Genomic DNA, 144179 nt, shown 5'->3' on the forward strand with positions numbered 1-144179 from the left:
GGCTACGTCCCTTCCGTCTTCAAGAGAGCGAGCGCTGCACCCCTTCTCAAAAAACCTACACTCGATCCCTCCGATGTCAACAACTACAGACCAGTATCCCTTCTTTCTTTTCTCTCCAAAACTCTTGAGCGTGCCGTCTTTAGCCAACTCTCTTGCTATCTCTCTCAGAATTACCTTCTTGATCCAAACCAGTCAGGTTTCAAGACTGGTCATTCAACTGAGACTGCTCTTCTCTGTGTCACGGAGGCTCTCCGCACTGCTAAAGCTAACTCTCTCTCCTCTGCTCTTGTCCTTCTAGACCTGTCTGCTGCCTTTGAAACTGTGAACCATCAGATCCTCCTCTCCACCCTCTCCGAGTTGGGCAACTCCGGCGCGGCTCACTCTTGGATTGCGTCCTACCTGACAGGTCGCTCCTACCAAGTGGCGTGGCGAGAATCTGTCTCCGCACCACGTGCTCTCACCACTGGTGTCCCCCAGGGCTCAGTTCTAGGCCCTCTCCTATTCTCGCTATACACCAAGTCACTTGGCTCTGTCATATCCTCACATGGCCTCTCCTATCATTGCTACGCAGACAACACACAACTAATCTCCTCCTTTCCCCCTTCTGATAACCAGGTGGCGAATCTCATCTCTGCATGTCTGGCAGACATATCAGTGTGGATGACGGATCACCACCTCAAGCTGAACCTCGGCAAGACGGAGCTGCTCTTCCTCCCGGGGAAGGACTGCCCGTTCCATGATCTCGCCATCACGGTTGACAACTCCGTTGTGTCCTCCTCCCAGAGTGCAAAGAGCCTTGGCGTGACCCTGGACAACACCCTGTTGTTCTCCGCTAACATCAAGGCGGTGACCCGATCCTGTAGGTTCATGCTCTACAACATTCGGAGAGTACGACCCTGCCTTACACAGGAAGTGGCACAGGACCTAATCCAGGCACTTGTCATCTCCCGTCTGGATTACTGCAACTGGCTGTTGGCTGGGCTCCCTGCCTGTGCCATTAAACCCCTACAACTCATCCAGAATGCAGCAGCCCGTCTGGTGTTCAACCTTCCCAAGTTCTCTCATGTCACCCTGCTCCTGCGCACACTCCACTGGCTTCCAGTTGAAGCTCGCGTCTGCTACAAGACCATGGTGCTTGCCTACGGAGCTGTGAGGGGAACAGCACCTCCGTACCTTCAGGCTCTGATCAGTCCCTACACCCAAACGAGGGCATTGCGTTCATCCACCTCTGGCCTGCTGGCCCCCCTACCTCTGCGGAAGCACAGTTCCCGCTCAGCCCAGTCAAAACTGTTCGCTGCTCTGACACCCCAATGGTGGAACAAGCTCCCTCACGACGCCAGGACAGCGGAGTCACTCACCACCTTCCGGAGACACTTGAAACCCCACCTCTTTAAGGAATACCTGGGATAGGATAAAGTAATCCTTCTACCCCCCCTTACCCCCCCCCCCCCCCCCCCCAAAAAAAAATAGCCACTGGCTATAAGGTGAATTTGTAAGTCGCTCTGCTCTGCTCTGCTAAATGACGTAAATGTAATGTAAATGTAATCAGTTAATTGAAATACATTCATTATGCCCTAATCTATGGATTTCACATGACTGGGCATAGGCCCACCCACTTGGGAATGGGTTTTTCCCCACAAAAAGGCTTTATTACACTCAGAAATACTCCTCAGTTTCATCAGCTGTCTGGGTGATGGGTTTCAGATGATCCCGGAGGTGAAGAAGCCGGATGTGGAGGTACTGGGCTGGTGTGGTTACACATGGTCTGCGGTTGTGAAGCCGGTAGGACGTACTGCCAAATTCTCTAAAACAGACGTTGGAGGCGGCTTATGGTAGAGAAATTAACATTCAATTATCTGGCTACAGCTCTGGTGGACATTCCTGCAGTTAGCATGCCAATTGGGTGCTCCCTCAAAATTTTGACATCTGTGGCATTGTGTTGTGTGACAAAATTACACATTTAAGAGTGACCTTTTATTGTCCCCAGCACAAGGTGCATCTGTGTAATGATCATGCTGTTTAATCAACTTCTTGATATGCCATGGATGGTTTGTCTTGGCAAAGGAGAAATGCTCACTAACATGGATGTAAACAAATTTGTGCACACAATTTGAGAGAAATACGATTTTAGTGCGTATGGAAAATTTCTGGGATCTTTTATTTCAGAAACATGGGACCAACACTTTACATGTTGCGTTTATTTTTGTTCAGTATAGTTTAGAATGACAAATAGGCTAATAACATGTAATAACAATAATAACATTTCACAAATCACTTGGAAAGAGTGATTGGAATGTTTATCTCCTCTCAATTGTCATTCTCTCTCCAATTGGCAATTTTCAAAGGGGATTGTACCTTAACCCTAAAACCAAGTTTTGCATTTTGCCTCCAGCACCTTCTTTAGTCGGTTTTGGGTGTGTGGTAGATTCTGCCAATTACTACAGAGCAGAATTCATGGTTCCTTCTATTAAGGCAAGTCGTCCAGGTCCTGAGGCAGCAAAGCATCCCCAAACCATCACACCACCACCACCATGCTTGACCTTTGGTATGATGTTCTTACTGTGGAATGCAGAGTTTGGTTTTCGCCAGGCATTATTGGAACCATGTCGTCCAAAAAGTTATACTTTTGAATCATCTGTCCATAGAACGTTCTTCCAAGAGTCTTGATGATCATCCAGGTGCTTTTTGGCAAACTTGAGTCAACTTTTTAGACGAGATGGGTCCCATTATGCCTGGCGAAAACCAAACACTGCATTCCACAGTAAGAACATCATACCAAAGGTCAAGCATGGTGGTGGTGGTGTGATGGTTTGGGGATGCTTTGCTGCCTCAGGACATGGACGACTTGCCTTAATAGAAGGAACCATGAATTCTGCTCTGTATCAGAGAATTCTACTGGAGAATGTCAGACCATCCGTCTGTGAGCTGGAGCTGAAGCTGAAGCGCAGCTGGGTCATGCAGCAAGACAATGATCCAAAACACACAATCAAGTCTACATGAAAATTACTAAAATGCAACAAATTGGAAGTTTTGGAATGGCCTAGTCAAAGTCCAGACCTAATCCCAATTGAGATGTTGTGGCAGAGAAGGCAGTGGCACGGTGGGCAACCCCCATTCAGAGACCAGCTCCCTATCTATAAGGTTCCCCGCTGATCCGGAATCTATCATTGTCGTGGAAATCGAAGAGAAGGAAGAACCATTCACCGTTAGGGGAACTAAAAACAATGGCTTGGTGACAGGTGATGATGGAACACTCACGGAGCGGCGATGGGAGTCATACCGCCTAGATAGGGAGCCGCCAGGAGATCTGTGGTCCGTGGTGGTGTAGGGGGTGCTGCCCACCTCCATGGGTGAGGACTTGGAAGCAGGGTGGCTTCCATAGCTCAGATGGGGTGAGCGTCGAGGCTCCGGGAGGTGTTGGGAACGCCGTCGGTCTCTCAACATGTCGTCAAGACGAATGGACATGGCGATGAGGGTATCAAGGTCCATCTCGTTGTCCCGACATGCGAGTTCCGTCGTGATGTCCTCCCGTAAGCCTCTCCTGAAGGCCGTGCGCAGAGCACGCTCATTCCAGACAGAAGACGCCGCCACCGTGCAAAAGCTCAGGGCGTACTCGAACGCGACCCACTCTCCCTGTTGTAGCCGGAGGAGACGCTCACCCCCATCATTTCCCTCCGTGGGATGATCGAACACCGCCCTGAACCGAGCGAGGAAGGTGGAGTAGGGAAGCACCGCGGCCTCACCTCCTTCCCAGACTGCCGAGGCCCAATCCAGCGCCTTTCCCTTCAGTAGCGAAATCACCAGCACTATCCTGGCTTGGTCCGATGGAGATGCCCCATGCTGACGCGCCAGATACAGTGAAACCTGTAGCAGGAAGCCTTTACATTTCGTCGTTTTCCCATCATAGCGCTACGTCAGGGCGATGGGTCCCTCAGACGTTGGTGATAGCACGGGAGGAGGTGGACTGGGTGCACTCGCTGCTCCCTGAGGTAACCGGAGCGATGGTCAGTTTATGCAGCGTTTGGAGCACTTCCTGCATGGCGGTGTTCAGCTGTGCAATCTGCTGTTGGTGCTGGTCGAGGCGCTGGGAAACTCCAGGAGGATTACCTGCTGCATCCATCTTCGTGATTGGTGTGTGATTCTGTGACGAGTACTGTGGATACGAAGAGGCAGGACACAGATGCAGGAATCAACAATGTAAAGGTTTACTTAACACTGAGCAAGAGAACAAAGAGAGAGTAAACGACATGACACTAACAATCACCCACAACACAACACTGAACAGTCCAGGGCTATATAGGGGTGGTGATGAGATGATGAAGTGCAGGTGCGCTGGAGGTGATTAGGGTACGTTGGGTTTCCATTCCAGTGTTGCCGAGGTGGTGCACTCAGACCGGTGGCTCAGTAGACCGGCAAATCAGAGCGCCGGAGGGGAGCAACAGGAGGAGACGTGACAGTCATGCTGGGGACACAACTGCTCCAGCTGCAGCTCCTTGACCACCACACCCACCAGAGTGTGCTTATGTAACAGAGGGACATCTTGAGACTGGCAGTAGGACAACTTAAACTCCCGACAGGCCCTGACAGCCTTTGCCTTCCTCCTGGATCCTAGAAGAGTAAACATGTCACACACCACATCTTCAGGCCCGGCGTACGGATACCCAAGAGGGCTATCGAGTAGAGTCATCTTCCTTAGCTTCTCCACCATCTTTTCCAGCATTAAGTTCTTCGTCAGTGTGGGGCGCCTGTTGAACGTCTCCCGGCAGTAGGGGCAGCAGGAAACCTCAGTGCTGCTGCTTCCACTCTCATCCCAGCATTTGCTGATGCAGTCGGTGCAGAAGTTGTGTCCACTTGGATGAGTTGTAGGGTCTGTCAGGCTGATGTCTTCCCTTTTCCATGGCTTAGAGGCAATTATGTCAGAGTGAATAAAAAATAATAAATACTGTGGTTTATAACAACGGTTCAGCAAAAAGTTTAGCAACTGTAACGTTACCTTTCAGGAAGTGCAGCAACATTCAGGACTCATAAATCATGAACCAGTTTGAGACTTACTGGAAACAAGTAGCTTCTTCTGACACGAGAATGCAGAATAATGCATGAGAATGCAGTTGCACTGTGTATGCTTTGGCTGGTTTCCTCAATCTTGGCTGGTGGTTGGTGTCATGGTAACTACTTACTGTATAAAATATGACCTCATTGTTTTTTAATGAGCACGAAGGATCTGTCTTTCCTCGTCTGTTGTAAAAGCAGGAGTCCCAGCGTGAGTGGAACATACACTGACACTGTCTCCCCCTCTCCCGCTCTGTGTTGGACCCCAGGAAGATTAGCTGATGTTATGGCGTCAGCTAACGGGGATCCTAATAAAATTCTAAATTCAATTAAGACTGGGGCAGTACACTCCGACAGGAAGATTGGATAAGTCCCTTCCCCTCTCATATGCCCTACATCCATCACCACCCCTAAGATAATGCTGGTCGTCTCCCTTAGTGGGTGTTATATTATTTATTGGCATGGGGGCATGTGCATGTTTCCTCTGCTGCCTCTTTGCTGGGAGGATTACGGTATCCCACTCTGTTCGGCTCTCTCCCTGTGGAGAGGAGGAGCTAGAGGAATGCAGAGAGCGAGAGAGGCAGAGATTACTGCAGATCCACCCGTTCTTCTCTCCCATTCCCAGCCCCCTCTCCACTGAGGTAGAAGTATCATCCTTTCCCCCCTCCACTCCTCTATCTCTTGCTGGAATACCGTATCCATTCTTCCTCTTCATTTTGATCAGATTTGATTCATTTGAATGATAGCAGTTAATTAATGAACCTGCATGAGAACATTGCATGAATACCAGAGTTTATGAGTGTATATATACGGTACATGTGACATACAGTTTGTATGTTTTTGCATGTATGTTGTGTTCCGTGGTTTTCTAAGCAGACTGACTGTCTACAGACAGACTGACTACAGATTGACACACAGAGACCCTCCCCGTCTTCTTCACCATGCTGAGGAAGGGCTCGGAGTTGCTCCTGGCCACAGGAGGTGACAGGGAGGTGCTGCTGTATCTGGACTACGCGACGGGCAATCGGGGCGAACCCCAAACCACCGACAGCTATGGGAGTCTGCAGAACGGGGGCTTCATCCCACCAAGATATGTAAGTATCCCACACTCCCTCCCTGATTTGGTCTCATCCTATTGCTTCTCTGATGATGACTTACCTAGAATGTTGAATGTTGCAGTGCATCTTAAGCATCTTGAATGGGGGTTAGTGCTGACTTCAAGCTTTCTCCTCATAGTTGTATTGATGTCAATATGATCTGAAAAATCATTTTCACTAAAAGCAGTGTTTTCATTTTGACTAGAATATTATTTTATGGCGATGAAATCTAAAATCAATATTGCCAATATAAGCTTTTGTGCTGTTGCCTGTTGCAGTAGCTACAGATCATTCTAAATCAAAGTCAAATGTTATTTGTCTAATACAACTGGTGTAGACTTTACCGTGAAATGCTTGCTTAAGAGCCCTTCCCAGCGATGCAGAGTTAAAAAATAATAATACAAATAAAATAGTAACACAAGAGGACACAATAGTTAGATTTCACTACTATGTCATTACAGCCATTTTCCAGTCCTATTTGTTTATCTGCTATGTAAATGGTCTTTATATTGATATACATTATATAACGGAAATATTTTCAGCTTTCAGCTGCAGCGGCTGCTTCAGACGATAATGACGATGATGATGATGACCCCGTCTATATGCACTGCGATAAAATGAGTAGACGACCGGCACAACCCCTAGGGGGGAACTACTTTAGAGATGGAAGAACCAAAATAGGTGCTTTTAGGCTTTCTGTATATCTATACAGTATTACATTTTACTTTAAGTTGCTTTGACTTGAATGTTTCCACCCCAGCACTAACACACCTTTTTTCAAATAATGAAATAATTATGGTTTTCACTTTGGACCTTCATCATTTGAATCAGGTGTGTTAGTGCAGGGCTGGAATAAAAGCCTGCACACCCAGTAGCTTTCCAGGAACAGAGTGGCAGATCCCTGGTAACAGACAGTATAAAGAACAAGCCACCAATCAAACTCTAACCTGTGGCTTTGTCTGACTGATCCTGAATCAGACTTTGTTCTAGTATGGGAGGTGAAACGGAGAAAGCATCGCTCCAGAGGGAGGGGCCGATCTGAGACCAGCGGTCCGGGGGAGGTCGGAGCAGGGCCAGAGGAGGGGAGCAGCAGGTCTGAGCGGAGAAAGGCTCAGCTGGCTCGATGGAGGGACAAGTTCACCCAAAACCTGCAGAATGCCGGCCTGCTGCTGGAAAAGGTAATATAATATACACTACTAACTCACCTAGCTCCACAAGACTTAGTGGTTGGATCTAGTGTTTCTACTTTCCCACTAACAATCGTTCCTTCTTAATGCTAAAGCTCTGTTGACAGTCTTACTGGTCGATCTAATAATGCTTATATGCGGCAGCACACTGTACCATATAATTCATAATTTTATGAATGTTCTGTAATGATTGATGTTTGGCACTAGGAGGAGACAGCGAGCGAGAAAAAAACCATCCATTATCTGAAACTGAGCGCCCCCTGGGATGTGTTGGTGTATTACGCAGAGGAGCTAATTCTAAGAGCACCGCTACAGGTCAGTGCTAATTACTACTTTATGACAGTGCAAAATACAGTAGTGCAAAATACGGTAAACCCGATACTATGGTGTGGAGTGTTACATACTGACCACACCGCTCGCGTTGCAAAATAAATGTACACATATATGTTATTCAATCATTGCACCCACACTGTTCGCGCGCATCAACGAGTGTCTGCGTAGCCAGGCGCTAAAATAGAACTTGGTTCTATTCGTGACACTTGATGCTCTGCAAGTCCAGCCTCTCCCATCTCCTCATTGGTTTTTAGGAGCATATACCCACGTGGGTGATTGAAAGATGATCCACACTCTAGTCCAGTGTGTGGTGTTAATGCACCTTAAAGTTGGTTGCCAACCGCCATATTTTTTTATTTTATTTTTATTTCACCTTTATTTAACCAGGTAAGCCAGTTGAGAACAAGTTCTCATTTACAACTGTAACCTGGCCAAGATAAAGCAAAGCATAAAGTCCAAAGAAGAAGAAGAAGCCAAGAGGAGGAGAGATTACTAGAAACAAACTCGGTTTACCCTTTTATCTGTAGATTAATTGTCGGAGTAGAGGACCTTGTGCATTTCAGGTAAATTAACAACCGAATGTTTATATCCCAGGACAAATTAGCTAGCAACAGCAAGCTAGCTAGCTAAATTGCCATAAATGTTTAATGCTTTTCGACCTGTCCCCAAATTAATATAGTTGGTTCAGAGTTCGTTTTGATATTTCAACCTGCGTGTCCTGATCGTGTCTGGTGTGGGTGGACATAATTAACATGCGCGCGATGGCGGACGCATGCACACGAGCGGTCTGGTCAGCATGTTACAGAATGTTGTTTTTGTGTCGCAGGCTCAACCAAACCCAGACTTCAACACGTCTGACCGGATCCTTCAGAAACTATACATTCCCAACATCATGGCGGAGTCCTTGCCCAACAGGCCACTGGACTACTACACTTGTGCCTTTCGCAAGTCAAAGATGGAGAAGTGAGTACCTACATCGATCTCGGAAACTTCCTGATATCAGTTTTGATTGCGTATCCCCAACATTTAGTTGAGCCACATTGTGTCCTAACCCTTATAAAAGACTCTGTTACTGTACATGTGTAAATAACTACAGGTTTAACCTTGCTCTGTTGGTCACTTCTCAGGTTCCTCAGCTGTGAGAACCATGACACCTACTTTACTAACACACAGAGACACCGTATAGTGAGTGCATCCATTGACTTTCAGCATCTTTACCCATTTGTTGGATAACGATGGATGTACACCAGTAATAGATGGACATACTGTATATAGGCCTACCTACAGTACCAGTCAGAAGTTTGGGCACACCTACTCATTCAAGGGTTTTTCTTTATTTGTACTATGTTCTACATTGTAGAATAATAGTGAAGACATCAAAACTATGAAATAACATATATGGAATCATGTAGTAACCAATAAAGTGTTAAACAAATCAAAATATATTTTATATTTGAGATTCTTCAAAGTAGTCACCCTTTGCCTTGATGACAGCTTTGCACACTCTTGGCATTCTCTCAAACAGCTTCATGAAGTAGTCACCTGGAATGCTTTTCCAACAGTCTTGAAGGAGGTCCCACATATGCTGAGCACTTGTTGGCTGCTTTTCCTTCACTCTGCGGTCCAACTCATCCCAAACCATCTCAATTGGGTTAAGGTTGGGTGATTGTGGAGGCCAGGTCATCTGATGCAGCACTCCATCACTCTCCCTCTTGGTCAAATAGCCCTTACACAGCCTGGAGGTGTGTTGGGTCATTGTCCCGTTGAAAACCAAATGATAGTCCCACTAAGCCCAAACCAGATGCGATGGCGTATCGCTGCAGAATGCTGTGGTAGCCATGCTGGTTAAGTGTGCCTTGAATTCTAAATAAATCACAGACAGTGTCACCAGCAAAGCACCCCCACCATCACACCTCCTCCTCCATGCTTCACGGTGGGAACCACACATGCAGAGATCATCGGTTCACCTACTCTGTGTCTCCCAAAGACACGGCGGTTGGAACCAAAAATCTCAAATCTGGACTCATCAGACCAAAGGACAGATTTCCACCGGTCTAAAGTCCATTGCTCGTGTTTCTTGGCCCAAGCAAGTCTCTTCTTCTTATTGGTGTCCTTTAGTAGTGGTTTCTTTGCAGCAATTCGACCATGAAGGCCTGATTTACGTAGTCTCCTCTGTACAGTTAATGTTGAGATGTGTCTGTTACTTGAACTCTGTGAAGCATTTATTTGGGCTGCAATCTGAGGTGCAGTTAATTGCCGATTTCTGAGGCTGGTAACTCTAATGAACTTATCCTCTGCAGCAGAGGTAACTCTGTGTTTTCCTTTCCTGTGGCAGTCCTCATGAGAGCCAGTTTCATCATAGCGCTTGATGGTTTTTGCGACTGCACTTGAAGAAACTTTCAAAGTTCTTAACATTTTCCGGATTGACTGACCTTCATGTCTTAAACCTCTACAGGATCGGTGTCCCTATACCGGAACAGTTGCTGCTCAATATGCGATATGTGACTAGAATGGCGTTGTAAACAACAGCCAACTTTCCGGGACATAGACATGTCTTATATGGGCAGAAAGCTTAAATTCTTGTTAATCTAACTGCAGTGTCCAATTTACAGTAGCGATTAACCCCGGCCATCTAGATGTGTGAAGGTTAGTGTATTTTCTGTAGGGAAGCTAATGATCCATCATGTATGACATTCCTGGAAGTGTGTAAACAAAAATTAAATATTACCATAGGATTTTTGTCTGTTCTCTATAGTTATGTACTTGAAAAGGTATAAATTGACCAATTCGCAACATTTGGGAAAACTCCTGGCAGACTTGATAAAAAATATTGTGTAGTGATGTAATCCTTCGCTGGATCAGTCTGAAACTTTGCACACACGATGATGCCATCTAAATTTCTACATCACTCTCTGGCCTTTCTCTTGCAATTCAAAGCTGATGCAACAAAAAAATAAATAGAAAACACGTTTTTTTGTTTGTATTATCTTTTACCAGATCTAATGTGTTATATTCTCCTACATTCATTTCACATTTCCACAAACTTTAAAGTGTTTCCTTTCAAATGATACCAATAATATGCATATCCTTGCTTCAGGTCCTGAGCTACAGGCAGTTAGATTTGGGTATGTCATTTTAGGCGATAATTGAAAAAAAATAGTATGACCCTTAAGTTAAAGTAATGATGGACTGTCGTTTCTCTTTGCTTATTTGAGCTGTTCTTGCCATAATATGGACTTGGTCTTTTACCAAATAGGGCTATCTTCTGTATACCAACCCTACCTTGTCACAGCACAACTGATTGGCTCAAACGCATTAAGAATAAAGAAATTCCACAAATTAACTTTTAACAAGGCACACCTGTTAATTGAAATGCATTCCAGGTGACTACTTCATGAAGCTGGTTGAGAGAATGCCAAGAGTGTGCAAAGCTGTCATCAAGGCAAAGGGTGGCTACTTTGAAGAATCTCAAATATAAAATATATTTTGATTTGTTTAACACTTGTTTGGTTACTACATGATTCCATATGTGTTATTTCATAGTTTTGATGGCTTCACTATTATTCTACAATGTAGAAATAGTAAAAAAAAAAAAAAAAACTGGAATGAGTAGGTGTGTCCAAACTTTTGACTGGTACTGTATATATGGTCAGAAATGCTTTACTTCAGACTATGTCATTCTCATATGGTCAATTGGCTGTCCATGGCAGGTGTATGAGATTCTGGCGAGGACGGTGTACGGCAAGAGGAAGAGAACGGAGGTTGGCGTGGCTCGACTGCTCAATGAGCGGGCATACACTGCAGCATTTCCCTTGCATGAGGTCAGACACATTCTAAATGTACCGCCAGTAGGGCAGACCCCATTAGTCGACTGGTCGATTGTTTGGTCAATAGGCTGTTGGTCGACTGAGATTTCTTTAGTCGAGCAGTCGCAATTTGTATATTTTTTTCATGGTGCACAAGACACCTGTCTGATTCGCGCCTGTCTCAGTGAACTAATCCATTGCGGAGGCCACGGAGATGGCACAGTCCATCACTCTAAGACATGTGATACTGAAATTGTATTAGTTATATTATGTAAAAATAATGGTATAACAAATTAGCTTTCTCCCGTGTTGGATACGGTCGATGTCCGCGGTTCTGAAACATAATCTTCAGTGCGCCGTAGAATTGGCCCCTTTCCCTATGTTGCTATGTGCCTAATACAGTGGGGAAAAAAAGTATTTAGTCAGCCACCAATTGTGCAAGTTCTCACACATAAAAAGATGAGAGAGACCTGTAATTTTCATCATAGGTACACGTCAACTATGACAGACAAAATGAGAAAAAAAAATCCAGAAAATCACATTGTAGGATTTTTAATGAATTTATTTGCAAATTATGGTGGAAAATAAGTATTTGGTCAATAACAAAACTTTCTCAATACTTTGTTGTATACCCTTTGTTGGCAATGACACAGGTCAAACGTTTTCTGTAAGTCTTCACAAGGTTTGCACACACTGTTGCTGGTATTTTGGCCCATTCCTCCATACAGATCTCCTCTAGAGCAGTGATGTTTTGGGGCTGTCGCTGGGCAACACAGACTTTCAACTCCCTCCAAAGATTTTCTACGGGGTTGAGATCTGGAGTCTGGCTAGGCCACTCCAGGACCTTGAAATGCTTCTTACGAAGCCACTCCTTCGTTGCCCGGGCGGTGTGTTTGGGATCATTGTCATGCTGAAAGACCCAGCCACGTTTCATCTTCAATGCCCTTGCTGATGGAAGGAGGTTTTCACTCAAAATCTCACGATACATGGCCCCATTCATTCTTTCCTTTACACGGATCAGTCGTCCTGGTCCCTTTGCAGAAAAACAGCCCCAAAGCATGATGTTTCCACCCCCATGCTTCACAGTAGGTATGGTGTTCTTTGGATGCAACTCAGCATTCTTTGTCCTCCAAACCCGACGAGTTGAGTTTTTACCAAAAAGTTATATTTTGGTTTCATCTGACATTCTCCCAATCGTCTTCTGGATCATCCAAATGCACTCTAGCAAACTTCAGACGGGCCTGGACATGTACTGGCTTAAGCAGGGGGACACGTCTGGCACTGCAGGATTTGAGTCCCTGGCGGCGTAGTGTGTTACTGATGGTAGGCTTTGTTACTTTGGTCCCAGCTCTCTGCAGGTCATTCACTATGTCCCCCCGTGTGGTTCTGGGATTTTTGCTCACCGTTCTTGTGATCATTTTGACCCCACGGGGTGAGATCTTGCGTGGAGCCCCAGATCGAGGGAGATTATCAGTGGTCTTGTATGTCTTCCATTTCCTAATAATTGCTCCCACAGTTGATTTCTTCAAACCAAGCTGCTTACCTATTGCATATTCAGTCTTCCCAGCCTGGTGCAGGTCTACAATGTTGTTTCTGGTGTCCTTTGACAGCTCTTTGGTCTTGGCCATAGTGGAGTTTGGAGTGTGACTGTTTGAGATTGTGGACAGGTGTCTTTTATACTGATAACAAGTTCAAACAGGTGCCATTAATACAGGTAACGATTGGAGGACAGAGGAGCCTCTTAAAGAAGAAGTTACAGGTCTGTGAGAGCCAGAAATCTTGCTTGTTTATAGGTGACCAAATACTTATTTTCCACCATAATTTGCAAATACATTCATAAAAAATCCTACAATGTGATTTTCAGGATTTTTTTTTCTCAATTTGTCTGTCATAGTTGACGTGTACCTATGATGAAAATTACAGGCCTCTCTCATCTTTTTAAGTGGGAGAACTTGCACAATTGGTGGCTGACTAAATACTTTTTTCCCCCACTGTAGCAAAGTTAACCAGCATATTGGGATTGAGAACAATGTGGCGGAGGCAGCAGCAGCAGAGATGAGGAAACAACCCTTGCCTTAGCCTAATTGTCTAAGAAAATTGAGGAGAGAGGAAACCCCAATTTAATTAGGTCTATAATCAATAGCCTAACTGTTAAATGTGTCTGGCTTTATAAATCATCCATATATATCTACAGAAATAAGACAGATCTTGCTTCTGTTGCCTGTTTGAATGCTTGTTTAATAGCCTACTGATTCCGTGAGCACCAAGCCTCATGCAACGGCAAAATGTCGGATAAAGGAACTTTTAGTCTTTGCTATGCTGTAATAAAGGCTTTACAATACTTTATGTTAGAACAGACTGGTATTACTTATAATTTATTTAGTGTTGTTTACATTGTTCCAAACAGGCAGAATTGGTTGTTGTTGTAATCTAACAGCACTTGTTTGTCACACATAATATGCACACAGCTCTCGCTACTATACCCTCCTTTTTCTTGATCTCCTTCTTATTGTTATTATTACAATTATTATAATAATAAGTCATGTTATCATTAGTAGGCTTTGTATAGTAGGATTGTATAACCACCATCGAGCTGTAGGCCTAAGAGTGTGTCCTGTTTAGTCTTAATACCGTAACTTACTTAAGCCTATATTTCAATATATAAGCTACTGTATCAATCATTCATTCGTTCATGCCATCACGCAGCATACGAGACATTCATGCTTTGAAATGCAATCAAGCATTTTAGTATAAAAATTAAATAACAAAGGGAGCTTTGAATAATTAGCCTAACCAACAAATAATTAAACCTTAATTCACAATTCACAAACAGTTTTTAGTCTGCTGTAATAAAGGCTTTATATATATATATATTCCGTTAGAACAGACTCTCTGGTACACTTACAGTGGGGGAAAAAAGTATTTAGTCAGCCACCAATTGTGCAAGTTCTCCCACTTAAAAAGATGAGAGAGGCCTGTAATTTTCATCATAAGTACACGTCAACTATGACAGACAAATTGAGAAAACAAAATCCAGAAAATCACATTGTAGGATTTTTAATGAATTTATTTGCAAATTATGGTGGAAAATAAGTATTTGGTCACCTACAAACAAGCAAGATTTCTGGCTCTCACAGACCTGTAACTTCTTCTTTAAGAGGCTCCTCTGTCCTCCACTCGTTACCTGTATTAATGGCACCTGTTTGAACTTGTTATCAGTATAAAAGACACCTGTCCACAACCTCAAACAGTCACACTCCAAACTCCACTATGGCCAAGACCAAAGAGCTGTCAAAGGACACCAAAAACAAAATTGTAGACCTGCACCAGGCTGGGAAGACTGAATCTGCAGCTTGGTTTGAAGAAATCAACTGTGGGAGCAATTATTAGGAAATGGAAGACATACAAGACCACTGATAATCTCCCTCGATCTGGGGCTCCACGCAAGATCTCACCCCGTGGGGTCAAAATGATCACAAGAACGGTGAGCAAAAATCCCAGAACCACACGGGGGGACCTAGTGAATGACCTGCAGAGAGCTGGGACCAAAGTAACAAAGCCTACCATCAGTAACACACTACGCCGCCAGGGACTCAAATCCTGCAGTGCAAGACGTGTTAAGCCAGTACATGTCCAGGCCCGTCTGAAGTTTGCTAGAGTGCATTTGGATGATCCAGAAGAGGATTGGGAGAATGTCATATGGTCAGATGAAACCAAAATATAGCTTTTTGGTAAAAACTCAACTCGTCGTGTTTGGAGGACAAAGAATGCTGAGTTGCATCCAAAGAACACCATACCTACTGTGAAGCATGGGGGTAGAAACATCATGCTTTGGGGCTGTTTTTCTGCAAAGGGACCAGGACGACTGATCCGTGTAAAGTAAAGAATGAATGGGGCAATGTATCGTGAGATCGTCTTTTTAAGTGGGAGAACTTGCACAATTGGTGGCTGACTAAATACTTTTTTCCCCCACTGTATTTATTTAGTGTTGTTTACACTGTTCCAAAAGGTCAGAAAAAATAATATTGTAAAGTTAGAGCAACTGTTTGGCACATAATACTCACGCAACGCAACACAACGCTCCTATACCCTTATTTTTCTTGATCTCCAGTAGTTTCCACAACTAAGTCATATGTCTTCCACAGATCTGACTTCCCCTTTCCCTCCTGAGCAACCAGCGAACATTCGCCCATTTCAAGTTTATTTTTTGCGTCCTTCGCATCCATTTTGCTGTCACGTGCTACTGTGTTCGGAATTTGTTATAACCAATTTATTGATATGATTATGATAGGCTATAGGTCAGGCCCTATTGGTCACATGCATGCAATGCTTACATGTTTCACGTAAAGAGAGCAAGGGTTGAGGGAATAGGGAATGTTTTTCCTAAATAAATTAGGGATTTCGGTAACTGAACTTTTCAGTCAGAAACAAGTAAGATACTAAATGGCTGAAATGATGTTGCAGCTCCAGCACGGACAATGCAATAAACACTTGCTATGCTGTGGTGCCTTTTCGCTGCAGTGGGGAGGAGAGCGAGACAACTCTTTCTTGAGTCATTTGTGTGTCTTCATTATTTAACCAAACAGTGTGCTTAAACCATCAGACAAGCTCAGTGCATATGTAGTTGATTTTATTTAAACACATAGGGTGTGTCTGTCTATATACACTACCGGTCAAAAGTTTTAGAACACCTACTCATTCAAGGGTTTTTCTTTATTTTTACATTGTAGAATAATAGTGAAGACATCAAAACTATGAAATAACACATATGGAATCATCTAGTAACCCAAAAAGTGTTAAACAAATCAAAATATATTTAATATTTGAGATTTCTCAAGGTGCATGTTGTTAAGACACAAACGGTAGGCAATTAAGGTCACAGTTATGAAAACTTAGGACACTAAAGAGGCCTTTCTACTGACTCTGAAAAACACCAAAAGAAAGATGCCCAGGGTCCCTGCTCATCTGCGTGAACATGCCTTAGGCATACTGCAAGGAGGCATGAGGACTGCAGATGTGGCCAGGGCAATATATTGCAATGTCCGTACTGTGAGACGCCTAAGACAGCGCTACAGGGAGACAGCTGATCGTCCTTGCAGTGGCAGACCACGTGTAACAACACCTGCACAGGATCGGTACTTCCGAACATCACACCTGCAGGACAGGTACAGAATGGCAACAACAACTGCCCGAGTTACACCAGGAACGCACAATCCCTCCATCAGTGCTCAGACTGTCCACAATAGGCTGAGAGAGGCTGGACTGAGGGCTTGTAGGCCTGTTGTAATGCAGGTCCTCACCAGACATCACCGGCAACAACGTTGCCTATGGGCACAAACCCACCGTCGCTGGACCAGACCGGACTGGCAAAAAGTCCTCTTCACTGACGAGTCGCAGTTTTGTCTCACAAGGGGTGAAAGTCGGATTCGCGTTTATCGTCGAAGGAATGAGCGTTACACTGAGGCCTGTACTCTGGAGCGGGATCGATTTGGAGGTGGAGGGTCCATCATGGTCTGGGGCGGTGTGTCACAGCATCATCGGACTGAGCTTGTTGTCATTGCAGGCAATCTCAACGCTGTGCGTTACAGGGAAGACATCCTCCTCCCTCATGTGGTACCCTTCCTGCAGGCTCATTCTGACATGACCCTCCAGCATGACAATGCCACCAGCCATAATGCTCGTTCTGTGCGTGATTTCCTGCAAGACAGGAATGTCAGTGTTCTGCCATGGCCAGGGCTAGGGCCATTCCCCCCAGAAATGTCTGGGAACGTACAGGTGCCTTGGTGGAAGAGTGGGGTAACATCTCACAGCAAGAACTGGAAAATCTGGTGCAGTCCATGAGGAGCAGATGCACTGCAGGACTTAATGCAGCTGGTGGCCACACCAGATACTGACTGTTACTTTTGACCCCCCCCCCACTTTGTTCAGGGACACATTATTCAATTTCTGTTAGTCACATGTCTGTGGAACTTGTTCAGTTTGTCTCAGTTGTTGAATCTGGTTATGTTCATACAAATATTTACACATGTTAAGTTTGCTGAAAATAAACGCAGTGAGAGGACGTTTCTTTTTTTGCTGAGTTTACATGTGTGTGTGTTTGTCAGGGCCCCTTTGAGCTGCCAGAGCATGAGGTGCATCCAGATGAGCTGAACCAGAGGCAGGTCTTGTTCCAGTATTGGGCCCGCTGGTCTAAATGGTACAAGTACCAGCCACTGGATCACATCAGAGAATACTTTGGAGAGAAAATAGCCCTTTACTTTGCCTGGCTGGGTAAGCAGGATTCCTCATATAGTAAATCTGATACAGTACCATTATTTTGTTCTGTAATTATTTTATGGTTATACTTTGGGGGGGGGGGGGGGGGGGGGGGGGGGTTATGAAACTGAACACATATCAGAAAAATCAGAGATTTAGAGGCAAGCATCATACTTAAGAAGACTTAGATGAAAGAGATATCAATATCTTTTCACTCTTATACCATGTCCATTTTTGTTAAGATATGTAGTCAATTTACCACAACAGTACAGTTTTGTGAGTACATTTACCACAACAGTACAGTTTTGTGAGTAACCCCCATTGTACTGTATGACATAGAGAGGTGTTGAGGAGGTTTTTGTCTCTCTGGTCCTCCTGTAGGGTTCTACACAGCCTGGCTGCTCCCTGCGGCGGTGGTGGGGGCCTTTGTCTTTGTGTCAGGAGTCATGTCCATGGGGACCAACACTCCTGCGTGAGTCCTGAAACTCCTTCACTTACAATGCTTTTCTAACATATTCATTCCTTTGGCTGTAATCAAGGTTCATGGTTTGGAAACTGTACAGAATAGAGCTCAGATTATAAATCATCTTTACTATGAATAGAGGCAAAAGGATAGATCAAATGTTGTAACAGTATAATTACAGTATAATTTGTGCAACAGAGTGGCCTAGTGTAAGGCATAGTCTGGGGTTCTGCAAATGTCACGCAGGCTGCCTGTACCAGTCTTCAGACATAATGCATGACCCACAAGAGTCCTCTTCAGTGTACTCATGCAGCACTTAGTCTGTTGCATTGCTTCACTGTGCTGTGTGTGTGTGTGTGTGTGTGTGTGTGTGTGTGTGTGTGTGTGTATGTGTGTGTGTGTGTGCACATTTTACTATACTTGTGAGTACCAGAAGTCCTCACAAGAATATTAAACCAACTAAAATTCAGAGAAGTGAGGACATTTTGCCGGTCCTCAATACAAAAAAAAGAGGCTATTTTAGGGGTTAGCGTTAAGGTTAGAATTACGATTAGGAGTTAGATTTAGGGTTAGGATTAGGGGTTAAGGTTAGGGTTAAGTTTAGGGTTATGGGTTAGGGAAAATAGAATTTTGAATGGGAATCAATTGTTGGTCCCCAAAAAGTCCTCACAAGTATAGTAAGACGTGTGTGTGTGTGTGTGTGTAGTCAGTGTTTCCTGTATCTCAAATGTGTTTCCATGGCAACTGCTAACCATTGCTTCCTCGGGCACCAGTGTTTGATGGCTTGGTGGTGAATTACAGAAGATTTACATGAAGATAGAGTGAACATGGAGAAAGTGAGACTAAAGATGCTATAATAGAGAGAAGGAAGAATACCATTGAGCCTCTTACAGGCCCAAGGACATTAGTGTAATTCCTCCTGTTCATTGTGGATTAGTGCTATCAATCACTGTACTGTATACAAGCCAGAGAGCTTTAGTCTCTGGTAATGTACTGTGTAGCAGGAAATCAAGTGATAATAATCTTTGCATTACATGCAAATGCAGACTGGGGTTGTGTCTGAAATTGCACTCTAATCACTATAGTGCACGACTTAATACTTAACTAGTGCACTACAGATGTCGGATCTTAACTTGATCAGGATCAGGTTTTCATCAAGGATCTCTCGGTACTTTGCTCCGTTCATCTTTCCCTCAATCCTGACTAGTCTACCAGTCCCTGCCGCTGAAAAACATCCCCACAGCATGATGCTACCACTACCATGCTTCACCGTAGGGATGGTGCCAGGTTTCCTCCAGAGTTGACACTTGGCATTCAGGCCAAAGAGTTCAATCAGCCACTGAGGTAACCAATAATTTATTCTGCCTATTGCTTGCCTTCAACATATAATAAAACGATTGATCTAAAAAAAATGATTTTCCCTAACGAAAAATACATATACCCCCTACAAATATGTCCATTTATTATAATCCACATAAGAATTCACACGAGATGTGCTGTAGTTTGCACGTAGCCTACATAATGTTCAAATAAAATAAAATCTAATTTTATTTTTCACATACACGTGTTTAGCAGATGTTATAGCGGGTGTAGCGAAATGCTTGTGCTTCTAGCTCCTTCAGTGCAGTAATATCTAACAAGTAATATCTAACAATTTCACAACATATACCTAAAACACACAAAACTAGTAAGGAATGGGATTTAAGAATATATACATATATGGACAAGCAATGACAGAGCGGCATGGACTAAGATACAGGGAATATTATAGAATAGAATGCAGTATATACATATGAGATGAGTAGTGCAAGATATATAAACATTATTAAAGTGACTAGTGTTCCATTTCTTAAAGTGGCCAGTGATTTCAATAGGCAGCAGCAGCCTCTAATGTGCTAGTGATGGCTATTTAACAGTCTGATGGCCTTGAGATAAAAGCTGTTTTTCATTCTCTCGGTCCCAGCTTTGATGCACCTGTACTGACCTCGCCTTCTGGATGATAGCGGGGTGCACAGGCAGTGGCTCGGGTGGTTGATGTCCTTGATGATCTTTTTGGCCTTCCTGTGACATCGGGTGCTGTATGTGTCTTGGAGGACAGGTAGTTTGCCCCCGGTAATGCGATCGGCAGACCGCACCACCCTCTGGAGAGCCCTGCGGTTGCGGGCGGTGCAGTTGCCGTACCAGGCGGTGATACAGCCCGACAGGATGCTCTCAATTGTGCATCTGTAAAAGTTTGTGAGGGTTTTAGGTGCTAAGCTGAATTTCTTCAGCCTCCTGAGGTTGAAGAGGCTCTGTTGCGCCTTCTTCACCACACTGTCTGCGTGGGTGGACCATTTCAGTTTGTCGGTGATGTGTACGCCAAGGAACTTGAAGCTTTCCACCCTCTCCACTGCGGTCCCGTCGATGAGGATAGGGGGTGCACCCTCTGCTGTTTCCTGAAGTCCACGATCATCTCCTTTGTTTTGTTAATGTTGAGTGAGAAGTTATTTTCCTGGCACCACATTCCCAGAGTCCTCACCTCCTTCCTCCCTGTAGGCGGTCTCGTCATTGTTGGTAATCAAGCCTACTACTGTTGTGTCGTCTGCGAACTTGATGATTGAGTTGGATGCGTGCTTGGCCACGCAGTCATGGGTGAACAGGGAGTACAGGAGGGGCCTGAGCATGCACCCTTGTGGGGCCCCAGGGTTGAGCATCAGCGAAGTGGAGATGTTGTTTCCTACCTTCACCACCTGGGGGCGGCCCCTCAGGAAATCCAGGACCCAGTTGCACAGGGCGGGGTTCAGACCCAGGGCCTCGAGCTTAATGATGAGCTTGGAGGGTACTATGGTATTGAATGCTGAGCTATAGTCAATGAACAACATTCTTACATAGGTATTCCTCTTGTCCAGATGGGATAGGGCAGTGTGCAGTGTGATGGCGATTGCATCGTCTGTGGATCTATTGGGGCAGTAAGCAAATTGGAGTGGGTCTAGGGTGACAGGTAAGGTAGACGTGATATGATCCTTGACTAGTCTCTCAAAGCACTTCATGATGACAGAGGTGAGTGCTACAGGGCGATAGTCATTTAGTTCAGATACCTTTGCTTTCTTGGGTACAGGAACAATGGTGGCCATCTGGGAACAGCAGACTGGGAAAGGGAGAGATTGAATATGTCCGAAAACACACCAGCCAGCTGGTCTGCGCATGCTCTGAGGACGCGGCTAGGGATGTTTTTTATATTATTTCCAGAAGCTACCCTGAACATACAGTGGGGAAAAAAAGTATTTAGTCAGCCACCAATTGTGCAAGTTCTCCCACTTAAAAAGATGAGAGAGGCCTGTAATTTTCATCATAGGTACACGTCAACTATGACAGACAAAATGAGAAAAAAAAATCCTGAAAATCACATTGTAGGATTTTTAATGAATTTATTTGCAAATTATGGTGGAAAATAAGTATTTGGTCAATAACAAAAGTTTCTCAATACTTTGTTATATACCCTTTGTTGGCAATGACACAGGTCAAACGTTTTCTGTAAGTCTTCACAAGGTTTTCACACACTGTTGCTGGTATTTTTGGCCCATTCCTCCATGCAGATCTCCTCTAGAGCAGTGATGTTTTGGGGCTGTCGCTGGGCAACACGGACTTTCAACTCCCTCCAAAGATTTTCTATGGGGTTGAGATCTGGAGACTGGCTAGGCCACTCCAGGACCTTGAAATGCTTCTTACAAAGCCACTCCTTCGTTGCCCGGGCGGCGTGTTTGGGATCATTGTCATGCTGAAAGACCTAGCCACGTTTCATCTTCAATGCCCTTGCTGATGGAAGGAGGTTTTCACTCAAAATCTCACGATACATGGCCCCATTCATTCTTTCCTTTACACGGATCAGTCGTCCTGGTCCCTTTGCAGAAAAACAGCCCCAAAGCATGATGTTTCCACCCCCATGCTTCACAGTAGGTATAGTGTTCTTTGGATGCAACTCAGCATTCTTTGTCCTCCAAACACGACGAGTTGAGTTTTTACCAAAAAGTTCTATTTTGGTTTCATCTGACCATATGACATTCTCCCAATCCTCTTCTGGATCATCCAAATGCACTCTAGCAAACTTCAGACGGGCATGGACATGTACTGGCTTACGCAGGGGGACACGTCTGTCACTGCAGCATTTGAGTCCCTGGCGGCGTAGTGTGTTACTGATGGTAGGCTTTGTTACTTTGGTCCCAGCTCTCTGCAGGTCATTCACTAGGTCCCCCCGTGTGGTTCTGGGATTTTTGCTCACCGTTCTTGTGATCATTTTGACCCCACGGGGTGAGATCTTGCGTGGAGCCCCAGATCGAGGGAGATTATCAGTGGTCTTGTATGTCTTCCATTTCCTAATAATTGCTCCCACAGTTGATTTCTTCAAACCAAGCTGCTTACCTATTGCAGATTCAGTCTTCCCAGCCTGGTGCAGGTCTACAATTTTGTTTCAGGTGTCCTTTGACAGCTCTTTGGTCTTGGCCATAGTGGAGTTTGGAGTGTGACTGTTTGAGGTTGTGGACAGGTGTCTTTTATACTGATAACAAGTTCAAACAGGTGCCATTAATACAGGTAACGAGTGGAGGACAGAGGAGCCTCTTAAAGAAGAAGTTACAGGTCTGTGAGAGCCAGAAATCTTGCTTGTTTGTAGGTGACCAAATACTTATTTTCCACCATAATTTGCAAATAAATTCATTAAAAATCCTACAATGTGATTTTCTGGATTTCTTTTTCTCAATTTGTCTGTCATAGTTGACGTGTACCTATGATGAAAATTACAGGCCTCTCTCATCTTTTTAAGTGGGAGAACTTGCACAATTGGTGGCTGACTAAATACTTTTTTTCCCCACTGTATCCCAGTATGCGTGATCAAAACAATCTTGAAGCGTGGATTCCGATTGGTCAGACCAGCGTTGAATAGTCCTTAGCACGGGTACTTCCTGTATGAGTTTCTGCCTATAGGAAGGGAGAAGCAAAATGGAGTCGTGGTCAGATTTGCCGAAAGGAGGGCGGGGGAGGGCCTTATAACCATCCCGGAAGTTCGAATAGCAATGGTTTAGGATTATGGCAGCGCGAGTACAACAGTCGATAGGGCGGCAGGTAGCTTAGGGATTAAGAGCGTAGTGCCAGTAACCGAAAGGTCGCTGGTTCTAATCCCCCAGCCGACTAGGTGAAAAATCTGTCGATGTGCCCTTGAGCAAGGTGCTTAACCCTAATTGCTTCTGTAAGTCGCTCTGGATAAGAGCGTCTGCAAAAATGACTAAAAATGTTTTTTTAAATGTTGATAGAACTTCGGCAGCCTAGTCCTCAAATTTGCTTTTTTTAAATCCCTGGCTACAATAAATACAGCCTCAGGATATGTGGTTTCCAGTTTGCATAAGGTCCAGTGAAGTTCTTTGAGGGCCGTCGAGGTATCGGCTTGAGGGGGGATATACACGGCCGTGACTATATCCGAAGAAAATTATCTTGGGAGATAATACGGTCGGCATTTGATTGTGAGAAATTCTAGGTCGGGTGAACAGAAGGACTCGAGTTCCTGTATGTTACTACAATTACACCATGAGTCGTTAATCATGAAACACACACCTCCGCCCTTCTGCTTCCCGGAGAGATATTTATTCCTGTCTGCGCGATGAACTGAGAACCCCTCTGGCTGGACCGATGTTTCCGTGAAGCAGAGTATGTTACATGCCTTGATGTCTCTCTGGAAATAAATCCTTGCTCGTAGTTCATCGACCTTGTTAACCAAAGATTGAACATTAGAGAGTAATATACTCGGAAGCGGTGGGTGGTGTGCTCGCCTCCTAAATCGAACCAGCAGGCCGCTCCGAGTGCCTCTCCGCCGCCGGCGATGTTTTGGGTCAGCCGCTGGAATCAGTTCAGTTGCCCTGGGGAGAGCAAACAAAGGATCTGCTTCAGGAAAGTCGTATTCCTGGTCGTAATGCTGGTGAGTTACCGCCGCTCTGATATCCAATAGTTTTTCCCGGCTGTATGTAATGATGCAAAACACTTTCTGAGTTAATAATGTAAAAAAAAATTACATAAAAAAACAAAATACTGCAAAGTTTCCTAAGAGCTAGTCGCGAGGCCGCCATCTTCGTATGCGCCAGGTTAACAATGTAGGTACGGTACTGCATTGGATACAAACACTGCTTCCAGCTGCCCCCTGGCATCGATTCTAAATATTTCTTCAGGTATTAAAATCCTCCTGCTTCAGGATTATTTTCCTCCTGCGACGAAAGGGGTCAAATTAAGATCCAACATCTGTATAAATGAAATAGGGTGCCATTTCGGACACAGACTGGACTAAAAGTAGTGAAGTCTGTGTCTGTGATTGTGTGTCTGGCTGTCCACAGCAAGGAGATCTGTAATAGTGGGGCCAGCTACCTGATGTGTCCTCTCTGTAAGACCTGCAAGCCCTGGAACATGTCTGATATCTGCCCCATGGCTAAGGTATTGTATGCTGGACATTTACACTAACAAGGGGATGACTGTTTGATGTGCTTATTGAAATATTTTCAGGATACATAAATCCACCACTATGCCAAATGTGTTGCTTTTATCACAATAATGAACAATCATTATGGATAGCTTAGCCGTCCCACTATAATGAATCCATAGATGACAGGCCCATGTTGTGTGTTGGCAGGTGGGCTACCTGTTTGACCACCCCGGGACAGTCTTCTTCAGTGTGTTCATGTCCTTTTGGTCTGTCACCTTCCTGGAGTACTGGAAACGCAAGATGGCCACCCTGGCTCACCACTGGGACTGCATGGACTTCCAGGAGGAAGAGGTCTGGATAATAGCCAATTCATTATAAAGATTTTCATTCATTTCAATTTATATACTTTCATAATTCTGTGATATGTGTTACTGTACATACTATAAAAACAGAGAATCAACAAAACTGTTGAGCCTCATTTCACATGATTGGTCACATATTTGTAAAGTAACCTAAAATGACGCAGATGCTAAGCTACAGGACTGTTTTGCTAGCACAGACTGGAACATGTTCCGGGATTCTTCAGACAGCATTGAGGAGTACACCACATCAGTCACTGGCTTCATCAATAAGTGCATCGATGATGTCGTCCCCACAGTGACCGTACGTACATACCCCAACCAGAAGCCATGGATTACAGGAAACATCCGCACTGAGCTAAAGGGTAGAGCTGCCGCTTTCAAGGAACGGGACTCTAACCCGGACGCTTATAAGAAATCCCGCTATGACCTCCGACGAACCATCAAACAGGCAAAGAGTCAATACAGGTCTAAGATTGAATCATACTACACTGGCTCTGACGCTCGTCGGATGTGGCAGGGCTTGAAAACTATTACAGACTACAAAGGGAAGCACAGCCGCGAGCTGCCCAGTGACACAAGCCTACCAGACGAGCTAAACCACTTCTATGCTCGCTTCGAGGCAAGCAACACTGAAGCATGCATGAGAGCACCAGCTGTTCCGGATGACTATGTGATCACGCTCTCCGTAGCCGATGTGAGTAAGACTTTTAAGCAGGTCAACATTCACAAGGCCGCAGGGCCAGACGGATTACCAGGACGTGTACTCCGAGCATGTGCTGACCAACTGGCAAGTGTCTTCACTGACATTTTCAACATGTCCCTGACTGAGTCTGTAATACCAACATGTTTCAAGCAGACCACCATAGTCCCCGTGCCCAAGAACTCTAAGATAACCTGCCTAAATGACTACCGACCCGTAGCACTGACGTCTGTAGCCATGAAGTGCTTTGAAAGACTGGTCATGGCTCACATCAACAGCATAATCCCAGAAACCCTAGACCCACTCCAATTTGCATACCGCCCCAACAGATCCACAGATGATGCAATCTCTATCGCACTCCACACTGCCCTTTCCCACCTGGACAAGAGGAACACCTACGTGAGAATGCTATTCATTGACTACAGCTCAGCATTCAACACCATAGTGCCCTCTAAGCTCATCACTAAGCTAAGGATCCTGGGACTAAACACCTCCCTCTGCAACTGGATCCTGGACTTCCTGACGGGCCGCCCCCAGGTGGTAAGGGTAGGTAACAACACATCTGCCACACTGATCCTCAACACGGGGGCCCCTCAGGGGTGCATGCTCAGTCCCCTCCTGTACTCTCTGTTCACCCATGACTGCATGGCCAGGCACGACTCCAACACCATCATTAAGTTTGCCGACGACACAACAGTGGTAGGCCTGATCACCGACAACGATGAGACAGCCTATAGGGAGGAGGTCAGAGATCTGGCCGTGTGGTGCCAGGACAACAACCTCTCCCTCAACGTGACCAAGACAAAGGAGATGATTGTGGACTACAGGAAAAAAAAGAGGACTGAGCACGCCCCCATTCTCATCGACGGGGCTGTAGTGGAACAGGTTGAGAGCTTCAAGTTCCTTGGTGTCCACATCACCAACGAACTATCATGGTCCAAACACACCAAGACAGTCGTGAAGAGGGCACGACAAAGCCTATTCCCCCTCAGGAGACTAAAAAGATTTGGCATGGGTCCTCAGATCCTCAAAAAATTCTACAGCTGCACCATCGAGAGCATCCTGACTGGTTGCATCACCGCCTGGTATGGCAACTGCTTGGCGTCTGACCGCAAGGCACTACAGAGGGTAGTGCGTACGGCCCAGTACATCACTGGGGCAAAACTTCCTGCCATCCAGGACCTCTATACCAGGCGGTGTCAGAGGAAGGCCCTCAAAATTGTCAAAGACTCCAGCCACCCTAGTCATAGACTGTTCTCTCTGCTACCGCACGGCAAGCGGTACCGGAGTGCCAAGTCTAGGTCCAAAAGACTTCTCAACAGCTTCTACCCCCAAGCCATAAGACTCCTGAACAGCTAATCATGGCTACCCGGACTATTTGCACTGCCCCCCCACCCCATCCTTTTTACGCTGCTGCTACTCTGTTAAGTATTTATGCATAGTCACTTTAACTCTACCCACATGTACATATTACCTCATCTACCTCAACTAGCCGGTGCCCCCGCACATTGGCTCTGCAACGGTACCCCCCTGTATATATAGCCTCCCTACTGTCACTTTATTTTACTTCTGCTCTTTTTTTCTCAACACTTTTTTTTGTTGTTGTTTTATTCTTACTTTTTTTGTTTAAAATAAATGCACTGTTGGTTAAGGGCTGTAAGTAAGCATTTCACTGTAATGTCTGCACCTGTTGTATTCGGCGCATGTGACCAATAAAATTTGATTTGATTTGATTAACCCAGTTCTTGAAAAAGGGCACATCTTTATCCAGTTTTACTGTAGTATAGTTCACAGATATGGAGACTGCTTGTTAACATATGCAGTGATGGAAAAAGTACCCAATTGTCATACTTAAGTAAAAGTAAAAATACCTTAATAGAAAATGACTCAAGTAAAAGTGAAAGTCACCCAGTAAAATACTATACTGAACAAATACAGTACCAGTCAAAAGTTTGGACACACCTACTCATTCCAGGGTTTTTCATTATTTTTACTATTTTCTACATTGTAATAAATAACCCATATGGAAACATGTAGTAACCAAAAAAGTGTTAAACAAATCAAAATATATTTTATATTTGAGATTCTTCAAAGTAGCCCCCCTTTGCCTTGATGACAGCTTTGCACACTTACAAATGAAGCATTTGTGTTTGGTGAGTCTGCCAGATCAGAGATAGTAGGGATGACCAGGGATGTTGTCTTGAATTGGACAATTTTTCTGTCCTGCTAAGCATTCTAAATGTAACGAGTACTTTTGTGTGTCAGGGAAAATGTATGGAGTAAAAAGTACATTATTTCCTTTAGGAATGTAGTGGAGTAAAAGTAAAAGTTGGCAAAAATATAAATAGTAAAGTAAAGTACAGATACCCCAAAAAACTACTTAAGTACTTTAAAGTATTTTTCCTTAAGTACTTTACACCACTGAACATATGTCCCCCATTGGTGCGTGTGTGTGTATCTAGGAGCGTCCGCGGCCTGAGTTTGCGGCCATGGCTCCTTCTATAGAGCACAACCCAGTGACGGGAGTGAAAGAGCCCTACTTCCCAAAGAAGGCCCGGCTGTCCCGCATGCTCACTGGCTCCATGGTCATCATCATCATGGTAAGACTGAGTTTTACTCTCTTCGTGTCCTTTGCTCTATGGTTATTGACGTGTTTGAGTACGCCAGGGGTAGCCGGGTCCCAGATCTGTCACTGACATGACAATAATAATAATTTATTCAACTTATATAGCGCTTTTCAAAGAATCTCAAAGCGCTTCAATGACTAAAGGAGTTGGCAAAACATCATACCCTACTGATGAGGAAAAGGCCAGGAAAGGATGCCATTTTAGTTTACTGTATTTGAGACACGAGTGTGTAAATAAGGTGTATTTGGACTAATATTCATTTTATTCTCCTCACTCCTCTTTCCTCTGTCTACCCCTGTCCCCAGCTGTGTGTGGTGATGATTTTCCTGGTGACAGTGATCATGTACCGTGGGATAGTGAGTGTGATGATGTACCGCACAGGCAGCGTTGTGCTGCGCACTCAGGTACAGTACAATACACTGTGCTCTGATGAATAAAGCTGCTGACACTGGATCAGAATACCCTTCAAAACACCTGATAATGGCTGACATCCTGCATTTAGCTAATGCTAACAGATGCTGTACATTAGCTCGGATTGATACATTAGCTTGGATACATTAGCTTAGATTTTCTGTGTGTGTGTTCCCTCAGGCAGGGAACATTGCTAATATCTCCAGCAGTATGGTGAATCTGGCCCTGATTCTGCTGATGGGGCAGGTCTATACTGCGTTGGCACTGCAGCTCACTAAATGGGGTAAGAACACGGCCCTCAGCCACCTCTCCCTCTGCCTCAGTCAATACACTTCCACCTAATACATCTACCCACAGGGAAATCCACTTCCTTGGAATTAGATTAAGGGTCTGCATCAATCACAGTGGCCTAAAATAAAAAAAACATTGTCTATCAGATAAGTGTGAAGACTATTTAAGTATTAAGTAGTATATTGAAAGTGGTAGTGTCATTACAGTACAGTATATGCAAATGGGTTCCTGTAAAGTGCATTTAATGTATAATCTTACCCTCAAAGGTGTTTCTCTTACTTTCATGGATTCATATTTGTTTAAAGATTTGTTATTGTTTGATTTGATTGTTTTGGGATGTTTGGACAGAGATGCACAGAACACAGACCCAGTACGAAGATGCGTTTACCTTCAAGGTGTTTGTGTTCCAGTTTGTCAACTTCTACTCCTCTCCCTTCTATGTGGCATTCTTCAAGGGAAGGTGAGAATGGAAGGTAGTGTTTATTGTTGGATGATGCAGCTGGTATAGTCCCCTGTAGCTCAGTTGATAGAGCATGGCACTTGCAACGCCAGGGTTGTGGGTTCGTTTCCCACGGGGGGCCAGTATGAAAATGTATGCATTCACTAACTGTAAGTCACTCTGGATAAGAGTGTCTGCTAAATAATGTAAATGTAATGTATTGACTGGTTTGAAAACCCTATTCTATTTGGCAGGTTTGTGGGTTATCCTGGACACTATGGTACCTTGCTTGGCATGAGAAACGAAGATGTAAGTTTTCAGAAATTACAACCCATTTTGCATACCAAGAGCTATGTTCTCATACAGACCTTTTCATGTTACCTGATGTAAGTGTGTACCAGTATATTGATGTTGTGCATTTCTGTGTGTGTCTCTGCTTTGTGTGTGTGTGTGTGTGTGTGTGTGTGTGTGTGTGTGTGTGTGTGTGTGTGTTTCAGTGTGGTCCAGGGGGTTGTCTCATTGAACTGGCTGAGCAGCTCTTCATCATCATGGTGGGGAAACAGCTCATCAGCAATGTTCAGGAGTTTGTCATCCCGTATGTTTCATTCCTGACTCTCCTACTTCTAACTCTGGGGCGAATCCTAACTTCCACTTAAAGATGCACTATGCAGAAATCGCTTAATAATTCTATTAATTTCAGTTTATGTGACAAAACAATCAAGTATAGGGTAGAGAATCAAAAATGTTGTATTTTCAGCTGTTTGAAGCTGGTGTACAAAACTGAAAGTAAAAGATGCAAAAACGGGAAGCATAGAAATAGTACACATATAACAGATCAACCGCTTCTTAGACTTGCATTCAATGAAAATGACAGATCTATAACACACATTTCTATGTGAATTTGGTCAAGTCACCCAAAAAGTTACATATTGCAGCTTTAAGTCTAATTTTCTCTTAGTCTACCATTGACATCAATGCATGACTAAGTGAACATTTGGAAGTTATGATTATGTCATCCTTTGTCTCACTTTTTTGGCATGAAAGTACTATTTATTTGGCAGCACGATCTGCTTTGCTTTAGCCAACCCTTCTGTTGTCCATATACAGTCGTGGTCAAAAGTTTTGAGAATGACACAAATACTAATTTTCACAAAGTCTGCTGCCTCAGTTTTGATTATGGCAATTTGCATATACTCCAGAATGTCATGAAGAGTGATCAGATGAATTGCAATTAATTGCAAAGTCCCTCTTTGCCATGAAAATGAACTTAATCCCAAAAAAACATTTCCACTGCATTTCAGCCCTGCCACAAAAGGACCAGCTGCCATCATGTCAGTGATTCTCTCGTTAACACAGGTGAGAGTGTTGACGAGGACAAGGCTGGAGATCACTCTGTCATGCTGATTGAGTTAGAATAACAGACTGGAAGCTTTAAAAGGAGGGTGGTGCTTGAAATCATTGTTCTTCCTCTGTTAACCATGGTTACCTGCAAGGAAACACGTGCCGTCATCAATGCTTTGCGCAAAAAGGGCTTCACAGGCAAGGATATTGCTGCTAGTAAGATCGCACCTAAATCAACCATTTATCGGATCATCAAGAACTTCAAGGAGAGAGGTTCAATTGTTGTGAAGAAGGCGTCAGGGCGCCCAAGAAAGTCCAGCAAGCGCCAGGACCGTCTCCTAAATTTTATTCAGCTGTGGGATCGGGGCACCACCAGTGCAGAGCTTGCTCAGGAATGGCAGCAGGCAGGAGTGAGTGCATCTGCACGCACAGTGAGGCGAAGACTTTTGGAGGATGGCCTGGTGTCAAGAAGGGCAGCAAAGAAGCCACTTCTCTCCAGGAAAAACATCAGGGACAGACTGATATTCTGCAAAAGGTACAGGGATTGGACTGCTGACGACTGGGGTAAAGTCATTTTCTCTGATTAATTCCCTTAACAATTGTTTGGGGCATCTGGAAAACACCTTGTCCGGAGAAGACAAGGTGAGCGCTACCATCAGTCCTGTGTCATTCCAACAGTAAAACATCCTGAGACCATTCATGTGTGGGGTTGCTTCTCAGCCAAGAGAGTGGGCTCACTCACAATTTTGCCTAAGAACACAGCCAAGAATAAAGAATGGTACCAACACATCCTCCGAGAGCAACTTCTCCCAACCATCCAAGAACAGTTTGGTGACGACCAATGCCTTTTCCAGCATGATGGAGCACCTTGCCATAAGGCAAAAGTGATAACTAAGTGGCTCGGGGAACAAAACATCGACATTTTGGGTCCATGGCCAGGAAACTCCCCAGAACTTGTGGTCAATCTTCAAGAGGCGGGTGGACAAACAGAACCCCACCAATTCTGACAAACTCCAAGCATTGATCATGCAAGAATGGGCTGCCATCAGTCAGGATGTGGCCCAGAAGTTAATTGACAATATGCCAGGGCGGATTGCAGAGGTCTTGAAAAAGAAGGGTCAACACTGCAAATATTGACTCTTTGCATAAACGTAATGTAATTGTCAATAAAAGCATTTGACACTTATGGAATGCTTGTAATTATACTTCAGTATACCATAATAACATCTGACAAAAATATCTCATAACACTGAAGCAGCAAACTTTGTGAAGACCAATACTTGTGTAATACTCAAAACCTTTGACCACGACCAGTGCCTTCAGAAAGTATTCACACACCTTGACTTTTTCCACATTAAGTTATGTTACAGCCTGAATTTAAAATTGATTAAATGTAGATTATTTTGTCACTGGCCCACACACAATACCCCATAATGTCAAAGTGGAATTATGTTGTTAGACATTTTTACAAATTAATTCAAAATGAAAAGCTGAACTGTCTTGAGTCAATAAGTGAGTGGCGCAGTGGTCGCAGTCCTGAGTGGCGCAGTGGTCTAAGGCACTGCATCGCAGTGCTAACTGTGCCACTAGAGATCCTGGTTCGAATCCAGGCTCTGTCGCAGCCGGCCGCGACCGGGAGACTCATGGGCGGCGCACAATTGGCCCAGCGTCGTCCAGGGTAGGGGAGGGAATGGCCGGCAGGGATGTAGCTCAGTTGATAGAGCATGGCGTTTGCAACGCCAGGGTTGTGGGTTTGATTCCCACGTGGGGCCAGTATAAAAAAAATATGTAATCACTAACTGTAAGTCGCTCTGGATAAGAGCGTCTGCTAAATGACTAAAATGTAAATGTAAATGTAATAAGTATTCAACCCCTTTGTTATGGCAAGCCTAAATAAGTTCATGAGTAAACATTTGCTTAACAAGTCACATAATAAGTTGCATGAACTCACTCTGTGTGGAATAATAGTGTTTAACATGATTTTTGAATGCCTACTGTTAGGTCTGAACAAATAGAGTAAAAATTCAAACGGACGACTAGAAAAAGCTAAAACCAAGTCTATTCAACCCACTAGGTGCTTTAGCTGCAGACACACATACAAGTCACACAAGCATATATTTATACTTTTCCGATTAGGCGGAGTCACCTCCTTATATGACTAGGATAAACAATCTGTCTGTGTTGCTAGGCAAGAACACTGAGTCTGTTCCTCTCATTGGTATTGTGTGTGTGTGGACTATAGTTAAAGGGTCATTGTAGCGGGCCTCTCTGGCCCCCCTCCCAGAGGTTTCTTCTCTCTTCAACTGTTGACCTTATCTTGAGTTAAGTTCCACATCCCTCCTGGTACTAATTTCACCAAAACTGGCCTGCCTTATCAGGAACTGACTAGATTGTTGCTCTTTACCTCCTTCCTTAGGAATGTAATATTCAACAATAACATGTTTTGGAATATTGCCTCTCGTCTCACTCAGTAACTTTCCATACACAAAGTTCCTATTCACCCATGTAATGTAATCAATAAGTTCTAATATGTATATTTCAAGTTAGAATCCAACACTACCTAATCTCTGTACCCCACACATACAATTATCTGTAAGGTCCCTCAGTTGAGCAGTGAATTTCAAACACAGATTAAACCACAAAATCCAGGGAGGTTTTCCAATGCCTTGCAAAGAAGGGCACCTATTGGTAGATGGGTAAAAAAAAAAAAAAGTTATTAATTACACTTTGGATGGTGTATCAATACACCCAGTCACTACAAAGATACAGGCGTCATTCCTAACTCCGTTGCCGGAGAGGAAGCAAACCGCTCAGGGATTTCACCATGAGGCCAATTGTGACTTTAAAACAGTTACATAGTTTAATGGCTGTGATAGGAGAAAACTGAGGATGGATCAACATTGTAGTTACTTCACAATACTAACCTAATTGACAGAGTGAAAAGAAGGAAGCCTGTACAGAATACAAATATTCCAAAACATGTATCCTGTTTGCAACAAGGCAGTAAAGTAATACTGCAAAAAATGTGGCAAAGCAATTAATGTTTTTTCCTGAATACAAAGTGTTATGTTTGGGGCAAATCCAATACAACACATTACTGAGTACCACTCTCCATATGTTTAAGCATAATGGTGGATGCAGCATGTTATGGGAATGCTTGTAATCATTAAGGACTGGGGAGTTTTTCAGGATAAAAAAGAAACGTAATGGAGCTAAGCACAGGCAAAATCCTAGAGGAAAACATGGTTCAGTCTGCTTTCCACCAGACACTGGGAGATGAATTCACCATTTAGCAAGACAATAACCTAAAATACAAGGCCAAATCTACACTGGAGTTGCTTACCAAGAAGACAGTGAATGTTCTTGAGTGGCCGAGTTACAGTTTTGAGTTAAATCTGGTTGAAAATCTATGGCAAGACCTAAAAATGGTTGTCTAGCAGTGATCAACTTTGACAGAGCTTGAAGACTTTTTTAAAATAATAATGGGCAAATGTTTCACAATCCAGGTGTGGAAAGCTCTTAGAGACTTACCCAGAAAGACTCACAGCTGTAATCCCTGCCAAAGGGGATTCTAACATGTATTGACTCAGGGGGTTGAATACTTACTGTATCTAATCAAGATACAGTATATTAGTGTTATTTTAAAAAAATTATACAAATGTTGAATCTTTCGTCTACTTTGACATTAGAGTATTTTGTGTAGATCGTTGACAAAAAAATGACAATTAAATCCATTTTAATCCCACTTTGTAACACAACAAAATGTGGAAAAACTCAAGTGGTGTGAATACTTTCTGAAGGCACTGTAGCATGACAATGAAGAGTTGTCTTAAGCACAAAGAGATGTGTCTAGTAGTGTTTGCCTCAGATTTTTTTTTCTAGCGTGTGAGAGTCTGCATGGTTTCTGTATAATGATAGGAACTCTGTGTGGGTGGTACAGTGTGGCTTTAGTATACTGTACTGCAGTATTGGCCCAGCCAGCAAAGGAGCTATGGTGGGAGTGCTGTAGGTGCTGAGAAATGCTCTCTCTATTTGCATTGTTCTACACCCCTCCTTGCTCATTCTCTCCTCTCTTCTCCTCCTGTCCTCCTCTCCTTAGTAAGGTGAAGGCGTGGCAACAGAAGAGGGCGCTGAATAAGGTGCGGGGAACGAAGGCTTGCCAGGAGCCTCGGCGGTGGGAGGAGGACTATCAGCTGGTGGAGTGTGAGGGCCTGTTTGAGGAGTACCTGGAGATCGGTAAGACAACAACAACACTCTGAGAGTTAGCAGTAGGAGTCATTTTCCGACCCGAAATAGATTCCTTATGGATTCAGTGGATTTGTACTTATTTCTGTTGCATACAAGCAATACAATCTTTGAAGGCTAAAAGTGAAATTAATTACATAAAGTGTTATAAAAGTTAACAAATCCATCAAGTTAATAGAACTCAAAACTACACAAACAAAGAACAAACCCAAATTGGTTTGATTACATAAAAATTAGTAAATCTTGCTATCAATATTTCATGACTTTTTTGTTCTTACAAGTGGATATTGTTGATGTATTGTGAATGCATTACTTTGTCTTATATTATCATAAGAATAAAGAACAATCTCTCCCCTGTCTACTCCCCCCACCCTTATCCCCCAACTACCTCAGTAGGGTTGCTAACGTATGACCTTCTCAATCCGTCCCACAGTGCTCCAGTTTGGCTTCATCACAATCTTTGTGGCAGCGTTCCCTCTGGCGCCGCTCTTCGCCCTACTCAACAACTGGGCCGAGGTGCGCCTGGACGCCCACAAGTTTGTGTGTGAGTACCGGCGGCCTGTGGCCGAGCGCGCCCAGAACATCGGCGTGTGGTTTAACATCCTGGAGGCCCTGTCGCACCTGTCCGTCATCGTCAACGTGAGTCGCACAGTGATGACCTCATCATTACCCGTGTGCTGTATTCTTTTAAATTCAAAAATCTGATCAACTTTTATTTTGTAATGTCACTTTAAGCAGTATATTAAAATGATTCCAATATTATTATGTAGAGTTTTTATCATTTGTGTTCATTTTAATTTACTGTACCATAAAATACTTTTGTATATCAATCTACCCCTTTCAGGCTTTCTTGATCGCCTTCACGTCGGATTTCTTACCACGACTGCTCTACCAGTACAAGTTTGACAACGATCTGAACGGATATGTTAATTTCACTCTGGCCTATGCTCCTCCCAGCTACACCAGCCATCCCATGTGCAGGTAATTGTGATCATAAATACACACTGGAACACAATATAGTGGATACAGTATAGCTGTTGTACAAACTTAAAGGCATAGTTCAGTGAAATAACATGTTTAGATATGTGATTCCATAGCTTGGCAGCAGTCTATGGAAAAGGAGTGACTGCAATCCACACTTTGGTTTTGTTAAAGGGATAGTGCGAGATTCTTGCAATTCAGCCCTTTATCTACATCAGAGATGGGCAACTTTGATTGGGGTGGGGGCCACAATGTCACGAATCTCTAAAGCAGAACCCAGAAGCAGACCAGGACAAGGTGAGTAGAACGAAGGTGAGTATTTATTTACAGATTCAAATGTAGAAGCAGAATAATCCAGGAGACGGAGCGGGCAGCGGAGGTGAGTTTGTGGGAGTGAATAGGCAGATCCAATGATGGCACAGAAGCCACCGACGACCAGGCAGGGGTGGGGTGAATGTTCCGGGAGAATGACTGTAGACAGAGTAAACGAAGGTAAGTACACGGCAAGCAAAAAGTACAAAACAACAAAACTAACTCTAGTAACTTTGAGGCTGATACGCTGACACAACATACTGTTCATGGCTAACGATCCGGCAGGGAATGGATGAAGAGGTGATGATCAGGACCAGGTGTGCAGACAGCTGATGAGATGCAGGTAATCGAGAGATCTCCCGCCTAGCTTCGTCGCCCGGCAACCAGACAGGGTGCGTTCAGGAACCTTCAGGAAACAGACTCCAAGACAGAAAACAGGCAACTCAGGCAGAAACAGACTCAGGAAGCGGGATTCATGACAGTACCCCCCCTCCGACGAACACCACCGGGCGGACTACCCGGAGCGCCAGGATGGAGGAGGTAGAAGTCACGAAGGAGGTCAGCATCAAGGATCTGACGCCGAGGAAACCAACTCCTCTCCTCAGGACCATACCCCTCCCAGTCCACGAGATACTGGAAACCCCGACCCCGCCGTCTGGAATCCATGATGCGGCGCACCGTGTAGACAGGACCACCTCCGATCATCCGAGGAGGAGCAGGAGGCGGAGGGGGCAGCAGAGGGCTGAGGAGAACAGGCTTGAGGCAGGAGACATGAAAGGTGGGATGGACTCTGAGCGTCCTAGGCAATTTGAGTCGAACCACAACAGGATTAATCACTCTCTCCACCACAAACGGACCAATGAACTTCGGTGACAGCTTCTTCGACTTAGTCCGCAGAGGAAGATCCCGTGTAGCCAACCAGACCTTATCTCCGATGGCATAAGCGGGGGCTGGAATACGGTGACGATTCACCTGGAGCTGATACCGGTCAGAAACTCTAAGGAGGGCCTTTCTGGCCCGATGCCAAGTCCGGTGGCAACGACGAATGTGGCCTGGACAGAGGGAACCGAGAGATCCTTCTCCTGAGAAGGAAACAAGGGAGGTTGGTAGCCGTACAGGCACTGGAAGGGAGACATCCCAGTGGCAGATGTAGGGAGAGTATTGTGGGCATACTCGACCCATGGCAACTGAGAGACCCAAGAGGTGGGGTTGGAGGAGACAAGGCAGCGCAGCGTGGATTCCATCTTCTGGTTGGCTCTCTCCGCCTGACCATTAGATTGGGGGTGAAATCCAGATGTGAGACTGACTGTAGCTCCAATGGCCAAACAGAAGGATTTCCAGACAGCAGAGGTAAACTGAGTACCATGGTCGGAAATTACGTCACTGGGCAACCCGTGGACCCTGAAAACCTCCCTAACAAGGATCTTGGATGTCTCAGAGGCAGAGGGAAGCTTGGAGACGGGCACAAAGTGGGCGAACTTGCTGAATCTGTCCACAATCGGCAGAATGACCGTGTTCCCATCAGAAGGGGGCAACCCAGTGACAAAGTCCAGGGCCAGATGCGACCATGGTCGCCGGGGAATAGGTAGGGGGTGAAGAAGTCCAGAGCTGGGCCGATTGGTACTCTTATTCTGTGCACAAACTGGACAGGCAGCAACAAACCTCCGGGTATCTTCTCCCATGGCAGGCCACCAAAATCGTATGCGTAGTAACGCCATCGTCCGAGCCACGCCAGGGTGACAAGCCATCTTGCTGGCGTGAGACCATTGGAGGACAGCAGAATGGACGGACTCAGGCACAAACAACCGACCGGGTGGACCGTTACCGGGACCGGGCTGCGTCCGAAGGGCCGCCATAACCTCCTCCTCAATCCTCCACGTAACTGCTCCCACAACGAGGTTCTGGGGAAGAATCGTCTCAGTCTTGGCCCCACCCTCCTCCGTCTTGGAGAACATCCGGGACAAGGCGTCCGCCTTGCCGTTCTTAGAACCCGGTCGGAAAGTCAGGGAAAAATTAAAGCGTCCAAAAAACAAAGCCCACCTGGCCTGACGGGAGTTGAGACATCTAGCCGATTGCACGTAAGCAAGTTTCTTGTGGTCAGTCCAGACAATAAACGGTTGCTCCGCCCCCTCCAACCAGTGACGCCACTCCTCCAAGGCAAGTTTCACCGCGAGAAGCTCCCGGTTACCCACATCATAGTTTCTCTCCGCAGACGAGAGATGACGAGTAGAAGGCGCAGGGATGGAGTTTTCCGTCAGTGGAGCTTCGCTGGGACAGGATGGCGCCAACCCCCACATCAGACGCGTCCACTTCAACGACAAACTGACGGGCAGTGTCAGGTTGAGAGAGAATCGGGGCGTTGGTGAATCGACTCTTCAAATCCAGAAATGCTCGGTCTGCCTCAGGATTCCAACAGAAGGTTCTGGTGCTAGAAGTCAGGGCAGTTAATGGAGCGACCACACGGCTGTAATCACGGATAAATCTACGATAGAAATTCGCAAACCCCAGAAACCTCTGGAGCTGCAATCTCGTACCGGGCTGGGCCCAATCCAGAACCGCCCTAACCTTCTCTTGGTCCATCCTAATCTCTCCCCTGGAGATTATGTACCCGAGAAAGGATGTAGTGTGGGCGTGGAAATCACACTTCTCTGCCTTCACAAACAGGCGGTTCTCCAACAATCGCTGCAGAACCTGCTTGACATGCTGGACGTGGCTGGAAAGCTCCTTAGAGAAGATGAGAATGTCATCCAGGTACACGAACACAAATAGACCGATCATATCTCTCAGAACGTCATTTACCATGCTCTGGAACACTGCTGGAGCATTGGTCAATCCAAACGGCATCACTTGGTACTCGAAGTGTCCCATAGGTGTATTGAACCCAGTCAACCACTCGTCCCCCACTCTGATCCGGACCAGATGATACGCATTGCGTAGATCCAGCTTAGTGAACACAGTAGCACCCTGTAAGGAGTCGAAAGCAGAGCTCATCAAAGGCAGGGGATACTTGTTCTTGACCGTAATATCATTCAACCCCTGATAATCAATACACGGTCGAAGAGAGCCATCCTTCTTACTCACAAAAAATAAACCTGCTCCCAGGGGTGATGACGAAGGACGAATGAGACCAGCAGCTAGAGACTCCTTTATGTAGGTCTCCAAAGCTTCACGTTCAGGTCGAGAGATACTGTATAAATGTCCCTTGAGATAGGCAGCTCCAGGGAACAGGTTAATCGCACAATCATATGGTCGGTGGGGAGGAAGTGACAGAGCCTTCTGTTTACTGAACACTTCACCCAAATCGTGATATGTTTCAGGAACCAGGAACAAATCTGGGGGGGTAGGATCAATGACCTGACTGGGAACAGAATGGGAACAGGCAGTCTTAAGGCAGTTAGCATGACATTCCATGCTCCAACTAGTTACCTTGCCAGTCACCCAATCAAACGTGGGATTGTGTTCTCTCAGCCAGGGGTATCCAAGAACCAGATGAACATGGGGAGAAGCCAGAATGAAGAAGGAGATAACCTCTGAATGATTCCCTGACAACAGCATCTTAACAGGTTCAGTCCTCATAGTGATACGTGCCAGACTACTGCCGTTCAGAGTGGTAGCTTCAATGGCTTCCGGTAATTGCTCCTTTGAAAGCCCCAGCTGTTCCACCAAGTCGGCATCCATAAAGCTGCCATCGGCACCTGAATCGATAAAAGCGTTAATCGCTAAACTCGCTAATGTCCCGAGTTACCACAGTAGAGGCAGCTGTTGGTCTCACGTCTACGTTGGCGCTCCTCCTTGGTTAACCCGTGCCACCCCACTTGCATGGTTTCAGAATCTGGAGGCAGGACCCCTCCACTAATCCCGTGAGGTGAATAACGATCGACTCGTTCTGGTCCACTCCTGACCCGAATGGTAACCGAGTAGCTGATTGATTGGACGGACCCATTGCTTCTCCCTCCTTCTCTCTCAGACTCTGTTATCCACCCGACTAGATAATGCTACCAACCGGTCCAGGTCACTAGGCTCAGGATAAAAGATCAACTCATCCTTGAGTTGTTCCGACAACCCCTGATAAAAAACCGCTTGTAGTGACTCCTCATACCACCCACTCTCCACAGCCAATGTCCTGATTTCAATAACAAAGTCGGCAACACTGCGAGCTCCTTGGCGAAGAGAAAACAAACGCTTAGCTGCGTCCTTACCTCGGACTGGATGGTCAAACAGCTTCCTCATCTCTGCTGTGAACTCCTGGTATGACGCCATTTAGGTGTCCTGTCGTTCCCATACGGCTGAAGCCCACTCCAGAGCTCTACCATGCAGCAGTTCAATAGCAAATGCTATCCTAGCCTTGTCTGTGGCGTAAGAGTGGGGCTGCAGATCAAACACTAATCCACACTGCATAAGAAATGAACGGCATCTTCCCAAATCCCCTTCGTACTTATCTGGCGTCGGAACCTTGGGCTCACGGAAGGGAACAGCTCCAGAAGCGGCAGGCGAGAGGGGTGAAACAGGTGGTGGATTCTCTGCCGGCAAACTGAGCTGAGCCTGGATACTCGTCAGACTGGCAGAAAAGTTCCGAACCGACAACGCTATCTCCTGTAGCGCCGTGCTGTGTTGTCATAACATCTTCTCCTGATGGGTAATGGCATGGCGAACAGAGTCCAGGTCCGCTGGGTTCATCCTTGGCCGGATCGTTCTGTCACGATTCTCTAAAGCAGAACCCAGAAGCAGACCAGGACAAGGTGAGTAGAACGAAGGTGAGTATTTATTTACAGATTCAAATGTAGAAGCAGAATAATCCAGGAGACGGAGCGGGCAGCGGAGGTGAGTTGGTGGGAGTGAATAGGCAGATCCAATGATGGCACAGAAGCCACCGACGACCAGGCAGGGGTTGGGTGAATGTTCCAGGAGAATGACTGTAGACAGAGTAAATGAAGGTAAGTACACGGCAAGCAAAAAGTACAAAACAACAAAACTAACTCTAGTAACTTTGAGGCTGATACGCTGACACAACATACTGTTCATGGCTAACGATCCGGCAGGGAATGGATGTCAGGTCAGAGCTTATGAAGAGGTGATGATCAGGACCAGGTGTGCAGACAGCTGATGAGATGCAGGTTGCGAGTAATCGAGAGATCTCCCGCCTAGCTTCGTCGCCCGGCAACCAGACAGGGTGCGTTCAGGAACCTTCAGGAAACAGACTCCAAGACAGAAAACAGGCAACTCAGGCAAAAACAGACTCAGGAAGTGGGATTCATGACACACAAAACATCTGAACTCATCATGAGGGGCCGCAGTGGCTCGTGGGTCTGCGTACCCACATCCATCCCCACCTTGCGAGAAAAACATTTTACCGACCCCCCCTCTTGGCAGCGGAGAGATCATTTTGAAGTTTAAGAGTTCATTTCCTGCAATTATACAGTGGGGAGAACAAGTATTTGATACACTGCCGATTTTTCAGGTTTTCCTACTTACAAAGCATGTAGAGGTCTGTAATTTTTATCATAGGTACACTTCAACTGTGAGAGACGGAATCTAAAACAAAAATCCAGAAAATCACATTGTATGATTTTTAAGTAATTCATTTGCATTTTATTGCATGACATAAGTATTTGATACATCAGAAAAGCAGAACTTAATATTTGGTACAGAAACCTTTGTTTGCAATTACAGAGATCATACGTTTCCTGTAGGTCTTGACCAGGTTTGCACACACTGCAGCAGGGATTTTGGCCCACTCCTCCATACAGACCTTCTCCAGATCCTTCAGGTTTCGGGGCTGTCGCTGGGCAATACGGACTTTCAGCTCCCTCCAAAGATTTTCTATTGGGTTCAGGTCTGGAGACTGGCTAGGCCACTCCAGGACCTTGAGATGCTTCTTACGGAGCCACTCCTTAGTTGCCCTGGCTGTGTGTTTCGGGTCGTTGTCATGCTGGAAGACCCAGCCACGACCCATCTTCAATGCTCTTACTGAGGGAAGGAGGTTGTTGGCCAAGATCTCGCGATACATGGCCCCATCCATCCTCCCCTCAATATGGTGCAGTCGTCCTGTCCCCTTTGCAGAAAAGCATTCCCAAAGAATGATGTTTCCACCTCCATGCTTCACGGTTGGGATGGTGTTCTTGGGGTTGTACTCATCCTTCTTCTTCCTCCAAACACGGCGAGAGGAGTTTAGACCAAAAAGCTCTATTTTTGTCTCATCAGACCACATTACCTTCTCCCATTCCTCCTCTGGATCATCCAGATGGTCATTGGCAAACTTCAGACGGGACTGGACATGCGCTGGCTTGAGCAGGGGGACCTTGCGTGCGCTGCAGGATTTTAATCCATGACGGCGTAGTGTGTTACTAATGGTTTTCTTTGAGACTGTGGTCCCTGCTCTCTTCAGGTCATTGACCAGGTCCTGCCGTGTAGTTCTGGGATGATCCCTCACCTTCATCATGATCATTGATGCCCCACGAGGTGAGATCTTGCATGGAGCCCCAGACCGAGGGTGATTGACCGTCATCTTGAACTTCTTCCATTTTCTAATAATTGCGCCAACAGTTGTTGCCTTCTCACCAAGCTGCTTGCCTATTGTCCTGTAGCCCATCCCAGCCTTGTGCAGGTCTACAATTTTATCCCTGATGTCCTTACACAGCTCTCTGGTCTTGGCCATTGTGGAGAGGTTGGAGTCTGTTTGATTGAGTGTGTGGACAGGTGTCTTTTATACAGGTAACGAGTTCAAACAGGTGCAGTTAATACAGATAATGAGTGGAGAACAGGAGGGCTTCTTAAAGAAAAACTAACAGGTCTGTGAGAGCCGGAATTCTTACTGGTTGGTAGGTGATCAAATACTTATGTCATGCAATAAAATGCAAATGAATTACTTAAAAATCATACAATGTGATTTTCTGGATTTTTGTTTTAGATTCCATCTCTCACAGTTGAAGTGTACCTATGATAAAAATTACAGACCTCTACATGCTTTGTAAGTAGGAAAACCTGCAAAATCGGCAGTGTATCAAATACTTGTTCTCCCCACTGTATATATATATATATATATATATATATATATATATATATATATATATATATATATATATATACTGAACAAAAATATAAACGGAACATGTAAAGTGTTGGTCCCATGTTTCATGAGCTGAAATAAAAGATCCCAGAAATGTTCCATACGCACAACAATATTTTAGTTCTCTCAAATTATGTGCACAGATTTGTTTACATCGCTGTTAGTGAGCATTTCTCATTTGCCAAGATAATCCATCCACCTGACAGGTGTGGCATATCAAGACGCTGATTAAACAGCATGATCGTTACACAGGTGCACCAACTGGCCTTACAACCGCAGACCACATGTAACCACGCCAGTCCAGGACCTCCACATCCAGCTTCTTCACCTGCGGGATCGTCTGAGACCAGCCACCCAGACAGCTGATGAAACTGTGGGTTTGCACAACCGAATAATTTCTGCACAAACTGTCAGAAACCGTTTCAGGGAAGCTTATCTGCGTGCTCGTCATCCTCACCACCCTTGACCTGACTGCAGTTTGGCATCGTAACCGACTTCTGTGGGCAAATGCTCACCTTTGACTGCTACTGGCACGCTGGAGAAGTGTGCTCTTCACGGATGAATCCCGGTTTCAACTATACCGGGCAGATGGCAGACAGCGTTTATGGCGTTGTGTGGGCGAGCGGTTTGCTGATGTCGACGTTGTGAACAGTGTGCCCGACGGTGGCGGTGCGGTTATAGTTTGGGCATGCATAATCTATGGACAACGAACACAATTGCATTTTATCAGTGGCAATTTGAATGCACAGAGATTCCGTGAAGAGATCTTGAGGCCCATTTTCGTGCCATTCATCTGCCGCTATCACCTCATGTTTCAGCATGATCATGCACGGCCCCATGTTGCCAGGATCTGTACACAATTCCTGGAAGCTGATAATGTCCCAGTTATTCCATGGCCTGCATACTCACCAGACATGTCACCTATTGAGCATGTTTGGGATGCTCTGGATCGACGTGTACGACAGCGTGTTCCAGTTCTCACCAATATCCAGCAACTTCGCACAGCCATTGAAGAGGAGTGGGACAACATTCCACAGGCCACAATCAACAGCCTGATCAACTCTATGCGAAGGAGATGTGTCGCGCTGAATTAGGCAAATGTGGACACACCAGATACTGACTGGTTTTCTGATCCACGCCCCTACTTTTTTTTAAAAGGTATCTGTAATCAACAGATGCATATCTGTATTCCCAGTCATGTAAAATCCATAGGATTAGACCCTAATGAATTTATTTCAATTGACTGATTTCCTTATATGAACAGTAACTCAGTAAAAGATTTTAAATTGTTGCGTGTTGCGTTTATATTTTTGTGCAGTGAGTATTCCAAACATTAGGAACACCTTCCTAATATTGAGTTGCACCCCCCATTTTGCCCTCAGAACAGTCTCAATTCGTCAGGGCATGGACTCTAAAAGGTGTCGAAAGCATTCCACAGGGATTCTGGCCCATGTTGACTCCAATGCTTTCATCAGTTGTGACAAGTTAGCTGGATGTCTTTTGGGTGGTGGACCATTCTTGATACATACAGGAAACTGTTGAGCGTAAACCCCCCACCAGCGTTGCAGTTCTTGACACAAACTGGTGCGCCTGGCACCTACTACCATACCCCGTTCAAAGGCACTTAAATATTTTGTCTTGACCATTCAGCCTCTGAATGGCACACATACACAATCCATATCTCAATTGTTTCAAGGCTTAAAAATCCTTCTTTATCCTGTTTCCTCCCCTTCATCTACACTGATTGAAGTGGATTTAACAAGTGACATCAATAAGGGTTCGGAGCTTTCACCTGGATTCACCTGGTCAATCTATGTCAGGTGTTCTTAATGTTTTCTATACTCAATGTACATAAAATATATGACTTTTTATGTGAAATTGATCTGTGGGCCTACAACATGGGCAGACTGCATGGCCTCCATTTGCCCATCCCTGATCTACATACTTAGGGCTTAATTGCCAAAATCTTGCACTATCCCTTTAAACTAGCCAACTGCCAACAAATGCTATAAGCATTTTCATACCAAAACTCCATGAAAGTCAAACTCCCATGTTCATTATGTTTTAAATGTCATGCGGCAGGTAGCTTAGTGGTTAAGAGCGTTGTGCCTGTAACCGAAAGGTCGCTGGTTCTAATCTCCAAGCCGTCTAGGTAAAAAATCTGTCGATGTGCCCTTGAGCAAGGCACTTAACCCTAATTGCTCCTGTAAGTCGCTCTGGATAAGAGCATCTGCTAAATGACTAAAATGTAAATGTAAATGCCCAAGTCTGTCCAGTAGATGGCACAATTAATGTTGACAACCCTGACCTATTGTTCTTACCCTGGCTGTGTGCCCTGTGTTGTCTGTAGATATAAAGCCTTTAGGGACAACAATGGAAATTACACTCTGGTTTACTGGGAACTCCTGGCTGTTAGGTTAGGCTTCATCATCGCTTTCGAGGTACGCAAGGATCTGTCTTTCTATCTCTCTGTCCGTCTCTCTGTCCGTCTCTCTGTCCATCTCTCTGTCCGTCTCTCTGTCCGTCGCTCTGTCCGTCGCTCTGTCCATCTCTCTGTCCAGCTCTCTGTCTGTCTCTCTGTCTGTATGTGCCTTTTGTATTCTTTCTGTTATACTGTGCCATGTCCACCTTTCTATTCATTACTTGTCTTGTCCTGTTCTTACCCCCTTATCTACTACCTGTGTATGTTATTGTGTACCTGTGATCCTTTGAAGCTTGCTTGCTCCCTGCTAATCTTTGCCTCTCAGTCCTCACATGATATTTTAGTCTTTAATATTTTAGCACCTTTGTTGATACTGCTCTTCTCAGAATTCCTCTTCTTCCACTGAGGTTTCTCTGTAATTTCACCCTCGGTCCTCTTTTCCATCTCTCTGACTCTCTCTCTCTCTCTCTCTCTGACTCGCTCTGTCTCTCTCTGACTCTCTCTGTCTCTCTCTGACTCTCTCTGTATCTCTCTCTCTCTCTCTCTCTCTCTCTCTCTCTCTCTCTCTCTCTCTCTCTCTCTCTCTCTCTCTCTCTCTCTCTCGCTCTCTCTCTCTCTCTCTATTCTCTACCTTCCTGTCACCCCTAATGTGTTCTATTTTCCCTCCCTCCCTATCTTCAGCATGTGGTGTTCTTTGTCCTGCGAGCGATAGACTGGATGGTGCCGGACGTCCCTGAGTCTCTGGAGCTGAAGGTGAAGAGGGAGCGCTACCTGGCCAAACAGGCCCTGGCCGACAATCAGGAGGCACTATTGGTGAGTCAGCGAGGTCTGGCCTCCAGCCAAGGTTAGTGGAACACGGCGATGCTCACACACCCTCAACACACACACACACTGTTTTGCTGCACGGAATCATTGTGCTGGTCAGGTCGTTATTGCAAAAGATAATGTGTTGTCATTTGTCATGACTTACCTGGTTAAATAAATGCACAAAACACAGACAGACACAGACAGGCACATGCACACACACCCACTGCAAGCCACCATCGGCCCACCTCCTCCACTATCATCCTGTATCATCGACCTACCAAAGAAGCAATGCAAAATCATCTGCTTGTGATGACTCTTTGACGTGTCCTGGTTCTCTTAAAAGGCTTCCTTGGTTTGTCTTCTTTCCATCATGACCGGTGATAAACGTACACTTAATGGGTTTCCATCACCTTGCCATTTTAACCTGTCCAAGGCCTTTCAAATCAATGGTCATCAGGAGAGAAAGCCTCTTGAAGGGAAGGAGACAAGGAGAGAAAGCGTATTAAAACTATTGGGACACACAAGCTCTTATGTGTTCACCCACCTCACTCCATCATTTGATACAGTGCCAATAGTAAAACACCCATTACCTCATTAGGGAGTGTCTTATCCATGTTAAAAATAATACTAGTGGTTACTCATTAGCTAGGGCTCCTTTTCATATGAAATTATACAGACGTACAGTAAGTAATTAGGGATATGAATGGATAACTTATTAACAACGCTGCTTGCTCTACTTATACAGAAACTTTAGGTAAATTCAGTCAAGCAGTAACTTCAACATGTCTCCTTTTTCACCACCCATAATACTCCAGGAAATGTACACTGGATACAATGAGAGTGTCTGTGTCCCAAATGGCACCCTATTCCCTATATAGTGCACTACTTTTGACCCTATGGATGCCCTTGTCAAAAGTAGTGCACTACGTAGGGAATAGGGTGCCATTTGGGACACAGACACTCTCATTGTATCCAGTGTACATTTCCTGGAGTATTATGGGTGGTGAAAAAGGAGACATGTTGAAGTTACTGCTTGACTGAATTTATCTAAAGCTGCTGTATAAGTAGAGCAAGCAGCGTTGTTAATAAGTTACATATTACACTATCACTGAAACCAATTTGGTCTTAATAAATGAATTGCAGACTTTATAGCCTTTTAAATGCCCCCCCACCAAAACCCCTGAGGCTTGACTCAATAACATTACACTGCTCAAATTAGCAGCTAGCCTGGTTGCTCTGTCATTCATACTCAATAAAAAAAAAATCTGATTCTGTTGTCTGCCGAGTTGACAACCTAGTTGTGCACGAACACGTGCGTACACACGTACACACACACAAACACACACACAGACAGACAGACAGAAGCAATGGCTAACAACGCACAATGTTTAAAGACTGGACTCACTACAATGGCCATAATATGACCACAGAAATGCTCAAGTGCTCAAAGCCTAACCCATAAAACCTTAACCTAAGTTAATGCATCCATAAAGCTCTTCCCCTGGCATGTGTAGTCTCTCTCTCTCGCCGCATCCCATCAGCAGGAGACTGGTGCTTTCTCGCCCATTGTTTCTCTTTGTGGTCGTGTCAGTGGTGTGGTGGTGTGTGTGCTTCCCCGTGTTCTGACCATGCTGTTTTGGTCGTTGTGCTTCTTGTCGTGAAGGTCCTGGACGGGTTGAGTAGACAATCTCACTCCTGCAGTCTGTTGAGTTTCGATTAAGTATATACACTGAGTGTACGAAACATTATGAACACCTGCTTTTTCCATGACATAGACTGGCCAGGTGAATACAGGTGAAAGCTATGATCCCTTATTGATGTCACATGTTAAATCCACTTCAATCGGTGTAAATGAAGGGGAGGAGACAGGTCAAAGAAGGATTTTTCAGCCTTGAGACAATTGAGACATGGATTGTGTGTGTGCCATTCAGAGGGTGAATGGGCAAGACAAAAGATTTAAGTGCCTTTGAACAGGGTGTGGTAGTAGTTCCCAGGCGTACTGGTTTGTGTCAATAACTGCTACGCTGCTGGGTTTTTCATGCTCAACAGTTTGCCGTGCTTGTCAAGAATGGTCCACCACCCAAAGGACATCCAGCCAACTTGACACAATTGTGGGAAGCATTGGAGTCAACATGGACCAGCAACCCTGTGGAAAGCTTTCATCACCTTGTAGAGTCCATGCCCCGAAAAATTGAGGCTGTTCTGAGGACAGAAGGGGGCGGTGCAACTCAATATTAGGAAGGTATTCTTAATGTTTTGTACACTCAGTGGATGTCATATTCTGATATGAAGTTTAAGGGGGAAAACAAGAAAGGCCATTCTTATCAATCCATAAAAGATGTCTTGTAAAATGAGTTTTATGCTGTAACTCAGTAACATAACATGATGTAGCGAGCACCTTTGTGTCTACTGTCTGTATGTCTGCTCTTGTGCGCTTCAGTGTTCTCTACGATTCTTCTACCAAAGCTGTACTCATGTTGTCTCTCTTTCCCCATTTTCTCCCTCACCAAACTCAACTGTATTGTATGCATCGAAGCAAGCCACGCCTCCTTTGGTAACATGAGTTAGAACGGCAGTGCGGAACTTCTGCACCAAGAGAAGCAGAACAGATGGGGAGGAGAGGAGAGGAGGGGTAGAGGGAGATATAAGAGATTCCTTTGCATTTTGGGGTCCCATCAATGGATTTGTTTCCCTGTTGTCTCTCCGTCTGTCCGCTATGGTCAGTCTCTAGGTTTGTTTACAGAAGGGATGGCCAAACTTATCCGCAAAGGGCCGGTGGGGTTGCAGGTATTTGTTCCAGCCTAGCTGTAACACATCTGATTCAATGATCAACTTGTCATAGTCTTTCATTAAAACTTTGATTAGTTGAATAACATTTGTTACTGCTGGGCTGGGACAAAAGCTGTCACCTACACTGGCTTTTTGCTGGTAATATTGGCCAGAATGGCCCCCACCTGGTTTACAGTATGTGAAAGTGGGTTTGTAGTGTTCAAATTTTTTTGCTTGACTATTAGCATATGACTTGACGTCCTTCAGCTCTGATGATTTGTAGTGTTCTCACGGTGTTAAATGGACGAGCTTGATTTACTCAAACAGTAAGGTTGTCTACACTTTTCTTCAGACAGCCTGTTCTGTTGTGTGTGTGTATACACATACATGTACACTACCATTCAAAAGCTAGGGGTCACTTAGAAATGTCCTTGTTTTTGAAAGGAAAGCAATTATTTTGTCCATTAAAATAACATCAAATTGATCAGAAATACAGTGTAGACATTGTCAATGTTGTATATGGCTACTGTAGCTGGAAATGGCTGATTTATCAATTATCAATTGGTAGAGCATGGCGCTTGTAACGCCAGAGTAGTGGGTTCGATCCCCGGGACCACCCATACGTAAAAATGTATGCGCACATGACTGTAAGTCGCTTTGGATAAAAGCGTCTGCTAAATGGCATATTATTATTATTATTATTATTTTAATGGAATATCTACATAGGCGTACAGAGGCCCATTATCAGCAACCATCAGTCCTGTGTTCCAATGGCACGTTGTGTTTGTTAATCCAAGGTTATCATTTTAAAAGGCTAATTGATCATTAAAAAAAACATTTTGCAATTATGTTAGCACAGCTGAAAACTGTTGTGCTGATTAAAGAAGCAATAAAACTGGCCTTATTGAGACTAGTTGAGTATCTGGAGCATCAGCAATTGTGGGTTCGATTACAGGTTCAAAATGGCCAGAAACAATAGAAAGAGGAGTGGGAGGCCCCGGTGCACAACTGAGCAAGAGGACAAATACATTAGAGTGTCTAGTTTGAGAAACAGACTCAACTGGCAGTTTCATTAAATAGTACCCGCAAAACACCAGTCTCAACGTCAACAGTGAAGAGGCGATTCCGGGATGCTGACCTTCTAGGCAGAGTTGCAAAAAAAAATCCATATCTCAGACTGCCCATCTTAATCTTTTAGTTTTATTGGCCAGTCTGAGATATGGCTTTTTCTTTGCAACTCTGCCTAGAAGGTCAGCATCCTGGAGTCAGTTGCTTAGTTGTGCACTGGGGCCTCCCACTCCTCTTTCTAGTCTGGTTAGAGCCAGTTTGCGCTGTTCTGTGAAGGGAGTAGTATACAGCGTTGTACGAGATCTTCAGTTTCTTGTCAATTTCTCGCATGGAATAGCCTTCATTTCTCAGAACAAGAATAGACTGACGAGTTTCAGAAGAAAGTTCTTTGTTTCTGGCCATTTTGAGCCTGTAATCGAACCCACAATTGCTGATGCTCCAATACTCAACTAGTCTCAAGAAGGCCAGTTTTATTGTTTCTTTAATCAGCACAACAGTTTTCAGCTGTGCTAACACAATTGCAAAATGTTTTTTTAAATTATCAATTAGCCTTTTAAAATGATAAACTTGGATTAGCAAACACAACGTGCCATTGGAACACAGGACTGATGGTTGCTGATAATGGGCCTCTGTACGCCTATGTAGATATTTCATAAAAAATCAGCCGTTTCCAGCTACAATAGCCATTTACAACATTAACAATGTCTACACTGTATTTCTGATCAATTTGATGTTATTTTAATGGACAAAAAAAAAAAGAAATAGAAAACAAGGACATACAAACTATTGAACGGTATTGTAGGTATACATAAATATTTACATATGTGAAACTGGTCCTGCTTTTCTACAATATCACTACACTACATTTGTATGGAGATAAAACCCAAAACATATCTTGTTAGTATAAGAGTTAATACTGTACTACTATACGATTTAAGTCCTTCTGCATGTGTAACCCATTTTGTGCGAGCTGTTTTGCATTTCAAATGTAATAATGTTTACATACTGTTTTAACCACTTTATATGTATATACTGTATTCTAGTAATGGCTCATCCTATATAACTACTGCTGTACACACATTTATAATCACATACTGTGCATACTGTCTATACACAGACACATATACAGTATTATTTATATTCCGGACTCAGGTCCTGCAATTCTATCCATTTTCCTATGTGGTTTTGTACTGTGTACTTACAGTATATACTTTATTCTCGACATGGCTCATTCTAATATTTCTACTACTGTACATTGCATTTTAGTTACACTGTTTCTACACACCACATATTTATTTATATACTGGATTCTTGACATAGGTCACTCTAATATATCTACTGCTGTATATATAATTCCTAGTATATCTTGTGTAACATTAATCCAGTGTATATACGTATAGATTGCATTTGGATTACTGTTACAGTGCTATTTTTCGTTGTTAATTGGATTCGTTCCGACTTTTCTTGATTTGTTGTTGTTCTTTCCGTTTCTTTTGTTTTTGAAATTAATTATTTGTGTACCTGTTTGACATTTTACTGCATTGTTAGTTGCTACTAACATAAGCATTTCGCTACACCTGCTATAACATCTGCTAAACTTTGTATGCGACCAATAAACTTTGATTTGATTAGATTTTTGGTTGGATGAATGTGACATTTTTGATCCTTCAAATACATTTTCAAAGTGCTAGATACTGCCGATGTCAAATAAAATCTCAAATACATTCTCAAAGTTCAAAATGCCAGCGAACTTATCTTACCAAAAAATCTCCTCCTCCCTTCCCCCCCACTCCCTCGGAAACATGACCCCTTCAGAAAAGGAGAAATCCAGACAGATGAAACCCTTCTGATTTATTAGGAGTCAGAGCGAGACAGGTGTTCTGTTAATGATTATATCTCCCTCCTTTCCCTCTTATCCTACGCACCCTTCCAAAATATTCCTGTGGCCTTGGGCGACTCCTCTTTTTTTCTCTCTCTCTGTCTCTCTCCCCCCTCTCTCTCGCACACTCCCCCTCTCTCTTTTCTCTCTCTCTCTCTCTCTCTCTCTCTCTCTCTCTCTCTCTCTCTCTCTCTCTCTCTCTCTCTCTCTCTCTCTCTCTCTCTCTCTCTCTCTCTCTCTCTCTCTCTCTCTCTCTCTCTCTCTCTCTCTCTCTCTCTCTCTCTCTCCCTCTCTCTCTACTGCTGTAGCGTTCATGTTTTGATTGTTATGATTGCTGTGAGTGTGTTCCTCTGCTATTCAGCCTGCAGGAAGTGTGCGCTAGTACATGTCAGCTAGTGGAGGCAGGTATGCAACGTGGACACAGTCTTCCACAGACACTGTGTGCGTCCCAAATGGCACCATATTCCCTATATAGTGCACTACTTTTGACCAGGGCCCATAGGGCTCTTGTCAAAAGTAATGCACTATGTAGGCAATAAGGTGCTATTTAGGACAGAGACACTGTACTAATAGTTCTCCCATTATACCTCAACACCACACTTAACAGAGCAGGGAAGCACTCAAAGGCAGGGCGCGAGAACTCATAATGTAACAGCGTTGCTTCCGTCCCTCTCCTCGCCCCTACCTGGGCTTGAACCAGGGACCCTCTGCACACATCGACAACAGTCACCCTCGAAGCGCCGTTACCCGTTGCTCCACAAAAGCCGCGGCCCTTGCAGAGCAAGGGAAACAACTACTTCAAAGTCTCAGAGTGAGTGACGTCACCAATTGAAATGCTACTAGCGCGCACCACTAACTAGCTAGCCATTTCACACCGGTTACACTCACCCCCCTTTTGACCTCCTCCTTTTCCGCAGCAACCAGTGATCCGGGTCAACAGCATCAATGTAACAGCGTTCCTTCCGTCCCTCTCCTCGCCCCTACCTGGGCTCGGACCAGGGACCCTCTGCACACATCGACAACAGTCACCCTCGAAGCACCGTTACCCGTCGCTCCACAAAAGCCGCGGCCCTTGCAGAGCAAGGGAAACAACTACTTCAAGGTCTCAGAGCGAGTGACGTCACCAATTGAAATGCTACTAGCGCGCACCGCTAACTAGCTAGCCATTTCACACCGGTTACAATAACACCAACCAATGGTATTCAGTTGATGTGTTGATCGAAAAGTGTCAACTTGTCATTTATCCACGAACAAGTTGCCATTGTAAGATTGAATGTACAATATTGTGTAGAGTAGTTATGATAGCACATCAACTGCCAACTATAGACAGAATTCTTATGATTGATTTCTGATTAATTGTTATACATTATGAAAATAAAACTCAGAAAGTCAACTTTAAAACGTCAGCGTCTTTTAGTCTCTTGGTAAAAGCTGAAAAAGTGTTCAAATCACAGAAGGTTGTCCTGAGGTAAACTTATTTTTTTTATGTTTAATTAGGGAGTTACAATGCTAGAGAGTGAGAGAGGGAGAAGCCAAGGAGTTCAAGCATGCCTTTGCAGATACTTTCTTTCGCCAAACTGATACTTTTCTACTTACTTAATTGCACACACACACACACACACACACACACACACACACACACACACACACACACACACACACACACACACACACACACACAGACAGACACACACACACACAAAGACACATGCCTGAGCACACACACTGTCTACTTCCCACCTCTTTTCCCCTCCTACCTGCCTGCTATCCACTTGCAGTACATTTTTGTTGACACACGAGAGTCCGACCCGTGCATGCGCACACACACACACACACACACACACACACACACACACAGACACACTCTCACACATACTCACAGAGGAAATCTTTTTCACTCGCGCAGATGGCTGCTAGCTCACTACTCTCTCCCTCTCTTTCTATAAGCAGGTGTTAATATGCAACACTAAACTATTAGAGACAGACAGAAAGAGAGAGGGAGAGGGAGGATAGAGCGAATGGGAGAGAGTGCTCTTCCCTAACAGTAGCAGAGAGAGAAAAAGTGAGCGAGGGAGAGCAAAAGCCTAAAGAGGGATCTGCATGGTAAGTAGCCAGAACAGCGAACACTTAAAAAAACAAAAAAAACAGCTTTTTGGTGGAGAGAGAGAGAGAAGAAAAGAGGGATACAACGGAGGAGTCGGGACCCTGTCGACCAGTTCCCCTGCCTGGGCACCCTGATCTGCGGACGAGTGGAGTAAAAAGTGAATGAAGACGACGGAAAGGAAAGAAGCCGTGAGGAACACAAGGCCGTCATGGATAGCACATAGAGGCTCAGCCAGACGCTAGGATGGCCTGGATTCTCACACTGTCGCTGGCAACCGTCCATCCCAGAAGCTACTGATACCCATGAGGTAGTATAGCCTATCTATCCATATGGATTCCTATCTCTCTCTCTGTGCAATGTAATGTGGAATTAAGTGAAGTGTAGACTCAGTGTGTACCATTGTTAGTTGGTGTGACCTTCGAGTAAGGGGTTGGTCAGGTGGGGTGCAGATTATGATGTTACATATGAAAGTTAAACTGTGCTGTTTTTTTGGGGGGAGTCAAAACAGTGCCATGGTGCTGCTTTCAGACTATTGCTTTGCTGCGGGTCAGATGCACAGATTTAGAGGTAGATGAAAACAAAGATAATCAAAAACACCCTCAATTTGACATCATATTGAAAAAAGCACCAGGTCATATTATATGTTATTTTCATGGCATTTGAACTGTGAGTGTGTTTTCCTCCAATGTACGTACAGTCGACATAGTGTGCTTTTAGAATAAGACAGTTTGTGAGTGTTCAAGGGTCAATTTTAATTATCATAGCATAGGGGTGTACTCCATACTATTTCACTGTTATGGAAATTTAACTTTAGTTTAAAGTGCATTTAACATAAACATAATACAGTAAAATATGAACAATAACAATAACAATCCCTGACATTCGCTCTAATCCAGAGACTGACTTTACAGTCGATGCGTCAGTATACTGTAGATGGATTATGTATCCATCTAATACACACAGGTATCTGTCGCTACATATAGATACTTTAGGAACACCACCACAAGTACAGACTCAACCTTTCACATCAATTATTCAATAAAATTGTAAAATATTCCATTGGAAGCGTTCAGTGGTGTAAAGTACTTAAGTACTTCAGTGCCTTCAGAAAGTATTCACACCCCTTGACTTTTTCCAAATTTTGTTGTGTTTCAGCCTGAATTTAAAATGGATTAAATTTGGATTTTGTGTCAGTGGCCTACACTCAATAACCCATAATGTCAAAGTGGAATTATGTTTTGAAATGAATTAAAAGTGAAAAGCTGAAATGTCTTGAGTCAATAAGTATTCAACCCCTTTGTTATGGCAAGCCTAAATAAGTTCAGGAGTAAACATTTGCTTAACAAGTCACAAAGTAAGTTGCATGGACTCTGTGTGCAATAATAGTGTTTAACATTATTTTTGAATGACTACCTCATCTCTGTACCCCACACATACAATTATCTGTAAGGTCACTCAGTCGAGCAGTGAATTTCAAACACAGATTCAACCACAAAGACCAGCAAGGTTTTCCAATGCCTCGCAAAGAAGGGCACCTATTGGTAGATGGGTAAAAAAAGCAGACATTGAATGGTGAAGTTATTAATTACACTTTGGATGGTGTATCAATACACCCAGTCACTACAAATATACAGGCATCCTTCCTAACTCAGTTGCCAGAGAGGAAGCAAACCACTCAGGGATTTCACCATGAGGCCAATGGTGACTTTAAAATAGTTACAGGGTTTAATGGCTGTGATAGGAGAAAACTGAGGATGGATCAACAACATTGTAGTTATTCAACAATACTAATCTAAATGACAGAGGGAAAGGAAGGATGCCTGTACAGAATTTAAATGTTCCAAAACATGCATCCTGTTTGCAGTAAGCCACTAAAGTAAAACTGTAAAAAATGTGGCAAAGAAATGACCTTTTTGTCCTGAATACAAAGCATTATATTTGGAGCAAATCCAACACAACACATCACTGAGTACCACTCTTCATATGTTCAAGCATGGTGGTGGCTGCATCATTTTATGGGTATGCTTGTCATCGGCAAGGACTAGGGAGTTTTTTAGGATAAAAAGAAACGGAATAGAGCTAAGCACAGGCAAAATCATAGAGGAAAACCTGGTTCAGTCTGCTTCCCAGAAGACACTGGGAGACAAATTCACCTTTCAGCAGGACAATAACCTAAAACACAAGCCAAATATACACTGGAGTTGCTAACCAAGATGACATTGAATGTTCCTGAGTGGCCGAGTTGCAGTTTTGACCTAAATCGGCTTGAAAATCTATAGCAAGACTTGAAATGACTGTCTAGCAATGATCAACAACCAACTTGACAGAGCTTGAAGAATTTAAAAATATATATTATGCAAATATTGTACAGTCCAGGTGTGCAAAGCTCTTAGTGACTTACCCAGAAAGATTCAAAGCTGTAATTGCTGCCAAAGGTGATTCTAACATGTATTGACTCAGGGGTGTGAATATTTATATAAATGAGATATTTCTGTATATCATTTTCAATACATTTGCAAAAAAATTTTTAAACATGTTTTCACTTTGTCATTATTTGGTATTGTGTGTAGATGGGTAAAACATATATTTTATTTTTTTATACATTTTGAATTCAGGCTGTAACACAACAAAATGTGGAATAAGTCAAGGGGTATGAATACTTTCTGAAGGAGCTGTACTTTAAATTACTATTTAAGTAGTCTTTTGGGGGTATCTGTACTTTCCTAGTTATATATATTATTTTTTTGGCCAACTTTTACTTTTAGTTCACTACATTCCTAAAGAAAATAATGTACTTTTTACTCCCTCAATTTTTCCTAACACCCAAAAGTACTTAGCAGGACAGGGAAATGGTCCAATTCACGCACTTATTAAGAAAATAACCCGGGTCATCCCTACTGCCTCTGGTCTGGCGGACTCACTAAACACAAATGCTTTGTTTGGAAATGATATATGTCTGAGTGTTGGAGTGTGCCCCTGGCTATCCGTAATTTAAAAAACAAGAACATTGTGCTGTCTGGTTTGCTTAATATAAGGAATTTGAAATGATTTATACTTTTACTTTGACTTTTGACTTAAGTATATTTAAAACCAAATACTTAGACTTTTACTTATGTAATATTTTACTGGGTGACTTTCACTTTTACTTGCTTAATTTTCAATTAAGGTATCTTTACTTTTACTCAAGTATGACAATTGGGTACTTTTCCACCACTAGAAGCGTTATTGTTTGCATTGATTATATTTCCTTCTCCTTGGGTACGGCATAGGAAATTAGGTTTTGTGAGGCTTTGAGGCTGAGGTGTAGTGGTTACAGTAGAAGGCAGGAGCTGTGAGTAGTTGCAGAGCAGGGCAGGTAAGTGCATGTCTGGAATATGGAGTATTAAATGGCATGTTTGTTTGCCCATTTAGCTCTGTCTCTCATAGGAACTACAATCTGGCTAAGCTGTTTACAGACCCTTTCAGGAACAAACAAATGATGCAGTGATGACATTCAACAGCTTAGCAATATAACTATTCCCTATGTCGGTCAAAAGTAGTGCACTATTTAGGGAATAGAGTGCCATTTGGGACGTAGGCATGCTCTAATCTGCTCTGTAAAAAAAAAAAAACTAAGTTTGATTGAGGCCATGTCCCAAAATACTTCTTCTAGTTTAGATACAGATAGTTGATGTAGCACTAATGGCTGTGTTGAGAGAGAGTGCCAAGGTGACGCTTAGAGAATACCCACAAGTAATTTAGTCTGTCATTGGGAAAAGACTGTGTGTGTGTGTGCCTGCTTCAGAGCCTGTGCATGTGTCTGTCTGTCTGTCTGTCTGTGTCTGTGTCTGTGTCTGTGTCTGTGTCTGTGTCTGTGTCTGTGTCTGTGCTGGCTGAGTGAATATGTGTGAGGGTATGTGTCTGTGTGTGAGTCGGTGCTACTGATTTGCCTACCGGCAAGCATATGTCTGCTTGCAGAAACGGATGGACGTACAACAGCTGCTGCACTCCAGGCCTATACGAGGATCTGTACATAAAAATGAATTAAGAGCCAATGAATCACTTTACATAAACAGATTCAATATAGATTGCAGAATTGGGTTTGTCCAAGTTGAATGTAACTTTCTTTTGGAAATTAAACATATCCCTTGATCACTGACTGTTTTGCTCCTAGGCATACAATTTTAACACCGGACTGTATTGTTGTTGTGGGAAGGAAAGAGTTGATGTAGTAATTTTACCATATAGTCAAATATGATAAAATATACCATAACAAATACTGGGTAAAGTTGAGAGTGACTAAAGCACTCTTTGGATCAGACCATAATTATTGTCTGGCTGTGTGGGCTGCCCACAGTCTGTGATGTCACAGCCATATAGTAATGTTTGTTGTCTGGGGGAGATGAAGGAGACAGCCATAACTTGACTGACTCAGACTCCACAGACAAAAACACAGCTGTGGTGGAAACAGATGACATTGATAGAAGGTTGGTTCAACATATTATGCCTGGTGCGTTCCTTATCATCACTGATAATTGAGTCAGTGGTAAATCACTCCAGGGAAATGGCCTGTATATTACCATAAACTTAGAATATCCACAATGGTTATTATTAGCTTTCATGTTATGACTATGTTGATCTAAGGTTTTCTTGCTGTGAGTCAACAGTTGAGTGATGGTCCTCTTTGAGTGATGGATTTTATTTGAGGTCAAGAGTGATGTGCCTTCACTTAGACCTCACCAAGGTTTACAACCCCCTCCCCTCCCCTCCCCTCCCCTCCACCCCTTACCCCTCCCCTCCACCTCTTTCCCCTCCCCTCCACCTCTTTCCTTCATATTCCCTCCCTACTCCCCTGTCCTCCCTCCCCTCCCTCTCACTGTCTCTCTGAGTCTGGAGCACCTGCCTCATCACTTGTCACTCAGATGGTGTGTGTGTATACATGTATGCATGTGTGTGTGTGTTTGTGTGTATTCATGTGCACTTGTGCCTCTGTTTGAATGTGTACACGTACGCATGGGTGAGGGTGGCTGGAGGTGTACAGTGCCTTCGGAAAGTATTCAGACCCCTTGACTTTTTCCACATTTTGTTACGTTACAGCCTTATTCTAAAATTGACTAAATTGTTTTTTTCCCTCATCAATCTACACACAATACCCCATAATGACAAAGCAAAAACAGGTTTTTAGAAATGTTTGCTAATTTATTACAAATAAAAAACGGAAATATCACATTTACATAAGTATTCAGACCATTTATCCAGTACTTTGTTGAAGCACCTTTGGCAGCAATTACAGCACTGAGTCTTCTTCGGTATGGCCTTACAAGCATGGCACACCTGTATTTGGGGAGTTTCTCCCATTCTTCTCTGCAGATCCTCTCAAGCTCTGTTGGGTTGGATGGGGAGCATTGCTGCACAGCTATTTTCAGGTCTCTCCAGAGATGTTTGATCGGGTTCAAGTCTGGGCTCTGGCTGGGCCACTCAAGGACATACAGAGACTTGTCCCGAAGCCACTCCTGCGTTGTCTTGGTTGTGTACTTAGGGTCGTTGTCCTGTTGGAAGGTGAACCTTCGCCCTAGTCTGAGGACCTGAGCGCATCAAGGATCTTTCTGTACTTTACTCCGTTCATCTTTGCCTTGATCCTGACTAGTCTCCCAGTCCCTGCCGCTGAAAAACATCCCCACAGCATGATGCTGCCACCACAATAATTCACCGTAGAGATGGTGCCACGTTTCCTCCAGACGTGACGCTTGGCATTCGGGCCAAAGAGTTCAATCTTGGTTTTATCACACCAGAGAATCTTGTTTCTCATGGTCTGAGAGTCTTTAGGTGCCTTTTGGCAAACTCCAAGCAGGCTGTCTTGTGCCTTTTACTGAGGAGTGGCTTCCGTCTGGCCACTCTACCATAAATGCCTGATTGGTGGTGCGCTGCAGAAATGGTTGTCCTTCTGGAAGGTTCTCCCATCTCCACAGAGGAGCTATAGAGCTCTGTCAGAGTGACCATCAGGTTCCTGACCAAGGCCCTTCTTCCCGATTGCTCAGTTTGACCGGCGGCCAGCTCTAGGAAGAGTCTTGGTAGTTCCAGACAGTTGTGTGCCTTTCCAAATCATGTCCAATCAATTGAATTTACCACAGGTGGACTCCAATCAAGTTGTAGACATATCTCAAGGATGATCAATGGAAACAGGACGCACCTGAGCTCAATTTCGAGTCTCATAGCAAAGGGTCTGAACACTTATTTAAAGGTATTTCAGTTTTATATTTTTAATACATTTGCAAAAATGTCTAAAAACCTGTATTCACTTTGTCATTATGGGGTATTGTGTGTAGATTGCTGAGCATTCTATATTTTTAAATCCATTTTAGAATAAGGCTATAAAGTAACAAAATGTGGAAAAAGTCAAGGGGTCTGAATACTTTCCGAAGGCACTGTATGTGCACCTATGCACCGCCACTGCAGGGAAGCCAGACAGCATGCTGTGACACACCCTTCCCCCTCCCACTCCCCCATCCATCCATCCATCCATCCAACTGCTGCATGCAAATCCTTGCTGCATGGCTAGCCCTTAGAGACATGGTCTGGTTTGAATTAGGGAAACTAAACATGAGAGGAGGGTTGGTGAGACCTACACAACTATTTGTATTATGTTGTTTTGCCCTCACTATGTTAAATGCTTTGACCTTGTTTCCAAAATGATGGTTTGTTCACATGGTAAACTCTGAGAAGACAACCCACCTATAAAATAAATGGATACTGGCTCAGTGGCTAAATAGTCAGTAATGGCAGCTCTTTTTTGTGTTGCATGTGGAAAGTCCAGTGCCTTTGTTTGTCTCCTGCGGCGGCTTACGGGACAATGTTAGTGGATTGACAGGAGCTATTCAGGTAATGTGGAAAGTGTTTGCATGTGTCAGAGGATCTAATTTGGGGTTTGGGTGGTGATGAATTTGGAAGTTAACTTGCTGGCCCTCATCTGTCAAAGCATAAAGCAATCCCCAGTTGAATGTCTCTATCATGTCAAATTGTCACGGATTCCGCCGAGGCTGCTCCTCCTCCTTGCTCGGGCAGGCTTCGGCGTTCGTCGTCCCCGGAGTACTAGCTACTGCCGATCGATGTTTCGGTGTTTGTCTTGTGTTGTCTAGTTTGTACACCTGTTACTTATTTTGTGTTGATTGTGTAACATATAAGTTCCCTTGTTTTACGTTTGGCCTTTGTGTGTTATTGTAATTTTGTCCTGTTTGATGTTCGGCATATCTAGTTTGCCTTTTACGCACTGAGCGTGTTACTCCTCCAGTGTTGTGGAGACTTTTGTTTTGTGCGTGTTAACTTGAAGTAAAGTAGTCATCTTGATCCTCTGTGTCCTGCGCCTGACTCCACTGCCGCGTACACATCACCCCTTTTGACAGAATAACACACCACCATGGAGTCAGCAGGACCAGCGGTGGTAACTGAGTCTCTGGAGGATCGTGTCAGCAGCCAGGACGCCATGATCAGTAGACTTGGCACCGCCATGCAAGATGTGATGGACACTCTGAGCCGATGGGAAAGAGGAGGCTTGCCCACACCTCCTCCTACAATACCACCACCATCGGCCAGACCCGTCGTTCCATCTCCGGAGTCCAGTGGGATTCGGCTCTCGCTCCCGAGGGCATATGATGGCACCGCAGCCGGGTGTCAGGGTTTCCTACTTCAAGTAGAACTCTACCTGGCAACCATTCACCCGGCACCCTCGGGATACGAGAGCGTTTCCGCCCTCATCTCCTGTCTATCCGGCAAGGCATTGGAGTGGGCCAATGCCGAATGGAGGGGAATAGACGCCGCCACCATCAGCTATGCGGAGCTCTTCCGCCACTTCAGGACGGTTTTCGATCATCCCCCAGAGGGTAAAGCGGCGGGGGAGCGTCTGTTCCACCTCCGACAGGGGAAGAGGAGCGCACAAGAGTTCGCCCTGGACTTCCGGACTCTGGCGGCTAATGCGGGGTGGAATGAGAGGGCCCTCATCGACCACTATCGGTGCAGCCTACGAGAGGACGTTCGCCGAGAGTTGGCCTGCAGGGACACCAACCTAAGCTTCGATCAGTTGGTGGACATGTCGATCTGTCTGGATACCCTGCTGGCTACCCGCGGACGTCCGGAGTTGGGGCCGTCCATTCCATCCCCCAGCACCTCCGAGCCGAGCCCTATGGAGCTCGGGGGTTCTGGTGCTACAGAGAGGAGGAGAGAGACCCGGAGAGAGGCCGTCCCCTGCACCAACTGTGGCCGTAGAGGACACACTGCGGCTCGGTGCTGGGGAGGGTCTCCTGGGGATCGAGGCAACAGGTCACGCACTGATGAGTCATTTCAGGTGAGTAGGCGCCCAACTCACCCAGAGCTCTCTGTTGTTCACTTTTGTATTCAAGTTGAATTTCCCCAGGTTTCATCTCATCCCCAGCATAAGGCGCTAGTCGATTCAGGCGCAGCTGGGAATTTTATTGATCGTAATTTCTGTGTTAAGTTAGGGATTCCCCTCCTACCAGTAGATGTGCCTTTTACTATTCATGCCCTAGATAGCCGTCCTTTGGGATCAGGTTTAATTAGGGAGGTCACGGCGCCACTAAAGATGAAGACGCAGGGGGGTCATGAGGAAATCATACAGTTGTATCTGATCAACTCTCCTGCGTTTCCCGTGGTGCTGGGGCTTCCTTGGTTAATCTCTCATGACCCCACCATTTCGTGGCAACAGAGGGCTCTCAGGGAGTGGCCTGATCAGTGTGTCGGGCGGTGTATAGGTGTTTCCGTAGGGGCGACCACGGTGGAAAGTCCGAACCAAATGCCCGCACTGCACATTCCTCCTGAGTATGATGATTTGGCACTTGTATTCAGTAAGAAGAGGGCGACACGATTGCCACCTCATAGACAGGGGGATTGTGCAATAGACCTTCAGGCAGGTGCTGCACTTCCGCGTAGTCATGTGTATCCTCTGTCTCAAGAGGAGACGGCGGCTATGGAGACATACATCGCAGAGTCTCTGAGACAGGGATACATACGGCCCTCCACTTCTCCTGCGTCCTCGAGTTTCTTTTTTGTGAAGAAGAAGGATGGAGGTTTGCGCCCGTGTATTGATTACCGTAGTCTCAATCAGATCACTGTTAAATACAGTTATCCTCTCCCTCTGATTGCGAGTTTGACGGAGTCATTACACGGAGCGCGCTTCTTCACAAAATTGGATCTCAGGAGCGCCTACAACCTGGTGCGCATTAGGGAGGGAGATTAATGGAAAACAGCATTTAGTACCACCTCGGGTCACTATGAGTATCTCGTCATGCCATACGGGTTAATGAATGCTCCTTCAGTCTTCCAATCATTTGTGGACGAGATTTTCCGGGATTTGCATGGGCAGGGTGTAGTGGTGTATATTGACGACATTCTAGTATACTCTGCTACACGAGCCGAGCATGTGGCCCTGGTGCGTCGAGTGTTGGGTAGGCTGTTGGAGCATGACCTGTATGTGAAGGCGGAGAAATGCCTGTTTTTCCAGGAGTCCATCTCCTTCCTGGGCCATCGGTTGTCCGCGTCAGGGGTGGAGATGGAGATTGACCACGTTTCCGCCATGCGTAATTGGCAGACTCCTACCACGGTTAAGGAGGAGCAGCGGTTTTTGGGTTTTGCCAATTACTACCGGAGGTTTATCCGGGGTTTTGGACAGGTAGCGGCTCCCATCACCTCCCTGCTAAAGGGGGGCCCGGTGCGTTTGCAGTGGTCGGCTGAGGCGGACAGGGCGTTTAGACAACTGAAGGACCTGTTCACCTCGGTCCCGGTGCTGGCACATCCGGACCCCTCTTTGGCGTTCCAAGTGGAGGTGGACGCGTCAGAGGCGGGTATTGGGGCTGTACTGTCTCAACGCTCAGGCACGCCTCCTAAACTCCGGCCCTGTGCTTTTTACTCTAAGAAGCTCAGACCGGCGGAACGTAATTACGACGTGGGGTACAGGGAGCTGCTAGCTGTGGTCCAAGCCCTAAAGGTGTGGATGCATTGGCTTGAGGAGGCTCAACACCCTTTTCTCATTCTGACTGACCATCGTAACCTGGAGTACATCCGGGCAGCTAGGAGACTGAACCCTCGTCAGGCTAGGTGGGCCATGTTTCTGGCCCGGTTTGTCTTTAAGCTCACCTATATACCAGGGTCACAGAACGTTAAGGCAGACGCCCTGTCCCGGCGATATGACACAGAGGAGAGGTCCATTGAGCCCACTCCCATACTGCCGGAGTCTTGTCTGGTGGCACCGGTGGTGTGGGAGGTCGATGCGGAGATCGAGCGGGCGTTACGTACCGACCCTACTCCTCCAGAGTGTCCGGAGGGGCGGAAGTACGTGCCGCTCGAGATTCGTGATCGACTAATTTATTGGGCTCATATGTCACCCTCCTCTGGACATCCTGGTATTGGCCGGACAGTGCACTGCCTTAGTGAAAAGTACTGGTGGCCAACATTGGCAACGGACGTGAGGGTTTATGTCTCCTCCTGCTCGGTGTGCGCTCAGTGTAAGGCGCCTAGACACCTGCCCAGGGGGAAGTTACAACCCCTACCCGTTCCACAACGGCCGTGGTCTCACCTATCGGTAGACTTTGTCACGGACCTTCCCCCCTCCCAGGGGAATACCACTATTCTGGTCGTTGTGGATCGGTTTTCTAAGGCCTGTCGTCTCATCCCAATGCCGGGTCTCCCTACTGCCCTACAAACTGCTGAGGCCCTGTTTACTCACGTCTTCCGGCACTACGGGGTACCTGAGGATATAGTGTCTGATCGAGGTCCCCAGTTCACCTCTAGAGTCTGGAGGGCGTTTATGGAACGCTTGGGGGTCTCGGTTAGCCTTACCTCGGATTTCCACCCTGAGAGTAATGGGCAGGTGGAGAGAGTAAACCAGGATGTGGGTAGGTAGGTTTCTGAGGTCTTATTGCCAGGACCGGCAGGAGGAGTGGTCGGGGTATATCCCCTGGGCAGAGGTTGCCCAGAACTCCCTTCGCCACTCCTCTACGAATCTGACCCCTTTTCAGTGTGTGTTGGGGTATCAGCCGGTTCTGGCACCCTGGCATCAGAGCCAGATCGAGGCTCCTGCGGTGGATGAATGGTTTCGGCGCTCGGAGGAGACATGGAACGCTGCGCATGTCCATCTGCAGCGGGCTATCTGTAGGCAGAAGGCGAGCGCCGATCGCCACCGCAGTGAGGGTCCAGTGTATGCACCTGGAGATCGAGTCTGGCTCTCGACTCGAAACCTGCCCCTTCGCCTGCCCTGCCGGAAGCTGGGTCGGCAGTTTGTGGGGCCATTTAAAGTCCTGAGGAGATTGAACGAGGTATGTTACAGGTTACAACTGCCAAATGATTATCGCATTAACCCCTCGTTCCATGTGTCTCTCCTCAGGCCGGTGGTAGCTGGTCCACTCCAGGACAATGAGATACGGGAGACTCCTCCGCCCCCACTGGACATCGAGGGGGCTCCGGCGTACTCAGTCCGGTCCATCGTGGATTCGAGATGTCGGATGGGGGGTCTGCCGTATCTCGTGGAGTGGGAGGGGTACGGTCCGGAGGAACGGTGCTGGGTGTCTAGGAGGGACATCTTAGATCCCTCCCTCCTGACGGAGTTCCACCGGAGTCATCCCACTCGCCCTGCTCCACGTCCTCCTGGCCGTCCCCGAGGCCGGGGTCGGCGCACGGCTGGCGCCGCGCGTCAATGGGGGGGTACTGTCACGGATTCCGCCGAGGCTGCTCCTCCTCCTTGCTCGGGCAGGCTTCGACATTCGTCGTCCCCGGATTACTAGCTACTGCCGATCGATGTTTCGGTGTTTGTCTTGTATTGTCTAGTTTGTACACCTGTTACTTATTTTGTGTTGATTGTGTAACATATAAGTTCCCTTGTTTTACGTTTGGCCTTTGTGTGTTATTGTAATTTTGTCCTGTTTGATGTTCGGCATATCTAGTTCGCCTTTTACGCACTGAGCGTGTTACTCCTCCAGTGTTGTGGAGACTTTTGTTTTGTGCGTGTTAACTTGAAGTAAAGTAGTCATCTTGATCCTCTGTGTCCTGCGCCTGACTTCACTGCCGCGTACACATCACCCCTTTTGACACAAATCAAAGTTTATTGGTCGCATACACAGTTTAGCAGATGTTATATCAGGTTCAGCGAAATGCTTATGTACACAAATAATTTAAAAAATCTTACATTTCGGAATGAATCCAAATAGCACTGAAGCAGTAATCCAAATGCAATCTATACGTACAGTATATACACCAGATTAATTTACACAAGATATACTAAGCATGATATGTACAGCAGTCGATATCTTAGAGTGAGATACTGTATGTCAAGAATCCAGTATATAACTAAATATAGCAGTGTAACTAAAATGCAATGTACAGTAGTAGAAATAATAGAATAATAGTTGAGAATACAGTATTTAAATACAGAGTACTAAACCCCATGGCAAACTGGATAGAATTGCAGGAAATTAGCGGAATATAAATATATATGTATGTGAATGGTGTGCATCGACTGTCATGCCCTGACATAGAGTTCGCTAGTTGGTTTGGTCAGGGTGTGAACATCTATGTATGTGAATATCTATGTTTTGTATTTCTATGTTGGCCGGGTGTGGTTCCCAATCAGAGGCAGCTGTCGATCGTTGTCTCTGATTGGGGATCATACTTAGGCAGCCATGTTGCCTACCTATGTTGTGGGATCTTGTTTCTGTGTGTTTGGCTTGTTTGATGTTTAGCCTTTAGAACTTCACGTTACGTTGCTTTTGTTGTTTTGTCAGTGTTTAATTAATAAACAAACATGTACGCATACCACGCTGCACCTTTGTCCAATCCTGTACTCAACGAACGTGACATAGACAGTATGGACAGTTTGTTTATAGAAAAGGTGTGTACAGCAGTAGTTATATACTGTAGGATGAGCCATGACTAGAATACAGTATATACATATAAAGTGGGTAAAACAGCATGTAAACATTATTAAAGTAACCATTGTTCAATGACTATGTACAGTGCATTCGGAAAGTATTCAGACCCCTTGACTTTTTCCACTTTTTGTTACGTTACAGCCTTATTCTAAAATTGATTAAATAAAAAATGTTCCTCATCAATCTACACACAATAATGAAAAAGCAAAAACAGGTTTTTAGAAATCTTTGCAAATTTATAAAAAATAAAAAACAAAAATATCTTATTTACATAAGTATTCAGACACTTTGCTATGAGCTCAGGTGCATCCTGTTTCCATTGATCATTCTTGAATTGTTTCTACAATTTGATTTGAGTCCACCTGTGACGGGGCCCCGTGTAGCTCAGTTGGTAGAGCATGGCGCTTGCAACGCCAGGGTTGTGGGTTCGTTTCCCACGGGGGGCCAGTATGAAAAAACACTTACTAACTGTAAGTCGCTCTGGATAAGAGCATCCGCTAAATGACTAAAATGTAAAATGTAAATAAATTACATTGATTGGACATGATTTGCAAAGGCACACACCTGTTTATATAAGGTCCCACAGTTGACAGTGCATGTCAGAGGAAAAACCAAGCCATGAGGTCGAAGGAATTGTCCGTAGAGCTCCGAGACAGGATTGTGTCGAGGCACAGATCTGGGGAAGGGTACCAAAAAATTTCTGCAGCATTGAAGGTCCCCAAGAACACAGTGGCCTCCATCATTCTTAAATGGAAGAATTTTGGAACCACCAAGACTCTTCCTAGAGCTGGCCGCCTGGCCAAACTGAGCAATCGTGTTAGAAGGGCCTTGGTCAGGGAGGTGACCAAGAACCCGATGGTCACTCTGACAGAGCTCCACAGTTCCTCTGTGGAGATGGTTGTCCTTCTGGAAGTTTCTCCCATCTCTGCAGCACTCCACTAATCAGGCCTTTATGGTAGAGTGGCCAGACGGAAGCCACTCCTCAGTAAAAGGCACATGACAGCCCGCTTGGAGTTTGCCAAAAGGCACCTAAAGCATTCTCAGACCATGAGAAACTAGATTCTCTGGTCCGATGAAACCAAGATTGAACTCTTTGGCCTGAATGCCAAGCGTCACGTCTGGAGGAAACATGGCACCATCCCTACGGTTAAGCATGGTGGTGACAGCATCATGCTGTGGGGATGTTTTTCAGCGGCAGGGACTGAGAGACTAGTCAGGATCGAGGGAAAGATTAACGGAGCAAAGTACAGAGAGATTCTTAATGAAAACCTGCTCCAGAGCACTCAGGACCTCAGACTGGGGTGAAGGTTCACCTTCCAACATGACAACGACCCTAAGCACACAGCCAAGACAACGCAGGAGTGGCTTCGGGACAACTCTCTGAATGTCCTTGAGTGGCCCAGCCAGAGCCCGGACTTGAACCCGATCAAACATCTCTGGATAGACCTGAAAATAGCTGTGCAGCGACACTCCCCATCCAACCTGACAGTGCTTGAGAGGCCCTGTAGAGAAGAATGGTGTGCCCAAGCTTGTAGCGTCATACCCAAGAAGACTTGAGGCTGTAATCACTGCCAAAGGTGCTTCAACAAAGTACTGAGTAAAGGGTCTGAATACTTATGTAAATGTGATATTTCAGTTTTTCTTTTTTTTATATGTTTGCAAAAACGTCTAAAAACCTGTTTTTGCTTTGTCATATTTTTTTTTGTTTAAATCCATTTTAGAATAAGGCTGTAACAAAACAAAATGTGGAAAAATTAAAGGGGTCTGAATGTACTGTACATAGGGCAGCAGTCTCTAAGGTGCAGGTTAAAGTTACGGGTGGTAGCCGGCTAGTGACAGTGTATTTTATTTAATCAGGTAAGTTGACTGAGAACAAATTCTCATTTACAGCAACAACCTGTGGAATAGTTACAGGGGAGATGAATGAGCCAATTGGAAGCTGGGGATGATTAGGTGGCATGAAGGCCAGATTGGGAATTTAGCCAGGACACCGGGGTTAGCACCCCGACTCTTACGATAAGTGCCATGGGATCTCTATTGACCACAGGGTCAGGACACCCGTTTAACATCCCATCCAAAAGACAGCACCCTACACAGGGCAATCACTGCCCTGGGGTATTGGGATATTTTGGGGGGGACCAGAGGAAAGAGTGCCTCTTACTGGCCCTCCAACACCACTTCCAGCAGCATCTGGTCTCCCATCCAGGGACCAACCCTGCTTAGCTTCAGAGGCAAGCCAGCAGTGAGATGCAGGGTGGTATGTTGCTGGCTAAGGTTCAGGGCAGGGTAATGATCTGTTTGTTGGGTACTGGGCAGAGGCAGGCTAGGGATCTCAGTTGGTAGAGCATGGCGCTTGCAACGCCAGGGTTGTGGGTTCGATTCCCACGGGGGGCCAGTATGAAAAATGTATGCACTCACTAACTGTAAGTCGCTCTGGATAAGAGCGTCTGCTAAATGACTAAAATTGAAAAAATGTAAATGTTTAACAGTCTGCTGGCCTGGAGATAGAAGCTGTTTATCAGTCTCTCAGTCCCAGCTTTGCTGCACCTGTACTGTCTCCGCGTTCTAGATGTTAGTGGGGTGAACAAGCCGTGGCTCGGGTGGCTGAGGTCTTTGATGATCATCTTGGCCTTCCTGTGACACCGTATGCTGTAGATGTCCTGGAGGGCAGGCAGTGTGCCCCCGATGACGTACATATACTTTCAATTGTAAAGAAGTGTGACTTTTGATTATATTATTTTTTGACACATTTTCTGTAGTGACATCATGTTGATACATATATTGATCAAACATGGAAAGGATGGAATGATACTTCCAAAACATAAAACAACCAAACAGTTTTTTCCCCTGGATCATATCTCATATTTTGATTGTATTCAGAAAACATATATTTTAAAATACCCATTAGATTCACAAACTTGTCTGTTTCTCCTTTTGCTTATGAGTGTGAGTGGTGGTCCTGTATGTGAATTATAAAGCAGAGCTGAGGGGAAGCTTAGCCCTGGTCCTCAACACGGGGGCCCCTCAGGGGTGCGTGCTCAGTCCCCTCCTGTACTCCCTGTTCACCCATGACTGCATGGCCAGGCACGACTCCAACACCATCATTAAGTTTGCCGACGACACAACAGTGGTAGGCCTGATCACCGACAACGATGAGACAGCCTATAGGGAGGAGGTCAGAGACCTGGCCGTGTGGTGCCAGGATAACAACCTCTCCCTCAACGTGACCAAGACAAAGGAGATGATTGTGGACTACAGGAAAAAAAAGAGGACTGAGCACGCCCCCATTCTCATCGACGGGGCTGTAGTGGAACAGGTTGAGAGCTTCCTTGGTGTCCACATCACCAACAAACTATCATGGTCCAAACACACCAAGACAGTTGTGAAGAGGGCACGACAAAGCCTATTCCCCTGCAGGAGACTGAAAAGATTTGGCATGGGTCCTCAGATCCTCAAAAAGTTCTGCAGCTGCACCATCGAGAGCATCCTGACTGGTTGCATCACCGCCTGGTATAGCAACTGCTCGGCCTCTGACCGCAAGGCACTACAGAGGGTAGTGCGTACGGCCCAGTACATCACTGAGGCCAAGCTTCCTGCCATCCAGGACCTCTATACCAGGCGGTGTCAGAGGAAGGCCCTCAAAATTGTCAAAGACTCCAGCCACCCTAGTCATAGACTGTTCTCTCTTCTACCGCACGGCAAGCGGTACCGGAGCGCCAAGTCTAGGTCCAAAAGGATTCTCAACAGCTTCTACCCCCAAGCCATAAGACTCCTGAACAGCTAATCATGGCTACCCGGACTATTTGCACCCCCACCCCATGTTTTTACGCTGCTGCTGCTCTGTTAATTATTTATGCATGGTCACTTTAACTCTACCCACATGTACATATTACCTCAACTACCTCAACTAGCCAGTGCCCCCGCACATTAACTCTGCACCGGTACCCCCTTGTATATAGCTTCCCTACTGTTATTTTACTTTACTTCTGCTCTTTTTTTCTCAACACTTTTTTGTTGTTGTTTTATTTAACTTTTTATTAAGAAATAAATGCATTGTTGGTTAAGGGCTGTAAGTAAGCATTTCACGGTAATGTCTACACCTGTTGTATTCGGCGCATGTGGCAAATACAATTTGATTTGATTTGATTTGAATTTGAAAGCAGAGCTGAGGGGAAGCTTGGCCCTGGTCCTGTATGTTAATTATAAAACAGAGCTGAGGGGAAGCTTGGCCCTGGTCTTGTATGTGAATTATTAAACAGAGCTGAGGGGAAGCTTGGCCCTGGTCCTGTATGTGAATTATAAAACAAAGCTGAGGGGGGAAGCTTGGCCCTGGTCCTGTATGTGAATTATAAAACAGAGCTGAGGGGAAGCTTGACCCTGGTCCTGTATGTGAATTATAAAACAAAGCTGAGGGGAAGCTTGGCCCTGGTCCTGTATGTGAATTATAAAACAGAGCTGAGGGGAAGCTTGGCCCTGGTCTTGTATGTGAATTATTAAACAGAGCTGAGGGGAAGCTTGGCCCTGGTCCTGTATGTGAATTATAAAACAAAGCTGAGGGGAAGCTTGGCCCTGGTCCTGTATGTGAATTATAAAGCAGAGCTGAGAAGAAACTTGGCCAAGGGGTTGTGTGAAAGGCCCTTCCTGACAATGTTGCTGCAAGCTGAATCCTGCAGGCTGTTCCAACCACTGAGTTGGCTATGGCCTCACATAATCTAAAATGATATAGGGAGGGTTTCACACATGCACATATGCACTCATGCACAATAATACATTTCTGTCCTACAATAAAGTTAAACAGTTCTTCAATCAAAGACAGTTGTGCAGTGTTCTTCATGAGACAATCCCTTAAGTTGTACATGAACCCCAGATATGGCTGCAAGGTACAGCGTCTGTAATTTATACGCCAACTTGAGAGAGAACTATGGAGTTTGTCCTTTGAAATGTTCAAATATTGGCATTTAGCCTGATTCCAATTCACCTCCTAATCCTAATGATGCTGTGCTCTTTCATTCTTTTTTTAAAAATAGTTTGTACCTTCCCCCTACATGCAAAGCAAATATTCCTGCAAGACCTACTGCATATATTTTAGCAGATGCTCTTATACAGAGGAATTTACAGGAGCAATTACGGTTAAGTGCCTTGCTCAAGGGCACATAAACAGATTTTTCACCTAGTCAGGTTGGGGATTCGTACCAGCAATCTTTCAGTTACTGGCGCAACACGCTTAACCACTAGGTACCTGCCAGCATAGTCAACTTTGAGGTTGGTTCTCCACCTACCCCAATCATGTTTCAAAACAAGCAGCACTCAGTTGACTTGTCCATACCTGTCCAGATAATAATGGAGAGAGAAGGACAAAAAATGCTGTCTTGGATCGAAACTGCAGCAGAGAAAGAGGGAAGTGGATGAATACCACAGATGCATCAGCAGAATGTTCGAAGTACATGTACAAGTTCTGACACATGATCAGATCTGAATTAAACAATCTTTGATTGACCGTTTGTGTGCAGAAAGCTGTTTGAGTGGATCTGAACTAAATGTAAATAACACATTAATAACAGAACCTGGGCAAGATTCCTTTGCCTTACTTTTCAAAGTCATACGTTATTTAAGGCCTTCACAATGCATCTGTCACGACTTCCTCCGAGGCTGCCTCCTCTCCTTGTTCGGGCAGGCTTCGGCGTTCGTTGTCACCGGCCTTCTAGCCACTGCCGCTCCTCATCTCATCATTCCATTTGTTTTGTCTTGTTTATTATACACACCTGGTTCATATCCACTCATCAGTACCTGTATAAGTGTTCCCTCTGCCCCTTTGTCTTTGTGTGTGATTGTTTATTGTGGAGGAGAGAGAAGCTCGGTGGAGCTCCGTGTATTTTGTATCGCCGGGAATATTCCCTGTGTGCCTTGTAATTTCCAGTGCGCCTGTTTAGCGCACTGGATAGTTTTTACACATTACTGCGTAACTCTGTGGTTCCGAATAAATTCTGTTATGCTGTGAATTACCCTACTGCGTCTGACTCCTTCAAAATCACCTCATCACAGCATCCAATATTTGGGATCTACCATAGTCAAAGAAACAGTGCAGTCCGTTATTACGACGATGTGGATTCTCACACAGGGTTGTTGAAAAGTCTCAGGGCTTCCGTTCGCTTTGTGATGACAGGGCTTCAGTTCATCCGTAGTCTGCTTTTTACAATTCAATATTATGGCATTCACCTGAATTCAGTGCTATTCCTAGATGAAGACATAATGTAAATAGCCAGTTATCCCCATTTATTAGGCAGCATCTTGCAAAATACATTTCATCTCAATGAGACTAACCTGGATAAATGAACAGATCAATACAAATAAATAACAGCTAATATTTTGATATCTGAATTGAGAAAAGAAATCGGCCTTTAATAAGATTACTTCCTTTATAAACTCAACCCACCTGGGTTCAAATACAATTTAAAATCTTTCAAATATTTTGAGGGTTGGCTTTACCCTGCCTGGAGTGTCAGGTGGGCGGGGATTACACTTTTGGGACTTTTCTATTGGTTCATTGCAACATGGACGCTCAATCAAGCACAGCTAAAGTATTTGAAATGATTTCAAATAGTATTTGAACCCCAGGTTTGAAACTCACCCTCCTGACTAAGCCGAGTCTGTGTCTGCTGCTCATCTACCTCACACAGTCTGTCTCTTTGACAGGGGGGATATTATTGTGGAGGGGACAGGATGTGCTGGTGCACCAAGAGGGGGAAGGCAAAGCTGCAGATGTCTTATTGTTTACATGCGAGAGGCTCCACATTTTTGCGGACTTTTAAATAATATATTGTTGTTTGTGCTGTCTGTTAGCTAGGATCCCGACTCTTTGCCGAGTTTGTCGGAGGTCATATACTCAACAGGAAATCTTTCTAATGTTGTGTCCCTCTAATCAAAGACAGCTAAAATCACTCTCTCGCTATGCTCAGGTGTGCGTCCATCCACCAAAGTTCTCCCTGTATGTCAGTTCTTTGTGTCAGGGTAAGCCAGGTTGTCAGTATGTCTTAAAAGGGAAGGAGTAGCTGCCCTAGGATCTGAACAGGCTTAGGACCCACACCAATTGTCAACATTAAGGGGTCTTTCTTTCCCATCCATGGCCTCAGAGAACCTCACCTGTGGGTGCACACAGCAGACAAGGAAAAATCAGAATACCCCTTTTTAAAAACATCTACCCAGCCATTCATATCAACGACTTGACACTTTAGTCTTTTGATTTTGAGGGACTGGTCGCAGTAAGTGGTTCAGAGTGTTATAAGTTGCAATGGCTTTTCAGGTGGGGTTTCATTATAAATACATTTCATGTCATTTTCATCTCAGTATCCAATCCTGAATTAATCTCCTCACATTATTCTCAGTGCTAGTGGAGGAAAGGTTTGATAATCTCCTTCAGAGTTCTATACCCTCAATATTTCATACTGTACATAGTCAGATACCACTTTGCCCATAGAAATATAATTACTAGAACTTACCTTGAATGGGAATGCCCAGTCTGGTCATTTAAATGATATGGCGCTGCCTCACCAGCATAGCCAATTGTGCCGTGATGTCACATAGAGTATATAGGATGTCTATGGCATAGTGGCAGAGTCCCCCAGTCTACTGCAGGGCAATTAATGTCACGATGTGACAGGGCTTCACTATCTTCTCACACACACACAGGATGGGGTCACACCACACCGCCAGGCCACTCTGCTCCGCCTGCTCAAACACACTCATCCCAATACAGACCCCATAACTCTGGACAAGGGACATGGGGGAGGAGACGCAAGACTCCATCTTCAGGACAGGTCTCTGTCTGTCCCCTGACTTACGGTTTCCCTTTGAAACTGGGAAGAGATACAGAGAGATTTATGCAAGTTGACTGAGATTAAGGAGGACTGTCTTTTGAAATAGTGTTGACTGTTGTAAGGCTGTTAATCAATCCCAACAGTGCCACCAGTCATCATACCCTATTATTACCACAGTCACAATGTATTTGTTTAACTGCCGTGAATCCCATGATAACATTATTACCATATCTATCCCATAGAGATCACACTTTGTTCTATCTCTATGGTCTGTCCTGCCAAACGGCAAACAAGCTAACTTAAAGTGTCTGATGATACAGGCATGGAGACTTGAATCATAATTGAATTTATGGTCATATCCATGATATATGAGTCAGATACGGGATTATGCCACAAAATTACGAACACTGTTCTTAATCATAATCAAAAGAGATGCTAGTAGAAATACAAAAATTACAGAGAAAACACCTACACCAAAGTCCATAACACTCCCAAATAACACTTTAATACCAAAGGCAAATTATACGCTTTTGAATTGAATGAATGGAAATGTAATGAGTGCATGAAATACATAACTTACTCGGATGTATTTATGGAGATTACCTTGTTGGTAGCTATCAGTAGATGAGGTGCCTAGATGGAATGTGCAGACCTTGCAGGGTTGCAGGGTGTTACATATTACATGTTTTGCTGTATGATAGTAGCGACAGCCTAAGGTTTTGGGGCCCAACACAGTTGTAGACTGGATATCAACAGGTTATAGACTCAGACTGGATACTGTCTTATTGTACGTGTGTATAACCATACTAACTAACTGAGTGTGTGTCAGCCAACATGTGTCTCTTATACTATCCCACACTGCTTTGGTAATAACGTTTTCCCCACATGTACAGTGCCCTAATTATTGGGACAGTGAGGCATTTTTTCTTCTTTTGGCTCTATACTCCAAAAGTTTGGATTCTAAATCAAATAATGACTATGAGGTTAAAGTGCAGACTGTCAGCTTTAATTTGAGGTTATTTTTATCCCCATCGAGAGAACAGTTTAGAAATTACAGCACTTTTTGTACATAGTCCCCCCATTTTAGAGGACCAAAAGTATTGGGATAAATTCACTTACACTACCAGTCAAGAGTTTGGACACACCTACTCATTCAAGGGTTTTTCTTTATTTTTTACATTGTAGAATAATAGTGAAGACATCAAAACTATTAAATAACACATATGGAATCATGTAGTAACCAAACAAGTGTTAAACAAATCAAGATATATTTTATATTTGAGATTCTTCAAATAGCCACCCTTTGCCTTGATGACAGCTTTGCACACTCTTGGCACTGTTGACAGTGCATGTCAGAGCCATGAGGTCGAAGGAATTGTCCAAGACAGGATTGTGTCGAGGCACAGATCTGGGGAATGGTACCAAAACATTTCTGCAGCATTGAAGGTCCCCAAGAACACAGTGGCTTCCATCATTCTTAAATGGAAGAAGTTTGGAACCACCAAGACTCTTCCTAGAGCTGGCCACCTGGCCAAACTGAGCAATCGGGGGAGAAGGGCCTTGGTCAGGGAGGTGACCAAGAACCCGATGGTCACTCTGAAAGAGCTCCAGAGTTCCTCTGTGGAGATGGGAGAACCTTCCAGTAGGACAACCATCTCTGCAGCACTCCACCAATCAGGCCTTTATGGTAGAGTGGCCAGACGGAAGCCACTCCTCAGTAAAAGGCACATGACAGCCCACTTGGAGTTTGCCAAAAGGCACCTAAAGGACTCTCAGACCATGAGAAACAAGATTCTCTGGTCTGATGAAACCAAGATTGAACTCTTTGGCCCGAATGCCAAGCTTCACGTCTGGAGGAAACCTGGCACCATCCCTACGGTGAGGCATGGTGGTGGCAGCATCATGCTTGTGGGAATGTTTTTCAGCGGCAGAGACTGAGAGACTAGTCAGGATCGAGGGAAAGATGAACACAGCAAAGTACAGAGAGATCCTTGATGAAAACCTGCTCCAGAGTGCTCAGGACCTCAGACTGGGGCGAAGGTTCACCTTCCAACACGACAATGACCCTAAGCACACAGCCAAGACAACGCAGGAGTGGCTTTGGGAAAAGTCTCTGAATGTCCTTGAGTGGCCCAGCCAGAGCCCGGACTTGAACCCGATCGAACATCTCTGGAGAGACCTGAAAATAGCTGTGCAGCAACGCTCCCCATCCAACCTGACAGATCTTGAGAGGATCTGCAGAGAACAATGGGAAAAACTCCCTAAATACAGGTGTGCCAAGCTTGTAGCGTCATACTCAAGAAGACTCAAGGCTGTAATCGCTGCCAAAGGTGTTTCAACAAAGTACTGAATACTTATGTAAATGTGATATTTCTGTTTTTTTTATTTTTTTATACATTTGCAAAAATGTCTAAAAACCAGTTTTTTGCTTTTTCATTATGGGGTATTGTGTGTAGATTGATGAGGGGGAAAAAACTATTTAATCCATTTTAGAATAAAGCTGTAATGTAACATAATGTGGAAAATGTCAAGGGGTCTGAATACTTTCCGAATGCACTGTATATCCACTGCATTTACAGGGTGAATTTGTCCCAATACTTTTGGTCCCCTAAAATGAAGGGACTATGTACAAAAAGTGCTGTAATTTCTAAATGGTTCACCCGATATGGATGAAATAACCCTAAAATTAAAACTGACAGTCGGGACTTTAACCTCATATCCAACATTTTGAAGTATAGAGCCAAAAGAAGAAAAAATGCTTCACTGCCCGAATAATTACAGAGGTTACTGTATGTATTCAAGATGCATTCATTTACTGTGAGAGTAGTTGACTCTACTCTAGCTTAGTGTGTAAGGATCACAAACAGTTCCCACACCCTCTCAGATATTCTGTGTACCAGGCAACCTACCCTGAGCCATAAGGATAAAGAAAGCCTTTGTCTAAAGCAGGGAACAGGCAACCGATTGTGTCTGCATTTATGTGTGCGTTCGTGAGTGCGTGTGTGCGAGGCAGAGAGGGCCTCAACTTGCCGATCTGTGCACTCATGAGCGGGTGTGGTTGTGTGAAAGGAGAAGGAGCTGTTTGTGCAGCAGGTGTGCGTCCGTGTGTGGGTCTGTGTGTGTGTGTGTGTGTGTCTCTCTCTTTAACTGGGAGCCTGTGCCTGTTACCTGAGTGGTGTTTGAGTAGAGAGCGGCGGGGAGGATTGCCTGTGCAGTGAGGAGGGGTGCAGTATGAAAAGACAGATTAAAAAGAGGCTGCCCTCTGAGTATATCAATGAAGTCTGTGGTGAGAAACTATCACAGCATTATAAAGGTCTGTGGTGAGAAACTATCACAGCATTATAAAGGTCTGTGGTGAGAAACTTTCACAGCATTATGAAGGTCTGTGGTGAGAAACTTTCAAGCATTATGAAGGTCTGGAAGTAGTTTCAAATTGATTCAATTCAATACTCCACTACCCCAAGACACTAATATAAATGGTAATCATACTCACTCACTGGATGTCTGGCTTTGAAAACTCATGTACATTCCAATAATATCCCTCACTGTTCATCATTTTCTTATAGTTAGTAACACTAGCATAAACTGCAGACCTCTTTTTCATTTGTCATTGGGTGAATCATTTGTGGGTCAATGGCCCAGACTGTGACTCTCTTTCTCCCTCCTCTCTCTCTCTCTCTGAATCTCTTGACCACTAGTCATGTCATAACATCCAGGTTAAAGGTTAAACACTGTGAGAGAAAGATGGATCTATATTCTCAGGTGAAAGGGTGAAAAAGTGAAAGGTGACAGGGGCTGAAGATATAGTCTCACTTGGTTTGGCCGTCTGTTGAAGGGTTCTGGCTGAATGTGTGTGTGTCTGTTGTGGCTCTGGCCTGGCTCGGCATGCCATCTGTAGATGAAGGAGGTGTGTGTGTGTGGAGGATAAATACAGGGGGCTGAGAGCTGTGTGTGGAGCAGTCTTTAATTAGAGCAGGAAGACATGGCTCAGCAGCCGCACAGGGCCAGACCGGGGGGGGGGGGTGGGGGGTGGCACACTCCTATGCATGTGTCCATGTTCAACCTCCATTGTGCTCCAATGAACAGACTTCTTCCTTAGCGAGTATATCTTTCACACTGCCCACAACAGATTGTTACAGTGAGGGAAAAAAGTATTTGATCCCCTGCTGATTTTGTACGTTTGGCCACTGACAAAGAAATTATCAGTCTATAATTTTAATGGTAGGTTTATTTGAACAGTGAGAAGGTGACAACAGTTGGTGCAATTATTCGCAAATGGAAGAAACACAAAATAACTGTCAATCTCCCTCGGCCTGGGGCTCCATGCAAGATCTCACCTCGTGGAGTTGCAATGATCATGAGAACGGTGAGGAATCAGCCCAGAACTACACGGGAGGATCTTGTCAATGATCTCAAGGCAGCTGGGACCATAGTCACCAAGAAAACAATTGGTAACACACTACGCCGTGAAGGACTGAAATGCTGCAGCGCCCGCAAGGTGTCTTTTATACAGGTAACGAGCTGAGATTAGGAGCACACTCTTAAAGGGAGTGCTCCTAATCTCAGCTTGTTACCTGTATAAAAGACACCTGTCCACAGAAGCAATCAATCAATCAGATTCCAAACTCTCCACCATGGCCAAGACCAAACAGCTCTCCAAGGATGTCAGGGACAAGATTGTAGACCTACACAAGGCTGGAATGGGCTACAAGACCATCGCCAAGCAGCTTGGTGAGAAGGTGACAACAGTTGGTGCAATTATTCGCAAATGGAAGAAACACAAAATAACTGTCAATCTCCCTCGGCCTGGGGCTCCATGCAAGATCTCACCTCGTGGAGTTGCAATGATCATGAGAACGGTGAGGAATCAGCCCAGAATTACACGGGAGGATCTTGTCAATGATCTCAAGGCAGCTGGGACCATAGTCACCAAGAAAACAATTGGTAACACACTACGCCGTGAATCCCTGAAATGCTGCAGCGCCCGCAAGGTCCTCCTGCTCAAGAAAGCACATATACATGCCCGTCTGAAGTATGCCAATGAACATCTGAATGATTCAGAGGAGAACTGGGTGAAAGTGTTGTGGTCAGATGAGACCAAAATCGAGCTATTTGGCATCAACTCAACTCGCCGTGTTTGGAGGAGGAGGAATGCTGCCTATGACCCCAAGAACACCATCCCCACCGTCAAACATGAAGGTGGAAACATTATGCTTTGGGGGTGTTTTTCTGCTAAGGGGACAGGACAACTTCACCACATCAAAGGGACGATGGACGGGGCCAAGTACCGTCAAATCTTGGGTGAGAACCTCCTTCCCTCAGCCAGGGCATTGAAAATGGGTCGTGGATGGGTATTCAAGCATGACAATGACCCAAAACACACGGCCAAGGCAACAAAGGAGTGGCTCAAGAAGAAGCACATTAAGGTCCTGGAGTGGCCTAGCCAGTCTCCAAACCTTAATCCCATAGAAAATCTGTGGAGGGAGCTGAAGGTTCGAGTTGCCAAACGTCAGCCTCGAAACCTTAATGACTTGGAGAAGATCTGCAAAGAGGAGTGGGACAAAATCCCTCCTGAGATGTGTGCAAACCTGGTGGCCAACTACAAGAAACGTCTTACCTCTGTGATTGCCAACAAGGGTTTTGCCACCAAGTACTAAGTCATGTTTTGCAGAGGGGTCAAATACTTATTTCCCTCATTAAAATGCAAATCAATTTATAACATTTTTGACATGCGTTGTTTTCTGGATTTTGTTGTTGTTATTCTGTCTCTCACTGTTCAAATAAACCTACCATTAAAATTATAGACTGATCATTTCTTTGTCAGTGGGCAAACGTACAAAATCAGCAGGGGATCAAATACTTTTTTCCCTCACTGTACATAGTGAGTGAGAGATACAACAAACGGAAAATATCACAAGCAATATTCAATTTGTTAAAAGTATACATTACAAAACCAGGACAATTATGAGTGCAGGGGACCTGATTGGTTTGTTTTGGCATACACAAACTGAAAGCAATGTTTGTGTATAAGATTGGCCTCGTGCAGTCACTGATGAACTCCATGGAATGCCTTAGCAACAGTATGCAAACATTGAGTCATGCTAGGTCATCTTAACCCCTTACACTCGTGTGAATTGGCCTATATGTTTAGGGCTAAATTAAGCATTGTAGAAATTAAAAGGGAACAGTTTGAGATTATGGGAAAATTATTAGACTGATGATGTTAATGTGCATTTTACATTTACTTTATTTGTTGAAATGGAATGGAGGTAAGCACTGGCAAAATCCTAGAGGAAAACCTGATTCAGTCTGCTTTCCACCAGGCACTGGGAGATTATTTCACCTTTCAGCAGGACAATAACCTAAAAAACAAGGCCAAATCTACACTGGAATTGCTTACCAAGAAGACAGTGAATGCTCCTGAGTGGTCGAGGGACAGTTTTGACTTAAATCTACTTGAAAATCTATGGCAAGATCTGAAAGTGGTGTCTAGCAATGATCAACAACCAATTTGACAGAGCTTGAATAATTTGTTTAAGAATAATGGGCAAATGTTGTACAATACAGGTGTGGAAAGCTCTTAGAGACTTACCCAGAATGACTTACCCAGAAAGAGCTATAATCGCTGCCAAAGGTGCTTCTAGAAAGTAGTGACTCAGGGGTGTGAATAGATATTTCTGTATTTCATTTTTTATACATTTGCAAACATTTCTAAAAACATATTTTAACTTCGTCATTATGAGGTATTATGAGTAGAATAAATATATTTTTTCCATTTTGAATTCAGGCTTTAACACAGCAAAATGTGGAATAAGTCAAGGGGTATGAATACTTTCTGAAGGCACTTTAGATATGTGTAGGAGTACGGTGACTGGGCATCAGGATATATGATAAACAGAGTAGCAGCATCGTAAATGATGATTGTATGTGAGTGTGTGTGTGTAGAGTCAGTTTAAATGTGTGTGAATGTTATGTGTGTGTTGGAGTGTCAGTGTGCGTGAGTGTGTAGAGTCCTGTGAGTGTGCAAAAAAGTCCTCTCAGTGCAAATAAATAAATAAAATACAAGGGTCAACTCAGACAGTCCGTGTATCCGTTCGGTTAGCTATTTAGCAGTCTTATGGCTTGGGGATAGAAGCTGTTCAGGAGCCTGTTGGTGTCAGACATGCTGCGATGGTACCGCTTGCCGTGCGGAAGCAGAGAGAACAGTCAATGGCTTGGGTGGCTGGTGTCTTTTTTCTGGGCTGGTGTCGATTTTCTGGGCCTTCCTTTCACACCGCCTGACATAGAGGTCCTGGATGGCAGGGAGCTTGGCCCCAGTGATGCACTGGGCTGTCCACTCCACCCTCTGTAGCGCCATGCGATCGAGGGGAGTGCTGTTTCCATACCAAGCAGTGATACAGACAGTCAATATGCTCTCAATGGTGCAGCTGTAGAATTTTTTGAGGATTTGAGGGCCCATGCCAAACCTTTTCAACTTCCTGTTGGGGAAGAGGTGCTGTTGCGCCTTCTTCACAACTGTGCCCGTGTGATTGGACCATTTTAAGTCCTTAATGATTTGGACACTGAGGAACTTGAAGTTCTCGACCCGCTCAACTGCATTTCATGCCTTCTATAGAGGGAAGCCTGAATGAGAGACCAAATGATGAAGTGTTTAATAGAGATAAGTGAATACAATATAGCCTACAGTGGGTGCTGTTTTACCAGATATGGCAAGAGGATACTATGTTGGCAAACACTTTTTCTCCTTTCTTCTACAGCTCCCATGTGTTCTCTCAGTCATGCTACCCGGGTATGGATTCTTCCCTCTCCCTGACTTCCAGCCTCACCTACACGCCTTCCGTTTCCGAGGAAAGAGCCCCAGCATGTGGATCCCGGTCTCAGGCGAGTCCCAGGCTTTGAGCGAGGCCCAGGACGACAGGCCTCTCCTGCGGCAGTGCCACCACAAGCACATCGCTGTGTGTCAGCAGGAGACTCTGACCTTCATCGAGCTGCAGCCGCCTGTGACCCCCATCGTCAAAGGCTGGGGCTCCCCTACTGCAGACACCCAGCGCTTCAGCCCGTTGTCTCTGAATCATCGCAAACACACGAGTGAAGCACAAATTGGCAGTGGGAGAAGTAACCCTGATCGTTACACTATTACTGATACAGACCTGAGTTTAGACTCTCAGGCGCTAGGGGGCGAGGTTGAGCTGGTTATCCAGGAAGATAGCAGGACTGACCCTCCAGTACAGGAGCAGTGTGAGAGACCCATGGCAGTGTCATCTGTGTTTCTTCCCCTCCACGCAGCCCTCAGCCTGCCCCTGTCCTTTCCTCTGTCCTCCATGTACAGGGACACAGACTCCTGGGACTCTCAGCCACCTGGCTCTCCATCCTCTCCTGAGCCTCCGTGGCTGCAGAAGCCAGATACCTGTCGACCACAGAGGAGGTCGTCACAGAGCTCCCTCAAGGAAAAATCCATCCGTAAGTACAGTATCTATCCATTCCACATCTTCAACTCTCTGTTAGTGCTCATCATGAGAATGTTTTATTCCCCCTTCATTTTATCCCCCCTACCTATTTTTATCTGTGGGACTTCAAAATCACACTTAAAATCTTACTTTAGAAATATTTTGCACAAGGCCATATCCAATATGATTGGACTGTAGTTCGGAGAGACATTTACACCTGAGTGTTGTTTGTGTTGTGTCCCAGGGCGTAAGATGCGAGTGTACTCACCAGACAGCCTGAGCGACGAATCTCTGGCCAGCCCCGTTCTGGAAGGCGACTACCTCTTCCCAGGACCCTTCGACTCCTTCCTGGAGGAGGACCTCGGGGGAGACCCTGAAGACGCCACGAGTCCCTCATCAACAGGGGTTGCCGTAGACCCCCAAACCCCCAACCCCCCAAAGACTCCACCTCTGTCTGCAGAGCCACTACAGTTGTCAGAGGACTCCTCTGTCTTGAACTGTGAGGCTGTACAGAATTCCTCGGCCACCAGGGGGAGCTCTTTAGTCTGCTCTCGCATGGCGGAACACGAGCGGCGGCGCTTCTCTGCCTCTGAGCTGATCTCACGGCTGCAGCTGTCCCAGAGGAAGAACTCGTTCACGTTAAAGCTGGGCAAGTCGCTGTCGGCTCGCGTGGCTTCCCGTGACAGGCAGACCTCCAGCAACCTCAGCTCTGACTGTAAGTGTCCCGCCTCAGGGTTGAGCACCACTGCAGTGGGATGTGTTAGACACAAGGCTTCTGACAGCATTGCATGTCTCATAACAACATTAACAGCCAAAAATGCTAATAAATAATTTAGCAATTTGAGGCAACTTTGAGGCAACATTCTATGGTGGTTGTGTGTCTGCTAGTTTCCTCCACCTCCATCTAGAGGTCTTCACGGGTCCACCTGACCCGATATGCATAAACTAATTTGAAGAAAAAAAACAAGACCCATTCCGAATGGACCCGAGGACAGTCAGACCCAAAAAGGACAGTGGAAAACAGACCCAAACAGACCCATGCTGGTTCGGATCCGAGAGACCCATTCAGATCAGAGAGTAGAAAGAGCGAGAGAAAGAAACCTTCAACTGGGCGCTGCAAGCGCCATCAATAAACAAGCGATATTGGCCAAATGATCCACAGTTACCTGTACTTAAAAACTGCCAATAACATCGACATGCATTTCTTCATACTTGTCAGGTAGGTTACTACTGCTATACAGATGTAGGCGTACAGAAGGAGGCTAAAAGTATGAAAAAATTAAATAATGTATGCACTCACTAACTGTAAGTCGCTCTGGATAAGAGCATCTGCTAAATGACTAAAATGTAAATGTAAAATGTAATTCGTAAATTTCCTATCAAAATAATTTTTTTAAGATAAGCATTATATTGTTAGATTAAAAGAGTAACTCTGGTAGGCCTAAAACCTTCTTCCTCACCTCAGGTTGAACTGTGGGAGTCAGTTGGAGTGCCGGTGCGCACTGCCTTCATAGGCCTGCAGTAGCTAAGCCTAATAATAGCCATACCACTCCAAACCTTTACAGAAGTTGCTTAACTTTATTAGGGTAATATCAAAAGTAAGTCAAGTCATTGTTTTGCATCTTGCCCTCTTTGGTTTTTCCATTTCATGGTTTGAGTGCGAGAAGCATAGTAGGCCTACCGGTAAAAAATAAATAAAAATAGGCCTACCGGTCATTCTATTATATTGCAGCAAACACAACGTTACAGCTGGAACTTAATTTGTCCAACAAAAATGGCTTATATTGCAGCTATTACCAACAAAGGCGATTGTCTACCATACGCCTACCCAACAAATGACAGTAATAGGCTAATGCTATTTATTTTATAACAGGCCTATAATAATTATTATTATTATTAATGACTAAACATTTGATAATAAATACGAAATAAATAAACGAAGGGTAGAAAATTGCATCAAACCTGAAGAGCGAGTTGCAGACAGTCCATTTGGCCGCGCCAACATTCTTCTCATCTTTGTCCACTACAATATTAAAACTTGTCCCTGAGGACATTCCCCTCGTCGGCTTCTCTTCACTATACTCTTTGTCCTCTAACTTTTGCTTTTCTTCAATGAAAGAGAATCCATCTTTGCAATCAACAGTAGCCTAGGCCAAGCCTCTGTTTACTCTATCTCTCCTCTCTCTCTCTCTCTCTCTCTCTCTCTCTCTCTCTCTCTCTGTCTCTCTCTCTCTCCTCAGCAGCAGGCACACGTGATGTGAGCAGCTGGAACCAGTTTCAGCAGGACATAAGCTATACGTTTTCTTGAGTTGCAATTGGCTGACACAGATAACAAGCTCGCGCAGTTCTCATCACACAAACAGTTAATTAACAGAGGACAGGTCCAATTGGGTCCAGTCGGTAAATCAATTTTAATTGCACATGCCTGAGACCCATGGCAATTATATCAGACCCACTCAGATCCGAGACAAAAGTCAAAATGTAGGACCCGCTCGGGTCCTGGGTTGGATATCTGAATTTTGGGTCTGTTGGACTCATGAAGACCTCTACCTCTATCTACCTTCTTCTTCTCCAGATAAATCCACTTCCAGGCACCGTGGCTCAGGTGGTTCCAGTCACAGCGCCCCCCACAGTCCTGTAGGACCTGTACCGCCACTGCCCTCTGCTGACAATAACATGCAACAACATCGACGGAGCACCGGATTCACAATCAAAAAGTGTGTTTTAACAACTAAAATGTGTATATATTATCAAGATTAAACTCACAAAGTCGCATTTCAACTATACATCTTTGCTGGAAGTGGGTCCTAAAGATGTCAGCTGTAAATAACACTGTTATAACAACTATAACTACCACCATTCTCACAGTATGAGGAAGAAATCCATCGAGGAGGATTGGTGCACTCCTCCCACAATCAGCAGCTCCAATCGTCTGTCACGGTTTCTCCCCAGCTGTGAGTCTTACTTTTCTCTTCTCCTGTGTCAATAATTTTGTTAATTCCACCTCTCTTCTCCACCTCCAGTGTCAATGGTATTTATATGGCATAGCAATGGTGTTCACACTCGTTCAACCACATGCTACATAACAACATAACATCTGAAAGTAATTATTTTTACTTCAACAATGATTTGAATTCTCAATCAACCCTATATACTCTTCTTACTTCTTTCTCTCTCTCTCTCTCTCTCTCTCTCTCTCTCTCTCTCTCTCTCTCTCTCTCTCTCTCTCTCTCTCTCTCTCTCTCTCGCGCTCTCTCTCTCTCTCGCTCTTTCTCTCTCTCTCGTTCTCTCTTTCTCCCTCGCTCTTGCTCTCTCTCACTCTCCTCAGCAATTCTGTACCAGGAGTACTGTGACGTTGCAATCAACCGAGAAATCCAGAGACAGCAGGGTGCTGAGGAGGAGGGGCTAAGGGTGAAAGGGGCTGGGGAGATCCCATCTCCGTCCAATCTTTCTCCGTCTAGCTCCTTTCGCTCGTCACAAGGCTCCACCTTCTCCCTGTGGCAGGACATCCCTGATGTCCAGACCAGCGATCAGCTGGACAACTTCAGCAACGAGGAGCGCAAACTACAGGAGGTGAGAGCATGAGGATGACATCAAGCCAGATTAGGATTTAGGCAGCACTCATAGAGACGGATAGAAGTTGTGCATATCTTTTATGGAAAGTGCACCCTCTATCCATCTCTATGGCAGCCCTACAGGCTTTAAGCATATCCAATTAGCCAGCCAAGTTGATTTGTTTCATCTATGTGATGGATTACCTTTTTTGTGGGTTAACATATTTTGACATAACATTTGTGGTCATAAAATTATATTCATGATTTTATTTTAACCCTGTGTTTCCCCATAATGTCTCATGATAACATCATGATTTTGATACTTATTTAGATAAATAAAGCATCATGCTTTTAATTGTGAGTGAGAGGTTATTGCTTCCTAAAGGCCCATAATGTCTCCTCATCACAGGCCAAGTTTGAGCTAGTGACGTCTGAGGCGTCGTACATCCGGAGCCTGGCCATCGCAGTAGACCACTTTATGCTGTCCCAGGAGCTGGGGGAGTGTCTGGGGACCCAGGACAGACAGTGGCTCTTCTCCAAGCTCCCAGAGGTCAAGGACGTCAGTGAGCGGTACAGTATAGTAACATGACACTGATGGGAGAGTAAATTGCTTGAATGCATGTCATGAGATTATTTCTGTTTTTTTCTGTCTTGTTATTTCGCTCCGTTTTTTTTGTTCTGTTTCTCTTACTTTCAGCATCTCTCTATCTCGACCACTCACTCTTTCTGCTCTGAATTTGTCACTTTCTTTGTTTCTCTGTCACTTCCTCTCGCTCTCTCTTCCTCTCTGTCTAGGTTCCTGCAGGACCTGGAACACAGGCTGGAGGAGGACATCTTGCGTTTTGACGTGTGTGACATCGTCCTGGCCCACTGTCCCGCCCTGCGCAGGGTCTACCTCCCCTACGTGACCAACCAGGCCTACCAGGAACAGACCTATCAGCGCCTGTTGTGAGCAGTCTTACTTTGTGTGTATTTCTATTTGACTTCGTTGCACATTTGAGACTGTAAGTATGATGCTTGAAAATTACTGTACGTCGCTCAGTGCCTAGTACACACACTTAAATAGTTGCTTTATACATATGGATTGGGAGGTTAACCCATAGAGGGTGTGCAGGTTTCTGTTCCAGCCCTGCACTAACACACCTGGTTCAACTAATCAACTAATCATCAAGACCAAGTGTGTTAGTGCTGGGTTGGAACGAAACCCTGTAGCTCTCCAGAAACAGGGTTCGTGACCACGGATATACACTACATTTCCAATCCATACCAGTGAAGGTTTTCCGACTATGCTGCTAGATTTTAGTGTTTTATATTTTCTCTGTAGACAGGAGAATGCTCGCTTCCCAGGTATCCTGGCTCGTTTGGAGGAAGACCCCATCTGCCAGCGTCTTCCCCTCGCCTCCTTCCTCATCCTTCCGTTCCAGAGGATCACACGGCTTAAGATGCTGGTGGAGGTACAATATAGAGCACCCCTGTTCACCATAAAATTAAACTATTCATGACTGGCTGTAGGGACAGAACATTACTACCTTACATCAAGTTACGGACCAGCCAATAGGCCAGTATACAGCAGTAGGCTTTGCAGTGCCCTAAGGTGAAGTCCAGATCCAAAATGTTCTATCTTCCTTCTATCTTATAGAATATCCTAAAGAGGACAACACCAGGCTCTAGAGATGAGGACACAGCCACCAAGGCCTTCAATGAACTGAAAAAGGTAACAGAAAATATACAATATACTTTACGCACACATTTTTGTGGTCACCCTCCCTTTACATTTCTCACTGCCGATCGTGAATGAACATTCTTCAAGTTTTACCGGTAAAACGTCCATGGAGCATCTGCATGCCAACCATTTGATCTCAATCAGTTTCATGGTAATATGCATTTGGGTCTTCTTGAGTTATGTATGGTGTTGTTTCGAAGTACAGTGTTGTTTTGAAATTATGAACAGTGAGGAAATGTTTGAGTAGATGATGTTAATCTACCCACAATACCCCATAATGACAAAGTGAAAACAGGTTTTTATACATTTTTGAAATGAATTAACACTAAAAACAGAAATACCTTATTTACATAAGTATTCAGACCCTTTGCTATGAGACTCGAAATTGAGCTCAGGTGCATCCTGTTTCCATTGATCGTCCTTGAGATGTTTCTACAACTTGATTGGACTCTACCTGTGGTAAATTCAGTTGATTGGACATGATTTGGAAAGGCACACTTTGTCTGTATATGGTCCCACAGTTGACAGTGCATGTCAATGCATAAACCAAGCCATGAGGTCGAAGGAATTGTCCGTAGAGCTCCCAGACAGGATTGTGTCAAGGCACAGATGTGGAGAAGGGTACCAAAACATTTCTGCAGCATTGAAGGTCCCCAAGAACACAGTGGCCTCCATCATTCTTAAATGGATGAAGCTTGGAACTACCAAGACTCTTCCTAGAGCTGGCCGCCCTGCCAAACTGACCAATCGGGGGAGAAGGGCCTTGGTCAGGGAGGTGACCAAGAACCTGATGGTCACTCTGACAGAGCTCTAGAGTTCCTCTGTGGAGATGGGAGAACCTTCCAGAAGGACAACCATCTCTGCAGCACTCCACCAAATACGCCTTTATGGTAGAGTGGCCAGACGGAAGCCACTCCTCAGTAAAACGCACATGACAGCCCACTTGGAGTTTGCCAAAAGGCACCCAAAGGACTCTCAGACCATGAGAAACAAGATTCTCTGGTCTGATGAAACCAAGATTGAGCACTTTGGCCTGAATGCCAAGCGTCACATCTGGAGGAAACCTGCCACCATCCCTACGGTGAAGCATGGTGGTGGCAGCATCATGCTGTGGGGATGTTTTTCAGCGGCAGGGACTGGGAGACTAGTCAGGATTGAGGCAAAGATTAACGGAGCAAAGTACAGAGAGATCCTTGATGAAATCCTGCTCCAGAGCGCTCAGGACCTCAGACTAGGGCGAAGGTTAACCTTCCAACAGGACAACGACCCTAAACACACAGCCAAAATAATGCAGGAGTGGCTTCAGGACAAGTCTCTGAATTTCCTTGAGTGGCCCAGCCAGAGCCCGGACTTGAACCAGATCGAACATCTCTGGAGAGACCCGAAAATAGCTGTGCAGCAACGCTCCCCATCCAACCTAACAGAGCTTGAGAGGATCTGCAGAGAAGAATGGGAGAAACTCCCCAAATACAGGTGTGCCAAGCTTGTAGTGTCATACCCAAGAAGACTCGATGCTGTAATCGCTGCCAAAGGTGCTTCAACAAAGTACTGAGTAAAGGGTCTGAATACTTATGTAAATGTTATATTTCAGTTGTTTCTTTTTAATAAATGTGCACAAATTTCAAAATCTGCTTTGTCATTATGAGGTATTGTGTGTAGATTGATGAGGAAAAAAACAATGTAATCAATTTTAGAATAAGGCTGTAACGTAACAAAATGTGGAAAAAGTCAAGGGGTCTGAATACTTTCCGAAGGCACTGTATTTTGCCGCATGATAAAAAAAGAAGAAATGAGGTGGTGTTTTTTGTCTTACAGTAACGTTATACTATGCTATTATATTCGGTTATGTTATGTAGAATATTATAATTATGTGATCTTGCAGACATTGATTCAGCTTTGATTATTAAATAAGCACCATTCTCCATTCATCATTGAATTTGCCAAAGTAGCCTGTTCTCTGAGCAGCCAAACAAGCAGAGCAGAGACTGTGAGTAAAGTAGAGAATCCCGCACATGCGCAGAAGCTTCAGATTATTTGCTATCGGGAAGAGGGTTACGAAGAATTCGGAACTGCGGCCACTCCTTATACCAAAGGTTGAAGTGAGGCCAATTTCTGGTCATAAACCATATACATTGCATAGACATAGACATTGCAGCGCATTTTGGAGAAATTATTAAACTTCTGTCTAATAGGCTATTGTGCCCAAAACGCTGAAATAACTGTTCATATCACACCAGCTTATAAAGGAGTGTAACTCCAGTGTGCAATCAATGAAGAGGATGGAAGAGCTCATTCACCTCAATAAGAAGATCCACTTCGAGGGCAAGGTAGATGAAAACATCACTCATTAGGAACAACCTCATTCATTCTCAGTACACCTACTGTATGTTCATGTATTTTCCCCTTTCCTCTATCTATTGCTGGATTGGTTTTGGACAACAAAGAATCCTGTTTCTTACTGCCACAGTAAGGGTTAACCCTGTAATGTTTGCCCATTGTAGATCACAAGTAAAGAAACTACATGCCTCTAAACCCAGTAATAATTCCTTAACTGTTCATTCATGCTCATTAATAACATACATCTCCCCCTTTTAGATATTCCCTCTGATCTCGCAGTCTCGCTGGCTGGTCAAACACGGAGAACTGCTGGAGGTGGACACACAGACCATGAGTATTTCTGGGTCAAAGTTCAAGTTGCCCACAAGGCCTGTGTATCTGCATCTGTTCAATGACTGTCTTCTGCTGTCCAGGAGAAAGGAGTGAGTACTAAATATGTACAATGTAGAGGGAGAATAGAAAAAAACAATGTGTTTTATATTTATGGAGTTATGCTATGCTAAGGTATGCTAAGCTATGCATGGCACATAGCATTATGTCCTAAAAGCTGGTTGATTGAGTGATGCATGGTGTAACAGTTTTGCTACCATCCCTCTCCTCGCCCCTACCTGGGCTCGAACCAGGGACCCTCTGCACACATCGACAACAGTCACCCTCAAAGCACCGTTACCCATCGCTCCACAAAAGCCGCAGCCCTTGCAGAGCAAGGGAAACAACTACTTCAAGGTCTCAGAGCGAGTGACGTCACCGATTGAAACGCTACTAGAGCGCACCACTAACTAGATAGCCATTTCACACAGGTTACAATGGCATACATTGACAAATTATTGTCCTTGGTCTGTCTGCAGCACGTGGAAGTTCATGGTGTTTGTTCACGCTAAGATTGGGCAGCTGAAGGTGAAGGACCTCAATCAGAAGCTCCAGGGCATCTCAGGCTTCATCTTCCACCTGCAGCTTTGTGAGGGCCAGCAGCTCAAACACCAGATCCTGCTCAAGGCCCACACTGAGTGAGCTAGTACACATACCACTATCAATCACGATCATGATATGTAATGGTAGTGATAATGTAAGAACTGACAACCTCTACATGGGTTTTCCTTCTTCCCAGGAGTGGGAAACAGAGATGGATCACGGCCATGTTCCCGTATGATCCATTGGAAGACATTGAGCAGGCCAGTGAGAATGATGGTGAGTAGCTACTTTATCAGTAGTCTGCATAAGCAATCACATGTTGCAGTGCAGTTGAGTATTTCAATAACTTATAGACCAACCTCGGTCATATCACTGAGTTTCTATTGTTTAATTTACTGTAACCTGGAAAATATTGCATTATGTTTTTTAAAGTTTAAAAAAATTGATTTTAACAGCAGTACACCTTTTTCATTAATTTCGACACATTTGGTTGTTTCTCCACTCAGATCTTTCTCAAGTTCAATGCATCAAGAGCTACCAGGCCCAAGAGCATGACGAGCTAACATTGGAGAAGGCTGATATTCTTCAAGCCAAGACCATTACAAGTGACGGTGAGACACTCCGCTTGGTGACATCACGTTAAACTCTATCATCATGAGTATAAACTTTAAAGGGCAACTTCAATAAAATAAAAACACTTGACATTTTCTCCTTTACCCTTAAAGTAGTTCATAAGACTTTTCTATCATATGTCAAACCCAAAGTTTGAGTCTAAAACACGTAGACCACCACAAGTGATAGCTGTGTTTTCGTTTGCTGAGGTTGTCGTGTATTGTATATCCACAGGTTGGGTGGAGGGCATTCGGCTGTCAGATGGGGAGCGGGGCTGGTTCCCCAAAACCAACGTGGAGGAGATCACAAATCGCAGTGCGCGTCTCCGCAACCTCAGAGAAAACATTCGCATCAAGTGTGTCACACAGAAACTGGAGGAGGAGCACTTTTAAGTGTCCTCGCCACCCTGCAGCTTTTAATTTACACTTGGAATGTCCAATCGTAACAGTGTAGCAACTCTCAACCCCAAGTATCTATAAGACCCAGCTTTTACGCAACACCAGTTATACAATAGCTGAGCAGTTTTAGGTGATCTGGATGTGGGAGCTTTATTTAGTCTGCAGGTGCCAAAGACTTGGCATGTCTTGACCATAAGCAATAGGGTTAAGTAATATGGTTTTCCAGCTGCATAGCAGTAATTTCCTTTCACACATGCTTGCTATGACTGCATATTCAACTACTGTAAAACAACTACTGGGACATCAGAAATCAAGTGTTTTTCTTTGCCCCCAAGCACTGTAATTGTCATCTTAAAGAGTCCTCTCAGCATCAGGAATAAACACAATTTCAGACATACTGTACATTCAAAGCATGACTAGCCTACTAATTTACTAATGCAAAAAGTAAATTTCAACAAAACATTGAGAATTACAGAGTTTGTACATCTTCCCTGTGATTTGACAGTGAGAGCTGTTTACGCGTAGACAAAAATTAAGATGTAAGCACATAATATTATTGACCAACCACTACTACCATCTACATGTAGATGTACACCATTCCAGTGGCACATTATTATTATTATTAATAAATATACCTTTGTTGGATTTCTGAGTTGTTAGTACTAATTTAAATGATTGCTGTTGCAGCATGTGTATTTGTTTATGCTCCTAGCTGGTTATTCTCTATGGAGAAAATGATGTAAATTTACATTCTGTAGATGTACTTACATGTTTAAATGAATATATGGCTAATTTACTATTATGACTGTAATTTATAAGGGATCTACCAAAAACATGCCATACCATCATAACAAATATTAGAATTGAGAAATATAGATTACAAAAGACTAATAATACATGTGAGCTACTTGAGATTTCTGGTTGTGAGCACAATACTGTAAATGCTTTACCCCTGAAATAAATGCATATACTTACATTTTCAGTGCTTTATATGACTACTGAAAATGTTTTATTCAATAAAACAGTATGTAGGTGAAACCTGAATATTTGTGGCCATGACATAAAGTTTGAGTTACTTGTATAAGTAGGCCTACGCAATTCGGGAAAGGTAGTGTTACGTGAATTATTTAACAAACTATGTGTCTCTGTACGTCTCCCAAAAGGTTGTAAGTCTTTTGGGATTTAAGTAACGGACAGAGTCCCGGTCTGCATAGTCAGAGATGTATTCATTGAGAATTCTAAAACAAAATGGTCGTCCAATATTTTTATATGCACACGTCAGAGAAAAAATCCCTCCCCTCTGTAGGCAGGCTGTAGTTTTCCACTTTATAATTGCTCTCCTGACCATCAGTTCACACACACACACACACACACACACACACACACACACACACACACACACACACACACAAACACATTCACACACACACACACACACACACCTAACAGTTTCTCTCCTCCCTAAATTCCTCAGTTATCTTGGTTTCTCAGTTGCCTGTAGACAGTTCTCCTTGTCCTTTGTTGTCTGGTCTAACTCTTACTCACATTGCTAAATAGTAGCTCAATGTCATAGTCTTTACTGGTCCTACACTCACACATTCTAACACATTTCACACAGTTTCAGGATGTAATAATTAGTCATTAATAATTAATCTATCAATCCACCCTTTGACAAAATTTTACACACATACTCACAAAATATATGTTGTTATAGAAATGAATCACACACATTGAAGCATATAAGTTGGTTTGCATATAAAAACATAAAAAATTGTCTCATTCAATACAGGTTCATCAGGGTTACCCCATGATTAAAAGCGTAACGTTACTCTTTAGCAATGGTCCCTAACCTGTTTACCCACTATCTGGATACAACAGTCTAAGCCTATAGTGAAGAACATTTGCTTCATCACATCCTGCAACATCGGTTAACTAGTACATCATACTTAAAACAAGACTTTAATACAGAAAATATCATTACAATAACTTTTAAACTAGAGATTTATAGTTCTAGGAAAACATCCAGTCTCAAACTATCTGAATCGTCGTCGTCCTCCACCAAGCCTGGTGGGTCATATTCTTCATTCGGTTGGTCGGAGTCTGGGATTGGGCCGTAGCTCACCATCTGCTGTGATACTGCATTTTCCAACGTCTTGCTCACCAACCCTCGGACACAGGGAATAAGACAACATCCACAAAGAACAAGCATACCCATAGACGCGATTGCCACGCCTAAAATAGTTACAACAATAATTTTCCATTTACCAAACATTTCATCAAACCAACCAGTCATTGATGTATTCACCTCCCAGTTCTCAGCCCATTCTTTAATTAATGCAGTGAGACCTGCCAGTGCTCTAGTTACTGTACCATCTGGGGCTGTATTGTTGGGGTTAAACATAGAACAATGACCTCCCATCATCTTGCAAATCCGCCCTTCTCTGCTAAAAGCATTTCGAGAACCAAACTATTCTGCAGGTCATGAGTGAGGTGGCGGATAGTTGGCCTGAGATTCTCTTCACTGCATCCCCTGTCTAATTAACAAACCTTTGTAGATGTAATTAATCCAGTCAACATTTTTATCAATTGTAACCCACCAGAAAAATGTTGTTGTAAACCGTTCTCCAATTTGATCTGTAATTCGCATTACTTTGGTGTCTATAACATTGATAATCTCCTGGGTTCATGGTGAATTGGGGTGCCTTAGTATTATCCTTTTTAAGAGTGGTTATTTTAATATCAGAACAATTAGGTGAGGTTTGGTTTGATCCCAAATCTATCACACAAGAGAACATGGTCTGAGGCATAGGTGCAGTTACAAGGGTTGGCCTACCTGTTGAACATGCATAACAATTAGTTTGACCCAACGCCCTAGCTGTGTAGTTACCCAGATGTTCTCATTTGAAATTCCTTCTACTTCTCCTTGGTTCATTTCCTGCAAGAGGAAATATTCTACCCTTGGTGGTTTAGTGCTATTTAGGATTCCTTCTGAGGGCCTTCCAAAGGGTATTAGACTAGTTTTTTGGTACCTCTGGTGATAAAATTAGATCTACCTGCTGTTCTGTCTCGGGGGTGGAAGATTCATTTCTCTCCTGAAAAATGAACCTCAAACATATACAGTGGGGAGAACAAGTATTTGATACACTGCCGATTTTGCAGGTTTTCCTACTTACAAAGCATGTAGAGGTCTGTAATTTTTATCAAAAATCACATTGTATGATTTTTAAGTAATTAATTTGCATGTTATTGCATGACATAAGTATTTGATACATCAGAAAAGCAGAACTTAATATTTGGTACAGAAACCTTTGTTTGCAATTACAGAGATCATACGTTTCCTGTAGGTCTTGACCAGGCTTGCACACACTGCAGCAGGGATTTTGGCCCACTCCTCCATACAGACCTTCTCCAGATCCTTCAGGTTTCGGGGCTGTCGCTGGGCAATACGGACATTCAGCTCCCTCCAATGATTTTCTATTGGGTTCAGGTCTGGAGACTGGCTAGGCCACTCCAGGACCTTAAGATGCTTCTTACGGAGCCACTCCTTAGTTGCCCTGGTTGTGTGTTTCGGGTCGTTGTCATGCTGGAAGACCCAGCCACGACCCATCTTCAATGCTCTTACTGAGGGAAGGAGGTTGTTGGCCAAGATCTCGCGATACATGGCCCCATCCATCCTCCCCTCAATACGGTGCAGTCGTCCTGTCCCCTTTGCAGAAAAGCATCCCCAAATAATTATGTTTCCACCTCCATGCTTCACGGTTGGGATGGTGTTCTTGGGGTTGTACTCATCCTTCTTCTTCCTCCAAACACGGCGAGTGGAGTTTAGACCAAAAAGCTATATTTTTGTCTCATCAGACCACATGACCTTCTCCCATTCCTCCTCTGGATCATCCAGATGGTCATTGGCAAACTTCAGACGGGCCTGGACATGCACTGGCTTGAGCAGGGGGACCTTGCGTGCGCTGCAGGATTTTAATCCATGACGGCGTAGTGTGTTACTAATGGTTTTCTTTGAGACTGTGGTCCCAGCTCTCTTCAGGTCATTGACCAGGTCCTGCCGTGTAGTTCTGGGCTGATCCTTCACCTTCCTCATGATCATTGATGCCCCACGAGGTGAGATCTTGCATGGAGCCCCAGACCGAGGGTGATTGACCGTCATCTTGAACTTCTTCCATTTTCTAATAATTGCGCCAACAGTTGTTGCCTTCTCACCAAGCTGCTTGCCTATTGTCCTGTAGCCCATCCCAGCCTTGTGCAGGTCTACAATTTTATCCCTGATGTCCTTACACAGCTCTCTGGTCTTGGCCATTGTGGAGAGGTTGGAGTCTGTTTGATTGAGTGTGTGGACAGGTGTCTTTTATACAGGTAACGAGTTCAAGCAGGTGCAGTTAATACAGATAATGAGTGGAGAACAGGAGGGCTTCTTAAAGAAAAACTAACAGGTCTGTGAGAGCCGGAATTCTTACTGGTTGGTAGGTGATCAAATACTTATGTCATGCAATAAAATGCAAATTAATTACTTAAAAATCATACAATGTGATTTTCTGGATTTTTGTTTTAGATTCCATCTCTCACAGTTGAAGTGTACCTATGATAAAAATTACAGATCTCTACATGCTTTGTAAGTAGGAAAACCTGCAAAATCGGCAGTGTATCAAATACTTGTTCTCCCCACTGTATCTGCCCCGAAATCATCAACACAGGCCCAATAGTTCCTTGCTATGTCATCTTGCATAATTGACTTTACCGTTATCACCAGTTCCGTTTTACATTTATCATGGGTTTGTTTAATTCCCCATCGGTGTACTTTTATTTTTTATTTTTTTTATTTAACCTTTATTTAACCAGGTAAGCCAGTTGAGAACAGGTTCTCATTTACAACTGCGACCTGGCCAAGATAAAGCAAAGCAGTGCGATAAAAACAACACAGAGTTACATATGTGGTAAAAAAACATAAAGTCAAAAATACAACAGAAAATATATATACAGTGTGTGCAAATGTAGCAAGTTATGGAGGTAAGGCAATAAATAGGCTATAGTGCAAAATAATTACAATAGTATTAACACTGGAATGCTAGATGTGCAAGAGATTATGTGCAAATAGAGATACTGGGGTGCAAAAGAGCAAAATAAATAACAATATAGGGATGAGGTAGTTGGGTGGGCTAATTTCAGATGGGCTGTGTACAGGTGCAGTGATCGGTAAGGTGCTCTGACAACTGATGCTTAAAGTTAGTGAGGGAGATAAGTGTCTCCAGCTTCAGAGATTTTTGCAATTCGTTCCAGTCATTGGCAGCAGAGAACTGGAAGGAATGGCGGCCAAAGGAGGTGTTGGCTTTGGGAATGACCAGTGAGATATACCTGCTGGAGCGCAGACTACGGGTGGGTGCTGCTATGGTGACCAATGAGCTAAGATAAGGCGGGGATTTGCCTAGCAGTGATTTATAGATGGCCTGGAGCCAGTGGGTTTGACGACGAACATGTAGTGAGGACCAGCCAACAAGAGCGTACAGGTCACAGTGGTGGGTAGTGTATGGGGCTTTGGAGACAAAACGGATGGCACTGTGATAGACTACATCCAATTTGCTGAGTAGAGTGTTGGAGGCTATTTTGTAAATGACATCGCCGAAGTCAAGGATCGGTAGGAAAGTCAGTTTTACGAGGGCATGTTTGGCAGCATGAGTGAAGGAGGCTTTGTTGCGAAATAGGAAGCCGATTATAGATTTAACTTTGGATTGGAGATTCTTTATGTCAGTCTGGAAGGAGAGTTTACAGTCTAACCAGACACCTAGGTATTTGTAGTTGTCCACATACTCTAGGTCAGACCTGTCGAGAGTGGTGATTCTAGTCGGGTGGGCGGGTGCCAGCAGCGTTCGATTGAAAAGCATGCATTTAGTTTTACTAGTGTCCATTCCATTCTCATAGTATGATCCCCAGGTATGTTTAAACACCCTTGCCCAAGGACATGAGTGTTCCCCAGTGCAAATGTATTTACCATACCTTCTAGGACCTAACTTTCTTGTACACGCCCCCTTCTTACCAAAGCCCCCAAAACCTCCTATCTCTTCATGGGAGAAGTCAAAATGGTATCTTGAATCCCCCATCTTGTCCTAAACTGACTTTAACTATTAAAATAATCATTCCCCCAATAGTCTTTCTTGGTTTCAGTATTTCTACGAGATCGAATCAGTGCCTTGGTATTATTTTGTTCATAATTTCCCTGTTTAGGTTGACCTGGATTAATCCATAATATGGTTAACATGATGATGCAGCTCCGAGTCCCCCAAAATCCCCAAAACCGCCATCCCAATCCTGTCCCTGACCCACCTGCCTGGTACTTCCCCATACCCACACCTCTATAAACACCCCACAGTGATGAAAGGTCAGGGTAGGGTTTCTTCGTTAACAGAGTTTACCCCCGAACCCTAGTGGGTCAGTTCTTCTCTTTAACTCTGTGTGTGTTCAACGGTGTTGGTATGTGGGCCTACCTTTTTGCAGTGGGTAACGTGGACCCAAGTGGCTCTCTCAGCTATTCTTATAGCGAAGGCAGTTACTAATAGGACTTGGTATGGTCCCTCCCAGCGTGACTGCTTTCAATCCTTTTTCCTCAACGATTGGATCCACACCCAGTCTCCAGGTTATATACTATGAATCACCTTCTCCTTTAATTCTCCTGTAGGACACAAATTCTTCGACATACGGTTAATGAATAATTTTCTCATGTGTTCTGCTAGTGTATTCTCTAGTTCTATGTCTGCCTGTTCTGGTCCTGCCAACTGTGGCATTCTGTAAGGTCTTCCAAACACTTTCTCAAAGGGGGATAACCCATCTTTATCTGGGGTTACTCTAAATTTCTTCCCTTCACTCCGTGATAACTCTATAAAATCAATTTCCAATTGCTGGAAGGGGTACTTAGCCAGAGGATACTCACCCTGAGGTGCCCTTTGTCTGCCCTGGTGATTATTTTGAGCACAGATAACACATCTTGAACAAACGTTTTTATTTTTTTATTTTTTATAATTAGTTATCCCATATGCAACAAAGTGTTGTATAATCTGCTCTACCATCCATCCCTCCCGTTGACACATGGCTCTGCCCGTGTGTCAATATTGCAGCATATCTAAACAGTAATTTCAGGAGAATTGGTAAGCTGTCTTTGACCCATATTCCTTTCTTATTTACTGCGCCTTGCTTCACCCATCTGTGAACTTCCTTAATTGGGGCCCTACTGTAGCTCTCTATAAGTAGATCTCTATCTATCAAAACTTCCTCTTTTGACAGCTGACTGGGACCAGAGAAGTGTTTTAACCCTGCTGACAACATTTGATAATACCTCAATTTACTTCTATCCCGTAAAAGTAATCCAAGATTAGTACAATTCACTAGCAACAGGTATCCCTCATTCAGGGAAAGCTCTCTCTCTCTTCTGTTATTTTATGGTTCGAATCATATACACTGCTCAAAAAAATAAAGGGAACACTTAAACAACACAATGTAACTCCAAGTCAATCACACTTCTGTGAAATCAAACTGTCCACTTAGGAAGCAACACTGATTGACAATAAATTTCACATGCTGTTGTGCAAATGGAATAGACAACAGGTGGAAATTATAGGCAACTAGCAAGACACCCCCAATAAAGGACTGGTTTTGCAGGTGGTGACCACAGACAACTTCTCTGTTCCTATGCTTCCTGGCTGATGTTTTGGTCACTTTTGAATGCTGGCGGTGCTTTCACTCTAGTGGTAGTATGAGACGGAGTCTACAACCCACACAAGTGGCTCAGGTAGTGCAGCTCATCCAGGATGGCACATCAATGCGAGCTGTGGCAAGAAGGTTTGCTGTGTCTGTCAGCGTAGTGTCCAGAGAATGGAGGCGCTACCAGGAGACAGGCCAGTACATCAAGAGACGTGGAGGAGGCCATAGGAGGGCAACAACCCAGCAGCAGGAATGCTACCTCCACCTTTGTGCAAGGAGGAACAGGAGGAGCACTGCCAGAGCCCTGCAAAATGACCTCCAGCAGGCCACAAATGTGCATGTGTCTGCTCAAACGGTCAGAAACAGACTCCATGAGGGTGGTATGAGGGCCCAACGTCCACAGGTGGGGGTTGTGCTTACAGCCCAACACTGTGCAGGACGTTTGGCATTTGCCAGAGAACACCAAGATTGGCAAATTCGCCACTGGCGCCCTGTGCTCTTCACAGATGAAAGCAGGTTCACACTGAGCACGTGACAGACATAACATGAGTCTGGAGAACATTCTGCTGCCTGCAACATCCTCCAGCATGACCGGTTTGGCGGTGGGTCAGTCATGGTGTGGGGTGGCATTTCTTTGGGGGGCCGCACAGCCCTCCATGTGCTCGCCAGAGGTAGCCTGACTGTCATTAGGTACCGAGATGAGATCCTCAGACCCCTTGTGAGACCATATGCTGGTGCGGTTGGCCCTGGGTTCCTCCTAATGCAAGACAATGCTAGACCTCATGTGGCTGGAGTGTGTCAGCAGTTCCTGCAAGAGGAAGGCATTGATGCTATGGACTGGCCCGCCTGTTCCCCAGACCTGAATCCAATTGAGCACATCTGGGACATCATGTCTCGCTCCATCCACCAACGCCACGTTGCACCACAGACTGTCCAGGAGTTGGCGGATGCTTTAGTCCAGGTCTGGGAGGAGATCCCTCAGGAGACCATCCGCCACCTCATCAGGAGCATGCCCAGGCGTTGTAGGGAGGTCAGACAGGCACGTGGAGGCCACACACACTACTGAGCCTCATTTTGACTTGTTTTAAGGACATTACATCAAAGTTGGATCAGCCTGTAGTGTGGTTTTCCACTTTAATTTTGAGGGTGACTCCAAATCCACTTTATTTTTTTGAGCAGTGTATATTATTACCAAATTATAAATTTCATCACACAGTACTATAAATTACCCTCAACTTGGTAAAATAAACTATCTTAAAGTCCTCCTCTCATGCCTTTAGAATTTACCAGTGTGGATGATCAATTAACACCAGAAAGTCAAAACAGAGTTCAGAGGCAATTGAAATCATTCAACGAACTGTTCCATCCCATAGTATACTAAACATTACCATCATTCTAAATATTTCATAAATGTTACTTATCCCAAGTGTTCATTAAGTCCTCATGACATTTATTCTCATAAGAAATCATGTATACCCTAAACTCAGTCAAAACAGAAAAACTCCATAAAATTCACTGTGTGTGCTCCTTTAAGACTTATCACCTTTGACCTTTTGAAAACCCCCTAAAATCAAAATAACAAGGCTTTATAAACATCATACTAGGTGTGTTGTTTTTTATTTGAAAACCCCAATTAAAACACAACAAACCAAAATAGCCAGGTCATGAGGACTCCTGATTTCTCTCTTCCCCTTCTGCCTACAGTTTCTTAATTGGTGCCCTTTCCTTGCACAGTAACTACACGGTTCCTCACATTCTCTAGCAAAATGTCCCGTTTTGTCACAGTTGTAACACTTCCACTCACCCCTGTCTCCACTATTACCGTTTCCTTCTTGTCTGTCTTTGCTACCGTAACCTCTCTTATCTCCTAGGTATTGACTAATAGTCTCACTGTCTCCCTGTTTACACTCATGGACTTTGGAGAAGTCGGCATGTCTGTGATAATATTATCTCAGATTATCACAGAGTTGTGCCAATTTATCTCCATAAGCCCCTCCTTCTGCCCACTCTAGAACCGGCGCATTCCCATCTCCGGGAACCCAGTTTCCTCTCACTGCCGCCCAGTCCTTTAGCTCTATCTGTCTGACTGCCCTCTCTAGTTCCCCTGTATTCAGCTTAAAGCTGGCGGTCAGCCTAAACAATGCAATTCAACCTTTCTCAAATCTAATTACCTCTGTTATCAACTAAAATTATAGCCACCTCTTATGAAACCCCCAATCTGTCATTGTTTAGAATACAGCAGATATAGGTAACTGTCCTTTCTAAGTAGGCTACAAATAACACCAAACACATGCCGTAGTTGACCAGCATATATTGAATTTATCTCCATAGTATTAATATCCAATGTAGTGATTGACGTTCCTTAATGGAAACCCTAAATTGGCTTTGTACAATATTATATTAATTATGTCTCACCCATGACGTATGTCTACGTTTGGGTGAGCAAGTTAATATATAATTATTATTCCAATTATTATTTTATGAAGTCTCTAGCCTCTAATTTAACACATTCCCTTCATCAAATATATTTTTACATTTTTTACATTTTTAGTCATTTAGCAGACGCTCTTATCCAGAGCGACTTACAGTTAGTGAGTGCATACATTATTATTTTTTCATACTGGCCCCCCGTGGGAATCGAACCCACAACCCTGGCGTTGCAAACGCCATGCTCTACCAATTGAGCTACATCCCTGCCGGCCATTCCCTCCCCTACCCTGGACGACGCTGGGCCAATTGTGTGCCGCCCCATGGGTCTCCCGTTCGCGGCCGGCTACGACAGAGCCTGGATTCGAACCAGGATCTCTAGTGGCACAGCTAGCACTGTGATGCAGTGCCTTAGACCACTGCGCCACTCCCAGCAGAACTGAAAAAACAAAACAGACTGTGATTTCCAGGACACTGCTCCTTTGTTCTGGCCTCACTATCTCTCTGAGAGTTGGCACTCCCTTAAGGTCTCTCTTACTCCTATTTCTCTCTCCCAATCTGCTCTTGGTAAACTGCATACTTTTTTAACCTCAATATGTGTTGCTGTGCTTTTCTCCACCCTATCAATTCAGTTATTTTCCCAACATACTCTCCATGATCGGCCCATGGCAAAAGTGCCCTCTGGGCATCCCCTGAAACCCACTGCCCTCTAATGGCAGCCCAAACCTTACTATTCCTGTTTTGGGGTACGTCTTCCTTCTACCGCTCTGGCCACGTCCTCTGTGTTCATGGCCTGTATCATTCCCCGCCAATAGATTAGGTAAGGCTATCAGTGGGTACTAGCCCCCTCCTACTCTCTCATCTCCTGACACATACTGACTCCCTCCTGAGCTTAGCTCTGAATCCTCCTGATCCTCTCTTTTCTGTTTCTTTAGATCATTACCACGATTTACATGCATTTGTTTAATCATGGACTCTAGTTTAATTACTCTCTTTTCTGTTTAATTTAGATCAGTACCACAATTTACATGCATTTGTTTAATCATGGATTCCAGTTTAATTACATCAAGTCACCCAGTTAGGCCTTTTTTCCAAATTAGGTAAATAATACACATTTCGTTTGTCTCTAATTTCCATGTATTTCTCGTCCCCAATAAATTCTGGGACCTCTTGTGAGGATTTGCCTCCCATGGTTGGTACTGTTAAAAATCCCTTAGCCACCTCTTCTATATAACAAGTTATTCAAAACAGTTTCACACCACACCTAGAATCACCCCTTCCTGTATAGGTACTAGTCCCCCAGAATTATATCCTACTCTACGGAGGAATTTATCCCCATAATGTAATTTTGATAATTCCTGACAGCCCCATACAACAGGAATGGGTTCTCCCTCTTTTCTATACAACCACCTGGAACCACCCCTTCCTGTATATGTAGTCTTGACTAGTCCCCCAGAATTATCTCATACTCTACGGAGGAATTTATCCCCACAATGTAATCTTGATAATTCCTGACAGTCTCATACAACAGGAATGGGTTCTCCCTCCTCTATACAACCACCTGGAATTATTCATAGATGTGACTTTTGAGCAAATATTAGGTCTCACACTTATACAACCTTACATGATTATTGGTTAACACCATCGGTAACCCGGAGTTTGTAAGGCTCCACTTTCATGAAACGGATAGAGTTACGGCAAAATCTACAGTTGTTTGTGACTTTTGACTTTACTAATATTCTATTTCTCACACATGCTATTTTAATTCCTTCTGGTGTACACCCCTCGCTGTATTTCTTTATCCCAGATTATTTGTTGAACATTACTGTTCTATAATCTACTACAGGTTCTCTGAATACAGGGTAGTTTCTTTTGGTAATGGCCTATTACCGTGAATCATTACGGACCCACCCTGAGCAATCCCAGACTGCCCCAATAATGAATAAAGACTACTGACCTTATCCTTGCAGCCGAGATTCAATGTAGGTTTGGATTCCGTCACCGTCTCTGTCATTAATCAGGTGTCCTCTGGCCTGTCTTAACCCTTAATGTCAAAGGGCAGGATTTTCTATTTACGAATGTATCATTCGACGGTTTTCAGAGTTACCTGGAATGACAGAGGCAGGAATTGGATTCCGGCTCTCGAAGGACCAAGCTGTTACGTGAATTATTTAACAAACTATTTCAGTGTCTCTGTGCATCTCCCAAAAGGTTGTAAGTCTTGGGATTTAAGTAACGGACAGAGTCCCGGTCTGCATAGTCAGAGATGTATTCATTGAGAATTCTAAAACAAAATGGTCGTACAATATTTTTATATGCACACGTCAGAGAAAAAATCCCTCCCCTCTGTAGGCAGGCTGTAGTTTTCCACTTTATAATTGCTCTCCTGACCATCAGTTCACACACACACACACACACACACACACACACACACACACACACACACAAACACATACACACACACACACACACCTAACAGTTTCTCTCCTCCCTAAATTCCTCAGTTATCTTGGTTTCTCAGTTGCCTGTAGACAGTTCTCCTTGTCCTTTGTTGTCTGGTCTAACTCTTACTCACATTGCTAAATAGTAGCTCAATGTCATAGTCTTTACTGGTCCTACGCTCACACATTCTAACACATTTCACACAGTTTCAGGGTGTAATAATTAGTCATTAATAATTAATCTATCAGGTAGTGATGAAAAATACTTTTTTATTGAGTTTGTACATACAGTATCAAGAACAATCATAACAGAAAATATGTAAAATGTCTTGAACAGCACTACATTTTCTATTTTGGTTGAAACAGCAATTTGATGAAAAATATTGTAAGATCAGTGCACTAAAAATATACTCCCAATTTAGCCTATCAATTGCTATTACTGTCACTAGTGAAGCAGAGTTCTACAGACAGTAACCTACAGCAGAAGACATTTCACCAGAATCTCTTAATTGCATTGTACCAGACTGAATAATGTATGCATATACACTGTATACAGTACATGCTATCCACAATTTCAGTGTCTATTGATGAAAAGAGGCATGAGTCTTCTATTGAGTGAGGCCATTGGCCAGTGAGTCTCAGTCTTGTGGTGCTACTGTCATTGGTTCCTGGGACTCCTTCTTGCTCCGCTGTTTTTTTGGCATGAGGGGTGGAGCCGTGTGGTTTGAGGTAGCTTGGAGTTTTTTTTCCAGCTATTGAGAAAATAAATGAATTTTTAGGTTTTATATTTTGGGACTACTTTTGGGGACTTATTGTCGTTAACTTCATTTCTTCTGTAAATGAACCTGCTACCACAACAGTTCAAGGCTAAGCTAACTCATATTTAGCATCCTGCATCTTCACAAAATGGATATACATGTATGGCTCAATTGGAATCGATATATATAGGCAGAAGGCTAGCCGCACAGTTTTTCCAATCAGTTTTAGCTTTGTTCCATCATTTCCCTTTTTAACGGGACTGTAATGGTACTGCACCTGTTGTAGCTGGAAGATCCAGTTCTGATAGTCTTCAGGACAGGTGCAGGATACCTGCAGCGGCTCCATCAGTTCACCTGCACCACACAACATACAATAGAAGTACAATGCTCTTCACCACTGTAAACAGCAACACTTGATACAGTTGACTTGCTGCAGATCTAGTCGTAGTTTCTATGGTTAATTTAGGGTAAATTTGCCTCATTATGCAAACATGTTAGAGCAGTATGACATACAGTATGTCTGTTTAGTATTTTACCTGTTAACTCGAACTCCAGCCTCCCAGGTAATGCAGACCTCTCCACGGCTGTGATGCTTTTCCGAGGCAATCTACCCTAAAGTGTTATGACAAACAGGTTGAAGTATCATTTATCTTGAATTGATAAAGGTTAGTATTGGATCAGCTCTATAAATTACAACATCTTCTAAACTGTACATCTTAGAATGTCACACATCTACTGTATAGCGGCAATAGGCAAACTAGGTAAGGTCACCAGGTTCACAGTGTTTACTGTGACATTGTTTCCTAGAGAACATAATTTGACTGTACCTCATATTTGACGCTGAGGCGCTTGTTATCCACAGAGAGCAGGAGGACATCTTGAGGGAAGAGTACAAGTAGTCGCTCATAAAGTCCCTGCAAGAATGGATCAACGTTGTCACAGTATTTATTTTATCTCAAGTCCACTATTATCATTATAGTTACTGTTATCATTAGCAATAAAACTATTAGCATAATCAAGTACTCTTATTAGCCCTATGATAATTATTATTACTATTAGCATATTTATTAACATTAGCATTATTTATATATTTTTTCTTTATGTAGCAGATACTTGTGACAGAGTACTGGACTAGTGTAGGATTATTTTCTGAGTAATTGTTTCATTTGTATGGCATTTATACACATTTCTAATATGTGGTGAATCTGTGTTTTAGAACATAACGGTGTTTGCCTAATTCTGGAAATATGTCATTCATTATTAACCTGGGAACAGAGAGGAAGAGGCGAAGCGAGAGGGTTTAGTCCGCCCAAAATCTGTCCATGAAAATAAGACCATGAATTGAGGAATTTTTGTATGGAGGTCAATGAGAGTGTCAAATTTGATCAACAAAAAAAATATTAGTAATTTGCTACGTGAGGCTTATTTGATTGAATAGAAGTTTCGTAATGGTTAGGTTGTTATGAATGCACTGATATAAGTGTATGCACGTGGCATTTCGGCAACTTTGAGAAAAACAACTTTATATCGGAGTTGTGCCTGTTGTTTACACGGGTATCTGCCCTCTCATTGGCTAGAATGGTCCCACCTGATCTCGCCTCCTCCTGCCTGCCTTCTTTCTTTGAGGACATGTATTTCCATTGTTAGAGCGGTCATTCGACTATCTTGTCAATATAATAGAAAATCTTTGCATGGGAACTAATGATCTGTCATCTGATTTACCAATGCATTAATTGTGTTTTAATAGCTTTATTGAAACAGGAAGTGACAGACAGTTCTTGAGTTGTGGCTAACGGTATTCAATGGGTTGTCACTAGTTACCACAGCCTATTCAATGGGGTCTGCCTAAATAGTTATCCGTCTCCATCATCCTCCATCATCCAGTCCTTGCAGCTTACAGGAAGTCATCCATCCAGCTGTATACGGCCCCTAAAGTTACAATGGCGGCAGCAGTTGTGCCATTTTCGTGGATTTGTGTCTTTTGGTGAGTTTTCATCTCTGTACATTTTGGTTAGCTAGCTTCACCTACCCAGCTTACCACTTGCATAAAATACTGTTGAGCTCTTGATCAGCTGTTGAGCTTTTGTGGCTTTTTGCTGGAGATGTAATGGATTTCTGCAGTTTTTTGGTCATTCTGCCACCAGTTGGTCCAGTGTGGCTCAGTTGGTAGAGCATGGCACTTGCAATGCCAGGGTTGTGGGTTCAATTCCCACGGGGGACCAGTACAGAGAAAAGCATGAAAAATGTATGCACTCACTACTGTAAGTTGCTCTGGATAAGAGTGTCTTCTAAATGACAAAATTTCACATATTCTTGACTTTTTCATTCCTTGACAACATGCCTTATTGTGACATACAGTGGGGAAAAAAGTATTTAGTCAGCCACCAATTGTGCAAGTTCTCCCACTTAAAAAGATGAGAGAGGCCTGTAATTTTCATCATAGGTACACGTCAACTATGACAGACAAATTGAGAAGAAAAAAAATCCAGAAAATCACATTGTAGGATTTGTAATGAATTTATTTGCAAATTATGGTGGAAAATAAGTATTTGGTCACCTACAAACAAGCAAAATTTCTGGCTCTCACAGACCTGTAACTTCTTCTTTAAGAGGCTCCTCTGTCCTCCACTCGTTACCTATATTAATGGCACCTGTTTGAATTTGTTATCAGTATAAAAGACACCTGTCCACAACCTCAAACAGTCACACTCCAAACTCCACTATGGCCAAGACCAAAGAGCTGTCAAAGGACACCAGAAACAAAATGGTAGACCTGCACCAGGCTGGGAAGACTGAATCTGCAATAGGTAAGCAGCTTGGTTTGAAGAAATCAACTGTGGGAGCAATTATTAGGAAATGGAAGACATACAAGACCACTGATAATCTAACTCGATCTGGGGCTACACGCAAGATCTCACCCCGTGGGGTCAAAATGATCACAAGAACGGTGAGCAAAAATCCCAGAACCACACGGGGGGACCTAGTGAATGACCTGCAGAGAGCTGGGACCAAAGTAACAAAGCCTACCATCAGTAACACACTACGCCGCCAGGGACTCAAATCCTGCAGTGCGAGACGTGTCCCCCTGCTTAAGCCAGTAAATGTCCAGGCCCGTCTGAAGTTTGCTAGAGTGCATTTGGATGATCCAGAAGAGGATTGGGAGAATGTCATATGGTCAGATGAAACCAAAATATAACTTTTTGGTAAAAACTCAACTCGTCGTGTTTGGAGGACAAAGAAGTTGCATCCAAAGAACACCATACCTACTGTGAAGCATGGGGGTGGAAACATCATGCTTTGGGGCTGTTTTTCTGCAAAGGGACCAGGACGACTGATCCGTGTAAAGGAAAGAATGAATGGGGCCATGTATCGTGAGATTTTTAGTGAAAACCTCCTTCCATCAGCAAGGGCATTGAAGATGAAACGTGGCTGGGTCTTTCAGCATGACAATGATCCCAAACACACCGCCCGGGCAACGAAGGAGTGGCTTCGTAAGAAGCATTTCAAGGTCCTGGAGTGGCCTAGCCAGTCTCCAGATCTCAACCCCATAGAAAATCTTTGGAGGTAGTTGAAAGTCCGTGTTGCCCAGCGACAGCCCCAAAACATAATTGCTCTAGAGGAGATCTGCATGGAGGAATGGGCCAAAATACCAGCAACAGTGTGTGAAAACCTTGTGAAGACTTACAGAAAACGTTTGACCTGTGTCATTGCCAACAAAGGGTATATAACAAAGTATTGAGAAACTTTTGTTATTGACCAAATACTTATTTTCCACCATAATTTGCAAATAAATTCATAAAAAATCCTACAATGTGATTTTCAGGAATTTATTTTCTCATTTTGTCTGTCATAGTTGACGTGTACCTATGATGAAAATTACAGGCCTCTCTCATCTTTTTAAGTGGGAGAACTTGCACAATTGGTGGCTGACTAAATACTTTTTTCCCCCACTGTATTTCAATCGTAACATGCCGGCTATTATGACAACTATTAAGCTATCAAGACCCCTTGAAATGGACTTCAGAGTAGTGGTGAGTACAGAAGTTACAGCGTGGGTTGTGTTAGCTACCTGTCTCTGTGTATTAATGATGTGGACCATGGATAGGTATCCTGGCTGGCCCATGTGCTGGATGGGGGCCCCTTCCCAGTGCCCTATTGGGGCTTGCAGTAAATAATTTTTCAGTTCCTCTTTTTTCCAGCTCTCATCACAGGGTACCTACAGTAAATGACAACAGAAATGTAGCTTCATATATGGAGCATTTCGCCAATGATAATACTTTTTTACAAATGTCCTTTCATGATGATATATTTAGCTCATTAGATGTTCAATTTGTGATCAAGCAAAGTAAACCTCACAATTGTTAAGACAGTTTTAGATGTAGCAATGACACATCTGTTTAAGATCTGTAATTTACTGCAAAAGGGGGTGGTTCTTATAGGGGGTGTGCTGATTGAATACCTTACCAGGTAAGACAGTGCACAGCGGGAGGGACTTAGCGGTTGGCTCATGGATTTGTATCTCCTCTCCTCCATGTGGTGCATCCATTTGTTCAGCTCTGCTGCACTGGCACAGGTGAAGACTTTGGAGTCCACCATTGGACCTAATAGTGGGAGGGAGATGCTAGCGATGTTCAATACAATAATTAAATCCTTTACTGATGGCTTGCTTCATACCTATGAACATAGCACAGCCGTGATAAAACACAATAAATCAAACTCCCTTGTGTATTAATTGCTTTATTGAACTATGAAGCTGCAGCACCTCTTTTTGATCCATAATGATAATAGGACTCACCACTGATCTGGAATATGTGTTGCATGTTGGAGTCCAGTGAGGTGGCTTGGAAAGAAAGTCCAGAGAGAGGCAGGATGCCCTGAGAAAGAAGAAGCAACACACTGACTAGCCTTAGTTAAGTTAAATGTTCAACATGCATCTGTGTCGTTACAGTATTTCCCCATTTGTAAAGGAACCAACCTCGTAGATAAAGTCATGATGAGAGGGGTCCAGAGATAGGATCAATAAGTGGAAGGAGAACAGCACCAGATAGTGTTCACTTTTCTCCTATAGGAACATAAACAAAGAAAAGCATATGAACAGAACATCAGTATGGAAGTACTAGAGTCGGAACAGTGAGTGCTGGACAGTGAGTGCTGTACAGTGAGTGCTGGACAGTGAGTGATGATTGACGTCTACAGTATATCTGAGCATGGTATAGAAAGATGTTACCTGTGTGTAGCTGTTGTGGAGAGACACCAGGGAGGAGTGCACTATCTCACCATACATGTGTGCAGGCTGGCCCTCCCAGTCACGGATGGGCTGGTTGTATATACTGTGGTGTAGCTCCTCTCTGCTCCTGCCCCATAGCACAACCTAGGGGAATATAATAGAATACTTCAGCTGTCTCATGTAAAATAAAATGTAGTGGAGTATTACTGTATCATTAATGTGATATAACAGCTTTTACATAAAATGGTATGTTGACGTTTGGCACCATTGACACCATGCATTTACACTCACAAGTGCTAATACTGTATGTACACTTGATCCGCTGGGGGTTTTACAGTGTGATAAGTGTCATTTTCATACAGACACGCTCTCTCTCTGTATCTCTCTGTCTTTCTCTCTGTCTCTCTCTCGCTCTCACACACGCACGCTCGCACGCTCGCACGCACGCACGCTCGCACGCACGCACGCACGCACGCACGCACGCACGCACGCACGCACGCACGCACGCACGCACGCACGCACGCACGCACGCACGCACGCACGCACGCACGCACGCACACACACACACACACACACACACACACACACACACACACACACACACACACACACACACACACACACACACACACACACACACACACACACACACACACACACACACACACACACACACACACACACACACACACACACACCCTCTCCTCCACTGACCTCCTGGTCAAGGTGTCTCACTGAAGGGTAGCGAGAGGGTGGACCATCTTTTCCATTCCTCACAGAGAGCTGAAGCCTGCTCTCTCCTAGATTCCATATCCTGAAACAAAGATATATACTGTATATATCAGCAGTCAACCCCATATCACATTAAACCATATCCCATTAAACCATATCCCATTAAACCATGTCACATTTACCCCACACTCTACTGTAGCATCTCACAAACCTAACTAGTCTACAAACGCATGTGCAATTCCCCTGAACTGAGTGTAGTGAAAGCAAATGTAGAAGAGGGATTTTTTTTTTTTTACTGTAGACCAATTTGCCCACCTCACTTACAGCCTGAGCCCTCTCCACCCCACCAGTGTCCAGACGTAAGCAGATTAAAGTGGGGTGCACATAAGGAGCAGACACCCACCATCTGACCACCTCACACAAAAACCTTGTGCCCTCATTGGCCCATTTATCTGGTAATAATAAAGTAGCTACACACCCCTAAACCATTCCCTATGTTTGGTAACAGTTCTGTTACATATGTGTTTGTGCTTGTGTGTCTGTCTCTGTGTGTGTGCATACATTCATAACTGTGTGCATGTGTGTGTGCGAACAAGCATCCTTGCGTGTGTGCATAGTATATGTTGCTGGTGGCTGATCCCTCGTCTTCTCCCAGTTTGGACACATGCAGTCTGTGAGCTGCTATTATGATTAGCTCCTCGTTTTAATCCCCCACTCCTTTATTGAGGGGATTTAGAGGCCTGGCCCGTGTTAGACGAGGCTGGACAGGAGGGAGAGATGAGCGGTAGTATTGTCTGCTAATTAGTCGGCTAATTAGCGAGACAATATTCCTCCCTCCTGTGCTTCTATATCTGCATTGCTTGCTCTTTGGGGTTTTAGGCTGGGTATCTGTATAGCACTTTGTGACAACTTCTGAAAACAACCTTTGATACGTTTGATTGATTGATATCACCGGCCGCTCATGTCCTAATCATATCAATGTCACATCAGTGAGTATCAGTATGTTCATGGCGACTAAACAGAGTCCAAACTAGCATTCTGCCTCTGTGTGTGCTTTTGTGTGAATGAACACGACACAGATATACTCATAGTTACATAATATATGCCATCAAATGTTATTGTTTCTTACTCATGGAACTGAAGTTCTGAAGTGCTCAGAGAAAGAGGCCTTCCAATTTCATTGCCCATATCCTAGTAAAACCATGATCAGCATCGCTTCGCTGTGAAAACTGAAGCAATATAAGATTGTGGTATTGCCCTTAGGCTATATAGTTATTCTGATTGACTGGTGCTGGCAACTACATAACTCTGCAGAAACACAGACGAAGGGACTTGAATATAAACCCTGACAGTTTACCATAGTGATCTCTCTCACATAATTTGAAACTCGTTTGTTTGAAAAGGTCAGTGGAAGCCACAGTGGTTGAAGCACTATTTTTTTCACCCATCACCCCAATGTTCACCACTTCCTCTCAATGCATCTTCTTATGACCTTTAATCAGCCAAAACCCAACAATAGGTACTGTTTAATAGTATTAATTCAAACTTTCCTCCAAAGCCAAGAGGCTCAGTATTTTCAACAGAGATATCAGAGAATTTGCTTGTTAGTCTTAAATGCTGTCATGTGTCATCAATATATAAAAAATTGCCACAGTCATGTTTCCGAATCAAATTCAAATGGGATTGTGAGGTTGTGAAAGGCCGAATGGCTATCGAACTTAAACAGATCGCTCCCATGAGGGATTGATAGAGTTCATGGTCTTCTGTTATACATCAAACTATCAACAAACAAAGACTCACCCTGAGTTGTCAATCTCCAGAAGCTCGATCTCGTCAGGGCCCACATCGTCAATCCCAGAATGCGCTCCTCTCTGAGTCACACTACAGCATCCCATGACCAGGTAGCCCTCTCCTCTCCTCTTGTAGCCTAGTCCAGTCCAGACAGACAGAAAACTCCTTCCTTCACCCTCAGTCCCTAGTCCTCACACTAACTCTACTGTACCATCTGCCTCCGTCTGCACCCATCCCCACAGCTTCTGCACCGCACTAGACCAGACAGGGGGGATATGTAGAGAGAGGGAGGGGGATAGAGAGGAAAAGAGGACAAGCCTGGTGCGGAGGGAAGGACGGGCTATGTCGCTTAACTTCTCAGTCCCCCTTTTTTCTTAAACACAATATCACTATCCCTGAAATACCAAGAAAAATGTGCCACAGTTCCTGAGATGAGTTGAGTCAAGAAGCAAAAAACTGTGAGCAGTGTCACAGTGCACTCGTTCTTCCTTCCTGTCAGTTTGCACGCAGAGAGCCACGCAACTTCCTCAGTGGTCTTTTCACTTTGACGGTGTCACAAAGGAAACTTAACTTCTTCTGAAGCCTGTCAGCTTCCCTTTTAGAATTATGCAGATAAAGCAATTGAGAAACAAGAGACAGTGTTGACCGTTGTTGAAAGAATCCTCCTGTTTACATGAGAGACAAAGCAGTCATAAAAACAAGCCACAGCTTCAACATGGTTGTGTGTGTATTGTGCTGCATTTGTTGTTGTTGTTGTTGTTGGTACAGATTAGAACAGTGTTGGATAGGTGTGCTAGGACCAGTTGTCATACTGTTGTGCAATTGCATTATTGAAGCCACCTCAAAATGCAAAGCATCAAAGACAGAATCATCTGTTTTGTTCAGGGGATAAACATATTTTATCATTTTCATACATGATCTAGGGCTTTTCTGTAATGAAAAGCTAAGCGGGATTCCTTTCATGGAGAGGTTCCAACCTCGGCAATGCATATTGCTGCCCACTAACCAAAATGAGTGTCTCAGTGTGAGTATATCACAGCTCCTCCGTGTGCTCTTTCTCCTCTCTCTCTTCCTGGACTGAGCTCTGTGCGTCTTCACCTAGCTCCTGGCCCCCCTCTCCACGCTGCCCCCCTTCCTTCTCCTGTTTGTCTGTCCACACAGGGCGGCTGGTGCCGGGCTGGGCCAGGTGAAACTGGATGGGCCACAGGGAGTAGCAGAAGGGTTGGGCCTGGTCGGGGTGGGGGGAGGAAGGCTTTGGTGGCTGGCAGGCGTCACACAGTCAGAGCTGGGGTGGAAAGGGACATGAAGGTGCTCTTCACCCGCAGGAGGTCTGGGGGCTTGCAGTGTTCCGAGTTCCGCCGGGCGCCGCTGCCAGAACTTGCTGAGCTGGAGCTCCAGTTGGGTGTGGTCTGGTTTGGGGGGCAGAGGACTGGGTTTGGGGGTGGGATGGGGTCTGGGGGTGCCTGCTGGACCTGTGGGTTGGTTGGGAGCAGCCTGCAGGGATGGATTGTAGTATATGAAGAATTATGACTTGGATAAGGTTTTAAGTGGAACCTGAGAGGATGTTTATTTAGTAGAGGGAGCCATTTTGTAGTGACACCCCTGTTCGTTGGAGACAGGTGATTGGACAGTAGAGGGAGCCACCCATATTTTTGTATATCTTATAAGTATAGGCTAGAGACAAAAAACGGCAGAGCAGACATTGTAATTTGGAGGACACTGCTCTCCGGGTGATCATGACATCCGTAAACTTATGCTGAAATCTTGTGATATGAATAAAACTTATGATCAAAGTTCAGTATGGGCGGACTCCTTTGTTTAGCAGCAATAATTGGCAACATTGACTCGACACTACAAAATGGCGCCCGAACAGGGACCGGTCTGCGTCTCTCCTTTGTTCCATTCATGGGCGCCGAGCTGACTCTGGTTCCGAAGTCATGGCCAGATAAGGGTGAGTTTCTCACCACTTTGGGCATTTGTTAGTTCGAAGGCTATTTGAGTGTGCGCTGGGGAGATGTACCGTGTAAAGTACTTGGGTGTGCTGTTATTGCTGTAGACTAGGGGTCTGTCATAAATATTCTAAATTTGGTTGCACTGGTAAACGGCGCAAATAGGGGGGATGTTGCTTGGATGTTGCTTGAATGTTGCTTGAATAGGAATTCAAGAACAATCGAGGGAAAGAAATAAGGCCAAGATATGTATACAAATTAGGACATTGCGAATCTGGAAAGACCTCTAAACAAGGCGACCTCTTTAAGGTGGGCCGAAAATCCTGATAACGCGTTAGATGTGTTTTAGGTGAGTCTGGGACTGGAGAGTGGTATATACATTCTATTGCAAGTTACTGCTCATCTTATATCTGACGAGGTATATGTTTGATGTGACCGCTCATAGAATATCCATAACTCGCGGCAGCATAAAGTTAGGGACAAAGGAACAAGAATTTTGGCGCAATGTAGGTTACATTGCTACATGCTACATGCCACATGTTACATACATGCTACATGCTACATGCTAACATGTGACCTTAGAGGGCCATTGAGATGGAATAAAGCCTCTTAAATTATGTTTGTGTGTGTAGAATTTAAGTTCTATGCTTTGTGAGCTCTGTTAAATGTTGTTTGGCTATGAGGAGAAAACGGAGTTACAGCGGGACTGTTAACTTTCTGTTTTGCTTTGGGAGAGAGCTGAGAGGGCTCCCTTCCACGGTGAAATCGTATTGGTGAATGAACTGCGCATGCGTGTGATTTTACGACACTAGAGTGACGTAGGGGTAAATAGGTCACTCCACTGCCTACACTGGGTGCTGGGAGACGCAGACTCAGAAGCAGACAGAGAGAGATTTGAACACGAATGGAATGTTCTAGTTGTTACATCGGCTGTTTGATGATGAAACTGTTTTCTTGAGACATATTGAATTGATAAATGAGAGAGATATGTTGACGGATTAAAAATAAAAGTAATTAAATAAGTAAATAAAATAAAAATGTTATTGAGCTATTTATGCGATTCCTGAGTTAATTCTTAGAGCAAATGTGACTGGAGGAATATTGAATGGTTGAAGTAACTCAGTGACTGCATAAACTACTAAATTCTTGTCTGTTTCTTTGTTCTTTTGTCATATGAGAGACGATAGGAGGAACGAGGAGAGAGATTATTTTTATTTTATTTAGAGAGAGAGAGAGGTGCTGACGTGTACATCACGTGACAAGGTGTGACGCGACAGAGGATCGAGTCAAAATCAGGCCAGTGCTGTTTTGTTTACAAACCTTGCCTTCCCCTACAGGATATTTGATGTTATGACAATTTGACAAAGACTTGGCAAAAGACTGATAAAATAAAAATTGCATTTTGGAGTTTCTGTGAATGAGTGGGTTTGATTAGAGTTGTGTTGGGAATCGAGTACTGACATTATTCTGTAAAATTAAGATAATTGGATGCTTATTAAATAATGGGGTTTATGAGTACTGTAGTGTTGCTGGATTATAGGTGTTTTCTTTTTGGATTGCTCTGAAGTTGTCTACTTTCCTGTACCTTTCCTGATTGAAGGTGGTAAGATAGCCACTAATTGATAAATTAGTAAAATAGGAAATATAAATAAAATTATTTTTGATTATTCATAAATTTATTGATTAATTATTTAGTTAATAAAAAAAAAGATTAATTATTTTTGAATATTCATATTTTTATTGATTAATTTTTGTTATTTAGATTTAAAAAAAAAAAAAAAAAAAAAAATTGGGGTTTATATACAAAATTAAAGGGAGGACACTATAGGCTATAAATTCTAAAATAATAAAATAATTCACATTAAAGGAATATAAAAGAGTTGTTACAATGGGGAAAAAGGATATCAGGACTATGAAGGTAATTACACCTGTTGATATAGTACAAAATAGCAATACCATTAACTAAAGTATGGCTAGGTTATCCGGCAAATGGAACAAACGTTGGCCTGACATTGAACAACCATGGCCAGTGGAAGGGACTCTTAACCCTGACGTAATCAAGATAATGAAAGTGCTTCTGTCAATTTACAAAGCAGATCAAAAGAAGGGAAAAAGGGAACAACGTAAAGAAAAGAGACAAAGAGAGCTGGGTGTTCTTAAGTTGTCCTTCATTCTCAGACAAAAACTGATAAAAGATTCCAGCGATAAAATAAACAAAGGTATAGAGAAAATTGTGAAACAAGGAAAGGCGACAGAAAAACTAATGGCAGAAGTTAGTATACCTTTCTCACATACGGATTCAGAAAAAGACCCCCACCTTATGAGAAAGAAGTAGAGCTTAAGGACGTCTATCCTCAGCTTCCGGTGATCATTCAGGAGGGTGATTATTGCATCAGAGATGAAGATGAACGAATAATAGAGAGAGAACAAGCAGAAACGACCATAAAAATGAATCCAAACTCCAGAAGTAAGAAAAAACCGAGATGTCTGGAAACTAAGAGAAGAATGAGGTTCGGAAAGATGAAGACAAAGATGAAGACTTGGAGATTAAAGGTGCTTCATATTCAAGAGGATTTTATCCAACAATGATTAGCAAAGAAGAAATAGAAAGAGATATAGACCGATTCGTATAATGCCTGGATAAAGCGAATAGTTTAGAAGAAGTAACACAACTGGAGGAACAACTCAAGAAGAAGAAGGAGAATAAGAAGGAGAAGAAAAGCTTTGGTTATGAAGAATTAGGGTGAACCAAATCAACAATCACTGCTATAGCTTCAACTGAACAAGGTCAAATGCAATTGTACCAGCCACAACAGGTGGTATAAGTTGTTCCATATCCATAGATAGTTTCTGGAAAGAAAGAATTTCAGAGGAAGATACAAGGACAGGTGAAACCTTAAAGGAGCAAGGATTCTAGAGTGCCTAGAAGATCCGAAGGGGGGTGTCAGCTGATAGCACCGATTAGGGAGAAGAGGAAAAATATCTAACAATTGAAGTGAAAATAAAAAGGACTATGAGAAGTGATGGTGAATAGTGGAAAAGCTTTTATCTGTGTTGAGCCTAAAGAGGTTAAACATCTCACTATGTAAAATTAACTAATTAGGATAGGGATTTTAAGGGAGTAAAACAGTTGATTAAGGAACCAATTGAGATCTGCTATAAAAATCAAAGAGAAATTAAAATACACATACTGGTATTAGAAAATATACCTATTGCATTGTTGGGAAGAGATGCATTGTGTAAATTGAACTGTACAATAAGATGTACACTAGACGGCTGTCTGGTAGAACAGCCATTTAACAGCGCCGGAGAAGATGGCTGCCGTTTTACAGCCCTCTAACCAATTGTACTATTATGTGTGTTTTTCCGCGTTATTTGTAATTTATTTTGTACATAATGTTTCTGCCATCGTCTCTTATAACCAAAAAGAGCTTCTGGATATCAGGACAGCGATTACTCACCTCGTATTGGACAAAGATTTTTTCTTCAACGAGGCGGCCGCGAAGGATATCATACAGACACCCGACAAGGCCCAAATCCCCGTCATTCGCGTGAGGAAGAGACGGAGATATCGTGGACGTAGATCGGGGTGCCTTGTAAGGATCCGACGGCGAGCGAGTAAACTGCCTCTTCCATCAATCCTATTAGCCAACGTTCAATCATTGGAGAACAAATTGGACGACTTAAGATTACGGTTATCCTACCAACGGGACATTAAAAACTGTAATATCTTATGTTTCACCGAGTCGTGGCTGAACGACGACATGGATTTCATACAGCTAGCGGGCTATACGCTACATCGGCAGGATAGAACGGCTGACTCCGGTAAGACAAGGGGTGGCGGTCTGTGTATATTTGTAAACAACAGCTGGTGCACAAAATCAAATACTAAGGAAGTCTCTAGGTTTTGCTCGCCTGAGGTAGAGTATCTTATGATAAGCTGTAGACCACACTATTTACCAAGAGAGTTTTCATCTATATTTTTCATAGCTGTCTATTTACCACCACAAACCAATGCTGGCATTAAGATTGCACTGAATGAGTTGTACAAGGCCATAAATCAACAGGAAAACGCTCATCCAGATGCAGCGCTCCTAGTGGCCGGGGACTTTAATGCAGGGAAACTTAAATCCGTTCTACCTAATTTCTACCAGCATGTTAAATGTGCAACCAGAGGAGAAAAAACTCTAGACCACCTTTACTCCACACACAGAGACGCATACAAAGCTCTCCCTCGCCCTCCATTTGGCAAATCTGACCATAACTCTATCCTCCTGATTCCTGCTTATAAGCAAAAACTAAAGCAGGAAGCACCAGTGACTCGGTTAATAAAAAAGTGGTCAGATGACGCAGATGCTAAGCTACAGGACTGTTTTGCTAGCACAGACTGGAACATGTTCCGGGATTCTTCAGACAGCATTGAGGAGTACACCACATCAGTCACTGGCTTCATCAATAAGTGCATCGATGACGTCGTCCCCACAGTGACCGTACGTACATACCCCAACCAGAAGCCATGGATTACAGGAAACATCCGCACTGAGCTAAAGGGTAGAGCTGCCGCTTTCAAGGAACGGGACTCTAACCCGGACGCTTATAAGAAATCCCGCTATGACCTCCGACGAACCATCAAACAGGCAAAGAGTCAATACAGGACTAAGATTGAATCATACTACACTGGCTCTGACGCTCGTCGGATGTGGCAGGGCTTGAAAACTATTACAGACTACAAAGGGAAGCACAGCCGTGAGCTGCCCAGTGACACAAGCCTACCAGACGAGCTAAACCACTTCTATGCTCGCTTCGAGGCAAGCAACACTGAAGCATGCATGAGAGCACCAGCTGTTCCGGATGACTATGTGATCACGCTCTCCGTAGCCGATGTGAGTAAGACTTTTAAGCAGGTCAACATTCACAAGGCCGCAGGGCCAGACGGATTACCAGGACGTGTACTCCGAGCATGTGCTGACCAACTGGCAAGTGTCTTCACTGACATTTTCAACATGTCCCTGACTGAGTCTGTAATACCAACATGTTTCAAGCAGACCACCATAGTCCCCGTGCCCAAGGACTCTAAAATAACCTGCCTAAATGACTACCGACCCGTAGCACTGATGTCTGTAGCCATGAAGTGCTTTGAAAGGCTGGTCATGGCTCACATCAACAGCATTATCCCAGAAACCCTAGACCCACTCCAATTTGCATACCGCCCCAACAGATCCACAGATGATGCAATCTCTATTGCACTCCACACTGCCCTTTCCCACCTGGACAAGAGGAACACCTACGTGAGAATGCTATTCATTGACTACAGCTCAGCATTCAACACCATAGTGCCCTCTAAGCTCATCACTAAGCTAAGGATCCTGGGACTAAACACCTCCCTCTGCAACTGGATCCTGGACTTCCTTACGGGCCGCCCCCAGGTGGTAAGGGTAGGTAACAACACATCTGCCACACTGATCCTCAACACAGGGGCCCCTCAGGGGTGCGTGCTCAGTCCCCTCCTGTACTCTCTGTTCACCCATGACTGCATGGCCAGGCACGACTCCAACGCCATCATTAAGTTTGCCGACGACACAACAGTGGTAGGCCTGATCACCGACAACGATGAGACAGCCTAAAGGGAGGAGGTCAGAGACCTGGCCGTGTGGTGCCAGGACAACAACCTCTCCCTCAACGTGACCAAGACAAAGGAGATGATTGTGGACTACAGGAAAAAAAAGAGGACTGAGCACGCCCCCATTCTCATCGACGGGGCTGTAGTGGAACAGGTTGAGAGCTTCAAGTACCTTGGTGTCCACATCACCAACGAACTATCATGGTCCAAACACACCAAGACAGTCGTGAAGAGGGCACGACAAAGCCTATTCCCCCTCAGGAGACTGAAAAGATTTGGCATGGGTCCTCAGATCCTCAAAAAATTATACAGCTGCACCATCGAGAGCATCCTGACTGGTTGCATCACCGCCTGGTATGGCAACTGCTTGGCCTCCGACCGCAAGGCACTACAGAGGGTAGTGCGTACGGCCCAGTACATCACTGGGGCCAAGCTTCCTGCCATCCAGGACCTCTATACCAGGCGGTGTCAGAGGAAGGCCCTCAAAATTGTCAAAGACTCCAGCCACCCTAGTCATAGACTGTTCTCTCTGCTACCGCACGGCAAGCAGTACCGGAGTGCCAAGTCTAGGTCCAAAAGACTTCTCAACAGCTTCTACCCCCAAGCCATAAGACTCCTGAACAACTAATCATGGCTACCCGGACTATTTGCACTGCCCCCCCACCCCATCCTTTTTACGCTGCTGCTACTCTGTTAATTATTTATGCATAGTCACTTTAACTCTACCCACATGTACATATTACCTCAACTACCTCAACTAGCCGGTGCCCCCGCACATTGACTCTGCAACAGTACCCCCCTGTATATATAGCCTCCCTACTGTCACTTTATTTTACTTCTGCTCTTTTTTCTCTCAACACTTTTTTTGTTGTTGTTTTATTTTTACTTTTTTTGTAAAAAATAAATGCACTGTTGGTTAAGGGCTGTAAGTAAGCATTTCACTGTAATGTCTGCACCTGTTGTATTCGGCGCATGTGACCAATAAAATTTGATTTGATTTGATTTGATTTGATTAGAAGATTTTAAAAGAGTAGGGTTTTTGGGAATCTATTAGACTGCCTATTAGACAATCTGTCTGAAAAATAAAGTTAAAAGGGGTGACGGTTATTCTTGGTTACATTCCTACACCATGAGATTTCAAACTAGGCTAAAATATGTTTAATCGTTTGCCAAGTCTGTGTGTGAAGAAGTCAGAAGCAGGTGGGGATTACCCAATCACGTATTCTAAAAATTGGTGGTAAAAGGATTTTGTGAATAAATCAGTGGAAAGAGTTTTTAAAAGTTAAGAGAAAACATTAGATTAAAAAAGTTAGGAGAACTAGGGTTGAAGGAACTCTAGGACAGTTAGTTAAGTTTCAATGTTAGTAGGAAGAGAGAGAGAACTAGTGGTGATAGATGGAAATACAAGTCAGGAGTTCAAAGTCTTAGGGAGAATGGATGAAGTAACAACAAGGACATCAACACTTCAGTCTATTATAACAACAGTGAGAAGCAATTCAACTCTTTCAACATTGATAGTTATTAAAGCCATAAATATATCGCATTTGATTACAAGGGAGCAGATAGCTCCAGCATCAATTTTAGAGGAATTTCATAGTCTGGGAAGCCTATCATTGGAGGATAAGTCTAAGAGAGAAGTGGGGATTTTTCCATGGTATGGTGTAAATTTGGGAAGATCATATTGATAATATTAGCTATACTTTGATTCCAGATAGTTCAGATAATATCACTAGTGTTATAGATGCATTGAAGAATATAAGGGATGCATTTGGTAGATCTGAAGGAGCTGGATGGTCAGCGAAGTTTTGGTTGCAAGATCAGTTAGGCCCAGTGGGAGCAGTGATGGTTTAGATTTTAATAGCAGCTTTGATGGCACTGTGTGTGATGTTTTTCTTTTGTAATTTGTTACTGACCTTTGAGAAAGCTATGATATTGAGATGGGTTGGAGTAGTGATGCCTGGAGACAACACTCAGATGCTGTTGTTGACTGTTCCTGATCTGGATGAAGAGGGACAAGTGGGACTGGATGGAGTATTGATGGATAAATATCCTTTTTTATTATTTGATCATTTTTCAAATGTTTTTCAATATTAGTGTGATTTTAGTATGTTGTTATGAATCAAAGGGGGGAAATAGGATAATGTGATTCATATATCATTTTATATTCGTATATTCTTAGTTGATATTGATGTTTTAATTTGAAAGTGTTGTTTTGCAAAAGATACTGTTTGGTCTTTTCTTTTCTTCCAGAAGCATTTGGGGGAATATGTAGAGATTGAAATACTCAAACAAGGACAATATGAAGGGACAATATGAAAGGAGAATATGAAGGGACTGGAGGAGATGGAACAAGGAAGGTGTGGAAATGTTCCGATTCCATCATCAACAATGCATTGGAAGTCGACACTGCTGAGGAAATGAAGTGTAGTGGACTACATTCCAGTGTCTGCAATGAAATATAGACATATTTGCATGTGTAATACATAATTTGTGTCATATTCTTTCTGTATTAATTTTGTAGAATGATATTTGATGTTATTGAATACATGTGGGGATCTTAGATGTTTTTGTTTATTTCGTGAATGCTTAGGGACATGGAGTCTAGGCAGGGATAGAGATAATCCACCGTGGGGTCCGATGGGTCGACCAGCCTTAGTGTGGATATTTTTTGGATAGTATTTTGTTTGCAGGGGCTTTCATGTGTATTTAATTGCATCATAGCTTCAAATGCATTGATAAAGATTTATGAATTGATCTGGAGTACCTAGGTGGTTGCCTGGGGCAGAGGGGCCGTGAGAGAATTTTACTGTCTTGATTGATGGATGGATATTTGGAAAGAAGGCTGCCAGACAGGTTTTTCGCTCTCACACTCCATAAAGATTTGTTCATATTTCATAGTAATGTATTCACACTCCATAAAGATTTGTTCATATTTCATAGAAAGGTATTTACACTCCAGAGAAAAGTGTTTTTGGTTTATTGTTAAAGATACTCAATAAGATAAATTGTTACTTGTCATAATCCTATTCTTTTTGTTTTCGAGACTTTTAGTTAGTCTCGAAGGGGGGAATGTAGTATATGAAGAATTATGACTTGGATAAGGTTTTAAGTGGAACCTGAGAGGCAACCTGTTCGTTGGAAACAGGTGATTGGACAGTAGAGGGAGCCACCCATATTTTTGTATATCTTATAAGTATAGGCTAGAGACAAAAAACGGCAGAGCAGACATTGTAATTTGGAGGACACTGCTCTCCGGGTGATCATGACATCCGTAAACTTATGCTGAAATCTTGTGATATGAATAAAACTTATGATCAAAGTTCAGTATGGGCGGACTCCTTTGTTTAGCAGCAATAATTGGCAACATTGACTCGACACTACAGGATCATTGTGTGTAGTGACAGGGACAGGAGGGTCGGCGGCGGGGGTTTGGGTGGTATCATGGCGGTCAGGGATTCAGAGACAGCCTTCATGGCTATAGGATAAACTGTGTTTCCACACTGACTTCTCTCCAGACACTGATGCTACAGACTCGGCCTTCTGAGTCCTGCTGGTGGTGGAAAGCTTCTGGGTGGAGGCATTCTTTGAGTGCTGGGCTTGGAAGGGTACTGCTGTTTTGCTCCTGCGGTTGAGAACAGGGACAGGGGCAGAGTCTCCCCATCATACAGTAGCACAAAGTCCCTTTTACTGGCCAGTGGCAGCAGCTTCAGCCCACAGCGACATTTGCTGAAGATCTCCAGAGTCAGACATGCAGGAGATAACATTTACATTTACGTCATTTAGCAGACGCTCTTATCCAGAGCGACTTACAAATTGGTGCATTCACCCTATAGCCAGTGGGATAACCACTTTACAAATGTTATTTAATTTTTTTTAGGGGGGGGGGGGGGGCGGGGGGTTAGAAGGATTACTTTATCCTATCCCAGGCATAAGGCAGTAAGGCCTGAATAACCAACAGCTGGGTAGTAGCTATCCCACATCAGGCTATTTTCAATGCTCCAATAGAAAAACAGAGGGCAGCCACACACGGACAAACTAACAAATTAAAGGGGAACTGGGGACACATCAACAAATCATCTCGCTATCTTGAATTACAAAGACAAAGTATTTCCAAACTGAGTTTATTTCTGAGATCAGCTGCATTCGAAGATAAATATTTTTGGTTATATAATCCAACAGAACTGGTTATGGTAGTGTGTGCTCACCCAAAGTCTCCACAACAGTACTGGGAATCACTTCCTTCAGGACCTTACAGTTGGTGTGGTGGGCTAAGTTACAGTTCATCTCCAACAGCCACACCTAGATTAGGACAGACCAAGACACAGCAAGCACATCAGCTGTTAATTTGACCAACCGCTCACTAATACATTGAAACCCACACATTAAAAACCAATCATGAAGTGAGCCAATCAGGTCAAAGTACCCCAGTTCACGATCTAGCTTTGCTTTCACATTGAAGAAACACTGGATCATGATCTGCTGCATTCACTTCTAATGAATGGAAAACAGACACAGGGCAAGGGAGAGACAGACAGACAGACAGACAGACAGACACACACACACACACACACACACACACACACACACACACACACACACACACACACACACACACACACACACACACACACACAAAGGTGTGGGTGGAGAGGATGTAGTCTGTAGTCTCTCCCAGGAGTAAAATCACACAAATCTTCCAAAAGTCAATAATGTACAGTTAATCACTTAACCATAACAACAATGATGCTTTCATAATTTGTCACTGAGGGGTTAACTTAATCATGGTATAAAGCAACTCACATGAAAGTTCCAAGCACCCAGTCCCTAGGCAGGCCCTTGTCAACCCTGAGCTTGTCATTGATGTAGGTGTTAAATCAGTCCATGGACCAGACGGTCTCCTCCTTCAGCACACTGTACAGAGGGTTCTTCTTCTGCATGTACAGCAGGGGGACCAGGATACACATGAATTGGCCAGAGAGAGAGTTGTTACAGGGCCAAGTTTGAAACTGGACTGGTACCATTATTTTATGACCTGGTTTCTGGTCTATTTTCATGCAGTATCCTATGGCGATGCATCTGTTGACAACCTGATTCTGAAATAGTGATACTCAGCTTATATTACTAAACTTGCAGGTCAAGGGATGCAAAATAATTTTGCAAGCTGAGCAAGAGAAGCATCCTTTTTCTACTCACCTTATTGGTAAAATGGGAAGCGAGGTTGTGGGAGTTGGGGTCATAAAGGTCACAGGAAGCGTACGTAACCATGGCGAAAGAACACCATGTAGGGTGAGGTGCAGACAATGAGGAAGTAGAAGCACACGTCAAACTTTCTCACCTTCAGGAGCAGAGTGTTCTGGACATACCTGAGGAAACATTAGTTATTATACATTCTAATCCACGCCAGTCCATATAATCTTATTCATTATGATCTATAAGCAAAACTGATCCTAGACCAGCACTCATACTCTGACTCTTTCTGAATACAGGCCCAAAGCGTTGTGTCTACAGTACATCTCTTTTAAAAACAGATCTTGTATTCCCTCTGTTGGTAAGAAATGGAATAACATATCCGATTCTGGTTGACACTGGCAGCTTTGCAATTCATGGAGAATTTTCAAACACTTTTCTAAATTTGGTTTATACAAGCTGCGTGGCCGCTGCGGAGTACTACAGTATAACCACATTGAATTAAATAAAAATTATAGAATGCATATGATCCATAGAAAATGATAGAGACCTCTAGTTGTCAAAAAGGCCATATCAGCATGGGATGCGGCATTAAGGACTTCCACCATTTTAATGTAGTCAACTGGGTGGGTCTTCCAACTTCCTTGGCTGATCCCTCCTTGTGACCCTGCTGGAGTCATGTTCAACCGGGTCATCAGGAGGGATCAGCCAATCGTGAAGAAGAAAATGAACTACTTCAAATTGGAGATTGCCTTAATGACGCTGTCCATGCTGTCACAGACACTATAACGGCTCAGATACAAAGATGTCCTCTATCTATTTCTATGATATGATCATATCATCTGCAATTCCTTATGGCAGACACAGTACTGAACGTCCTAATGGAGTAGCGTTCACAGCCCTAGTGTTCACCCACCGCTGCACGATGCATGCCTGGGGCAGGCGAAAAGGCAGCTTCCTGTTGCACTGACTCTTTGCAATGTTCTGCAGCTTGAGTCTAAAGGCCGAGATGTCTTCCTGGCTCCTCAGGAGGAAGATGCCCCACCCCTGCTTAAGGCCTGTGGGTTTACAGATCCACACGCTCATCTCCTCATCACATAGTAGCAACGCAATGGTCTTTTTAGAATATCTCACGTAAGCTTGAATAAAACAACTGATATGAGCAAGAGCAGTGTGTGGGTTTCTCTTTTCTTTGACGTTATCGCACTATTCCCACGCGCCTGCAACAAGATAAGTCAGATGTGTGACTTTTTTGAATATCTTATTAGAATATCTCAATAGTAACCGTTGTAGTTATATGTCAACTATGCTGATGAATTAGTAATAGCACCTATGCTGACTACATTACCTATATGTCATGATAATTACTTATTTATGTCACAAAGCAGACATATTTAAAAAATGTCAGTATTAGAGACGCACACTGTGAAGAGCACTGGCAAATGCAGCTCTGTTCTGTTGTTCTCCAGGCAGTATATCTCACTGGCTCACTCAATCACATGGAGATCTCACACAGATTGTGGTACAGTATCTTTGGATTTGTTTACTTTGTTATATTGTTATATTTTACCTGATTGTTGTCATTATGCTGTAGTCTTGAGATATGCTGTTTCAGTTGATAACAATGTGCAGATGTATCACTGTCATCCTTGTAACTTAACTTTAATTAAGTTACTATTAACTGCATGTATGTTTCTACTTTTATGAAGAAACATGATGATGCATGTTGCAAGTTGTACTGCAACTTCTTCTACAACAGCTGAGTCATAAGTCTATTTGTGTTATTGGTGTTAAGTGGGAGAACTGACTGTGTCATGGTTTCTTCTTCAATCCCTCTGTCTCTCTAACAAACCTTCTAACTGCAGAAGGTGGAATAAACAGGTTTGAAATGAGGAGAGGTATAATGGTTGAAATCCTGTTGAGGCGAGGCGGTAGGGACTGTTCAAAGGACTGTGGGTGTCATGGCTTCTCCATGTGTAGCTCTCTCTGTGTCTCAGACCTGCCCTCTGCCCGACATGTCTCTATGCCAACAGAGCAGGTTTCTCTTGTGATTTTATCACACTAGCCTGCTGGGAACTGGAGTGCTGTACTCTATGTACCGTAACTTTCCAACATAAAAGTCAATAATTAATAATCAATTAAAATCAGAAGGATGACTATTGTGTCACTCAAATCTGTCAGTTACGCATTATTTTTTATTTTTAGTTTGCTTTCATTGTCTCTTCCATGAAGCACACGTTCCTTTTTCAACTCTAGCCCCCTACAGAATCTAGTTCTGTATTGTACTGTGCTGGTATTGTCACAACTGTCAGTGAGATGCGGTTGAAGAAGTCAGGCGCAGGACACGGAACTCCCGGAAACGTACTTTAATCCGATACTGAAAAGATGAACACAGAACAACTCCACACAGGGAGGAAATAACCCGCTCACAAACGACATACGTGAAGGGAAACAATCACACACAAGATCCCGATGAGAGACAGGGGTAATTATAGGGCAACAATCAAACATAATGTGGAACAGGTGTAAACAATACAGACAAAACTAGACAGACACCGATAACATCGATCGGCAGCAGCTAGTACTCCGGGGACGACGAACGCCGAAGCCTGCCCGAGCAAGGAGGAGGAGCAGCCTCGGCAGAATCCGTGACAGTACCCCCCCCCCCCCCCCCCTTGACGCGCGTCTCCAGCCGTGCACCGACCCCGGCCTCGGGGACGGCCAGGAGGACGCGGAGCAGGGCGAGTCGGATGACTCCGGTGGAACTCTGTCAACAGGGAGGGATCTAGGATGTCCCTCCTAGGGACCCAGCACCGTTCCTCCGGACCGTACCCCTCCCACTCCACGAGATACTGCAGACCCCCCATCCGACGCCTTGAATCCACGATGGAACGGACTGAGTATGCCGGAGCCCCTTCGATGTCTAGTGGGGGCAGAGGGGCCTCTCGTACCTCATTCTCCTGGAGTGGACCAGCTACCACCGGCCTGAGGAGAGACACATGGAACGAGGGGTTAATGCGATAATTAATAGGCAGTTTTAACCTATAACATACCTCGTTCAATCTCCTCAGGACTTTAAATGGCCCCACAAACCGCCGACCCAGCTTCCGGCAGGGCAGGTGAAGGGGCAGGTTTCTGGTCGAGAGCCAGACCCGATCTCCAGGTGCATAAACCGGACCCTCACTGCGGTGGCGATCGGCGCTCGCCTTCTGCCGTCTGATGGCCCGCTGCAGATGGACATGCGCCGCGTTCCATGTCTCCTCCGAGCGCCGAAACCATTCATCCACCGCAGGAGCCTCAATCTGGCTTTGATGCCAGGGTGCCAGAACCGGCTGATAGCCCAACACACACTGGAAAGGCGTAAGATTAGTGGAGGAGTGGCGGAGTGAGTTTTGGGCTATCTCTGCCCAGGGAATATACCCCGACCACTCCTCCTGCCGGTCCTGGCAATAGGACCTCAGAAACCTACCCACATCTTGGTTTACTCTCTCCACCTGCCCATTACTCTCAGGGTGAAAACCCGAGGTAAGGCTGATCGAGACCCCCAAACGTTCCATAAACGCCCTCCACACTCTAGAGGTGAACTGGGGACCCCGATCAGACACTATATCCTCAGGCACCCCGTAGTGCCGGAAAACGTGAGTAAACAGGGCTTCGGCCGTTTGTAGGGCTGTAGGAAGACCTGGCATAGGGATGAGACGGCAGGCCTTAGAAAACCGATCCACAACGACCAAGATCGTGGTATTCCCCTGGGAGGGGGGAAGGTCTGTGACAAAATCCACCGACAGGTGAGACCACGGCCGTTGTGGAACGGGTAGAGGTTGTAACTTCCCTCTGGGCAGGTGGCTAGGCGCCTTACACTGGGCGCACACCGAGCAGGAAGAAACGTAAACCCTCACGTCCCTGGCTAAGGTGGGCCACCAGTACTTCCCGCTAAGACAGTGCACCGTCCGACCAATACCAGGATGACCAGAGGAGGGTGACGTGTGAGCCCAATAAATCAGTCGGTCACGGACCTCGAGCGGCACGTACCTCCGTCCCTCTGGACACTCTGGGGGAGTAGGGGCGGTACGTAACGCCCGCTCGATTTCCGTGTCGACCTCCCACACCACCGGTGCCACTAGACAAGACTCCGGTAGTATGGGAGTGGGCTCAATGGACCTCTCCTCTGTGTCATATCGTCGGGACAGGGCGTCTGCCTTAACGTTCTGTGACCCTGGGATAATAGTGATCTTAAATACAAACCGGGCAAGAAACATGGCCCACCTAGCCTGACGAGGGTTCAGTCTCTTCGATGCCCGGATGTACTCCAGGTTACGATGGTCAGTCAGAATGAGAAAAGGGTGGTTAGCCCCCTCAAGCCAATGTCTCCACACCTTCAGGGCGTGGACCAACGCTAGCAGCTCCCTGTCCCCCACGTCATAATTGCGTTCCGCCGGACTGAGCTTCTTGGAATAGAAAGCACAGGGGCGGAGTTTTGGAGGCGTGCCCGAGCGCTGAGACAGTATAGCACCGATCCCCGCCTCGGACGCATCCACCTCAACTTGGAACGCCAAAGAGGGATCCGGATGTGCCAGCACCGGAGCCGAGGTGAACAGGTCCTTCAAATGACTAAACGCCCTGTCCGCCTCAGCCGACCACTGCAAACGCACTGGGCCCCCCTTTAGCAGGGAGGTAATGGGAGCTGCTACCTGTCCAAAACCCCGGATAAACCTCCGGTAGTAATTGGCAAAACCCAAAAAACGCTGCACCTCCTTTACCGTAGTGGGAGTCTGCCAATTACGCACGGCTGAAACGCGGTCAATCTCCATCTCCACCCCTGACGCAGACAACCGGTGTCCCAGGAAGGAGATGGACTCCTGGAAAAACAGACATTTCTCTGCCTTCACATACAGGTCATGCTCCAACAGTCTACCCAGCACCCGACGTACCAGGGACACATGCTCGGTACGTGTAGCGGAGTATATCAGAATGTCATCAATATACACCACTACCCCCTGTCCATGCAAATCCCAGAAAATCTCGTCCACAAATGATTGGAAGACTGAAGGAGCATTCATTAGACCGTATGGCATGACGAGGTACTCATAGTGACCCGAGGTGGTACTGAATGCTGTCTTCCACTCATCTCCTTCCCGAATGGGCACCAGGTTGTAAGCGCTCCTGAGATCCAATTTTGTGAAGAAGCGCGCCCCGTGTAATGACTCCGTCATACTAGCAATCAGAGGGAGAGGATAGCTGTATTTAATAGTGATCTGATTGAGACCACGGTAATCAATACACGGGCGTAAACCCCCATCCTTCTTCTTCACAAAAAATAAACTCGAGGACGCAGGGCACTTTGAGAGACCTATGCACCTTCTTTGTCTCGGATGTCTCACCTCAGTCCTCGACCGTGGTTGACCTTGCTGCTGATGCAATCATACTCCCTTAGGTTGCTAAGGATGACGATCTTAGTGGTCAGCACCTTGTTGTTGGGGATCTGGTACAGAAACAGAGTTTCCCAAACATTGTCCTCGGGACCCCAAGGGGTGCACGTTTTGGTTTTTACCTAGCACTGAACAGCTGATTTAATTAACTAATCATCAAGCTTTGATCATTTGAATCAGCTGTGTAGTGTTATGGCAAAAACCAAAAAGTGCACCCCTTGGGGTGCCGAGGACAGAGTTTGGGAAACGCTGACCTACAACATGATGACATATTCAAAACCATTCTCCTTCATATTGTTGTCCTCCACAAAAGAAACAACATTTCAAACACTGAACACAGATCTATATTTGGTGCTTATTTAGAAATAATCAAGACTGAATTAAAATGTAATGTAACCATCACTGTATTGATACCTCTGAGGGGTGAACCATATGAGCTTGTATAGTACAGCTACCTTTGAAATTGTAGTAGGTGACTGGGGATTTGGTCTCGCACCACTTGAGTTTAAAGTCCTCTAGTCTTGTCGTAGATCCGTTGCCATCCTCTGCTCTCACAATAGGAGGTTACTACAAATAAATGTCAATACTCAAAAGATTTAATCAAGGCCTATGTTGAATTGTTTTAAAATGTCACGTCATTTGTATAGGGGAGTGACTCACATGGAGGCCCTGTTCCCTCCTCCAAAGAAAAAGAAGGGCCCTGGGCTCCTCTGTCCGCTTGTCCCTCTCCCTCTCTGGGTACGGTAGTAACAACACCACCCTGAGGGATGACCTCCTCCTGCTCCCACTGAGGCAACGCTCCTCCAGACACACACCTGCTCTACCTAGAAATATGGATTGAAACACACACACAAGTATGCATACACTCGCACACACACGCACACGCACACACACGTAAACACACACATGCATATACTCGTAAAGTACGTGCACGCATACACACACTTGAATTTAGGTATGTTTAGCATAGTACAATGGTTCTTTAGTCCCTATTCATGTGTGAGCCTTCAACTCCGCTATTCACAAAGGCTCAGGTTGCTACAGTAATAACATAGGGTCACCCAAGCCGGCTTTCTATTTAACCCTTCAGGAAGCCAAGACCATGCATTGTTGGACAAGACATGCATCTCATTTTACTCATCAGGCTTTAGTGGTAGACTGTATCGCTCAACTGACGCAGAGTGCCAAATTATATTTAGCATGTGTCAATAGATACTATAACTACAAAGGTGGGAACTCCTGAGAAGTAGCCTAAGTCTTTTTTTGGATACTTTATTTTCTTTGTTCACGGAAGCACATAGGAACTGTTTTGCACTGTATGATTAACTGGCAGTTAATGCCTCTTCGGTCTTATTATCAAAAAACTTGAACAGAAATAATAGATTTTTCAGAACCTGATGAGAAACCCCCCCGAATTTAACAAAATCCAAAATGACATCCCACCATTCCCCACACACACCTTGCCCTCCATTCTCCGTCGGCCCCCCTCCTCCGCGCTGCAGACGTCTCCTGGTTACCTCGGAGGCCTGCCTCCTTGTCCTTTTGCAGTTGACCTTCCCCTATACTGGGTTCTGATGTCACTTCCTGTATCTGGTTGTTGTAGGCCAGGGACTTGCTGTCTCCTCCTCCTCCTGTGTCGAACCCCTGGCTCTGTCTCTCCAGGGGCGGGTTGTCTCCACAGGCCAGCTGGGTGTCTGGCAGCCCTCTAATATTCAACTCTTATAAGACATGGGGCCCAATATACACACCCAGATAATGGGAGTAGTGGAGTACTGGAGCAGGAGGAGTTTTTCCATTCAATTTCAAAGTGGCACAACTTGTATTTTTTATTTATAGCCTAGTACATTTGTCAAATTGTATAATTATTTTATGCTTTATAGATAATTAACTATTTGTTATTTAAAGTAATTAATACGTCACAAAATGCATGAAATGTAGGCCTATTTTGCAACATGCAGAATCAGGAGTTTAGCAGAAGTAGGTAGGCAGTACGTGATGACCTCTGACCTTATCTAGAGCTGGTCTTGTTGCACACACGATGTCTGTAGAACTGTAGGGAAAACTTGAGATATGCATGCAGCTAGGTCCAAAACACAAGCCTTTTATGTATGCATTTCATCCAGTGGTCCACATGAGGCCCCGAAAAGGAGAAAAGTCAATATGCTGCAATTCAGTGTTAGTCGATGTAGGTCTTGGTCTGTACCATACCAACTGAGTGGGAAAGTGTGTAAGCAACCACTGGTTGCCTGGGAGTTGATGCTTTGTCAACAGTTGCTCATTTTAGATTGAATCTTGCAATAATACCCCCACATAATATACTACTCGAGGATATGAATACCACATGCACCACACCTCCAAGTTTGGCGTCATTCAATATTAATTGCCAGTAAGCCTTTTACCCCTGCACATTGTGTGGTGTGACTTCTAGTAATCAAATCAAATCAAATTGTATTTGTCACATGCTTCGTAAACAAGAGGTGAAATGCTTACTTACAGCCCTTCCCAACAATGCAGAAAGAAAAAAAAGAGAAATAATATAAACATTTTAACATGAGGAATAAATACACAATGAGTAACAATAACTTGGCTATATACACGGGGTACCAGTACTAAGTCAATGTGCAGGGGTACGAGGTAATTGAGGTAGATATGTACATATAGGTAGGGATGAAGTGACAAATATGATATAAAGTATGGATCAAGTGATAAATATGAGAACAGAGTGTCAATCAAATGGATTTACCAGTTTTCCAAGGCATTGTATCTAACAAAAGTGCACAATTATATTTTATGGCGGATGCACACATTTTACATACTGGTATTATAATGAAAGTGAAAAATCTATCCAGGGGGCATTTCTTTCAAGCTACAGGTACTCCACTCCTTAAGTATTTATTTCATTTTTATTCATTTTATCACTGAGTGTAACCTCATTTGTTTTCCTAAACATTGTCACATTTGATATGCTTGCTAGGTTTAATTTTGTAAAATTTTTGTTTATTTTTGTGTATAATTTTCCTGCAATATGGATCAATTGGCAAACATTTCCCTTTTTTCTCTCCCAGATAATATTTGCTTCCCTTCTGGTAAATCCAGTAATCACTCCCCATCGCAATCATTTGCTTACAGAGGACCCAACCAGTCACAGTTGGCAACTACCACTAATCCTATCCCTACCTCCCAACACCCTGATAATTTACTGGGAGTGGTGCCATTGCATCTACCCTTAGCGGAGTTGCCAATAACCGGATGCATCCGGTTTTCAGGGACACAGCTATCTTCAATCTAGCTTCCTTTGCCAATGAAAACCGGATGTGGGAACTCCGCTCAGGCGTGTCTTCTACGCCTGCTATGTTAGGTTACATTGCATCAAACAGCCATGTAACTCTACAATATCCTGTTGTCTGATTGGGTAGGATAAGGATTCCCCAAAGATTTTTTTTAAATGAATATAAATGTTGGTAAATGATGGCCAAAGAAAGTAATGGCCAACAATACACAAATCAATTTTCCATATAAATGCAAATATTACATTTAAGTTCAGATGAGGACTTATCTCTTTAATAAGACAATGTAAATTCAAATATTGTTGCTTGGTATGACATTGAAGACACTAGACACCCCTAACTTTTACATGGAACCCTCCCATATTCTTGTGTTAAAGTGCTTTGTGTTTCGTTACTGTTCAGCCAATGTTAGTCACACCTTGATAAAGAACCGCCATCTGGTAGACACTGTGCAAAGTGCTGTGTAGGTGGACAAAGAGAGGTTTGTTTTACAACCCTGACTGTCGATACCTTGTGTGGCGAAGATGTGCTATAGGCACGTCTCTCTCTACTGACTCCCGACAATTTGTGCACATTCATTGTGTCAATTGTGTGCACTTTGTTTGTCAATGTCTATCAATTCCCCGTTAAATATGTACTCAGTATTGAAGTTATCGCTAATCCCTGCATTTCCCCAGCACTCTATAATGTTTGGTTATGGTAGCCTAATTCATGTTCAGTCATTACCTAAATATATTATTACATGCATAGCCTACATTTCTCATTCTAGAAGTTGTTTGAAGAGCTCACAAACTGCACACCACTTGTTATAAAGAAGCTTTGGTTTATTTAACTCTATTTACCAGTAATATGTCAAGTGCTTAGTTGTCTTTTGCTTGGAGCACATATCTGGTTTCTCCGCCTTGTCCAATGATGTGTGAAAGTACCATTCCAGAATGGCTGCTGTGGCTAATGCTAGCTAGCATGAGGACGAAAAGGGCAGTTTTCAGAGAAAACTAACAGTATTTCAATCTTCTCAATGGAGCAGTGTGGATAAAGGTACAATTTGGAGTACAGTGTATCCCATACCTGCATTGAGGTACGTTTTCCAACCCATATCTCGCGCCGGCTCTACAGTGTCTTAATGTAATCATGATTGAAAATATGAAAAATGTATGGATTCAATACTGTAAGTCGCTCTGGATAAGAGCGTCTGCTAAATGACTAAAATGTAATTGATTTCCAACTCCAGTGCAGCTCAGAGTAAACAAGCGTAACGGTAGGGTCGGAATTTTCTGGCAAGGTAGACCCAACCTGTGACTTGTATGGTTAGTACAGGTTTTGGCGTATAAGAAGCTTTTTATTTAGAATAGTCAGTTTGAAGTCTAGAACTTTGTATATATAATTGAATTATACATTTATCACCATAATCACCAGCGCTGTGTAAATAAATTCAACCACCATTTACACCTCTACCTGCCTGCCACCTGCTGAATCTTTGTCCTTACGACTGCTACAAGGTCCCTATTTTACACCTTGGCTCGCCATCAGCCGAGAGAGAGAGTGTGTGTGTGTGTTTGTCTGTGTGTTTGTTTGTTTGTTTGTGTGTGTGTGCGTGTGTGTGTGTGTGTGTGTGTGTCTGCCATTGGGGGAGACAGGGGAAGATGTGTGCATGTGGAGATTTGCCTATTCCCATGTCATCTCAACTGTCTCATAGACCAGGAAGCAATAGGCAATTGTAGTGCACCCTCCAGTCATGGTGTCTCTGCACAACCCAATATACGGAAGGATTCTCCTTTATAGTGGAAGGGAAGGAGTTCGGTGTAAAGAAAGACTGTTTTCAATCGCTCTCTCACACCATTCATGATACCCTTACAGAATTACAGTGGCAATGGGGGCTTTAGGGGTATACAAGATGGGGAGACCTGTAGCACCCAGTTGCATAAGACAGGTTTTGCCAGCCTCCCCCAACTGTGAGAACCAGGCAAGAAATGTGTATCATGTTTTTCAGTGAAACCTCATCCTTTGTGAGGGGAAATAGCAAGAGCAGTAAATAGCAAAATGTTGTGAATATATTGTATGAGAATAATGCTGTATTCTGAGATAGAAAAGCTCCTTGTCCTGAGTTGTGCTTTTGTGAGTGTGGCTATTACACAAGTTGAATGTGTTTTTTTAGGATGGTAGAACTATAGATGTTGGCTCGTTGAGGATCATTCATCATCATAAATCTTTATACTAAACTATAACTGTCATGTCCCTAATCCAGACATACGCTCCCACCCAATTGAACCCCTTCTTGTAATTCCACTGACATACCTGTACCCAGTGGCGATTTTAGCATGTAAATCTTGGTGGGGCAAACAAAACAATAATTGTGGGAATGCATGCCAGCAAAGCCAATACACAACACAACACTAAATAATACGGTACATTAATTGCACTATAACGGTGACAAACGGTGCCCACAAACTGTTAGGGCCTACATATAGCTGTCCTAACAGCAGAGTCCCAATAGCAGTCCCAACACCTTACCACTGCTACACCTGGCTATCAGTGGAGCCTTGTCTGGCAGCGAAACAGTTCATTCAACCTCATTTACTGCCTTTAAAAAAAACACAGCTGATATTGCTGACTTGCTTAAACAAATGAGGTTTCTACTGACAATTGAGATGTACAAACTATGGTATAAGGGGACAACAAGCGGATAAGAGGCAATCCGTAATTTCGATTAAGACATTAATGAGCGAGCTAGGATGGACGTAGTCAATATAAATATTTGTTTAGCACTTTTGAAATGTACAGCGACAGAATTCAAAACATGGGCCATTCTTACAGTGTTCTCCCTGTACACCAAATCAGAACCGTAGGATAAACAAAGCAGACAATGAAAGCTCTCACAATATTCGATAATTACATTTCTCTAAAACAGGTTATAGGCTACATGTGCACCACCAAGTCAGAACAGTAGGCTAAGTTATGAGGGTGAAAGGGACCAAATTATTAGGGTGAGGCACATGGGCTACTAACAGTTTACTACACAACATACACAGTATACATACAGTGGGGAGAACAAGTATTTGATACACTGCCGATTTTGCAGGTTTTCCTACTTACAAAGCATGTAGAGGTCTGTAATTTTTATCATAGGTACACTTCAACTGTGAGAGACGGAATCTAAAACAAAAATCCAGAAAATCACATTGTATGATTTTTAAGTAATTCATTTGCATTTTATTGCATGACATAAGTATTTGATCACCTACCAACCAGTAAGAATTCCGGCTCTCACAGACCTGTTAGTTTTTCTTTAAGAAGCCCTCCTGTTCTCCACTCATTACCTGTATTAACTGCACCTGTTTGAACTCGTTACCTGTATAAAAGACACCTGTCCACACACTCAATCAAACAGACTCCAACCTCTCCACAATGGCCAAGACCAGAGAGCTGTGTAAGGACATCAGGGATAAAATTGTAGACCTGCACAAGGCTGGGATGGTCTACAGGACAATAGGCAAGCAGCTTGGTGAGAAGGCAACAACTGTTGGCGCAATTATTAGAAAATGGAAGAAGTTCAAGTTGACGGTCAATCACCCTCGGTCTGGGGCTCCATGCAAGATCTCACCTCATGGGGCATCAATGGTCATGAGGAAGGTGAGGGATCAGGCCAGAACTACACGGCAGGACCTGGTCAATGACCTGAAGAGAGCTGGGACCACAGTCTAAAAAAAAAACATTAGTAACACACTACGCCGTCATGGATTAAAATCCTGCAGCTCACGCAAGGTCCCCCTGCTCAAGCCAGCGCATGTCCAGGCCCATCTGAAGTTTGCCAATGACCATCTGGATGATCCAGAGGAGGAATGGGAGAAGGTCATGTGGTCTGATGAGACAAAAATCGAGCTTTTTGGTCTAAACTCCACTCGCCGTGTTTGGAGGAAAAAGAAGGATGAGTACAACCCCAAGAACACCATCCCAACCGTGAAGCATGGAGGTGGAAACATCATTCTTTGGGGATGCTTTTCTGCAAAGGGGACAGGACGACTGCGCCGTATTGAGGGGAGGATGGATGGGGCCATGTATCGCGAGATCTTGGCCAACAACCTCCTTCCCTCAGTAAGAGCATTGAAGATGGGTCGTGGCTGGGTCTTCCAGCATGACAACGACCCGAAACACACAGCCAGGGCAACTAAGGAGTGGCTCCGTAAGAAGCATCTCAAGGTCCTGGAGTGGCCTAGCCAGTCTCCAGACCTGAACCCAATAGAACATCTTTGGAGGGAGCTGAAAGTCTGTATTGCCCAGCGACAGCCCCGAAACCTGAAGGATCTGGAGAAGGTCTGTATGGAGGAGTGGGCCAAAATCCCTGCTGCAGTGTGTGCAAACCTGGTCAAGACCTACAGGAAATGTATGATCTCTGTAATTGCAAACAAAAGTTTCTGTACCAAATATTAAATTCTGCTTTTCTGATGTATCAAATACTTATGTCATGCAATAAAATGCAAATTAATTACTTAAAAATCATATAATGTGCTTTTCTGGATTTTTGTTTTAGATTCCGTCTCTCACACTTGAAGTGTACCTATGATAAAAATTACCGACCTCTACATGCTTTGTAAGTAGGCAAACCTGCAAAATCGGCAATGTATCAAATACTTGTTCTCCCCACTGTATCTCCCTGGCATATTACATAATTTATGCAGCAGAATACAATACAAATTTTGTCATCAAAGTCTGGCATTCTCTGGATTTATGGTTCTTTCAAGACAACTGGGAACTCTGAAAAAAACAAGGTCGAATCATGATGACGTCAGTGATCTTCAGGTCGTAGCTCTAGAAATAGGCCCGAGTTCCCGATTTACAATTCCGAGTTGGATGACCGTTCAAAATGTATTTTCCCAGTCGGAGCTCATTCTTTCACGAGTTCCCAGTTGTCTTGAACTCACTGAAGTCAGATTTCCCAGTTCCAAGTTAACAGTTGTTTTGAGCGCAGCAGAACTCATGCTGTATTTACAGCATGGCCAATGTTGAATGTTTATCATTTTAAGCTTGGAAAAGATACACTTAAACCCAGAATTGGAACCACACACCCACTCCACTGAATAGCAGGCTAGTGATTGCTTTGCAATGCTTGCAGTTAGCCACTGATTCCTTCCAAACCACTCATTGTTGAATTTGCGATTTCCAACTTGCTGTGTAATGTTTATTTCCAATGGCCGATGAGCACCAATAGGTTTTATCTATAATTTCTCTTCATTATTTCTCTTCATATGACAAGGATTAAAAAGGATTTGCCAGTAGATTGTTGACTTGATTCATGATGATGACTGCTAGCTAAGATTTTTAAAGTATGATGTTGACATGATCAGTCCAATCAAAGCTACCGTAGATATAACGTGATTTGATGTCATTTTATCTGTGGCCAATGACCTTGAGCCTTCTTGGCTGGGCACTTCTAATGTAACTATGTAACTATGCAGCACCCAAGGGGTTTGAATTTGCGAGCTCTACCCTTAGATTTGGCAGTAATGTAGTGTCCCCATGAGTCACAGAACACTGAGCCAATCACGGCGCAACTAGAGAACATTACCAACCCCTACGCTCCGTATTTTCTGCTGCCTTCCCCACCACCACAGAAAGCACTGAGCTAGGCTGAAACACCTGCATTTTGGAGCTGCCTTACTCAAGAAAGCAAAACATATACCATATTTGTATGGAGGCTTTATTAACTCAATTATATATATATATATATATTTTTTTTTACATTGTTTGCCAACTGAAATGTGACATGTATTAATGCCAAAATAACATGCAAACCAGGCAACCCAACAAAATAAGTGCTTTTCTTTTTAAAGTGCTTTTTTTTCTGCTAAAAATGTGGGGCTCAAAACAGGTGGGCCTCTGCCCCACCTGCCCTGAATGACGGGTCACCACTGCCTGTACCTGTCTTTGACTTCTCTTAGTGAAGATGGCCATTAGAGGAGCTAATGACACTCAATGAAATAGCTATGAATTGGTTGGTCATGGTTTAAATTCAATAACCAGCAATAGATTTGGAACTGAACTAGATAGCATTTTGGGTTTCCAAGTACATCCAAATATATACCAGCTATGGCACAATGCCCTAAATCCTACTACGTGTTCCACCTCTCTGACTCACTCTACCGGAGATCCCTCCCTGTGTGTGTATATGTGTGTATGTGTGTGTGTTAGTCCTATGTCTGCTGCTCGTCAGTATGTCAAAGCTGCTTAAGGCCAGGCACCACACCTTCGTAGAACACAGTTTTTTTCTTTATCAGTTTTCCATATCTAATTAAATATGCACATATTTGCATATCGCGCAAATAAAAATTTCTGAACAATGGATGAAGTCAGTCTAAATATTTTGGTTTCATTTTGTTAAGACACTCCAGGACCGTACTTATCCAGAGCAGATTGTTGATAAATATATTTTTCCTCTTTCTATCTGTAAAATACTAAAGACATATACAGTATGTCAAATGCATTTTTGGTGAATTTTTCCAAATAAAATGTTATCTAGAATAAAACATTTACAACAAATCAGCAATTCCCTCTGGGCAAGTCTGGAGAATATATCTAAGGATAACCACACAACATTTGGTGAATGCTTCTGAAGCTGAGAAACATTTCTTGGCATGTGGGAAGAGTCTGATTCTCTGGAAATGTCAGTTAAAGACAAGTACACAGAATTTAGACTACAAAACACCAAATGCCTATTTAGACCCAATCACGATCTCTTCAAAGTAAGTTACTAAATATAGTCCAGTTTGTAACATTCTCTATGAAATGGGCTTTTAAATTATGTGTAATTAGAAATGATTAATGTATGTCCATTTTAAAGTGGTTAAAATTCATTAACATTTTGATGAGAGTAGTATGATAAACTAAAGAAAATATGCTTTTCATCAAGTTTTTTACATTTTTATGTTTAATTTATGGAAATTCTAATATTAATGGACCAAAATACCAACAAATCTCAAAATTGACAGGTAGAAATGTAATTTCAGCATGTGGTGCCTGGCCTTAAACATGGCCTCCATGCCACTGTTATGGGGCTGTTCCACCTCAGTGGTAAACCCAGGTGAACCTCACCCTACGTGGTGAATCACAGGAATCTGGTCGGACGGCACCGGAGCATGCACAGACCAGCGCTGGAATCCTCCCTCTGCCAGCTACGGGCAGTCTGTGATGTCACACAAAGCCAAAATGTTAGACTAGTTTCCCAGTCTAAACCATAGGGAACTAATTGAAATAATGACTTGACTGGGCATTCCCATTATTATAATTCTATTACTATTGTCTAAAAACCTTGTTCACTCACTCAAACCATATTTTCGCTTCATGATTTGGCCTCTGATTGTGATGAAGGCCATTCAGGTTCAACAAATGTGGGCTGAAGTAATTTATGTATATCGTTTTTTTTTATACAGTGGGGAGAACAAGTATTTGATACACTGCCGATTTTGCAGGTTTTCCTACTTACAAAGCATGTAGAGGTCTGTAATTTTTATCATAGGTACACTTCAACTGTGAGAGACGGAATCTAAAACAAAAATCCAGAAAATCACATTGTATGATTTTTAAGTAATTAATTTGCATTTTATTGCATGACATAAGTATTTGATCACCTACCAACCAGTAAGAATTCCGGCTCTCACAGACCTGTTAGTTTTTCTTTAAGAAGCCCTCCTGTTCTCCACTCATTACCTGTATTAACTGCACCTGTTTGAACTCGTTACCTGTATAAAAGACACCTGTCCACACATTCAATCAAACAGACTCCAACCTCTCCACAATGGCCAAGACCAGAGCGCTGTGTAAGGACATCAGGGTTAAAATTGTAGACCTGCACAAGGCTGGGATGGGCTACAGGACAATAGACAAGCAGCTTGGTGAGAAGGCAACAACTGTTGGCGCAATTATTAGAAAATGGAAGAAGTTCAAGATGACGGTCAATCACCCTCGGTCTGGGGCTCCATGCAAGATCTCACCTCGTGGGGCATCAATGATCATGAGGAAGGTGAGGGATCAGCCCAGAACTACACGGCAGGACCTGGTCAATGACCTGAAGAGAGCTGGGACCACAGTCTCAAAGAAAACCATTAGTAACACACTACGCCGTCATGGATTAAAATTCTGCAGCGCACGCAAGGTCCCCCTGCTCAAGCCAGCGCATGTCCAGGCCCGTCTGAAGTTTGCCAATGACCATCTGGAAAATCCAGGACGACTGCACCGTATTGAGGGGAGGATGGATGGGGCCATGTATACACAACAGTACACTTCAACTGTGAGAGACGGAATCTAAAACAAAAATCCAGAAAATCACATTGTATTATTTTTAAGTAATTAATTTGCATTTTATTGCATGACATAAGTATTTGATACATCAGAAAAGCAGAACTTAATATTTGGTACAGAAACCTTTATTTGCAATTACAGAGATCATACGTTTCCTGTAGGTCTTGACCAGGTTTGCACACA

At 44.1% G+C, this 144179-nt stretch overlaps 3 protein-coding genes across 3 annotated transcripts; 2 read left to right on the forward strand and 1 right to left on the reverse strand.

Moving 5' to 3' along the window:
* Positions 1 to 5990: 5990 nt before the first annotated feature.
* LOC311148093 (anoctamin-7-like) lies at positions 5991 to 46675 on the forward strand (the record flags this gene model as incomplete). Its single annotated transcript, XM_084185005.1, has 22 exons — positions 5991 to 6143; positions 6689 to 6827; positions 7125 to 7324; positions 7541 to 7648; positions 8493 to 8629; positions 8794 to 8851; positions 11377 to 11487; positions 17577 to 17742; positions 18109 to 18199; positions 24544 to 24640; positions 24837 to 24980; positions 28154 to 28291; positions 28624 to 28722; positions 28910 to 29012; positions 29369 to 29480; positions 29714 to 29768; positions 29957 to 30054; positions 34900 to 35036; positions 35479 to 35684; positions 35890 to 36026; positions 45755 to 45845; positions 46508 to 46675. The coding sequence occupies 22 exons, from the start codon at positions 5991 to 5993 to the stop codon at positions 46673 to 46675; spliced, it is 2748 nt and encodes a 915-aa protein (XP_084041131.1).
* A 7542-nt stretch (positions 46676 to 54217) lies between these two features.
* LOC311147332 (rho guanine nucleotide exchange factor 19-like) lies at positions 54218 to 94200 on the forward strand. The gene is made up of 16 exons (XM_084184021.1): positions 54218 to 54760; positions 82933 to 83635; positions 83867 to 84337; positions 86198 to 86339; positions 86491 to 86576; positions 86951 to 87195; positions 87586 to 87746; positions 87972 to 88124; positions 88501 to 88630; positions 88816 to 88890; positions 91137 to 91226; positions 91495 to 91658; positions 92085 to 92243; positions 92345 to 92424; positions 92655 to 92759; positions 92995 to 94200. The coding sequence occupies exons 2-16, from the start codon at positions 82954 to 82956 to the stop codon at positions 93150 to 93152; spliced, it is 2901 nt and encodes a 966-aa protein (XP_084040147.1). The 5' UTR covers positions 54218 to 54760; positions 82933 to 82953; the 3' UTR covers positions 93153 to 94200.
* An 11776-nt stretch (positions 94201 to 105976) lies between these two features.
* Positions 105977 to 114699, reverse strand: LOC311147298 (pleckstrin homology domain-containing family N member 1). Its single transcript, XM_084183984.1, has 11 exons — positions 114242 to 114699; positions 112424 to 112523; positions 111710 to 111853; positions 111458 to 111544; positions 111278 to 111356; positions 110947 to 111083; positions 110552 to 110698; positions 107310 to 107396; positions 107019 to 107094; positions 106760 to 106836; positions 105977 to 106476 (listed from the first exon to the last, which is right to left on the reverse strand). Exons 1-11 carry the CDS (start codon positions 114334 to 114336, stop codon positions 106363 to 106365), a joined length of 1143 nt encoding a protein of 380 aa, XP_084040110.1. The 5' UTR covers positions 114337 to 114699; the 3' UTR covers positions 105977 to 106362.
* Between the last annotated feature and the right edge of the window lie 29480 nt (positions 114700 to 144179).

This window comes from Coregonus lavaretus, assembly GCF_964263955.1.
Source record: "Coregonus lavaretus genome assembly, chromosome: 20".
Classification (NCBI taxonomy): Eukaryota; Metazoa; Chordata; class Actinopteri; order Salmoniformes; family Salmonidae; genus Coregonus; species Coregonus lavaretus.

Coding starts and splice junctions, on each gene's coding strand:
- LOC311147298 (XM_084183984.1), bottom strand. CDS start 114,336: ATGGGATGCTGTAGTGTGACTCAGAGAGGAGCGCATTCTGGGATTGAC. Junction 112,524..114,241: donor CTGGAGATTGACAACTCAGG/GTGAGTCTTTGT, acceptor TCTTTGTTTCAG/GATATGGAATCTAGGAGAGA. Junction 107,095..107,309: donor GCCTCAGCGTCAAATATGAG/GTACAGTCAAAT, acceptor ATAACACTTTAG/GGTAGATTGCCTCGGAAAAG.
- LOC311147332 (XM_084184021.1), top strand. CDS start 82,954: ATGCTACCCGGGTATGGATTCTTCCCTCTCCCTGACTTCCAGCCTCAC. Junction 86,577..86,950: donor GTCACGGTTTCTCCCCAGCT/GTGAGTCTTACT, acceptor CACTCTCCTCAG/CAATTCTGTACCAGGAGTAC. Junction 91,227..91,494: donor AGATCCACTTCGAGGGCAAG/GTAGATGAAAAC, acceptor TCCCCCTTTTAG/ATATTCCCTCTGATCTCGCA.